Source organism: Artibeus jamaicensis, unplaced genomic scaffold (genome assembly GCF_021234435.1).
Source record: "Artibeus jamaicensis isolate MK-2021 breed Jamaican fruit bat unplaced genomic scaffold, CSHL_Jam_final contig_3174, whole genome shotgun sequence".
In the NCBI taxonomy this organism is placed as follows: domain Eukaryota; kingdom Metazoa; phylum Chordata; class Mammalia; order Chiroptera; family Phyllostomidae; genus Artibeus; species Artibeus jamaicensis.
Window position 1 is genome coordinate 5,232,118 of NW_026521738.1, and position 118,809 is coordinate 5,350,926.

Sequence of the window (118,809 nt, forward strand, 5' to 3'; positions counted from 1 at the left end):
TAGAAAATGCTGTTTTCCTCACTCTCTTTCCTTCTCCATGTACGAGCTGGCGCTCTGTGGCGAACACATTTCCCTCACTACTGAGGATGAGATCCAGTTCCTCCCCAAAGGCAGGATATATGTTCCTTTAAAATTTCCAGAGTAAGGAGCTGGCAAAAATGAGGGGTTTTTTTCTTACTTTTGCTTTAAATATTAGTAGTAGTAGTATCTACTGCTACTAGTCATATCTACGCACTCGTAGATGTTTATTTACTGTTTTATGATAAGTTAGGGTCACTATTTTTTTCCATTCCCAACTGCTTAAAGCTAGAACTTAAATCCCTAAAAACTACGTAGATGCTGGAGCAGCACTCCTCCGCACACTGGGATGTAAAGAGCTGCTGGGCCTTTTTTCCTTTAAGAAGTCCCTGCACACGTCTGAGCTCAGGAAGCACTGAAACAGCCCCCATAAAACTGAGTCAACTTGCAGGCTCATTACTTGCCAACATGCCAGAAATCCATGTTGCCACGTTGTATCTTAAAAAGGTAAACACTAACTTTTCCACATTTCTATTTCAGTCCGACTCCTTAATTATTGACTTTTGGAGAGAAGAGAAAAATAAAGATCATAGCAGTGAGCAACTAACCTTTCCTTAATTAAAATGAAAACCATAGTATTTGATTATATAGCCCAATCATAATTTACAGTGTAGTGTAATAATTTATTTGTTTCTTTTTGCTGGATGTAATAATCGACCTTGACTAGCTCAAGGGCAATAAAAGCAGATCGTGGGGTAGTTTGGTGAAAGGGGAGGCTGACCAGTCATGACGTATCTGAAACGTCAGCAGTGGAGGTTTGGGCGGCTGGCCTCCAGAGTGCCGGTGTCCACTGCCCCCATGCGGCCACTCCTGTGGGTCCCCATGCTGAACAGATAGGGGCCAGGCTCACCCCGATGAGGTCAGAGAGGTAGGATCATGGAGCCAGGGCCTGGACCCAGAGGTCCACTCCCGAGAATGGTCTCATCGTGCATGGGCAGCTTCCACCAGGGAAACCTGGAAAGTTCTTTAAGATGAACTGGGGGTGGCCGTCAGTGGCATAGTGGTGTGTTGAGTGGAGCTGCAGGAATTTCATCAACTTCGTGCTATTGTTCAGACAGGAATGATATCCCTGTTTTGTTAAAATGACAGGTCTTAGGTGAAGTGCTATCACTTTTACTGGTTTGGGGGATGATAGCAAGGTGCCAGTTTGAAAAACAAAGGTTAGGAATGTGTTGTGACCCTCCAAGGCCGGGCAGGTTCATGGTATTCAGGCAGATGGAAAATACTCACAGAGCCTTTGGGATGTCTGGCATGCCTTTATTCATGGGTGGGCAAGCCACACATGCTGCAGGCTGCATGTCTGTCTGCATGACATATGTCAGCCCTTGCTCCCTGGCGTGGCACCTGTTCCCTTGCGTGTCTTTGCATGTCTCCCTAGTCAGAAGCCCCTACTTGTTTAAGTACAGAGGGGAACAAAGCTGGAAAAATGCCAGAACATTACATAATTCTGCACATGTGAACCCACTCTATGTTATGGGAAGAGTTTATTGGACCCAGGGTCAAGGCTGTGAGAACACTGGTTATCAGGCCCCTCCGAGGCTGTGGGAACACTGCTCCCCTTCGTTACCCAGGCACCTGGGTGAGGAAGTCAGACTGCCTCCACTTACCCTACAGGGGAGAACAAACACTGGTCCTTGACTAGGGAATGTTTACATAACTATCCAGACTGCTAATTGCAGACACTTGTTTATTTCACACACCAGTAAATCTGCTAAATCTCAGAAGGGCCATCTCTTTTTCAGGTGGCACGGTGGTTATGTAAGCACGGGTGGATGACTGGTGCCATCTTGAGATGTCAACCACAAATTAGAAATAACACAGGCTACACTTAAGCAGAAAACAGCTGCAGATTGCTCTGTGGCTATTGATCAGACACACCTGCACTTAGTCATCAACACTGTCCAAGGCAGGTGTTTTCCCTAGCATGTCATGCTGGACCAGAGTGCTGGGCACACAGTTTGCTTAATCTCAGCTTGGAACAGTAAAATCTCTCTTTCAACACAAAAGGGATGCATTTTAATGCTATACTTCTATAAGTTACATAGCATTGAATATTCTGGCCTTCCCACTTGAGCACTGACTGGGGCAGGGATTGTTCAGAGTCATCATTAGCTCTTGCTCTTCAGCCTGCATTTCTGCATCCACGGGGCAGCACCACGAGGTGAAAGCCTCCTGGCTTCTCGCCCTGTCCTGCTGTAATATTGTACATAGAATAGTGATGACTGGGTGTTCACCTGCTGACCTAGCGATGCTGACAGTGGAGGGGTCCAAGCACCAAGACCTCCAGAGGAACCCAGAGCACTCAGGGTTCACGACAGAGGCTGACCCTGGAGAAGTCCAGGGACCCAGGAGAAGTCGAGAAGATTCCTTTGGGGTAAACAGTGAAGATGCAGTTTTAGCTGGTTCATCTTGTCTTTCCTTATAATGATCCTCCACCTCCCACTTCCCTGAAGTCCTCACCCAACAGGCCTTACAAGGTTATCTTGGTAAGTTCTTGACATTTGGAGAAAACTGGGGAAGTTCAGCTTTTACTCTGTTTTCTAAAAGTGTTCACTCCATCAGATTTGGACTAGGGAATTCACTGCTTCACACCCATGTCATGTGGTATGCCTTGAATCCATACAATCTCCTACGTTTTTACCAGTTAAATGGTTTTCTTGAATACATTCTTATTGTAATACATTAGTATGTGGATTAAATTTGACAGTCCACCCTTCCATCCTTTATTCCCTCTCCTTCCCATACCCATTTCTATTCTCCTAGGTAAGTATTGTACTGTGAAGTTATCTGTATCCTGGTCTTTTTCTATTCATATTAAATATATACAGGTACTCCTTGTTAGCATAAGCACCATCATACTGAGTTTATTATTCAATGAGTTCCTTTTTTAAAATAGCATTTCTTGGAGAGCTTCCCATATCACTACATAAGTCAACTTCATTCTTTTTAATGGCTGCATAATATTCCATAATTTGGCTGACACATAACTACTTAACCATGTCTCTATTGCTGGAAATGTGGGTCCTTCACTTTTGTTTTTCTTTTCTAATTGCAGAGAGAGCTACAGTGGACTTCTTAGTATATTTATCTTCACACTCAGATACAAATGTTTCTATGAGATGGTTTCCTAAAACGATAAGAGCTGGGTCAAAGGGCATGCACGTTAAATACAGTTATGGCTCAATTGTCTTCCAGAAAGTCTTGATCAGTGAGCCCTTCTTTGTTATCACTGAAAGTGTTCAATATTTTAGATTTCAAAACTTGACAATCGAGAACTACACCATCATTTTAATTTGTACCTGTGCACAATCAAGGTTGAGGGTTTTCACATATACACTGGCGACCTGTGTCTTCTGGGAATTGCCTGTTTATACCTCTCGCACATTTTTTTAATGTCGTTTGTAGGAGTTTTCTCTGTGCACACATCACATGTGCTGCAAATATTTTCACACTGTGCTGTCACCCTATTAAAACAAGCTTCTCATTTGAATGAGTAAAATGTGGCCTTTCTTTGGTCACATTTTAGACTGTGAGGTGCAGGTTTTGCCTGGAGGGAAGTGCTTTAGGTTCCTGTCCCGTATTCTATCTTCCCCCAGGGATCTTCTTTAATTTTTTTGAATTTTATTTTTCAGAATCTGAGACAAGTATAATTTCTTCCACTTGTCCCAGTGGGTTTAAAATCATACTTTTAAATTAAATTTACATATATAACTGCACCTGTGTCTTCAGTCCCTGTTTTGTTTTATTTGTTTATTTGTCTTTTCCTGCATTGTTGCCATAATGTTTTTAAAAGAGTATGTGAAGCTTTGTTTTTTTGATATACACATTTTGATGAGTAGTAAAGTGTCCCCATTGTTTTTGTTCAAAAGTTATTTATTTGTCTAGTACATTTTTTTCTTTAAAGTTCATTTTAGAATTGAAAACTTGTAAAAACTTTAGATTGTAAAACTATAATGAATCTATCTGAGATTTTAATTGAGATTGCACTGAATTTATAGATTAATCTAAGGAGAATTTATCTTTCTTTTTTTACTATATCGTAATTTATAAATAAAATTATACATATTTAGGGTACATAATGTGAAAATTTGATATGTACACATTGTGAAGTGATCACTGCAGTCAAGCCAGTTAACATGTACTTCAGCACTGCATTGTTCTACCTAGAAATACACTGCGCATCTCCATTTATGCAAGTCTCTCACAACTTTTAAATTTTTAATGTATCACGTGTAATACTCAGCGTCTAGTACCTAGTGAGAGCAGATTTTGAATACATTCCATTTCCTCTATAGTTATTGATCTATGCAGACTTTAAAAACATATTTTAAAGTACATTTTGGTAAATTATATTTTTATGGGAAGTCATACATTTATCTAGATTTACAAAATCATTGACATGAAGTTGTACATATCCCCTTACACTGGATTTATAGTTCTAATCTTTTTCATTTCTAATATGTCTTTTTAAAAAGTATTTATTCTGTCAATGATGTAAAATAATCTATTTTTGTCTTGATCAGGTCTACTGCTTTTAAAAATATTTTATTTCAAAATTTTGTTCTTTCCTGTTTCTCTTGGGTGCGTTTTGATGTTTTTGTCTAGCTTCTTGAGTTAAATACTTAGTTCATTTATCTGTAGTCTTTTTCCTAATCTATACAATACATTTAAGACTATATAGTATTATCCTCCTTCAAGTACGTCTTACTTGGTTTGTAACATAATACTCTCACTGTTCCTTATGTCTATACAGTTTACAATTTCAACCTTTTTCTTCTGTTTAGAAGGATGCTTTTAATCTGTTCAAAATAGTTTAAAATTCCACACTGGTCAGATTTGTTTTGTGGGGCACAGAATATCATTCCCTCTGTGGGAAACATTTCTCTTCTATAGTCTTATTGAATCTATTTTTGGTACCCATTTGGTACCGATTTCCCCAGGTTTCAAAGAGTAAAAGTATTAAATGAAATGCAAAGCTTGTATCTAGGATACTAGAAAAATAAGAGCTATTATATGATGGCTGTCATCTTTTAAGGCCTGGTTCTGCTTGAAGAATTACTGCAATAGCACTGAAAAGAGGCCTGCTTTTCCACCCATGAGGTAATCTGCCTGCTTATACTTGCATAGTTTTCAATAAAGACAGAATTTTTGGAAAGCAGAAAAAGAAAAGACCAAAGTTTTGTGCGACCTATGGCTTTTTATAACCAACAGACAAAGTACGTGAAAAATACCAATGACTTCTCTTTAACTCTGACTACTTTCCATTTCTAGATGCTTTAAATAGGATAGAAAAAGCCAGGTGGCAACACACATTCCACGCACTACACCGAGGGCTGACATTTCAGTGTTTCATTTGCAATGGGCCAATAGAAAGGTCTTAACTATCGAAAGGAAAACAATTATTGCTGAAGTGCCTCCTTAGTTCTTAAATGTTTTTCCGTAAAGAAAGAGTAAACATGAGCCATGTATTATTGCAGAAAACAGTTACTTTTTTCTTTTCATAAATGTTTTTGCTTCTTTCAAAAGCTCTTCCACATCTTCCTTTTCTTCATCCTTTCCAGGCTCCCAGTCAGAGTCTTCATCTGTTGGCTCATATTCTTCTTCCTCATCATCTATGAAGCTGTCGTTCAGGCTGTGCTCATCATCTTCCTCTGCAATGCTTCTGCCTGGAAAACAGAAGTTTGGTACCCAAAACATGAACTGCCACTCAACCTGGGATTAGAGATGGCCAACTGTAAAATATCCTTCTCCATCAAGAAAAATAATTTTACTTAACACATAGCAAGTCACTACAAACTTCTAGAAAGGGGACTAAAAAGACCATATGTTATTTATTATTTCTAGCTTCCCCTACCATGAGGGGAACGTAGGCTCCTGAGACTAAAATGTCTCATGAGGTTCATAGTAATGGTTTCTTCATGATATCGTAATCATATCTAGGCTACCCTGCGTTCTGGAATGGTAGAATGTATTTCTGTCCCAGTTATTCACTGCCCCTCCCGGTGATATGATTATAGTTCTCCACCCCCAATGACACCAGACTTGGCCAAAAAAAAGTGAGTGGAAGTGGTGTGTGCCCTTCCAAGGAGAAGCTTTCAGAGAATTTCTGGGGTTCTGCTATTGTTATTTCCTCTCTATTGTGGAACAGTGTGTCCCAGACAGCGGCTGGTCCTTCAACCTGAACTCTGAGCTGGACCAAGGCCACAGCCAACACGCAGATGGGACATGAAGAAGAAATACATCACATTTTTGTGTAAGACACTGACATTTGGGGATTATCATGCAAACCTAGCACAATCTGATTGACACACAAGGACTGTGATCAAATGAGAAGACATAAGTTTATATACTTTGGAAGTTTAGTTTATAAATCTATGATATTCTACAGTTCACCCTAAAAGTGAGATTATTATGGAGACAGCTATTAGAATTTACAGATTTCTAATTATTATTACAATACTAGAATTCTTCTGTCTCCAAATAAATTTCTTCCCTCACTCCTCTCTGTTTTATATTCTTTCCACAGTGAGCAACAGAGCTGGTTGAGAATAAGGCAGTGAAAGACATTGGGGTGATGAAGAGCATTTAAAAAACAAGTAGGGCGATTTTATCTGGAAATCTTTTCAGTGGCAAAGGGCCATTCCTGTGATGACTGTGTCTGTATGTATAACTAATGACAGCTCAATCAAGTTTTCTTTCATTTAACTTCTTAGCATATTTACAAGACAAATATATATTAGGCTGAAAGAACTTCAGGTTGTCCTTCCATTTTATTGGGTGTTTCTTCTCGGTCTCCTTTGCTGGGATCTTCCTTATCTTCCCAAACCCTAATTTTGGAGGACTCCAATTTTGGGCTAGATGAGTCCATCCAGGCTTATATCCTAAATTTACAAATTTAATATTTTAAAAGAGACTTTATTTATTTATATTTAGAGAGAGGGAACAGGAGAAACAGAGGGAGAGAAACATTGATCAGTGCACCCTGACCAGAGACTGAACTTGCAGTGCAGGCATGTGCACTGACTGGGAATTGAACCGGCAACCCTTCGCTTTACGGAACAACACCCAACTGACAGCCACGCTGCTCAGAGCTCACAAATTTAATCTTAAGCCCTGACTATTACCTGAATTCCAGACTCACATTTATCTGACTAACTATACATTATTGCTTCTTGGATGACTAACAGCCATCTGAAACCTGACATTTCCAGAACACAGCTCTTGAGTTGCTTCACCCAAATGTAGTCATTCTCTTACCAGTCTTAGTATGTGACTTATCCAACTTTCCAGTTGTTTAGGCAAGAAACCCTAGGTCATCCTTGAATGTCCCCCACTGGAAACCCAACATCCAATATGTCAAGAGATCCCGTTGGCTCTACCATCAAAATACATCCACTACTTCTCAGCACACCCATTCCAACACCTTAGTCCCAATGCGGCGATGATCTTCCTGGCCTATTCCAATACCCTCCTAACTGGTTTCCCTGCTTCCACTCTTGTCCGTTCTTTACAAAGAAGCAAAAAAAAAAAAAAAAAAAGCCCTTCCAATAGCTTTCCATCTCACTCTGAATAAAATCTAAAAGTCCTTACTTGTAGAACTGTGCCTCCAAGACACTGCAGAACTGGCCTACTGATAGCTTTTCTGATCTCATCTGCCACCCTTGTTCTGTTCCTTCATTTCTACCCTCTCTGTGCTGCTCCTTGAAGCGTTCAAGCATGATCGCCTCCAGGGCTTTTGAAGTCGCATTCCCGCTGCCTGGCAGGCTCTTCCCTCAGATGATCACGAGGCTTCCTGTCCTTCACCTAGAACGTTTGTGATTTTCTTGATGCTGGTTATTGTTCTTATGTGGTTGTCTATCCCCCTCACCCAACAAAGTGTTTTTTTTATGTATCTCTTTTGACTTTTTTAAAGTATGTTTTATTGATTATGCTATTACAGTTGTCCCAATTTTTCTCCCTTTGACATCCTCAGCCTGGCACTCCCATTCCCTCCAACAATCCCTGCCTTTGTTCATGCCCATGTTCATGCCCAATGGCTTTGCCATTTCCTATACTGTTCTTAACATCCCCCTATTTTACCTACCATTTATACTTCTTGATCCCTGCACCATTTCTCCCTTCTTCCCCGTTCCCCATCCCAGCTGTTAACCCTCCAAATGATCTCCATATTTATGGGTTTATTCCTATTCTAGTTGTCTGCTTAGTTTGTTTTTGTTTTTTAGGTTCAGCTGTTTAGAGTTGTGAGTTTATTGTCATTTAAATATTCACAGTTTTGATCTTCTTTTTCTTAAATAAGACCCTTTAATATCTCATATAATAAGGGCTTGGTGATGATGAAGTCTTTTAGCTTTACCTTGTCTAGGAAGCACTTTATCTGCCCTTCAATTAGCTTTGCTGGATAGAGTAATCTAGGTTGTGGGTCCTTGCTTTTCACTTAAATAGCATGATTTAAGAGAAAGAAAATAAACTCAAGGAGAACAAGTCACCTTGATTTAGGAAAAACAAGCTCACTTCTGATTGCTCAGGCACACTCTACAGTGTATTTCAAATAAGCTAATTGTGATATCAGAAGGTGTTATATATAGGCTATTTTAATGGCATCGCACTAGTTCTGTGGAAATCTATTGGACTTTAAAAAAACATGAATGTGCAAATGTAAACATCAAGTGTAAATGATGATTTGATAGATATAAACAATTTTTTAGAGAAGCAAATGGTATTTTTCTAATTAATATGGCCTTGTGTGATGCATGCACTTTTTTATATGTGGTATGCAAGTTGACAGCTGCCTCATGGCAGATTTATTGCTTAACATTGATAATTCCTCAGGTTTTATTTTCCTTTTTTTCCCCCCAGTAAATCTTAAGACTAACTAGAGCAGCAATTTTCAACTGGTGTGCCACAAAAAATTTTAAAACATGCAATGACTGACTAGTTAGGGGCACTGGCCTCTTTTACTTTAGATTGTCAAATTAAAAAAATGACAACAGCCAACATAACAACAGCCATCCAATGTGAATAAATCAAAATTGTATCTACTTTTGTCAGATCAGCAAAGAATATGTATATTTTTGGTATGCCACAGAATTTTAGTAATTAGTTTGTGTGCAATGAGGACAAAAGGGTTAAAATCACCGAACTAGGCTATTAATTTTCATTACATAAAAAATATTTAGGACCATATCTCTAAAGATACATATTTACTACATACTTCAAGAATAAGCAGCTTTTTAAATGCTTCATTTAACAGGTAAAGACTCATCTTTCTAATGTACCAAGCTGCTAGCTGGATGCTCATATCTTAGCTTTGAAAAAACAGTTTGTGTAATTCTGATCTACTGTGTTATATATGAAGTTTATTTCTTTTTAAAAAATACTATTTGTCTAGACTATTTCATATTCTAAAGCCTTAGTTTTCTCCACACTAAATAGCAGTTTATACAATTATATTTTAAGTTCCGCTAACCTTTATTAAGAACCTTCTTTTTAGATCTTTTGGGTTTTACTGGTGAAGAAAAAATATATATAAGTACATGTGTACATACAATTGCAGAAATAGAGAAGTTTTAAAATTATGATTAGTATAACATTCCAAATTTTCAACCATGAATGCTACTGATCACGTAGAATAATAATGCATATTACATGATAAGAGCCAGAAAGAATGTCTACAATAATCAGGTGATAAAATGCTGGAGATAATTTATTTTAAATGCCATTAATGGGTAAGATAGCATATATATATATATATATATATATATATATATATATATATATATATATATATATAAAATAAAAATTTCCTGGCACTGATTACTTCATCCTTTAAGAAGCTTAAAGGATGAGCGCAGTCCCACCTACAGAAACAGAACACACTGCATAAATTGTGACCTATGTGGAAGAACCTTATGGACTGAAATATTTTAGGAGTGATACAAATTAGAAATTAAATAAAAGTTTAAAGTAGTTATTCTACCATGAAACACTATAGTCCTTGGTATATGGTATTGTATTAAATTATGTTGTCTCATTATGTGGTTATGATACCCCACTCCAATGTTTAAATTTTAAAAAACCTACGCAGTTGTTCCTTCTGATCTTGATTTACACGTAAACATCATCCTCAGTCTCCTGACAATTTGTACTATAATCCTGAGTCATCCCTATTCCCTCAGTTGGCAAATCTTATTGATTCTTGCTTCAAAATCTCACTTTTATCCAAACCCACCTTTGCACACTCATGGTGGCCTAGTTCTGGCCCTTTATTCAACGACCTAATAAATCCGTAGGCTTCTCCCCCACTAACTCAGACTGTTTGCCATCACCAGCTTCCCTTTGGTAAAATATGAGTTCACCAGTGTTTGCTGGTGCATCCACAACCGTGTTCTAGCCTTGGCGAGCTCTTGCTGCACAATCTGGCCTCCACACATCCTTTTAGCATCATCCACAGTGACTGCAGAGGCTCCATGTCAGTTAAACCAATCCACTTGCTAACTCTAGACACAACTTACCATCTTATACCTTGATGCTATTTCTTCACTTTGTCTGGGATGCCCTCAACCCACCTACCACAAGCTGCGACACAAAGAGGATAGAATTCCTACCACCTTACAGACCAACTTAACTTAAAACCCCCACCTCTGGTGTACCCCGATGACCCCGGCACCAAGGGCTCCTTCTCTTGGCTCCCAGGTTTTACCTGGCAGAGGTGTCCAAACTTTTGGCGTCTCTGGGACACACTGGAGGAAAAGTATTGTTTTGGGTCACACATTAAATACACAAACACTAACAAAAAAAAATCTCCTAATGTTTGAAGTAAATTTACAATTCTGTATTGAGCTGCATTCGTAGCCATCCCAGGCTGCATAAGGACTACGGGCCACGGGTTGGACACCCCTGTTAGAGCATCTCACCCCAGACAGGTGGAGCTCCACCTGCTTTCCTGTCTCTCTGTGACTCTGCTCACTTGTCAGACACATAATGTGTGTGTGAGTAAATGAACCGGTACATAGGTAAGATTAAGATCTTGGGTAATGTTAGACTTTAAGGATTTTGAAAATAAGTATGTGTCAGATATTGCTAATTAAAAAATATGAGCTCTTAAGACTTAAATTATATTTGAAATATTTCAGATGCCTTAATTTATAGGTTTTAGAGTAGGAAGAGATGTTCTAGTTATACTGACACATAACAACCCTTGAAAGTACATTAAAAAAATAAGGCTAAACTGCTACGTAACACTACCTAAACTTAAAAAACAACTGTCCTTCCAGTGAAATAAAATTATTTTCTTTAAAAATTGTTGTAAAAATATGTTCTTCATACAGAAGATACCTCGAAGAGACTTTTCAAACAGAGTTGGGTATTTTTAACTGTGCCGCGTGGCTCACATTGACAGTGTTTAGGAGAGCGGTTCCCACGCCTGTGAAGACTCATGGGTGTGCCGAATGTTCTTTTCATGGAGCTGCTAAACCTCACCAATAAATTGTATTTGAACCAATATTATTACACTGGTGCTGGGAAGGAAGTGAGCAACCATAACTGCTACCTCATTAAATACAGCCTCGGTCAAAAAGCCTAACCTGTAACATGTAGCCTCCACACACGCAAGCTCAGATAACATGAGCACACTGGTGTCTGGGTTACTAAAGTCCGAAAGTGTGTTTCAGTTAAAAATACCCAGTGGAGTTTCCAATGGTGAATTTAATTATTTTATCACTTAGCTGCAAGCTGGTTGTGTTTATACACATACACATGCATGCGGGCAGAGCCTGGATAGTATGCATTTTATTCTCTCACCCTGTGGGCAGAGATATCCTGTGCTGAACTGGCCTCCGAAGATGCAAAGAAGCCAGAAATTGTTAGAGGGAAAAGATAATAGAGTTCAAAAGCAGGAGAAAGAGAAGTAAAACAGACTGAAGAACAGGCGAGATTGCTTGGCCAGTGACTGTTCCCGCTCCCCCTCCACCCCCCAAACCTCCAGTTTCCACCGGGGTCCCTGTGGCTCTTCAAGGAGGTGACTCTACCCCCATTCCAGGGCTGGTACAAGCTCACCAGTGGCCATAGCGAATGGTTCAAAAGAATGCAATCTAAGCCCGTAAAAAAGTGAATTTTATAATTTTTTCCTAGGTATAGTTGGAGTTTTAGAGGGGTAATGACCCCTCTAAAAATGTCACGACGGGAGGAAATTGGGTCGTTGGTGACATTACTGACAATATTAATATGCCAAAGCATAAATTATGTCTAAATGCAGCCCTGTTTTTGGACTTTTCAATTACAGTTGTTAGTAAGTTCTCTTTACCATTTAGACCAACTTGAAATTTTGTTTTCAGGTACTTATAAAAGAAAATAATCCTAACAGATAAAAGAACAAATATATATTGTTATACAATGATTGTAGAAAACATTTGCTATATTAAAATTATATTTTTAATCTAAGAAAAATCACTAAAATGAGCAATTCAACAAAAGCACAGAAGAAATTTTGGAAAAAAATCCTAACCACTAGAAACTATAATTAGGTTGAATAGGTGATTCATTTGAAGGTTTCATTTTCAATTTCCTGAAATAAAACGACTCACCTGGAAGTGTACTGTGTTTGTATTCTACCTTGTGCTGAGGATTCTTCCTGAAAAAATAAGAAAGAAAAGAAGCCAAAAATAAGATCTAGCTTTTTAGTCACTAAAAGTTAATGATGATTTTAATTTAACCAGAATATTCACTAAGTCACACAGAAAACTAAACCCCAATAGGCCTTCGGTTGAGAAGCATTTGCCCTTCTCGGTTGTTGACTGTGACCACCGTCCTGTGCAAAGCATCTGCTTTTTCATTTCGGCATTCGCCGATGCTGGGCATGTTTCTCGACGAAAAGGTGGAGTGGAAAAGCAAACAAAATTCTTTCCTCATGACTTACACTCTACAGGAAGACAGTATGAGACAGACAAAATCTATCACGCTCCTAAAGTGAAATACATTTTATTTCTAAGGTGTTAATGTCATATATTACACACACAAAAATACAATGTAAATAGTATAAAAATATAAAGCACAAAATATCAAATATGCGTGTTGGTTGTATAATATCTAAAAGGATCCTTTTAAGGCTTTCCTCGAATCCAAAGATAAAAGCATTTAAGTCATGTTCCTCCAAAGAACACCAATCAATTTTTATGAAAAAACAGGAAAGTCGGTTGGTGTTGAGAAATTAATGTAACATATCCCAAAGTCAAACAGAAACTACTGTTTGATATCTACTTATGATTATATAAACTTACAATTCCTTCTATCATTTTATCAGTTAAACAAATGTTGGGGCACACTGTATGTGTATACACAGGACATTCTCCAGATAGTGCCAACTGCTTAAGCAGCAAAAGTCCAAAGCAGTAACTGGCTGGTCAGCGTCCACCTGATGGGCACCCACCTCTCAGAGGGACCTGACAAAGGAGAGCTGGGGTGTACTGACAAGAGACACGTGCCGAGGTGTACAGTTCACATGAAGCTGTCGTGAGGATGCATGAGGAACACACAGTAAGGCCTTACTCATGGCAGGGGGTAAGTACCTAATGTTAGCCACTCATTCATTCATCATTGGGTCAAGAAATAGTCACAGGACACTTATTACACGCCAGGCCCTGTGTCAGGGGTCAGTGACAATTCTTGTTGCTAATATCTCTTCTTTATTGGTAACTTGTACAAGAATGAGTGTTAAACACAGTAAGAGAGTGCAACCACCAGTTAATCGGGGTCATAACTCAATCTATCGAAGATTGTGTGCTTGGCGCAATTAACCCAATTTTCACTTTTTGAAGGAAAAGAAACTTTGAAGTTGAGAGAAACAAACTGGACTGTGATGAGGAGAGCGGCAATGAACAAAGCTGTAGGACGGTTTGTGGGACAATCTTTCCTCACTGAACGCACTGGAGCAGTCAGTGGCTTGTTTAACTCGGTCTCTATTAAAGCGCAATTAATGCTGGACATGGGGGAGGAGGAACAGAACATGAGAGACAGGAATAGCAAAAGTATTCTTCATCGGTAACTTAGGAAAAGGTTGCTGGTCATTTGAGATTATTTTTAAAACTGGTAACCTTTTATTTTTAGACAAATTCAAACCTACTGGAAAATGGTAAGAGAGTACCCTGAAATCCCATATACCTGCACTAAGATTCTTCAGGTGTTAACATTCTACACAGAATCCTCATTATTATCTGTTTATAGTCCTTTGAGATTTAAAGGCTTTTTCTCCTTTTTAATACATGTTTGCTTCAGGTTCTGAGCAGTTCTATCTTTTCCTGCTTTGCCCTTAACATAGCAGGGTTACTGAAAAGTTCAATAAGACCAGGGCCTTAACTGGTTGCTGTGGGAATCTCCTTCAAAAGCTGCTTTAGAAACCGTCAAGTAACTAAATGTCAAGCTTTAAAAACAAGCACAAAACGGAACCAGGGGAGCCAACAGAGACCAGTACAGCTTCTGTACCAAACAGCAGTTAAAAGACTGTTGACATCAGTTGTCAGGCTTGAGAGGCTGAAAGGGAGAATAACTTGAAGAAGGCAAAGTGCAGACGCAGTACAGAAAATGGGTGGTGATGGAGGAGGGACCCGTTCAACCTTCAAGCTGCAGATGGCGGTTCCCATTCTCCACTCTCACAGGCCCCACTGACACGGCCTAACCTCACATACTGCAAAGGGAAAGCCAAGCCATTTCAGAATAAATGGATAGGGAAAGCATTTTAAGTCTGTATATTCCAGAAAGAACAAGCAGGAAAATGTCTTATGAAATTTTGTACTCAGAAGAAGAAAAGATTTTTAGCTCCATATTTTTGCTGCATATTTTCATCTGCATTAGAGGGGAAAGTTATTTCTCTGAGGCTCTGCTAATGGTTTCCATCCTTCCCTAGGAGAACTTGCTATTTTCATAAAAAGACAGGCATAAGACTGCAACGTAGACCTGAGAGAAACTAACTGAATTGATATTTTTCCACATTTAATGTAATGACCAAACTTCCAATTTAAAACAAAAGTACTGCTTAATATCAGTGAAGTTTTTGCTAGCTATTTCACTGAAGATGAAGAAAAAATATCCTCTGTGACAGATTCAGAAATTTGCTATTTGGGGCATTTTCAAATATATTTTATTCTTTGTTGATGATAAATATAACAGAATAAATGGACTTTAATAGACAATGAGCCAAAAAGGAAAAGATGATATATCACATGCAAAAGCACACACTTAAAAAAATTTAGACATGTTTTGTTTACATAGCAATTTAAATGTGAAAAAATGTTCTGACTCTGGCCAGGTGGCTCAGTTAGTTGGAGCGTCACCCCATGCACCAAAAGGTTGCAGGTTCAATCCCCAGTCCAGGTGTGTATGGGAGGCAATGGATTAATGCTTCCCTCTCACATCAATGTGTCTGTCTGTCTGTCTGTCTCTTTCTTTCCCTTTCCCTAAAAATCAATAAAGTATATTCTCAGGTGAAGAGTAAAGAAAAAGAAAGAAAAAATATTCTGAATGTTAAGTTCTTATACCATCCTGTCCTCCTTCAAGGTCCCTTATAATACCATCCCCAACCTTTATTTGTACCCACTCCTTCATTTCTACTCTCAAGGAGTAGTTTCTGCTTCTCTCCCATTGAGAGGCACTTGCTCATAGCCTTTCTGCCAAGAATGTTGCTCTTATCTACACAGCCCCCTCAGGAAAGCAATTCTGATAATCGCCGGCAATCTCCAGAATGTGCTGTCTTCATCTACCACTTGGTGCCTACCACGTAATTTCTTATACTGTCATCTAATTTTCAACACAAGTGTGTGTGTGTGTGTGTGTGTGTGTTATCTCTATCATCTGTCAAATGAGCTGCTGGAGGGAATGGGGTCTTTCTTATACTTTTTCCCTTATATCTTCTATAGTAAGTACACAAGTATCTTTCAGAAGATGGTATTCAACTATTTTTTCATAAATTTATCCACTGTAATATAATCACCATTTTCCTTCAAAAAAGTTTTTTAAATTAAGCTTTTACATTGGTTTCCAAAATGATGAAATATTTTACATCTTTCTATTTAATAGGAAAAAAGGCACTTGCTTTTGCTGCCTATTATTTCTTAGGAAAATGATTGTTGAAAAGAACTGGCAAGGATCAAACTAAAGTTTAAAATTCTCATTGGGTGGAGAACAGAAAATAGTTTCTACTAATTTCTAGATTGATAGTGAGTTTTCTTCAGTTAATGTTAATACTTATTTTTTTTTAGTAAACGGCAATCCATAGATCCTGATGTTTTTGGAAGTCTATTCTTTGAAAGACAGTTGTCCTAGTGAAAATAGGCCAGCAAGTGCCTATTGTCATCAGGTTGAAAAGAATGTCAATGTGATGCAATTGCTTTGCCCTCACACCTATAAAGATCATAATCCAAGTACCCACTGAACCTTTTTACACAAACGTACGACTAAAATAATTTAGAATTTCCTGCCATCAACAATTCATATCACTTCGCCAGGAAACAGTGAAAATCTAACAGTCCTATTAAGCAGACTCCACTGCAATCAGCTCCTGAAATGCTGACTGCTCAGCATCATAAGACACTTAGCTCTAGTCAATCAATCACTCAGGTCAACAAGGAACACAGAGTCCTTCACAAACACTTAAGAGATAGACGCCACTGTGTCTGACACCTGTTCTCATCTGGCTTGCTCAACTTAAGCATTATCTTGTGGAAGGGGCTCTGGTTTCAGGATCAGAAGACCTAAGTCTGTACTCAAACTATACCGTTTACAGGATATGTGATTCGGGGGAAGTCCTATGAACCAAGGCTCCCTTTCAAGACCTGTAAAGCAGGGATAATAGTGCCTACTTCACACAAGGTTGTTCCAAGGGTTAAATGAAGTGCTGTGTATAAACACTTGTAGGCTATTAAACATTTTACAAGCATCAGCTATTTTTATAGAAATAGAAATCAATTTTACTTTAAGATAGCCAACAATGTCTGAAAACTGTGCCAGTAAAAGTAAATAATTACCAGTTAATACTAAATAGCTGAGTTTTGCCTTCAATAATTTATACAATTATTATGGTTGAATATTTCCCCAATCATACTTCACAAATTTATAGAATATTTTCTAACATTCGCCTATGCATATTCCATTTTTAAAAATCAGTTATTTCATAACAAGGCAGAATGTCTTTTTCATATAACCCTGGGTTAAAGCTAAGTGGCAATTCCGTATGGTCCTTTGGGGGCATATGAGCATTTGAAATAACTTCCAAGGACAATGCCAAATTCTACCCAGGACTTTTTCCTAATAATGAATGGAAATACTTACTCTGAGTTCATTCATAAAAGATTTATATCAATGTTTTTCACAAATGGCATTTTCTATAACTCAGCAGGCCTCAAAATCCTTTCTGTGGTTTTTCTGCATTGCTGTTAATTATTAACAGTAATCTTTGGGCTGGAAACATAGAGCTACATACCCATAATAATACGAGGTTTTTGTGAGCTGTTAGATTTAAAAATATACATTTTCCAAAGTATTTCTGATTTTAATGATATAGGCATGTGAATAACAATACATATCTGAAGAAAGAACACTTCAGGAAAAGGAAATAAAAGTCTTTAAATTTGCTTAGGCTGAGGTAGAAACAAGCTTGGACAGTTGGAAAAACACAGAAGATTCGTATAGCTCAAGGGGAATGAATGAGAAGGAAGACATCAGGGCATCAAAGCAGAGAAGAACTTGTGAGACATGGTGGGGTATTGAGGAAAGCTATAGGAAGGTTTTGAATAAGAAAACATTATACAACTTATTTTGAGAGAATTACTCTGGTTGCTCTGTGAAAAACAAACTACAGAAGCACAATAGAAGAAACTGAATTATACTCCAGGAAGGAGATGATGGAGGTATGACTAAGATGGTAGAGACAGAGGGTGTAAGAAGTGGTCAGGGTTTTAAAGGTTGAAATGGCAAGAACTGCCAATGGATTAAATGAGTTACGGGGGGAGAAAAGAGAAGAATCAACAGTGCTTCTTGGCTGGGGGCCTAAGCACTCTGTGTAAGGTGAAGTTGTTGACAAAGGTGGAGACACTTGAGAATGAGTTGTTTTTCTGATAGAAATCGAGAGTTCTGTTTCAGATGGGGTGTGAACTACTCATTTTATAGCCAAGTGGGGGCATTCAAACATATGAGTCTAGAGCCATTCAGCTGAATCAGCTCACTAAAGGAATAAGAACAGAATAGAGAAGGGAAAAAAAGCAGTGAACTGAGTCCTCTAACTCTGAAATACTTACAGGTAGGGAAAAGGAAGAGATGACAGCAAAGAAAGCTAAGGAGGGGTAGCCAGGAACATAACTGATCCGACTTTATGAATATGAGTAAGTTGCCATCTGACCTAAATTTCTCCACTATCGAGTACAGACCCTTGAGCACAAACGATCCAACCTCTGTTTTCCATGTTTTCATGAGGAACCGAAGTTCAGGAAGATCAAAGTTATGCTACAGAATTGGCATAACCATAACTAGAATTCAAGTCTGCTGATTTAAAAACCCATTATCTCTCCATCTTAAAGGGCTACCTAAAGATTAAGTAGGCAACAGTAATGAGAACAGAATAATTTTTATTTTTGTTTACTTCCAAATATTAGGTAACTTAATACCACAATTTTAAATGAACCTGAAATACTGGTTTACACTGGCTTCTAAAACAGTGGCTAAGACATCAGGTGCTCAATATCTGCTCAATGAATAAGTGATCATACTATACTTTTGTTTTCATTCCCAAATAATTTATCTTGCATAAAAAATTCTATACATTCTAAAACCTAAAGCAAAAACATGAATCCTCATTATCAAATAGCTAAATCTCAAAATTTAAGAGGAAAACAAGAATTAACAAATATGGTCTATATTAAATAATGAAAGAGTAAACTAGCATAGCATAATAGAAAGTAGTCAATTTGTTAATTGAAAATCATTACAATTTACTATCTATGCCAAAAGAAATCTGAAAATTCTTATATATTTGCAATTAATAATATAACAAAAAATACATTTATTATTAAAACAAATGTATATTCAGACTTTTGGTCAAGATGGAGGCATAGGTAAACATGCTTCAACTCCTTGCACAACTACCAGAAAAATTACAACTAGACCGCAAAACAAATATCATGCAGAACCGTCAGAAAATCAAGCTGTATGGTAGTTCAACAACTAAGGATTTAAAGAAGCTACATTCAAGTGGGAATTCTGGTGAAGATGGAGGAGTAGGTACACACACTTCGCCTCCTTGTGTAACCATAGAGAGAACTACAGCCAGATCTCAAAAACAAATAACACCCAGAACCATCAGAAAATTGAGCTTAATGGAAGTCCAACAACCAAGGATTTAAAGAAGCCACATTCATTAAGACAGGTAGGAAGGGCAGAGACATGGAGACAGGCAGAGAGGCAGTGTGGTGTGGACATGCAGCGGCGGCAGCTGTGACATGGGTGGTTCCACATTCACGTGTGATGGATAAAATTGGGATGGCTACCTAGGGAGTGAGGGATCCCAGCCCCAGGCCAGACCACATTAACCAGGGTTCCAGTGCCAGGAAGATAAATCCCCATAACTTCTGGATGTAAAAACCACTGGGGTTTGGGGTGGTAGAAGAAACTGCTGGATTTTCAGGAGATTCCTCCTAAAGGGCCTGCATGAACTTAGGACTTACATGGACCTACCCCTCCTGGGATTCAGCACAAGGGCAACAGCTGAAAGGGCACAAGCAGCACACAAGGAGAAACTGAAGTGAATGGAAAAGGAACAAGTTTCCTCCTGGAGCCTTAGTCCTTTCACCAGGCCACCCAGGTCGCTGGTTTGTAACGCTGTATGTGGGGGCAGGGTCAAAGAGGGGCAATAGTGGTCCCCTGTGCGCCTTCCCACCACTGGGGCCTGCAACCAGTCTGTCTCACTGCTCATTCCTTTGCTGGTTTATCTGCGCAAGAATGTGTGACCGAGGTCAGCCTGCCGCCTTGCGCCCTCACTGTGTCCACCTGTAGCTACCCCACACCTGGGATCCGCCCACGGCTACCTGCTCGCCTGGGTTGGGGGGATATTTCCTGCCTGACTCCATTCCACTGCTGGCTCCACCCCCCTTACCAATCTGGCTGAATGGTTGCTGTTGTCGGACTCCCATATTGTTCAATTTTCTGTGGTTTGGCTGCGTTTTTATTACTAAAACTTTGTTGTCTTTAAACTTGGTTGTGTAAGGAGGCACAATGTTCCCACCTAGGCCTCCACCTTGGCGGAAGTCCACATGTATTACATTTTTGACCGTATCCTCCTTTTATTTCCTTCTATGCTTCAAAATGGATATTTGCGGTTTAATTGTCTAAACAATTTACTAATCCTCTCTTGTGTCTCGCCTGCTGTTAAACTCATCTAAAGAATTTTTAATTTCAGAAACTGCATTTTTCAATTTTAGACTATCCATGGTTTTTTTTACAGGTTCTAATTTTGGTGAGATTACCCATCATTTCATTCAGACTCCCTATTTTTCACTCATTTCAAAACATATTCTTTAACGTATTTTTCATAGGTATTTTAAAAATTGTATTTGCTAATCAGTATTTCTTGATCGGTTTCTTTTATTTTGGTGATTGGTCATGTTTCTCTGCCTCTTCATGTCTAAGTGATTTTTTGCTTCCAATAACTTTGTTTATGAAAAGAACTGCAGAGATTACAGACATTCGCTTCCATTAGCGAGGGTGTCCCTGTGTTTGGCAGACAGCAGCCAGGCATCTCTGGTCTAGTCAGCGACTTAGAGAGGTCATTAGGTTGACATTTTAATAAAACTTGGTCCACCTTCAAAAAGATTGACCTTGTTCCTTTCATTCCTGAGCTGTCACAACAATCCCATGAAACCCTGGAAAGCTCTACAAGTCTCTCTTTTAAAAATAGTGTCCCTCCACCTGGTACAAATCCTATCCTCATCCCACACCAAGAATTGGCGAAAGTCACTAAGGAAGAAAAGAGCCAGAGAGTTTTGACTCACCTATGAAGGGCTTTTTACTCCATGGAATTTTCCTTCTTTTAATATATACTTTTAAAGATTTTATTTATTTATTTTTAGAGAAAGAGGGTAAGGGAGGGAGAAGGAGAGGTAGAAAAGTATTGATGTGTGAGAGAAACATCGATCGGCTGCCCTTCACATGCCCCCAACTGGGGGCCTGGCCCCCAATCCAGGCGTCTGCCCTGACCAGGAACAGAACCGGTGACCTCTCAGTTCGCAGGTCAGCACTCAACCCACAGAGCCACACTGCTTGGGGCCCTCCCTGGAGTTTTAGATAATCTAAAATTTTCATGCTCCCACAATTCTCTCACAAAAATTATTTTTGTAGCTTATCAGCTTTTTTTCTATTTGTTGAAACAAGAGTGTTGGTTTGCTATGATGTCCTACATTTTTCCCAGAAGCAAAATCTAAATATGCCTATTCTTGAGAAGAATAAAAATGAAATAGAAAGCCTTGCTAAGAATAATGTTGCCAAAAATTGCCGCCGTCATCTCATTAATCTTTTTGAAGGCGGTCAGTGGGAGTAGTCAAGAGAAATTACTGCAAGGCCAGTGCTTCACATGTGGTAATAGAAACTTTCCTATCTATAAATATATTTACATATAGTGTATTTTTCATCTGTTGAATTGCTTAGTGTCCTGGTTCTACTTAAAGATAAAATCTGAGATTTTTTTTTCCTATTAAGTTTGATTACAGTTCAGAGAGACTCTTGGAGAACATTAGATATGATCGCTCACATTGACTGCTGTTTTATGAGTAAGGGAAGGGAAGCTAAGAAAGCTTAAATGAGTTTCCTGAGACGTCGAAGCTAGTGAGGTCAAAACCAAGTCTCCTCCTCCTCCAGTTCAGCATTTCTCTGGCACCACCTGACTCCACCACCGTTAGTCACGGCTTCCTTAAACTATGACAGTGTTCATCTTTTTAGACAAATGGCAAAACATTTGGCAGTTTAAAAAACTCAGGATAAGGTGCTTTCATTCAAGAACTTGTGAATTTTTCAGCTAATAGAAACCCTAGTTGCAGAAGCAAGATACATAGTTGTATGTCCTTTCTTTTGTGTTATCATTATTAGGTAAAAAAAAACAATAACAGCAATAAAAAACACAATCTACTATATTTTTTGTGTCATTGCTACAAACTAATATTATGATCAGTTTACTCTTTAACAACCTTTATAAGAATATTTTTCAAGATTTTATTTATTTATTTTTAGAGGGGGAAGGGGGGAGAAACAGAAGGAGAAGAACATCAGCGTGTGGTTGCCTCTCACATGCACCCTACTGGGGACCTGGCCTGCAACCCAGGCACGTGCCCTGACTGGGAATCGAACCAGTGACCCTTGGTTCACAGGCCAGCACTCAATCCACTGAGCCACACCAGCAAAGGCTATTTATAAAAATATGTATTGTTTTAGCAATGTATTGTTTAATGCTATTTAAAAATGATTAAAGAATACAATTTAGGTGATGTAAACTTGACAATACTTCCTGAGGCAGACAGCCCCCATTCAGAGAACTACAAAATGAGACAGGAGGACCTTCATAAGATGAGAAATAGCCCTGGCTGATGTGGCTTAGTGGATTGATCACCAGCCCGCAGACTAAAGGGTCACTGGTTCAGTTCCCAGTCAGGGCATGTTCCTGGGTTGCCTGCCAAGTCCCCAGTAGGGGGCATGTGAGAAGCAACCACACATTGATGTTTCTCTCCTTTCCCCTCTGTCTAAAAACAAATTAATACAATCTTTTTTTAAAAAAAGATAAATAAAAAACAGGAAAGAGGAAAATAGAAGATATCCAGTTGGCTGGATTTACATAGTCAACCTCATTGGGAATGAGAAGGAACAAGGAAGGAAGTATACAGCCCAGAGCCGGCTTGGCCTTCGGGGACTGGCTGACTAGACGGACTGTTTCTAGGCGCGCACAGCATGTACAGGGACACAGAAGTTGTTTGTTGGTTGCTGATGTGGCAGCCCAGACAGAAGTAGCTCTACCTGGGGCCCAGATATTTATTTCAGCAGTGCTAGAACGTGCACCTACTGTGTCAGAATGATACATGTTCTAATTTAATTTTCTTAAAAGAAAGTTTTGGTGTAAATTCATGCACGTTTTGCCTATAGCCACTGAGGGAAAATACTGAAATCTCACAGATTATAAAATAACATATAAAAATCAGCCAGAAATTATTATATCCAGGAAAATAAAAAGTATATGCAGGGTGGGACAGAAGTGAGTTTACAGTTGTTCATACGGAAAATAACATCATAAGTAATATAATAATACACTATTTTGTATACTCACAACTGTAAACCTACTTTTGCCCCACCCTGTATGTTCCAGCAGTATAGTTGTGGTAAGCCTGTTTTCCATTATGATTGACACATTTGGAAGAGATGAAATTTATAAACTAAAACATCTTTGTTTGCATATTGTATTTAAAAATTTGCTTTTGCAAAGCAGGATAAGAATTATTCTCAAGTAAAAATGATTATTCTCTCAATTAAAATACTAGGTTGATTTTTAATTTCTTTTGCTTCCCAGTCTTATCTTCCAGTCCCTGGAATCTGTGCAAGTCAGTCTCTCTATCTGAGGTATCTGGGTGACCTCAAATGTTGTATAATACATGAAGTGATCTTAGTCTTATACTATGTCAGCTGCCTACATTTACATGGTATTTTACTGTTTTTCCAAGTATTCTCATCTATGTTCAAAGTTTTATCACAATACAGCAAATGTAAAAACACAGCTGTACACATATGGGTTTATTTCATTTTCAGTCATTCCATCCTATGAGTAAAACAGAAAAACAGAAATGGGTCACATATTAAATACATACTATAGTAAAAAATAAAGTTTTCCATAGCCCATATAGTATAGAGGTTGATATTTAGGAAGGATATTTAATTATTAAATTTAATTTTTCTAGACTACAGATATTCTATTTTCTCTGACATTTTTAAATCTAACAAAATATCAACTTGAAAAAAATCATAATTTTAATGAGCCAGTTGATATTGTCATTTTAAGTATCTTCCCAATTATGTAACTAATTTATTCTTTTTGTGCTGTACACTGAATTCTGTCAGAAGACTAGCTCAGTTTAATGCATTTGATTATCCTAAGGTACTTGTCTGAATTAGAACATTAGATACTTAATGTCCAGTATAACCTACTTATACTGTGCCTGCCTCTGACTCATTCACTTCCTCTGGTGCGTAATAGGTTTTATGCAATATATTATGACTCCTGTTCTTGGTTGTTAAATTAAGCACTAAACTTAGAATACATTTAGACTAAAATGAATGGAACCCATTTTCAACCAGTTTAGTGTAAAAACATAAAATCAAACTCACATATGTTCCCTTAGATTTACAATACTTTAGGTAGGTATTATACAATGAAGATATTGGTGCCTTCATGTTTCTCAGAAGGCAACGCCCTACTTTAAAAAAAATTATAATACCTTCTGAAAGGGATGAGATAAGGAAGTATATCAGTCATCAACTATAAGTGCCATTATTGTAATAAATCAGCAACATGATCTCTATAGTGTGAAAGAACAGTGCTTTGCCACAAGCAATATATCATTTTAAAACATGCATATTTAATATAAGTAAATTCATTATATTTCGTTATTTCTGATTCAGGTTTATAGCTATGATATAAAATTTTTTTCTGTTATTTTTAGAAAGTATTCCAAGTTATTGTAATATTATCTTAACTGATAATATATGCATGTGTACACATCAAACTACAAGATACTAATTTTTAGAAGCCACTTAATAAAAAACAGGAACGTGTATTTAGTGTAAATCCATGCTATTGTATTATTTGAGGCAAAATAAATAGGTTCCATTAGGGAAACTCTAGCTAGTTGCCTAGTAGTTGAGATTCCTAGAATTAGTCATGAGAGTCTATGAGTCATTTTATTTGTAATTAAGTATAATCAAAGTTGACAATATCTTAATGCATTTTTATAGGATCTGCATATAGAGAAAGTAACCTATCAATATTTGCCATGCTTACAGTTCTTCGATCATGTGTAAGACTATGGTCTTAGAAGAAAGTATTTTAGACTAAATGTTGATCACTTGCTACACAGTTTTACATAAGACTTGACTATAATTTTTTAAATTTATTTTAAAATAGCACTAACCACATCAATTATATTCATATAGCCTCAACAAAACATATAGGAATGCCTTCTGTGGTTTTGTTTTTCCTTCTTTATTTGAATATGCATTCATTTTTAAAATCTATTTTATTGATTATGCTATTACAGTTGTTCCAATTTTCCCCCTTTGTCCCTCTCTGCCCCTCTCTGCCTGGTATGCCCATTCTCACCAGCAATCACTCCCTTAGTTCCTGTCCATAGGTTGTGCATAGAAGAAGTCCCCCACGCTTCTCCACCTCACTCCCAATAATAACCCTCCAGATGATCTTCGTATCCATGATTCTGTTTCTGTTCTAGTCATTTGCATAGTTTATTTTTTTAGATTCAGTTGTTGATAGTTGTGAATTTGTTGCATTTTGATGTTCATAGTTTTGATCTTTTTTTCATAAATAAGTCCCTTTAAGATTTCATATAATAATATCTTGGAGATGATGAACTCCTTTAGCTTTACCTTGTCTAAGAAGCATTTTATGGGCTGGGATGGGAGAAATAGACAAAAAAGTGTACTTGAAAAATAACTAAATAAAATTTTTAAAAATTAAAAAAAAAGAAGCATTTTATCTGCCCTTCAATTCTAAATGATAGCTTTGCTGGAGAGAGTAATCTCAATTGTAGGTTCTTGCTTTTCATCACTTGGAACACTTCTTTCCAGCCTCTTCTTGCCTGCCAAGTTTCTTTTGAGAAATCAGCTCATAGTCTTATGGGAACTCCTTTGTAGGTAACTCTGGTTTTCTCTTGCTGCTTTTAAGATTCTCTTTATCTTTAACCTTTGGCATTTTAATTATGTTTCTTAGTGTGTTCCTCTTTGGGTCCAACTTTGTTAGGACTCTCTGTGCTTCCTGGACTTGTATGTCTGTTTCCTTTGCCAGATTAGGGAAGCTTTCTTTCATTATTTTTTCATATAAACTTTCAATTTTTTACTCTTCCTCTTCTCCTTCTGGCACCCCTATGATTCGGATGTTGATACCTTTAAAGTTGTCACAGAGGTTCCTCAGCCTCTCCTCATTTTTTGAATTCTTGTTTCTTCTTTCTCTCCTGGTTCAATGCTTCTTTCTTTCTTTTTTCCAAGTTGTTGATTTGAATCCCAGCCTCCTTCTCTTCACTGTTGATTCCATGTATATTTTTCTTTATTTCATTTTGTGTAACCTTCATTTCTTCATTTATTATTTTTTTGCCATACTCAATGAGTTCTCTGAGCATCCTTATAACCAGTATTTTGAACTCTGCATCTGATCGGTTGGCTATTTCTGTTTCATTTAGTTCTTTTTGATGGGTTTTTTTTTTCTGTTCTTTCATTTGGGCCATATTTCTTTGTCTCCTCATCTCTTCAGTTTGGCAGCCTCCCCATGTTTGTTTCTTTCTGTTAGGTAGAGCTGCTTTGATTCCCTGTCTTAGTAGCTTGGCTTTTTGTAGAAAAGCAGGCCTGTAAATTGTCTGGGGCAGAGCCTTAGGTAATTGCCGGGGTGTGGCAACCTGTTTCACCCCGCTTTGTGGCTCTGTGTAGGGGAGGGCTCAGGGAGGGGACAGTGCTACTGACTGGCTTCTTAAGGTTGGCCCAGGAGGAAGCTGTCCTGCGACCTGGTGAAAAACTAAGGCTCCACTCCTCATACTTAACAGCGACCTGGTGAAAAACTAAGGCTCCACTCCTCATACTTAACAGGTGTGAACAGACCAAAACATACTTAATAGGCACGAACAGGCTCAAGAAGAACTCAAAGCCCCAGAGCCGATAAATCTAAGCAACCAAGAAACAGCCAACCTATCAGATGCACAGTTCAAAACACTGGTGATCAGGATGCTCACAGAACTGGTTGATTTTAGTCACAAATTAGAGGAACACATAAAGGCTAAACTAATCGAAATGAAGGGAAATGCACAGGAAACCAATAGTAATGGAAAGGAAACTGGGAATCAAATCAAGGGAGTGGACCAGAAGGAAGGAAAAAATGACCAAACAGAAAATAATGAAGAAACAAGAATTCAAAAAAATGAGGAGAGGCTTAGGAACCTCCAGGACATCTTTAAACGCTCCAACATTCAAATTATAGGGGTACCAGAAGGGGAAGAGAAAGAGCAAGTGGAAAACTTATTTAAACAAATAATAAAGGAGAACTTCCCCAATCTGGCAAAGGCAATAGACTTCCAGGAAATCCAGGAAGCTCAGAGAGTCCCAAAGAAGTTGGACCCAATAAAGACCATACCAAGGCACATCATAATTACATTTGCCAAGATTCAAATGAAGGAGAGAATCCTAGAAGGAGCAAGAAATAAGGAGACAGTTACCTACAAAGGAGTTCCCATCAGACTGTCAGCTGATTACTCAAAATAGACCTTACAGGCAAGAAGTGGCTGGAAAGAAGTATTCCAAGTCATGAAATCCAAAGACCTACAACCAAGATTGCTCTATCCAGCAAAGCTTTCATTTAGAATGGAAGGACAGATAAAGTGCTTCTCAGATAAGGTCAAGTTCAGGGAGTTCATCATCACCAAGCCCTTATTATATGAAATGTTAAAGGGACTTATCTAAGAAAAAGAAGATAAAAAATATGAATAGTGAAAGGACAGCAAACTCACAGTTATTAACAACCATACCTAAAACAAAAGCAGACTAAGAGGACAGCTAGATCAGGAGCAGAACCATAGAAATGAAGATCACATGGAGGGTTAGCAACAGGGGAGTGGGAGGAGAAGGGGGGATAAGGTACAGAGAATAAATAGCATAGACGGTAGGTAGAAAATAGGGGGGAGGGCAAGAATAGTATGGGAAATAGAGAATCTAAAGAACCTGAGACACGTGGTCATAAACTAAAGGGGAGGGAATAGTGGGGTAGGGGGTGTGCAGGGTGGAGGGGAATGAAGGGGGGAATAGAACAACTGTAATGGCTTAATCAATAAAATATATTTTTAAAAAATGTAATATATGTTTAATTGGAGTAGAAGGAAGAGAGAGGAGCTAGAACGCAGCAGAAGCAATATCTAATGAGAGAAGAGCCAAGAAATCTCCCCAAACTAACAAAACAGTGACCTGAAAAAAAGCTCACTGAACCCAAAACAGGATGAATACAAAGAAAAAAATACCTAGACATATGTACCTTGCTGAAACAAAAAGCAATAACAAAAACTTTAGAAGTGACCAGAGAAAAGGCACATTAAGTACAAAAGAGCAACAATATATACTTTCAACATAGACTACAAATGCAAGAGTCAGCAGAATGACACCTTTAAGAGATGAAAGGAAACAAAACTTATCAATCTAAAATTCTACACTAGTAAATACATCCCTCAAAAAAATCTAAATAAAGCCATTTCCAGATACACAGAAGCTGAAAGAATTCTTTTCCAGCAGATCTGTGCTACATAAAATACAAAAAGAAGTTAAGACTCAAAGAAAATGATACCAGATGAAAGGATAAAACTTCAGGAAAAAAATGAAGGGCACCTAAAGTAATAAATATGCCAGTAAGTATAAAAGAAAGATGATGCTAACATTTAGGAAATTATTAACTATGCCTTATAAGTTAATGTGCATGGGTGCAACGTGATGACAATTGTAAAAAGAAAAGGCAGAAGAGGAAGAAGAAATGGAGTTAAATGAATGTAAGATTATTGTACGATCTGGGAAATGGTAAAAGTACATTGTGTTAAGTCAGTGCTGCTGAGTAAAATCTAATGTAACTAATGAAAATATATACAACTAATTGTAGAAGAAAAAATGGAACAAAAAACACTTGACTAACGCAAAACAAACCAGAAAAAGAATAAAGGAACAAAAAATGTGTGGGACAAATAGAAAACAAACAGCAGAAAAGACAACATTAAACTCAAATATATCAGTAATTGTATTAAATGTAACTGGGCTAAGCATTACACCTAAAAGGCAGAGACTATCAGACTGGATTAAAAAATAAGACCAAGGAACAAATATGCTATTTGTAAGTGACATGCTTTAAATAGAAGGACAAAGGTTGAATATGAAAGAATAAAAAATGTCAACAAACACTTAACAAAACCTGCAGCAGTTAGCTACATTATATCACACAGAGTTCTACTTCTGGCAATGACAGAGTAAATCTATCAAAGACAGTAATCTTCAGGCGATGGACAGCTGTCAAAAGCAGGCAGAAGCTGAGGTGAGTCAACATGTGGGAAAAGGAGCGGCTCTGAGTGAGCTCTGCTTCCTGTGGCTTTCCCATGCAGGACAGAATTAGTTCACTGAGAAACACTAACAGAATGAAGAGAAGAAATCTTTTTCTCATTTCTGGTATCAGAAAGAAATTTTTTAACATCTCACTTCTAAGTATTAATAGAGTGTTTGCTATAATCTTTCTGTAGCTATTCTTTATAATGTTAAAGATGTTTCCTTCTATCCCTACTTTGAAATAAGTTTTTATCATTAAAGAATGAATTTTGTTAGTTTTTAAAATTATCTATTGAAGTGATTGTATAATTTTCTACTTATTCTGATATGTGGTGAATAATTACATTATTTTTTAACATTAAAGAAAACACGTATTCCCTGAATAAATCCAACTTGCTCAGTATAGTTTCCTTTTTTTGTTAATTGTTTGGTTCACTTAACTAATTACTTTTGTTCTTTTTACATCTAAGTTCAAAAGTCATTTTTCCTGTAATTTTTCATTTTGTATTTTTCTTGCTGAGTTTTAGTGTCAAGGTTACACTGGTCTCATAAAGTGAACTGGAGAATATAACCTGTTTTACCTTTTTCAGAATAATTTGTCTAAAAATTGTTTCTTCTTTCATGCCAATTTCTTTATTTGAAGGCTTTTTAATTACATATCCAATTTCTCTAATATTATAGGATTATTTCTTTTTTTGGTATTTTTTTTTAAAAGTTGTACTTTGCAGGAATTTGTCCCTTGCTCCTAATTTTTCGAGTTTATTGGCACAGCTGATGAAAATATCTTATTATCTGCCTGATGTTCTCTGCTGGAATAGAACACTTATTTTTCAAATGATTAGGCCTAAGTTTTTTTTTATTTTCCTTTTTAGTCTCAGAAGTTTATTTCGCCTTCTAATTAAAAACCACAATTATGGAAAGTGCAACAACTTCGAAAAGTCCACTAAGTTCAGTAACTTGTATTCCAAAATTACCAGAAAAACGGCTCTTTGGAATTAATGCTCTCTGAGACTGGAATCACTACTTTTTTCTTTGGGAGTATAATCTATTTTAAGTTCATTCATTCATTAAACAAAGTTGCAGATACAAGGATAAAAGAGTCCTTGCTGTCAAGACACTTACTGTCTGGAGGAGGAGACAGTCCAATAAAGAAACAAACACAGTCTCTTGAGATTAATTCTAGTCTGTGGGATACAAATGGACCCAAGATGCTACAGAGGAGAGAGGTAGCTTTACTTTTCTTATAGGATCCAGTTCCATGTGTGGGCAGGAATGGTGGAGCTGAGGGAGGCCATGGTTTCCTGAGCTGATTTGTGTCACACTAAGGAGTCTGGATAAAGTGTGGGGTGGGACAGCATTGGCAGCTTTTAAATGGTATGATTAGCATTTTAGAAAGTTAGAATGAGAAAAACTGCAGGCATTTATAAGGTTAATAACTTCAACAATTTAGGATTATCTAAAACAAGTATTATAATCCTACCTATATATTAGCAAAATGAAAACCTATTGTCTATGGAAGTTTAAAAACTAGAAGTTAAAATCTTGAGATGAGAAAGTGCAGGCATCGGTGAATAAATAACAGAGATTACAGAGAAAAGGAAGTACAATCAAACGTTTCAGGGTTACATACCTGTAACAAGATTCTCCATAAGGACATTCAGGCCGGTCATCAGCCTCATCCTGATGCGTGGCTTGCACATGTCCATAATCACTATCACCGGGGTGACTGAAATGTTGAAAATGGACAGGATTCTTCCTATGAGGGTTACAAATACACTGTGAGAAAAAATAATTCATAGGATATACAAAATTTCTAGATATACTAAGAAATAACTAATGTAGGAAACCAAGCAACCTACATCTGATTATCCCAGAATGTGAAGTAAAGTGCTGCACTGTTAAAAACACTGTTAAGCTCATCACATATTCGGTACAGAACTCTCATGGTATGAAAATTAACTCTTGGTGACATATGGCAGGCCATGTATGCCAATGGACAATTTGCAAATAGTATTTCACATATTAAAGTATAGTGTTTAAAGACTTTCAATGAATATACAGATGCATCTTCTGCTAGGATTAAAAAAAGACTTTTACCAATATTCTAGAAGCCTCCACAGGTCTCCTTCCAATCATTAAACCCATTTTACTACCTAAAGGTAACCACTATCCTATCATAGAAAATAGTGTTTCTCAAATTTCTGGTTGCAAGAAAAAATTACTAAAATTCCAGAGAGCTCTTATTTATGTAGGCTATTTAACCTGTTAGAAATAAAAAATTAGAAATGTAAAAAATACATAAAAATAATTAACCATTTCTATATTATTATAAATAACATGTCTCAACATAAATAACTTTACTTTCCATAAAAATACATAATTTTTCATTTTGTATTTTCAAATGAAAAATTGCTGTTTCAAACTTTGAAAACTTCTGTAATGTCTACCTTAATGGAGGGCATCTGGATTCTCACATCCGCTGCTGCATTCAATCACTAACAACAACACAGACCATGTAGCCTCTGGGAAACTCTACTGGACACTTAGAGAATGAAAGTGAAAAAGGCACACACACACACACACACACACACACACACACACACACACACACATCTTAGTATTATTATGAAAATGGGTTTAACCTTACAGATTTCCTAGAAGGTTCCTGAGGACCATAACTTCTCAGGGGTTTCTGGACTGTACTTTTGAGAAGCAATGTTATAAAATAACATATGTCTTGTTTGCTCTTGAGTTTAAATGGAGATATAGAGTATATATGTCTTTGAGAATGGCTTTTTATGTTTGTACGATTATATTGTTGCATGGAGCAGTAGTGTACTTTCATTACCATGTAACATCTGATTTATGAAGCTGCCAAAATGTATTTGTCCATTTTACTATTCTCAGATCTTTGGGTTCAGTCAGGTCATTGGCTTTTATAAGTAATACAGCCATGGACATTCTGCTTTTGGTGTGCGTGTCTGCACATGCTCTACATACAAAGAAACCTCTACAGATTCCATTAAAAAGTTAGAGAAAGTAATACATGAATTCAGCAAAGTTGCAGAATAAAAAAATTCTTAAATCACTCCTGTTTCTATACATTCACAATAAATAATCTCAAAAGAAATTAAAAACCAATTTCATTTATAATAACATTTAAAAAATAAAGTAGCTAGGAGGATCTGGCAAGATGGTGGTGAGAGAATATATTGTGTACTGCCTTGCAGAACCAAACTGGAACTAAAATAAAGAAGAACAATTATCCAAATTAAACCAAAGGCTACCTGAAAAAGAGACTTTTAACCAAAGAGAGCCAAAAAATAACCCCTAGACTGGAAGGAAGGGCAGGGACACCTTAAATGGGCTGGCCCCCCGCACACGCAGGCAGACCACAGACTGGTCTCCCAAGCAAGGAAAGAGAACCACTGCTGAGCCCACCATGTAGCAAATAGCAGTGAAAGGCCATTAGGGTTCCCTCTGCTGGGGACAGACAAAAACTGCTGGCGACAAATCCACCATCTTTTTTTTTTTCTTTAAAGGGGCAAAGGACAGGTTTTGTGTTTCCAGTTACTCACCTCGGACCCCTGTGACTGGAGGTGGCTGGAATTCCTGTGAGGAGAGGCTGGAGAGGGAGGCACTGGGGAGAGACTTGGGAGAGAGGCTACAGGATTTGGGGGGCTGGGATATACCTGGGCTTCACAGCCGTCATCTTTCTCGAGAACAGCTAACTCATTGCAGGGGAAAATCAATTACCTTACCCTGTGGGATACTGCACCCTCACCCTATAGAGTTCCACTTGCTAGACCCTCTGAAATCCTATTTGCTCCATCCTGTACCTTTCTTGTTCTTTTTTTTTTTTCAGTTTTGCTCTGTCTTAATGTTTTGTTTTGTTTTGTTTTGTTTGGGTTTTTTTCTTCCTTTTCTCCCATCCTGTACCTTAACTCTTGCTGAAGAGACAGCAACCTAAACAGACTCAGGGTTGTCACACACTGGCCGTAGGGCGCAGCCAGCTCATACACTTTCCTGGGAAACAGACTGCTGCTTCCCCTTAGGGGAGAGCCACAGACACACCATCCGAGTGCCCAGCAGAGTACAGGGAAATAATCCCAGACAGACTCAGACTAGTGGCTTGGGGGAGGGGAAACAAACCCACCATCTTCCCTGAAGTCTGAAAGGCACCTGCCATGGGAGATCCAAGAATCACAGCCACCTATATGTTAGAAGCCCTCTCAAAAACAGTCAGGATCGTTCAATTAGTCTAAGATTGACAGCAGGCCAGTAGGCAGATATGGACAGAGTTGGATTCTGCCTGACTTGGGACATTTGCTGACACACCCCTGGACCCAGTGCTGGTAAAAGCAAGCTTTGCAGAGCAGCTTGAACCACCTTGGGAGCATCCAAGCCTGGAAGAATCAGCCACAAACTGTGGCTCACTTGTAGCTTTGAAAGCGTTGCCAAGGGCCAGACGTGGACAGCACCTGACATTGACTTACCCCAGACTCAGACACTAGAGCTGTATCCAAAGGGAGAAACCAACAGGCAAGCACTAACCTCTGCTGAGACAAAATCAATTGGTTCTTTTTTCATTATTTTCACTACTTTTTTTCATAGCCTTTTTATTATTTTTTTAAATCTATTTTCTCTTGTTTTTATTTTTGGCACTCTAATTTTTCTTTCATATCTCCTAATTTGCTCTTGTCATCAATTACTCCATTGTTCCCTTCTCCCCTTTTATTAATTTTATTACTTTTTCTGTGTTCCTTTTTCCTGGTTTGCCCTTTCAATTCATTAGTAGTATTAGATCTAATAGGTATGGGCAGTCCCATATTTGCGCGCAGATAAACTGGAAGGAACAACTGGGGAGTGAGACAGACTGTGCAGCCCAGGGATCCAGGGTGGGGATATACAGCCTCAAAACCTCTGGCTGGAAAAACCTGTCAGGGTTAAGGTGGCCAGAAAACCCCCAGTCTCTCAGGAGACTTCAATGGAGAGACCCACAGGGTCCTAGAACATACACAAGCTCACCTATTCAGGAAACAGCACCAGAAGGGCCCAATTTGCTTGTGGGTAGTGGGGGAGTGACTGAAAGCTGGCTAAGAACCAAGCAAGTGATACTGTTCCTTCTTGGCCCCCTCCCCCACATATAGTGACTTGGGTTGCCCTGCCCTGGTGAATAGCTAAGGCTCTCTCCCTTGTTAACTGACAGGTATGCTGAGACAAAAAAAAAAAAATAGGGCCCAAATGAAAGAACAGATCAAAACTCCAAAAACAGAAATAAGTGAAGAGATAGCTAGCCTGTCAGATGCAGAGTTCAAAACACTTCTAATCAAGATGCCCACAGAAATGGCTGAGTATGGTCTCAAAATAGAGGAAAAAGAGAAGATTATGAAAAGTGAAATAAAGTAAAGTACACAGGGAACCAACAGTGAAGACAAGGAAATCAGGACTCAAATCAATGATTTGGAACAAATGGAATATAAGCATCCAACTGGAACAGAATGAAGAGAAAGGAATTAAAAAAAAATGAGGAGAGGCTTAGGAACCTCCAGGACAACTTTAAATGTTCCAACATCCAAATCATAGGGGTGTTAGAAGGAGAACAGGAATAGCAATAAATTCCAAACTTATTTGAAAAAATAATAAGGGATAACTTCCCTAATCTGGTGAAGGAAATAAGACTTCCAAGAGCCCACAAAGCTCTGAGAGTCCAAAAAAAGTTGGACCCAAGGAAGCACACATGAAGGCACATCATAATTACATTAACCAAGATTAAAGATAAGGAGAGACTCTTAAAAGCAGCAAGAAAGAGGAGACCATTACCTACAAAGGAGTTCCCATAAGACTATCAGCTGGTTTCTCACAAGAAACTTTGCAGGCAAGAAGGGGCTGGAAAGAAGTATTCCAAATCATGAAAGGCAAGGACCTACATCCAAGATTGCTCTATCCAGCAAAGCTTTCATTTAGAATGGAAGAGCAGATAAAGTGCTTCTCAGATAAGGTCAAGTTAAAGGAGTTCATCATGTCTAAGCCTTTATTATATAAAAGATTAAATGGACCTACCTAATAAAAAGAAGATGATAAAAATATGAACAGTAAAATTACAACAAACATAAAACTATCAACAACTGAACCTAAACAAAACAAAATATGAACACAAAAAACTAAGCAAATAACTAGAACAGGAATAGAATCACAGAAATGGAGAACATGTGGAGGGTTATCAGTGGGGAGGGGGAGGGGGAAAATGGTACAGGAAATAAGTAACATGAATGGCAGGTACAAAATAGACAGGGGGAGGTTAAGAATAGTATAGGAAATGGAGAAGCCAAAGAACTTGTATTTATGACCCACTGACATAAACTAAGGGTAAAAATGCTGGTGTGGGGGTGTGCAGGGAAGAGGAGAATAAAGGGCAGAAAAAGATTGGGACAACTGTAATGACATAATCAATAAAATATTTTTTTTAAAAAGAATGAGGATAGTTTAAAGAAGCTTTGGGACAATGTGAAATATAACAATATTCTCATCATAGGGATACCAGAAGGAGAAGAAAGGGAGCCAGGTATGGAAAACCTGTTTGAAGAAATAATGACAGAAAACTTCCCTAAGTTGGTGAGGGAGAGAGTCACACAGGTTCGGGAAGCACAGAGAGTACCAATCAAGATGAACCCAAAGATGCCCACAGCAAGGCACATCACAATTAAAATGGCAAAAATTAAAGACAAAGAGAGAACCTTAAAGATGGCAAAAGAGAAAAAGCTAGTTACCTACAAAGGAGCTCCAATGAAACTATCAGCTGATTTCTCAACAGAAACACTACAGGCCAGAAAGGACTGGCATGAAATATTCCAAGTAAGGAAAAGCAAAGACCTATAACCAAGAATACTCTATCCAGCAAGGCTCTCATTTAAAATGGAAGATGATATAAAGAACTTCCCAGATAGAGAAAGGGTATAGGGATACACTTCCACCAAACCAGCATTGTAAGAGATATTACAGGGACTGCTTTAAGAAGAAGAAATACATACAGAGAGGAACACAGATACGAAGAGAAAAAAATGCCAATGAATAAGTACCTATCAATATTAACCTTAAATGTAAATAGATTGAATGCTTCGATCAATGACAATAAAAAAAAGAAATCCTAAAAAAAAAAGGACTTCATTAAAGCATAATAAAAAATGATACAAAAATAATAAAATTTTCTTGGAAAAAAAAGACATATGGTAGCTGAATGGATAAGAAAACATGACCCACAAATATGCTGACTATAGGAGAACCACCTCAGAACAAAAGATTTATACAGGCTGGAAGTGAAAGGATGGAAAAAATATTCTATGCAAGCAGACATGAAAAAAAGCTGCGGTAGCAATACTTACATCAGACAAAATAGACTTCAAAACTAAGGCCATAATAAGAGACAAAACAGGTCACTACATAATATTTAAGGGAACAGTTCAACAAGAGGATTTAACCCTTGTGAACATATATATGCACCCAACATATAGGGGCACCTGAATATATAAGAAAAACACTGGAGGACTTTAAGAAGGAGATCAACAGCAATGTAGTCATTTAGGGGGTTTAACACCCCACTGTCAACAATGGGCAGATCTTCCAGACAAAAAATCAACAAGAATATAGTGCCATTAAATGACACACTAGAGCAAATGGACTTAATTGATATTTACAGAACATTTCACCCCAAAAAAGCAAAATGTACATTCTTCTCAAATGCACATGGATCAGTTTCAAAGAGAGGCCACATGGTAGGACACGAAACAAGCCTCAACAAGTTAAAGAAAGCTGAAATTATATCAAGCATCTTCTCAGACCACAATAGCTTGAAACTAGAAACCAACCTCAAGAAAAAAAGTAAAAAACATTCAAACACTTGAAGGCGGAATAACATGTTATTAAATAATGCATGAATTAACAATGAGATCAAGGAAGAAATCAAAGAGTACCTGCAAACAATAGAAAATGAACTCACAACAGCTCAAAACCTAAGACACAATGAAGACTTCCCTGAGAGGGAAGTTCATAGCAATACAGGCATCTCTAAAGAAGAGAAAAATCTCAAAAAACAAAACAAAACAAAAACCAACCTAACCCTACCTCTAAGAGAACTAAAGGAACAACAACAAACAAAACCCAGAGTGAGTAAAAGGAAGGAAATAACCCAGATCAGAACAGGATTAAAAGACACAGAGACTAAAAAAAAATTCAAAGAATCAGTAAATCCAGGAGCTGGTTCTTTGAAAAGATAAACGGAATTGACAAACCCTTAACTAGGTCCATAGTTAAGGATCCTTCTTAAAGGTGAGCTCACTTAGGAAAAGCCAGAAGTCACAGGGTGGAAAATCTGGGCTGCAGTGGGCCTGAGTCACCCACCCGGGTGACTTGATGTTTTGCCAAAAAACTCTGCACGACAGGATGCACGGGTGGGGTGCATTGCTGTGATGAAGCTATCCATATCTGTGGCTGTTTTTGCAATATTGTTTCTCTCAACTGATGAAGAACATCAAGGTAGTACTCCTTATTAACTGTTTGGCCTGACGGGCATACTTATGATGGACAAGACCTTCACAATCAAAAAGCACATTTAATGTGGTCTTGATCTTGCTGTGATTTTGCCATGCGTTCTTCAGGCATGGAGAACCAGGTAACTTCCTTTGCACAGCTGGGCCTTTGTTTCTGGATCACAGCTGTAGACCCACAATTCATGTCAGGTTATAACCTTCTTGAGGAAATCTGGTTTATTGGTAGTGGTTTGAATCAAGTCATTAGCAACTGCAGCTCAGTGTTCTTTCTGCTCTGGTAGCAGAAGCTGTGGAACGAGTTCTGCCATGACATGTTTCATGCCAAGATCCTGGGTCAAAATCTTGGACACAGTAGTTTATGGAATCCCCAGATCAACTTCTGATTCCCTCACTGTCTATTGTCTATCTTTGTTGATTGCAGCCTATATTCGTTCAACATTCTCAGGTGTTCTGCTTGTTGCAGGCCTTCCAGAACATGGATCACTTTCAATAGATTTTTGACCATCTTTGAAGCATTTGTGACACACTTTTATTTGTGCTGCACTCATTGCATCATACCCTGGGAGCTTTCTGAATCATCTGAATAGTTTCCATGGAGCAATGTTCAAGCTTACCACAAAAATATGATGCAGATTCACTGCTCTACTCACTCAGTCGTTTTGGATGTGATGGCCACACAGTACACATGCTCACTTAACAGTGTCTACTGCCCCCAGTGACTAGCACAGAGAAGTCTTCATTGTACATGCATGCACATGCCAGTCCACTCTCCTTGGCTGTTGGGTTACATCGACATCACACCAACTGTTCTCGTTATATAACAGTGGCTGGACTTCTTCTGTACAGACCTCATATGCCAAGAAATTGGACAACCTGGATGAAATGGATAAATGTCAAGGAACATACAATCCTCCAAAACTGAATCAGGAAGAAGCAGAAAACCTGAATAGACCAATAACCACTAGTGAAATTGAAGCAGTATTCAAAACACTTCCAGCACACAAAAGCCCTGGACCAGATGGCTTCACAGGCAAACTACAAAACATTCAAAGAATTAACACCTATCCTCAAACTATTCCAAATTTTCAAGAAGAAAGAAGAATCCCAAACTCTTTTTCCCAGGCCGGTATTATTCTAATCCCCAAACCAGGTAAAGACACAAAAAAGAAAATTATAGGCCAATATCTCTGTTGAACATAGATGCTAAAATCCCCAATAAAATATTAGTAAATCAGATTCAGCAATACATTAAAAAGTGGGGTACACCATGATACACCATGATCAAGTGGGATTTATTCTAGAGATGTAATGATTGTACAATATTCACAAGTCACATAAATGTGATACATCACATAAGCAAAATGGAAGACAAAAATCACATGATCATATCAATTGATGCAGCATTTGATAAAATGCTTTGAAAAACCATTTTTTAAAAGATTTTATTTTTATTAATTTATCTTTAGAGAAGAAGGGAAGGAGAGAAGGAAAGAAATATCAATGTGTGGTTGCCTCTTGTGAGTCCCCCGCTGGGAACTGGCCTGCAACCCAGGGATGTGCCCTGACTGGGAATCAAACTACGATCATGTGGTTCACAGGCCCGCGCTCAATCCACTGAGCTACACCAGCCAGGCTGAAACCATTTTATAAAATCTAGCACTCATTTATTATAAAAAACACACAGCAAAGTGGGCATAGAGGGAGCATAGCTCAACATAATAAAGGCCGTATACAAGAAATGTATAGTCAACATCAAACTCAATGGTCAAAAACTAAAAGTGTTTCCTTTAAGATCAGGAATAAGACAAGAGTGTCTTATTCACCACTCTTATTCAATGTAGAACTGGAAGTCCTAGCCACAGCAATCAGACAGGAAGAAATAAAAGGCATCCAATTGGAAAAGAGGAGGTAAAAATGCCATTATTTGCAGATGTCCTGATAGTGTACATCGAAAACTCCTCAGGCTCCACCACAAAACTACTTGACCTAATAAGTGAATTCAGTAGTGGGATACAAAGTCAATATTCAGAAATCAATGGCATTTTTGTACACTAACAATGAACTAGCAGAACAAGAAACTAAGAAAGAAATCCATTTATTATAGCAATGGAAAAAAAAAAGTGCCTAAGAATAGATTTAACCAAGGAAGTAAAGGACCTGTACCTGGAAAACTATAAAACACTGAAGAAAGAAATTAAGGGAGATACAAATAAATGGAAGCACATACCATGTTCACAGATTGGAAAAATTAACATCTCTAAAAAGTCCATACTATCCAATAGACTCAGTGCAATTCCTAAATACCAATGGCATATTTCACAGATCTAGAGCAAATACTCCAAAAATCTGTATGGAGCCAAAAAAGACCCTGAATAACTTCAGCAATCTTGAGAAATAAGAAAGTTTGGGGGATCACAATACCTGATATCAAACTATACTACAAGGCTACTATAAACAAAACAGCCTGGTACTGGCATAAGAACAGACCCATATATCAATGCCACATAATAGAGAGGCCAGAAATAAACCCATGTCTTTATGGTCAATCAATATTTGATAAAGGGTACATGAGCCTACAATGGAGTAAAGACAGTCTCTTCAATATATGGGTTTGGGAGAATTGGACTGGCACATGCCAACCCCCCCCCACTAGACCACCAACTTACACCATACACCAGAATAAACTCAAGATGGATAAAAGACTTAAATATGAGTCATGATACCATAAAAATCCTAGTGAAAATCACAGGCAGTAAAATTTCAGATATCTCACATAGCAATATTTTTGCCAATATATATCCTAGGGAAAGAGAAATAAAGGGGAAAAACAAACAAATGGGACTACATCAAATTAAAAGGTTTCTGTGTGACTAAAGAAACCGGCATCAAAACGGAAAGGGAACCTACTGTATGGGATAACATGTTTGCCAATAATACAGCAGACAAGGGTTTAATCTCCAAGATATATAAAGAACTAATACACCTCAACAGCAGGAAGACAACAATCCAATGAAAAATAGGCAAACAACCTGAATACACTCTTCTCCAAGAAGAACATACAGAGGGCCCATAGATATATGAAAAGATGCTCAACATCATTAACCATCAGAGAGATGCAAATTAAAACCACAGTGAGATATCACCTCACAGGTGCCAAAATGGCTATCATTAATGAATCAACAAACATCAAGTTCTGGAGAGGATGTGGAGAAAGGGGATCCCTAGTGCACTGTTGGTGGGAACTCAGACTGGTACAGCCACTGTGGAAAACAGTATGAAGTTTCCTCAAAAAAAAAAGGAACTGCCTTTTGACCCAGGATTTCCACCTCTGGGAATATACCCCCAAAATTCCAAAACACCAATTCAAAAGAATTTATGTACCCCTATGTTTATAGCAGCTCTATTTACAATAGCCAAGTGCTGGAAACAGTCTAAATGCCCAGCAGTAGATGAGTGGATAAAAAAATGTGGTACATTTATACAATGGAATACTATGCAGCAGGAAAAAAGGAAAGAATTCCTGCCTTTTGCAACAGCATGGATGGAACTGGAGACTACTATGCTAAGTGAAATGAGTCAGTCGGTAAAAAAAAAATCATAAATCTCACTTATAAGAGGAATCTGATGAACAAAATACACTAGTGAGCAAAATAGAACCAGAGGCATGAAATCATGGAACAGACACAGAGCTATAAGAAGAGAGGGGGGAGATGGGAACTGATTGAAAGAAAATGAAGGGATTAGTCAAAGAACATACATAAAGGATCTGTGGACACGGACAACGGTGTGGGGACTGACTGCAGAAGCTGGGGGAGGGCTGGGTGGAGGACTGAAGGGGGACATGGGGGAAACATGGGACAACTGTAACAATAAAACATTAAAAATAAAAATATATTTGCAGATAAACTTAAAGAGATGAAAGACTCGTACACTGGTTTAATTTCTACTAAAGACACAAATAAATATAAAGACATCCCATGGTTATGGCATAGAAGTTTTCATATTGTTACAAAGATGCCAACATTATCCAAAGAAATCTACAGATATAATGCATTCCCTATCAAAATCCCAATGGTATATTTTGGAGAAATTCATATGGAATCTCAAGGGACTCTGAACAGCCAAAACAATCTTGAAAAAGAAGAACAAAGTTGGAGACCCCACATTACTCTCTTCAAAATTTATTACAAAACTAAAATTATCAAAATAGTCATAGTACATAAAGATAGGATTATAGACAAATGAAAGAGAACAGAGAATCCAGAAATAAACCCTAATAAACAAGGTTAAATGATTTTCAACAATGGTGTCAAGACCATTCAATGGGGGAAATATAAGTTTTTCAACAAATGATGTTGGGAAAACTAGGCATTCACATGCAAAATAATAAAGGCAGAGCCCTTCTAACTATATACAAAATTAACAAGGATAAAAAACCTAAACCTAAGACCTAAAATATAAAACTCTGAGAAGAAAATGGGGGACAGGAGCTTTACAACACTGGAGTTGGCAAAGATTTCTTGCCAAATATAAAGACAATAAAAGTAAAAATAAATAAATTTGACTACAACAGAAGTGAAATTTTCTGTGCATCTAAGGACAGCAATTAACAGAGTAAAAGGCAATCTTCAAAATCAGGAGGAAATATTTGCAAGCCATGTATCTAATAATAGCTAGTATTTAGAATATATAAAGAAATCCTCCAACTCCATGACTGAAAAAAATAAATAACTGAATTCAAGAATGGAAATAGAACTTGAAAAGACATTTCTCTAAAGGAAATATACAATGGCCAACCATCATGTAAAAAAACCCTCAACATCACTAATTATTACAGAAATGCAAATTAAACATAACAATATATTATACCTCACAGCAATAAGGATAGATGGCTACTACTAAAGACAAACAAACAAGCAAATAGAAAATGATAAGTATAGATAAGGATGTGGAGGAATTAGAAACTTTGCACATGTCAGAAATGTAAAATGGTGCAGTTGCTATGGGAACGGTATGGTGGCTCCTCAAAATATGAAAAATACAAATACCATATTATTCAGCAATTCTACTTCTGCATAAACATCCAAAAGAATTGAAAGCAAAATGTCAAAGTGTCATTTGCACACCCATGCTCATAGCAGCATTATTCTCAATGGCCAAGAGACTGAAGAAATCCAGTGTCCACTGAGAGGTAAATGCGTAAACAAAGTGTGATCTACGCATACAGCGAAATATTATGGAGCTTTAAAATGGCAGGAAATTCTGACACATGCTACAATATAGATAAACCTTAAGGGCATTATTTTAAGTGAAATAAAGCAGTCACAAAATGACAAATGCCATATGATTGCAAGTCTATGATGTATCTAGAGTAGTCAAATTTGACTTGCTTTAACACTCAAACACTTCTGTGCTATTTTCATTCATACACACATACACACACGCACACATATTCCTCAACTGAGGACATGCTTATTGATTTTAGAGAGAGAGGAAGGGAGGGACAGAGGGGCAAATATCGATGTGAGAGAAAAACATCAATCAGTTGCCTCTCATACACCGAGAGGACCGAACCTACAACTTAGGCATGTGCCCTGACAGGGAATTTAAACTGTGACCCTCCAGTCCACAGGATGATGCTCCAACCATGTAACACTGGTCAGGGCAGATTTTCATATACTTTAACTTCACATATATTTTACACAACACAAAAATTATTATTGCTTTACACAGTCAATATTTACTTGTGTTGATTTCATATTTTCCATTCTGAATGTCCATGCTCCCATACAGGGATCCTCCTGCTTGGCGTACACTGAACTGCAGTTTTGTTTCCTAAGCCCCACGAGAGCGCCAAAATGCTGGTTGGCCTTTCAGCCCTCACCCTGAGACATCAAAAAAATGGGCAACTGTCCCAGGGGAAGAGGGGCCTCTAAGTCTTTGGCTGCCTCTGATGTTGGCAAACGCGAATGTTCAGCTTTCCTAGCTGTTCTGAGTGGGAGGTTTGGTCTTCAACAAGATAGATACCCTGCCACTCATTACCAGAGTGAAACCTATGGTACACACCATTAACTCCTAGACAATTTATATGCCCCTATATAGACAAAAGTTACAAATTTAAGGTATAAATTTCTTACATGCTAGTAAGAGACACTTCAACTTCTACCCAAATTTTAAAACCAGTATAGTTTATTAACAAAACTTTCAAAAGATATTTGTTTTGGAAGCAGCAGTTGCTATTTTGTTGTTATTTTGTGTCCCAAAGGATTGAAATAAGATGTGACTGCTTCAGGCATGTCCAATTTGAAGTGGATAGAGTGGAGCACATGTGGACCTCAAGGTCAGTGCACATCTGTGCTGGAGATGTAGATTGGGGAGGCAATAGCACGATATCAAAGGATTAAAAAAGACCACCCTTATGGAACAATCTTCTACGAAGAGAGATAGAACATGTAAGTAAATAATTAGAAATCAATAATTAGATGTTAATATTAAATCTAATGCCACATATTAGCAACTGTATGAGGAAAAAGGTTGCATGGAACGGAGGATGAGCAACTTGGGAAAGCATGGCCATGTCAGAAAAGAAAGGGGTTGGAAGTAAGCAAGATCTTTAAGCAGGACAGGAACAAGAAAAGGAACAGTGTGGCCCGAGGACATCGAACAGTACGGTGCATCGAAAGAATCAATGGGAGGTCATCTGGACAATCCTGAGAAACCCGGACTTCGCCTGCTAAAAGATTCTGTATAGGAAAGTAAATACTGTCAGATTTTTCTCTCTCTTCTCTTCCTTTTTATCTTTGTTTTTAGTTTCTTAGCCAGATCACTCAGGCAACAAAGAGGAGTGTGAATCTGAAGGTAAGTGCAGACTCTTAGCAGGTTACTCACTCGTGCCAGAGAGACTATGGCATGAAATAAAGTGGTGGCATTGAGGCCGGAGGAGAGACACGTTCAAATGAGTATGATACACACATACGACAAGAACTCAATATATACTATTTTCTCCCCATTGTCACAAATACATATATTTTGTTTTCAAGATTTCAGTGGCAATATTTCTTAAGTATTAATCATGCATATCAAAATTATTAATATATTAAAATAACTATCCATAAGCTATGATTGATTCAAATTAGCATGTATCATAATCAAATATAAGTGAATTTATTAGGATCTTGATAAAGCATTCAATCACCTTTAACAAAGACAGATTCCGGTGTTGAATACTGTTTGTATTGAACCGTGTCCCCTCCATAGCCCCAAGTTCACATGTTGGAGCCCTAGCACCCAGTATGACTATATGTGGAGACAGAGCCTTTAGGGAGATGATTGAGATTAAATAAGGTCAAAGGGCAGGGCCTATCATGACTGGTCCTTATAAGATGAGGAAGAGACTTGAGATATGCGCACATACAGATTCAAGGCCATGTAAAGTCTCAATGAAAAGGAGACAATCTGCAAGCCAAGGAGAAAGTGCTTGGGGGAAATTAAACCTGACAACAGTGATCTTGAACTTCCAGTCTCCAGAATTGTGAAATAAATTTCTGTTGTTTAAGCCACCTAGTGGCATTTTGTTATGGCAGCCCTAGTGAACTAATACAAATACCAAACCTTCTAAACTTGTAGAAGGTTTATATACTTCTACATGTTTATAAATTATGGTCTACATGTGGAACTAAGGCCATTTTAAAATGGACAAAATTGTGAATAAATGTATAAATTCTAACTGTTGAAATGGAAAAAATATTGTTATTCGAGTGCTGAAATGGCAAGGCATTTTAAAGGATAATATGAATGCGAAGTTAACAGAATACATGACACAGATACACTCTTGCATGGAAGACAACAAACTACTGGAATGATTGGTAAAAGAGTTGGCTTCACAAGTTGGAATGGTGAGGAAATACTTCTGAAATAAGACTGCATATGTACAAACATTGTAGTATAAACATTCTAGATGAAACTATAGCCTAAAATTAAGGGAAAAGAATTTGAATTTACAAAATATAAAATTAGAAAACATGCCACAATGTAATCAAATGAAGTAAGTATAGAATGGAGCCAGGAAATATATATTCAGTTGTTTTAAAATGCATCATGGTGATTCAAAAGTACCATTAGAAAAATATAGGGGAAAATGCATAAGTATTATAAGATGCCCAAACACAACCTAAAATTCTATTGATAGTTCTAACTCTAAAATTCTAATGTATATGACTTCATGGCTATATGTGAAGCTATCTTTCTAATATTTACATACACTAAAGTAGGCAGGTATTTGGGTCTGAGTGATTCCATTTTCAAGTCTGGATTCCCCAGTTCAGATCCTTGCATTAATCAGCATGTAAAACATTTAATACTTAAAAACCTCTGGTAGAATTTGCAGGAATGCATACTGAGAACGTACCAAGTAGACACACGAAAAAGCTTCTAACCTTTAGTTCAATGTATTTTTAGGCTTTTAATACACGGTAACATATATCTTCATAGCTACATGCTGTTGAAACAATGGAATTATATGTTACTGACGCTTTCATTTTACCTGTAGCAGTTTGCCCCATACATGCAGGATGTCCTCTTGACCTTGTTTTCTTCAGAACCCTGTGGAACTGAATCAGCCGCCTTTGTACGCAAAGTCTCAGGGTCGGCAGGGCCAGAGCTGCACTCAGGATGAGAACCTCGAGACTCGCCACGGCAGGACGGGCCTTGGGCACCCGAAGAGCTCTCCGGACGACTCACAGCTTCTTTACTGAGTGTTCCTTTCGTGATGATTTTATGTTCAGGAACTTTACCAAGTTCCTCTGTTGGGATTTTGTTTCTCTGTGCAGAAGTCTTCATGTTATTCATATCTGTGTTACTTAATGTGATCGTAGAAAGTGATTGTGGTATTTGCTAGAAGACAAATCAGAAAAAAATAGATGAAATGTTGTTTCAAAAACAATTATCTAAATTTAAGAATAAAAGCATGAAGCTACAAGATACATATAACACATATTTTTTAAAACTTCAAGATTTACCTTAAAGTTAATAAAAATACCTCTTTCTATGTCTCTAGTTGCATAACTTTAGAATAATACAATTATTAGAAAAAGACTTTTCAATTGTATCAAACCTTTACAATCATGTCCAACATTCAGTAAAAAATAACCAAAAATGCAAGTGAAATATAAGCAAATACAACATTTGCTTTCATTTGAATATAATCTTTCTCAAAAAGCTTACTAATCTCTTTCTGTTCAACAATGTGTCATACACTTAACATTCACTGTTCTTATAATTTCTTGTAAGTTACCATAATACTTTATTTCTATCTAAATATAATCATGTTTTTTTCTATAGCTGATTGCTAAATTGCTCCTCTCTCACAGAAAAATTTACATGAAGCTATGTTATGACTAACTCAGAAAGTAAACATGATTCCTTTGACATGGTCTGAATAACAGTTTCAGTTTAACCAATCAGAGGTGTCTTGAACCAAGTTAACATTCTCAAAGGCACTATAGAACCTTTTCAATTTGTACTTATTGCCAACATAAAAAGTAAACCTAGTCTTATCCTATTAAAAATGACTCTTACTTACTCATACTTCCTATGGACTAAAAACACTGCTCAGATACACCCCAGTCCTCCTGGGAACCAATTCTAGAAAGTAATGACCACAGACCAGATACGCATGAATGCTCACCCCCACATATAACTAAGAACTCCTGAACACCAGCTGCTGTCTGGAAAAGGCTGTTTTTGGTATTACCTAACACCTAACAGCTACGATTTCTTGAGAAGATATTATTAACATGACTTCTTTTAGACTAGTTACTTGTGTTTTAATATTTTTCTTTTTTTTAAAGAAACACGATATATAACTTTAATATAGTATAGTATATACTTTACTATGTTATACTATAACTTTATATAGCATAATATATACTATACCAACTGACTAAATACCTTATAAATGGAACCTAAGTCTTAGCATGTTTCTTGTACAGTAATAAATAACTTATAGGAAAAGGAATCATTTGGATGCCTCTTGAAGCTGACCCTCAGCTGGTGACATTTATACCACATTCCCTAAAACATAGATTCTTTCCTCCCAAGCTGCTCAACCACAGCCCATCGCATCCCCTTCTGCTGTAGGACCAACTGACACCTGCCGGAGGCTGGAACCCTGGGGTGGGGGGCGATCCTGGCCCATCTCCCCACCTACCAATTTCCCACTGGGTCAATCCTCACAGGCTTCTTGTTGTTGTTTTTGCATATTCAGGTACTAATGAGGTAGGAATGTCAGCAAATCCACTGGTCAAGCAGATGTCCAATTAATTGCCACTCTCTCCTCCCTAATGGCATCTCTAAACTCCACAAGTAATTCTCTGAGAGCACCCCTCTTCTCTCGATTTTAGAACAAGGGAGAAAAATACTTCTCCCCACAAACACCACTTCCCCAAGTCTTAAGCCCTTCTTGTCTCTCAGTTCTCTTTGTGTAGGGGCCCAATTAACACTTACACCTTTCAACAAGCCTGCAGGGGAAGGTCTGGCTCTCCCTGCTGGGGGCTCCTCTCAAACATGAAATGGCTGGCAGTTCCGTCCCCAGTTGAGGGGCCTCAGGAACAGTTTGGGGGCAATAGGAGAAGAAATCCCACTCAAGATCCTTCACCTTTATTATAGGAAAAAAAGAAAAAAGGATACAGGTAGAGAAGTAGCTAAATAAATTAGAATGCATGCAGAGGAAAAGGAAGGAAGGACAGAAGGAAGGAAGGACCTATAATTAAATAAGAATAATATATGTAGTACCATGATTCCATTCAACTTTTTTTCCAAAAAAAAAATTCCCAATAAAGTGATGTAGGTACTTACTTCGCTATAAATTCAAATGAGAAGGTTTAAAATACATTCACTTTTTATTCCACATGCTTCTGAATATTCTGTTTTTTTACAACAAGCATGTATTATTTTGCTTTTTAAAAATGAAAAACAAACCAGTGACATGAAATATAAGACATGAAATGTCTGGCATCCTATTTCAACTCCCCTCCACTTCCATGAAATAAGGATTTGTTTTTTTAAATAATATTTTCACAAGAATATGTTTAACATGCTAATGTATTCTAAAAGAGAAAAATTATAAATTCATAGATATCAATGCTATGGGTCAGGGGCTTCTCAAATACACTATTTTTAAGAGCCACCAAAGCTAGAATTCATCATGTTCTTTATGGAACTCCATGGAATATTGATATTCAGTAGGCCCTTGGCATTCAAGAACTTAACAATCATGGTTTCAATTATTTATAAACGATCCCCAAAATCCATTACAGGCGGTAATTTGTAAGTTTGCTGAGACATAAATTTGTGCTGTGCCAGTTACAAAGCTGGTGAGTCAGAGCAAGTGCACTAGCAAATGAGGGAGCGGGAGAAACAGAAGCTCCTCTGCACGGGGAGAAGCAGGGAAAAGCAGGGAGCCCCACACTTCATCAGTACTCACTTTTCTTATTTCTTAGATTAGATGAGAACGTGAAGAATGAAGTGTGGGAGGCTAGAGATTCATTATCCAGAGGCCAGACCCCCTACACTGTAAAATACGTGCTAGAGACCTCAGGGACTGAGGGGCGTGGAGCTTATGAAAGGAGACCTTGGTGCTTGCAGGGCTGGAATGTGTTACTGAGGGTTAACTTGCCCCTCCCGTCCTTCTACCCTCTGAAGGTTTTATGTACTACAAAGGACGTATAAAAACCTTCCCTCTGATGCAAATTCAGTGAGGTAATTCATTGTCGTTTCCAAGCTGCCCTTGAAAAGAATGTCTGTACTAATAAGTTGTCCTGCATCAATTCCATTAGCACCCACAGGTTAAAGACTAAACAATCCTAAACTCTAGCCCCAACTTCACTCTTGAGCTTCAAACTCATATTTATTCAACCACTAGCTCAATATTTCTTCCCCAATATGTAATGCACCTCAACTCAAAATGTCAAAATTGAAATGCACTCTTTGTATTCAGAACAACAGTCATGGCCAACAGAATTTATCCATTCATTCTAGCCAGAAACTTGGAAGTCTACCTTTCCTCCTTTTCTTCACTTTCTTCAGATCCAAGCAACAAGTCCTGCAGTTCTGCTTCCAAAATATTTCTCTAAACCAATACCTTAGCACCATCCTTAACATTACTGCCCTGGGTTCCACTCTCTTTATTTCTTGACTGTGTTGATACCCTCTTCCCACCCCCGCTTTTTGAAGATTTTATTTATTTTTAGAGAGAGGGGAAGGGAGGGAGAAAGAGGAAGAGACAGATCAATGTGTGGTTGACTTCTGTGCTCCCTACTGGGAACCTAGTCTGCAACCCAGGCATGTGCCCTGACTAGAAACTAAACCAGTGACCCTTTGCTTTGCAGTCCGGTGCTCAATCCACTGAGCCACACCAGCCAGGCCTTCCCAGCTATCCCCACTCCCCCCCCCCAGTCTTTTATATTGTTTTCTTCCAATCTCTCCTCTGCAGAGCTGCCAGGATTATACCTGTGGCTGAAAACATCTCAAAGTCCTCCCTCTATGAACTATCCACAATGCTGGCTTCACTCTCGTCTCACACTGCCCCCTGACTTTGCACTAAGAATTCTAAAACACATAATTCACAGCATACTATTTGTATACCCCCTGCTCTTATACCTGCTGCCCCATCTTCCTGGGATGGACTCTTCTGAACCCAGGTCATGCCTACTGCTCTTCAGTTAAGATTCAGCTCACTCCTTTCTTTCAGGAATCCTTCCCAAGGGACCCTGCAGCTGGTGCAGGCAATCCTCCTCAAAGCTCCCACAAAAACCATGTGTGAACACTTTATTTTATGACTCGAATCATGTCTCCCACAAGACCATGAGCTCCTTATAAACTCTGTCTTATACGTCTTTTAATCGCAGATTCTAGCACGCTGTCTTGCATATAATAGACTCTTATACAAATGATAATTAGAATATTCTTTGAAGTAAGTCAGATTGTGAATATCAGCTTTGCCATCTCTTAACCTTTAACCTTGAACAAGTTGATTTAAACTCAGAATCTCAGGTCTCTTAATCTATAAACTAGATATATAATCAACCTACTTTCCAGGATTTTCTAAAAATTAAATAAAATAAGTATATCTTAGTGCTGGGTCTAGCCTAGAATGGTTGTATTTTGTTTGTTTTATTTGTTGTTGTTAATAACATAATTGATGGCACTATGTTGTTACTATTTATGAATGCTTACTGAGTGCATGAATGAGTGATAAATAAAAAGGTGTTTCTATGGGGCTGATCAGAGCTATGCTATAAATGGTACTACCCCAAGTAGCCAATCAGGAGCAAAGGGTATAAGATTCCTGGATGTAGTAAACCAATACTATGGGAGCTGTAGGGGATATAGCCTTCCTTAAGAAATAGCACAAATAAGTGTTACAGTCTTCATCTCCCCTGCTATTTCCATGAAGAAAAATGAGTTAAGACTCCACAGCAGGCATCTGTATGTAGAGAAATGAGATACTTAGCAGCCAGCTTACTTGCTTCTGCTATTATGGTCACGGGGGAAAGCTGCAGGACACAGCGGGCGGGATATGTGGACGTGGCTCTCATTGCCGAAGCATCCACCTCCGTATGTGCTCTGAAAATATCTGTAAGTTTGCTCCCACATAATATGGTGTAGCAGAACTCTCCAGCCCTCATTTTTCTCCTGTGAGACAGACTTTCATGTCTGTCTATTAGACGGCTTTCACAGCTATGCCGTCCCTGCCTCAAACCAAGGCCTCCCCTTCCCTTGCCCAACTGCCACATCTACTGCTTCCCCTCTGCTAAGAACATTCTCAGTATCTCCTCCTCAATATTCTGTTAGTCTTCAGGTTTGTTAATTCTGTTTTCAAAATGGCTGTCCCATCTCTCTACTTCTTTCTGGTCCCAAAGCCAACATTCTAGTTCAGTTTTCATTCGCTGAGTCATCCTGCGACTGCTTCTTAGGCAGCTCCTGCCTCCATCTTGCATATTGCTGCTACATGCGCTGAACCACGTAACTCTCAAAACCTTTTGCAAAGTTTCTGAAGCCAGAAATGCAGTCCTACTTTCTTATTTAATCTGGCTTTCAAGCAGCATCCTGATTTGTTCTGTAACTTCTTTGCCTGATCGCGCCTACCCATACCCACACACACATCCATGCCTGCGTGCACAAGACACTCCCGTGTAGGCCCATTCATGGACCGCTCCAGGTTCCTACCTCTGTGCCACGCTCAGAAACCATGCCCTTCACTGACAGTATCCCTCCTCGCCAACTCAACCTGCTAAGAGGCCAGCTATCCTTCAACACCTAATCAAATACCTCCCTCAAAAGAGGTTAAAGAAGTGACTTTCCCCTCCCCTGCTTTCAGTGTACCTCAATGTTCCCAAGTACTTCAGGCCTCCTCATTGGTTAGGTTGATCTTGACCAACCTAAGAAAACAACCTGTTCTTTTCCTCCTCTCTGAATTTATCCAAATTGAACTGTAGTGTCAAAAAAAAGTGTAATGTATACCATTTTTCTTCCTAGACCTCTTTCCTTCATTCAGTTGAAAATGAATGGATGACTCAAAAAGAGTCATAATACTAACTCATCTTTCTGACCACTATAAATGGTTGAAGTGGAGATTCCATAATCCAAGTCCCATGAATTTAACACTGAAGGAACCATGGAGAGACTCTCATTTCCTCTCTTAATTTAAAAAACTGGATGACATGAGCCCGACGCTACCTGTGACCATGTTGTACACCATGTGGAAAAAGCCTGCCAATAGCAGTAAATAATGACTCAAGAGGCAAAAATGGGAAAATCATAGTCCAACCTGATTTTGACCAAGTCCCTGACTGGTCCCTATGATCTATATAGTCCCTGCTGCTTTCTGTCCATTCTGGGAACTGAATTACTCCTATATCTTTGTGTGGTAGATGGTCATCAAAGATGGCAGCCAACAATCTCATCTATTCCTTTATACACAAATCACTCCATTGGTCAAGTGGAGTCTGATCCCTTCCCCCCGAACGTAGGCTGACATGGTAACCTGCTCTGGCAGAAAGAACCCAGCAGAAATGATAATGTACCAGTTCTAGTCCTAGGCCTTAAGAGACCTGAAAGCTTCTACTTTCACTCCCAGATGTTAGGCAAAGACTCTCAGTTTAGACTACTCTGTGGTTAAGTGGAGGGAGGGAGGCCCAGCCGTTCCACCAGCCCCGGCTGGGGCACTGGCATGTGAGCGAAGACACTGGATGCTCCAGCCTCAGCTGAGCTCCCAGCTGAGCGCAGCCAAGCTAACATTGAAAGTGTCATAAAGAATTGCCTAGCTGAGCCCAGCTAACCCACAGAATTATAAGAAATAATAAATCATTGTTGTGTTAAGCAACTAAGTGCTGGGGTGGCTTATTCCCAGCAACAGCCAGCCGATACACTTTATAGTACTCTTGCTGAAGTTGATTCAGTCAGGCTTCCTTGGGTCATTTACAGCCCGGTCCCAACCAGACTCAGTGCAGGACACACCATTCTTTCTGTCAAAGTTTGTAAGTTCCAGCAGGCTCGTTTTCACTCCCAAATGAGACAACTACATAACTGGTAAGAGTTGCAGAAAGACATAAGATACGTAATGAAAAATGGACTATTTCAGAGCAATTATCTGCATTATCAGAAGTTACTAGAGTCACAAAACTCTTATAGACAGCCTAATAGATATGGTAGAAAAATCCACTGTATTGAAAATGAAAAGACCTATGTTTGAGGTGCACGGTCTCTAGCTATATGTTCTTGGGTCTCAGTTTCCTCCAAGGTGTTTTGAATGATGGTACATCAGTAGCTCTTAACCTCGAGTGTACATTAAAATTGAAAAAGTTTATTTAAAATAATACTAATGTACAGGCTGCACAGACCAACTGATTCAGAATCTCAGGAGTAGGGCCCAGGAGGGGGAAGGTGATTTCTGCCCCTTCTCTCTACCTCTTTTCTCACTCATTCCCAGGAGAATATGATTGATCCTTCCCAACTAAATCCATCTAAGCCTACTCTGCAGGCCTGGTAAAACTGTTCTCAGTCCCTTGTAATTGGCAATCTCATGCCACTAATCCATAAATAGGAAGCCCCAGCCTCCTGTTTTCACTCTTTTTCAACTTTCCCTCTCACCTGCTCCCACCCTGCAGATGTCCCTTTGGGACCAGATGTGAGCCCGTGTTAAGACTGAACCTGGGTAGGGTTGGAGGGTGAGTTTGGAAAGGTCTCCTAGGGTCTCAGTCCAAGTCATCTTCTCTGGCCCAGCTTTGCAGAAAGGGTTATGAAAAGGTTAGAAAACCCTGAGCCCTGTTTTTCCTGTTTCTCCAGAAACCCTACGACAAGGAAAAGCAATTGGCCAAGTAGAGCTCAGGCATTCCTGGGACCTGGCTGAATACTCCCTCAATGTCATCGAAATCTCATAAATACCTCAGATATTTTGAATCTGTTTCTGCTCCTCTCTACAATCTATCAATTAAGAAGGTGTTTCTGAAACTTTTATTTGTGATCATCAAACCAATAGTTTGAAATAAACATAGTAAAACGTGTATACTATAGATTTTATTCTGAAAAAAAATCTGTCTTTCTGGAAAATAAAAGCAACTATATTAACATGTTCAGATAGTAGAACATGTTATTAGGACTCAAAGTAAACAATGCAAACATTTAGTTAAGTTTACCTTAATAAGATTTTATGGACAATGCGCTGAGTCAGAAAACATTTTGTTTCTATTATTAAACTTTGAAAGCAAGCAGGAGGGTGAGCCTACAGTTTTCAGACCCCACTTCTCCTGCTGGAAGAAAGGACCAGAGAGAAGCTGAATCCGGTCTGAAGGCAGACGACGCAGGAGTGAGCACTATAAAAGGCCTGACAGTAATTACTGCTACTGGAATGCTACTGGCCTTTCGATTATCCCAGTGCACTTTATCCTAAAACTAACCCTACTCCTCTGGCTCTCGTTGAAACTAAAAAGATGAGGACTCACAGAGCTCACACACAGGTCTACAGGATAACGAAAACTCATTTAAAGCCACCTCTCCACTAAGGAGAAGAACACCTGACCTTCTGGCTCTGGGCCTTTCTTTTTTCCCCCCTCTCTCTTGCTCTCTTTTTACATGCATCTAATTACGTCTCATTTTCTTTAAGCACACAGTATTAAAGAATGTGTAAGTCATCCAAACATTTAGTGAGTTAACAAAAACTGAAAGAGAAGGTTTATAAACACCGTAAGTTAGCTCAGAAGTAATCCTGCGACAGGCTATTAGGAAGCAGCCCATTAGTTGTTCTTCGCTGCACACTAATCGAGTAAAAGATGGTTACGTGCCATTCGAGAATGGCCAATAAAATGGAGGGAATCAGGTTTTCAGAATGGGGGTACCAGTTATAACCACAGTAGTGTCAATTTAGAAAATTTCTAAATTAAATATCTTTGTTTTCTACAATGCAAATACTATATTAAAGATTAGTGTCAGTAAGCCAACAAAATATGGGCTAGTGTTTTTTTAATCAGCTTTGAAATTAGTAAGCGTAAGTCTTACAACTTTTTTTATTGTTGTTCAGTTACAGTTGTCCTGCTTTTTTTCCCCATGGCTCTCCCCTGCCCTGCCCTCCCCACTCCCATAGTCAATGTCCCTCCCATTCTCCATGCCCATGAGTCCTCTATTCGTGTTTCTTTGCTTGCAGCTCCCCCTTTTCCCCCATTATCCCCTCTCCCACTCCCATCTGGTCACTGTTTGTTTGTCCTGTATTTACAAGTCTCTGGTTCTGTTTTGCTCATTTGTTTGTTTTGTTGATTAGGTTCCACTAATAGGAGAGATCATATGGTATTTGTTTTTATAAACTTTATAAACTCATTAATGAGAATCAATTTTGTTTTCTTTCCTTGTTGTATACAACATATAATTAATTCCTATGTAGAACACTTGATGAAGAAATCAGTCAGATAATGAATTTTTTAAAAAATCACCTTGGATGAAACGATAGACTCTTCCTGATCAGCATTTTTGCACTTTTTTCCTGCATCTTGCTCTGCAGACGTACTTTCTGAGCTTCCCGGTGAAATTAATCGCTTTCTTCCTTGTTGTGTTATGTTTACTTGGGTTTTATCTTTGCAGACTCCTCTCCCACTTTCCCGGACTACATTATCTTAAACACACATAGGCACACATATTCAAAGAAAAAGGAGAAGAATATTATCTCCTGTATCTGTCTTCAAATGCCAATAATATATACCCCCCAAAAGAAAAAGGACAAAGGAGTTAGTGAAATTAATGTTCCAGCTATGCTAATGTCAACTTTAAAACACTTATTTGCAAATTACAAAAGTATTAAGCAGAACAATAGCCAAGAGCTCCAGCCATGGAGTCAGCGAAGTTAAGGTGCTAACATGGGCAGGCTCCGCCCTCTCACTGTTTCACCTCACCTCTCTGAACTTTGGTTTCATCATCCGGAAAACGGAAATTATGATAATAACTCATAGAGTAGATTAGGTAAGACATATACATTTTCTAGGAGAGTACCTGATCTATGTTAGCTATCATATATTTTTATTTTAGCATTGAATTTCTCTAACAGAAAATCTGACATATAGCTTATACAATGCATTTTATGTATAGTATTTATTGAGCCCCCTAACAAGCCACAGTAAGGAATTCAACTTAAGTTAGCTTACACATTAAGAACTCAATATAACCTAACAGGGAGAGTGACCTCTACAAACTTCACTGATGAAGACAATAAAGTCTTCCTAACAGTGGACTCTATACCCCATGTCATACTTCCCAAGGTTCAACAAACATAGTAAGAAAACTTAATTCAGTATAATAATTTGTTAACAAATTCATGAACTATCTAATCAGAAAACAAGAAAGATCTACTTAAGAATAAAGTTCATGGTTATTGTCCATCTCTCCTGTACTTGAATAATAGCTTCCTAAGGACAGACACTTTACTGTTCTGGTACCAACTTGTGTCTCCAGTATCTAGAACTGTGCCTACTGCAAGACTTGTGCTCAAGAAATATGTTTAACTAACATGACTTGTGAACATGAACAGAATTTGTCCAAAGATTCCCTTGAGAGTCTGGATGTGGGTATGTAAGGAAATCCACAGTCACTATTCTCATGCTGGAATGTAAGGGTTAGCAAACTTTTCCTCTAAAATGCTCAGTGGCCCATCTAGTATCTGTCACAACTACTTAACTCTGCCTTTGTAGTGTGAAAGCAGCCACACAGAAAACATACATGGATGGGCTTGGCTGTATTCGGATAAAAGTTTATTTACAGAAACAGGCAGTGGGCAGGATTTGGCTCGTGGGCTGTGGTTTGCTCAGAGCTGTTCCAAAGTACATTCAATAACCTGAAAAAATACTCCATTAAATTCAATTAAAAACACTAATAGAATATGTACTACCCACATTGTTAAATAGGAAAATCAGTAGAACCAACATAAAAATAATGCATTTTTTAAAGGAAATATATACACAAACTATTTAAAAACTAAACTTTACCTAAATTATTTAAATATTTGTTGGAATCTAAATTAAGAAGCATTCCATATCATTTTAGAAACTGTCATAAATAGAACTAAGGACTTCTGGACAATATGGAGGAGCAGGCAGAAGCGCTTCACTTCCTTGCACAACCAAAAGAAAGATGACAACCAATTTAAAAACAAAGAGCAACCAGAACTGCCAGAAAAACATCTGCATTGAAGTCCAACAACCAAGGACTTAAAAAAACATTCATCCAGACAGTGCTGCAAGAGAGAGAAATATAGCCCAAATGAAAAAACAGATCAAAACTCCAAAAAAAGAACTCAGCAACGAGGAGATAGACAATCTGTCTGATGCAGAGCTCAAAACACTGGTAATCAGGATGCTCACAGAACTGATTGAGCTCAGTTGCAAAATAAAAAAAGAAATGAAGGCTACACAAAGAGAAATTAAGGAAAATGTACAAGGAATCAACAGTGAAGGAACAAGGACTCAAATCAGTGATTTAGTACAGAAGGAAGAAATAATCATCCAACCAAATCAGAATGAAGAAACAAGAATGCAAAAAAAAATGAGGAGAGGCTTAGGAACCTACGGGACAACTTTAAATGTTCCAACAGCTGAATCATGAAAGTACCAGAAGGAGAACAAGAGGAAGAAATTGAAAACTTATTTGAACAAATAATGAAGGAAAACTTCCTCAATCTGGTGAAGCAAATACACTTCCAGGAAGTCCACAGAGTCCCAGTGAAGTTGGACCCAAGGAGGAGCACACCAAAACACATAATTAAGTTACACAAGATTAAAGATAAGGAGAGAATCTTAAAAGCAGAAAGAGAAAAGGAGACAGTTACCTACAAAGGAGTGTCCATAAGGCTATCAGCTGATTTTTCAGAAGAAACCTTGCAGGCAAGAAGGGGCTAGAAAGAAGTATTTCAAGTCATGACAGGCAAGGACCTGCATCCAAGGTTACTCTATCCAGCAAAGCTTTCATTTAGAATGGAAGGGCAGATAAAGTACTTCTCAGATAAAGTCAAGTTAAAGGAGTTCATCATCACCAAGCCCTTATTATATGAAATGTTAAAAAGACTTATCTAAGAAATAGAAGATCAAAAACTATGAACCGTAAAATGACAACAAACTCACATCTATCAACAACTGAACCTAAAAGACAAAAACAAAAACAAACTAAGCAAACAACTAGAACAGGAACAGAATCACAGAAATGGAGCTCACATGGAGGGTTATCAATGGGAAGGAGGAAGAGGAGAATGGGGGGGAAAGTACAGCAAATAAGAAGCAGAATAGGTAGGCACAAAATAGATGGGTAGGTTAAGAACAGTATAGGAAATGGAGAAGCCAAAGAACTTGTATGTACAACCCATGGACGTGAACTTTGTGGGGAGAGAATGCTGGAGGGTGGAGGGGCAGTGCAGGGAGGAGAAGGAGAAAGAGGAGAAAAAATTGGGACAACTGTAGTAGCATAATCAACAAAATATACTTAAAAGAAGAAATAGAGCTAAATAGGACTGTACAGCTTGGTGAAACAAATGACCAAATGCTCCAACAGTTATGAATTAGTCAAACCAATGGAAATAGCCAACTCTGGTATTGCTTACTATGATAAAAACTAAAAATGTAAATTAAATAGGACTGAGTTTCTGCCCAAATGGCAGTGTGCCACATTCCAAGTGTCAATATGCATATAAAATTCTAAAATTAAAATATCTACATTTAAAATATTCAACTCTTTAAAATTCCAAGTTGTCCAGTAAAAGTATTCATTCTAGGGACCAGAACTAGCCTCCTTTGCATTAGAAAAAGCCATTTTGATAGTGTTGTTAGAATGCTTTTTACAAAGAGTACATAAAAAATAAGTTAATTGGCTCATAACAATCTTTGTATCTGGATATTTAATTTTTTTCTAAATCCAGGAAATGTACAATTAAATGATAGAAATATAAAAGAAATGAACTATTAAAACAAATCAGTTTATTGTCTTTAGTTTAACTATTACTAACTGTATTTACTTATATGAGCGGTTACAGTGACACTATGTGAATGACAGCTTAACTGTATGCACACACAGGTCATTAAAATCGTGTCCTTTCAATTTTAACTCCAAAGGAACCACTCTTAACAATTACATTAACAATCTGATGTGTATCCTTCTCAACTTTTTCCTAGTTTAATGAAACATATCTACAAATATATATTTATAAATACAGAATAGGGTTAAATAATAAATGCTATTATTTCTGTGGGCTAAATACCTAGAATTGTATTTCTGGATCAAAGTATGTTGTGTATTTAGAAATTTAAGAGACGCTGGCAAATAAACTTAAAAAGCATACCAACTTATACCTCCACCTACTATGTTCAGTGATATCCATTTCTGTCAGCACTGGTTTTATCAACTGCTTAGATTTTGAGGAGTTTAGTGAACAAAAAATGGTATCTGGTTGTTTCATTTTACATTTTCCTATCTTACAGAAATTATATATTTATTAACTATTTTTACTTATTCTTTTTTAAAAGTATATTTTACTGATTATGCTATTAAAGTTGTCCTGATTTTCCCCCTTTGCTCCCCTCCACCCAGCACCCTTCACTCCTTCAGGTAGTTCCCCCCACCATTGTTTACGTCCATGGGTTATGCATATAAGTTCTTCTGGTACTCCATTTCCTATACTGTACTTTACATTCCCATGGCTATTCTGTAACTACCTATTTATAATTCTTAATCTTCTTGCCTCTTCACCCATTCCCCACACCCTGCCTCCCATCTGATGGTTGTAACAACCATCAGATGGAAACCTTCCATTTGATGGTTTTGCAACTATCAAAACACTCTGTATCCATGATTCTGTCTCTGTTCTTCTAGTTTGCTTAGTTTTTTTAGATTGGTGATAGATTTATATTTATTTCCGTTTTACTGTTCATAGTGTTGATCTTTTTTTTTCATAAAGGAGCCCCTTTAACATTTCATATTCTAATGATTTGGTGATGATGAACTCCTTTAGTTCTTTCTTGTCTGGGAAGCACTTTATCTGCCCTTTGATTGTAAATGATAGCTTTGCTGGATAGAGCAACCTTGGCTGTAGGTTCCTGCTATTCATGACTTCGAATATTTCTTGCTAATACCCTCTAGCCTGCAAAGTTTCTTTTGAGAAATCATCTGACAGTCTCATGGGAACTCCCCTGTAGGTAACTAACTGCTTTTCTCTTCCTGCTTTTAAGATTCTCTCTTTATCTCTAACATTTGGCATTTTAATTATGATGTGTCTTAGAGTGGGCCTCTTTGCATTCATCTTGTTTGGGACTCTCTGTGCTTTCTGGACTTGCATGTCTATTTCCTTCACCAAATTAGGGAAGTTTTCTTCCATTATTTTTTCAAATAGATTTCCAATTTCTTGCTCTTTCTCTTTTCCTTCTGGCACTCCTATGATAACAGAATCATGGATTCAGAGAGAGTTTTGATGATTGCCAGATGGGAGGCAGGGTGTGGAGTAATGGGTAAAGAGGTGAAGGAATTGAGAAGTACAAATAGGTAGTTATGGAATAGCCATGGGATGTAAAGTATAGCATAGAAAATGGAGTAGTGGAAGAACTTATATGTATGACCCATGTATGTGAACAATTGTGGGGGGAACTACCTGAAGGAGTGGGGGGTGCTGGGTGGAGGGGAGCAAAGGGGGAAAAATCAGGACAATGTAATAGCATAATCAATACAATATAATAAAAAACAAAACTTATAGGTTCTAGCTCATGCAATAAGAAAAATTTAGGAAGCAGTACAAATCAAAAGAGCTAAAAGTATCATAACTCTGTAGATATGATTATACAGCTAGAAAATAAAAAAGGCTAAAAACTATTTGAATTAATCAGATCATTTAGCAGCATTACTGGAAATAAAGTAAATATGTAAAGCTAAAGGAATTCATCATCACCAAGACATTATTATATGAAATGTTAAAGGGACTTTTTTAAGAAAAAGAGTAAGATCAATACTATGAATATTAAAATGGCAATAAATTCACAGCTATTGGCAACTGAATTAAAATAACAAACTAAGGAAACAAGCAGAACAGAAACAGAATCATAAATATGGAGATCTTCTGGAGGGTTACTAGTTGGGAGGGGTAAGGGGGAGAGCAGGGGGAAAGGTGCAGGGATTAGGAAACAAATTTGTAGGTACAGAATAGATGGGGTTGTTAAGAATAGTATAGAAAGATGGGTTTGGATGGGGTGGGGGAAGTGGTGGGGAGAAAATGCAGACAACCGTAATTGAACAACAATAAAGTAATTTATGGGGGAAAAAAGAACAGTATAGGAAATGGAGAAACCAAAGAACTTATATGCATGACCCATGGAATGAACTAAGATGGGGGATTGCCAGGGATGGGGGGTTCCTGATGGAGGGGGGACAAAGGGGGAAAAATTGGGACAATAGTAGGAGCATAATTGATAAAATACATTAAAAAAGAATAACTAGCACTTTAAGTAACTTTTCAACTACACTCAAATTACGTAAATGAAGTCAGTTCAATATTTGTAATTTGTATTGAGTTGTTACAGAGCAAAATATTCAGAACACTAAATTAAATGCAAACCAAATGGTTTGGGGACTACCTACTACTTCAACCTTTATCAGCATGTTCTCCTTTTCACGACTCTGTGTTGAAAAGTTAGAGGATGGGAAAATAAGAGTACCACACAGTAACATAGTACCAGTGAAAATCTAAAAGCTCCTTTTTCCATCTAGCAAGAGCGCCATGACCCAGGAGTTATGTATAACTTGTCATGGGGCCTAGAAGGCAGAGGGAACAGAGAGAAAAGGGAGTCAAGGAAGGGGAGGCTTGATAGCTTCTGCCCAAATATACTCACTTCCAATCACTGAGAAACAGAGAAAACATTATCCTAGGCCTGAAAAACTGATGATAACGTCCAAGGACTAGTACCTGGGGACTCAGAAAATAAAATAAGCTAGAATATGAACTTGAATAACAGTAGGATAAACTATAAAACTAAAAAACTAGAAACTAAACTTTAATAACAGTAGGATAGCCTAATCAACAAAACAAACGAGCAAAGCAAAATATAACCAGAGACACAGAAATTAAGAACAAATGGACAGTAACCAGAGGGAGATGGGAGGGGATAAAGGAGGGAAAAGGGTGAAGGGTTTTGAGGAAGGACTATAAAGGACACATGGACAAAACCGAGGGTGGGTGGAATCAGGGGAGGGAAGTAGGGGGAAAAGGCAGAACACTGTACTTGAAGAACAATAAAATTAAAACAAAACAAAACAAAGCAGTAGGATAGCCTGATCACTGCAAACATTCACACACCTATAAGGCCAACACCATGAGTTAAACTGAGAGATGTTCCAGAAGAAAACACAAGGGCATATTTAAAAAGAAAACCAGAGCATATAGAGCAGGGGTGTCAAATCATTTTCACCGGGGCCACATCAGCCTCATGGTGCCTTTAAAGGGCCTAATGAAATTTTAGGACTGTACAAGTATCTACTCCTTAACTGTTAAGGAGCTGAAATTATGTTCAGCCCTTTGAAGGCAAACTTGAGGCTGATGTGGCCCCCGGCAAAAGTGAGTTTGACACCCCAGCTATAGAGAATAAATTTGGGTGACTGTATAGCAGTAACACAGTTCAATGCAAGGGCCTTAGAGACAGGCAGAGCTAGGTCTCAGTTACAGCTCCGGCATTTATTACCTAATCTTGGATAAGTCATTAAACATCAGTTAATGTTATCTGTCCTGTATGATGCAGAGGCTCCAAAATATCAAGTTGGTTTCAGATGATCTAAATAAATTATCAATGAACACAGTATAGTAAGGCTGCAAAAGACATTTAAAAAACCCCTATATTTATAACAAGCCTAAAATGAATCCTACATATGGATTTTAACAAATAACTAGCATTGGTCTCTTGACCTGGATGATACATTATTTAAACAAACAAAACAATAACAATTAAATAAAACTACATTACAGAAAAATAGAAATTATTCCAACTTTTAATTGGTACTAACTTCAAGTGCTAATTGACTTTGGAATCTTCCTGTCTTTAAATAAATTCAATACCTAACTTTGCTTTTAAAAATTCTCTCCCAAAGTCTAAATTTATAAGAAGAAGATATACTTGAATCCAAAGACTTTTCTATGTTATTTTGAAGCTTTTGCATTTTAAGTACATTATGTACTATATAATATGCTCATCCAAATGAATGTCAAATTACTCTCATTTGTATTTTCAAGGTGAAGAGCCCCAAAATGTGCTTCATATTTTATGTGGTACATCTATCAAGTGAAAGTTAATAGCTATTTATAATTTGAAGCAAAATATATCTTGGACTGTTGTAAGTATGTAATAGTTGTAGCACAGAAGCAATTACAGTACAAAATAACTGTGAAATACAAGAACTTGTTTGCAGGGAGGTAGTCCAATTTTGGTCAAGTAAAGTTAGTCCCTATTACAGAAACGCTTCTACTGAAGGAAAGTGCCCGCTCCCTGTCCACTACCATCCCCAATTTGCCATTACCTTCCTGCAAATTGAGCATTATCCTATTAATGAGTAATGTTACATATGAAAATATGTTATACATATAACGATGGGGAATTGAAAACCACTACAATGAAATAGAATTCTTGCAGGAAATTTTAGGTTTAGATATGAAAATTCTCCTGATTAAATCACATGTACCTCATTATAATATAAAACCTATTTGTCCTACAAGATCACTCTGATCCTCCTATAATCTAAAGTAGAATTAAATGGGGACTATTCTGTCCATAACATACTTGCTTAAAACTTTGGAAGACTTCTGTGACCACTGTGCTGAATATTAAAAACAGTAAAAGTAGTAAGATATCAACTAAAATATATATAAAATATACAATTTATAAAAGATAATGTTCAAAGTAAAATGAAAAAGTAGCTTGAATAAACTAATCATCCCAAACAAAACCATTATAAATTTTGGACAAAATATTAAAAATATATATATTTGAATGCACTAAAGAGCGACCCGAAAGGCAAAACTAGAGAAGACTCTAACCTTGAGAAATTCACTACATCCTGTGAGGCCTGTGAATCTGAGCTCTGTCCCTGAGAGCATCCCTAATCCAAGGACAGCAAAACGCTGCAACCTGACCGGCTTAACTGGTCAGAGGACAGAGTTTGAGGCTCGTGGAGTGGGTGGAAAGTTAGGAATAAAATTCTGACAGGAAGAAAGCCGCAGGGAGCCAAGAACCAAGACCAATGCATAAAATGAACCCAAACCTTTGCTTGACTACATGTGGGTGGGGGAGAGACCCGAGCCCAGAGAAAGAACAGTGCTGAGAAGCTAAAAGAACTAAGCAGAGACGACGGCTGCTGCCCGCATAGGAAAAGAGCCTAGCACTCGAATGAACTGCCCACTAGAAGAAGTTGCCTATCAGGCCAAATTAATTGCCTATTAGAACCAAGATATTTATTCAGAGGAACAGAAAATCAAAAGGCTCTCCAACACATCCATAACATCCAATTTCCAATAGAAAGTCAGTAAGCAAGAGAATGAATGGGGAAAATGTAAACCGTATAAAAGAAAACAAGCAACCAAAAGAAACTGAACCCGAGATGACTGAAAAGTTGCAAACAAAATGCTGACTAAATAAGACAATGTGGAAAACTTTTTAACAATCTTGAGTTGATGGTAATACCCAGCAGATGACATAAACCGCTGTGATATCTGCCATGACAGTGAGGTATATACTAGGACAGGTCACCTCTTCTTTTAATTCTCCAGCACGGAACCTTGTGAGCCTGGCACTTTTTATTTAATTATATTAACTTATAAAGCAAGTACTGTGCCGACCTTTTATCTTAGACACAACACTAACAGGTTCCTTTGAAAGTCTATGTTAATATTGTTAAGTCTAACACTTGTTAAATCAAAAAATAATTAGCAGGATGTTTGATAAATGGCATAAAATAATAGCCTGTGTTTTAAATTAGACATCATGTACACAACTGAAAAAAAAGGCAGGCTAAGTCATACACTTACACAACTACCATTCTACCTCCATTTGTTCAGAAAAACTTTCAAATTCTACTTAATGTTTTCTTGAAACGAAATCTATTTCCACTGATAACTGGTGCTGAAAGGTTTTAATCACCTAGATTTTCTGTTAACATCCACGCTGGAAGGATTCTTTTCCTCTGGGCAGGGTTTAACTGCTGCTTCCTGAAGTCTGAACATTCACCTAGGAAAGACTAAAAAGAGACCTATTTTATTAATTACTAAAAATAAGCATGCATCCTTATAAAAACTGTAAAATTATTTACTTTGTAGAAAACTACCATGAAAAAAACCATCTGCAACTGTGGACTGAGTTAGTCAAATTTCTCAAAGACAGAAGTTCATGATCTGCACTAGTGGAAGTGTCGGTCTAGAGCACAGGTGGCAAACACAAGGCCCGCAGGCCGGATCCGCCCTCCACCTTGTTTCATCCACGGGGCACTTGTTTCTACCCAGCAGCAGTGCCGAGCTCCTTGCCCCTAGTTAAGTAGTAGTTACATTTATGCAGTTCTAAAATTACATTTGGCCCTTGAAGGCAACTTCGAGGCTGATGTGGCCCCTGGTGAAAATGAGTTTGACACCCCTGGTAGTGTGATATCCTTTAGAGTGTAACTTAAAAAGAGCAAAAGTGGAAGAAATGCTAGCAAATACTGTTTTAATATGTCTAATTTCGGTTGTCTTTTCTCTCCCCAAAACAACTTAAGGAACATGTTGCAAATGGATGATATCTTCAATTTCTGGCCGCATGCTTTGTGGTAGAAGTCTGAGCTGCTGCTACCTCTGCGCTTCTTTCCAGCTGTGGGGCACCACTTTTCTCATCAGGCAAATTCATCGAGGACGATTCTGGTGTTTCATTCAGCATGTCATCTGCATCGAGCACTTGGCTGTTTCTATAAAACAAAATAACCAATTCGTCATTTAAATTTAAAACACTTCTGTTGCCTACCATGCCATTATAAATGTGAGTCTCCCACTTGGGAGTTATGTCTACTAATGAGTCATCTAATGAGTTATGCTACTTTTCTCAGACTTAGCAAAACAAAAAAAGCAGATTATAGTATAATAGAACAAAATGTATAGGCTAGAATATGTTCTTCCACTTCTGACCACAGTGTCGCCATAAAATACATTAATCTTTCCAAATCATGGGCCTAAAAACCACAGCTATTGATGAGATGAGGAGCAGCCATCTCTGTCAAGGCTTAAGAGCTATTTACTCATTTAATTCAATATTTGTCCAGATAGTCCATAAAGTTAAGGACACCACACAGTGTCCAAAGAGATAATACAACTGAAAGTACACCAGCTAAGTTAAGCTCTTGAAAAATAAAATAAGTAAAATCCTGATGTCGAGTTCCTACACAGCTGCTCTAGGGGCCCGGCAGGAGAGCCACTTGTGCAATCTCCCCAGACTTGTGTCCTGACCAGAAGCTAAATGTTCTGAAGCAGGACATGATCACATGTGGAACATACAAGCCAAGTCAATTACTTTCCGCTTGCTACAAATTGCAGTAAGATCATGCAAAGTTGTTGCACCATTATTACTTAGGTAGGCAGAGAGATGACCCAACAAATATATCTTTTTGAAAATTTGAAATTTAGTGTAAAAATACTATTTTGAGTTAAAACGGAGTTAACTGCTGGTATGTACTAGGACATGGATGCATCTCAAAGGCATTTTGCAAAGTCAAAGAAGCTACATACTTAACGGGCTATATATCATATGATTCCATTTACATGACATTCTGAAGATGCTAAGCTACAGGGACAGAAATCAAACCAGTGGTTGCCAGGGGCTAGAGAGAGAGTGAGGGGAACTATACAGATAGTTGATTGCTACCACCAAGAGGTAGGCATGCTAAAATAGATTTACTTTTCAATCTTTTTGCATTTTTCTCCCATTATCATTTAACACCCCTGCCCCTGCACCCACCACACTGTTGTGCATGTCCACGAGCCCTTAGAGAATCCACTAGCTGACTACGTTCCTCAGAAGGACCCAGACAATAAGCAAGAAGGTATACACTAGTGAGGCAGTGCTGAGGAGCTCAAGAGTAGCTGCCTCTATAGGTCTGTGCTGGAGGCAGGGGAGGCTGCCAAAACACGGGGCTCCTTATTAGCAATGGGGATGGCAGGATTCTAGAACTGTACAGGCCAGGTGGTTAGCATTACCTATCAGAGGCTAAGTGGATGTTACTGGCGTAATGGACAGCAAGCTGGAATGGCACTGACCAATAAGCATCTGTACCGATGTCTGACCACCTAGCTGGAGACCGCAGTTTTCAGCTTTCCTTGCAACTCTGTGTAGTCAAGAGCCTAATTCTTTTTTCTCGGGAGTGTAAATGGAAGTGATATGTACAACACACTTGTCCTAGATTCTCCTCTTCATTTCCTTCCTACCAATTAAGAACACCAAAGATGAAGCTAATCTGGAAGCTATATATTGAGGATGATAGAGCTACTCCATTAGCTGGAGTGTGTGAATTACATTATGAAGGAGAGCACTCCTACAACTCTGGACTATTATGACGCAGAAAAATACGCATTCTTGTTTAAACACTGCATTTGGGGGTCATTTTATTAAGCAACTTAGCTTTTGCTTTAGTACGGGTATCAGCAAACTACAACAGTCCAAATCCAACCTGCTACCTATTCTTGTAAATAAAGTGCTACTGAAACAGGAGAACAGCAGATTTGAGTTATTAGAACATAGATCATATGGTCTACAAAGCCTAAAATAATTACAAAGACAGTTTGTCAAACTATATTCTAATACATAGCTCCTTTTCAGAAAGTATTGAGTATCTTCAATATATCTTTATTCTGCCTATTCAAAAGTTAAATGATTAACCAGTGAAAGCAAAAAAATCCTTAAATGAATAAAATATTGCCAAAATGCTTAAAAGGGAGGGCTACATGCTTTGAATGATACAAGGTCTGTCCTGAAAATGTCCAACAGTGGTTAATATAACAAGAACAGTTTGTGTGACATTGATGACAGCCAAGAAGAGTGGACTGGAATGCACATGTGTGAACAACAATGACTTCACTGTACTAGTGAGTGGGGGCAGTAGATGCCACTGAGTGAGCATGTGTACTGTGTGGCCACTGCATTCAAGATGAGCGGGTAGAGCAACAAATCTGCATCATATTCTGCATCAAGCCTGCACAGTCCTCAGTGGAAACTATCTGGATGATTCAGAAAGCTATGGACAACTGGTGATTGGCAGCTTCATTATAACAACGCGCCCACTCATGCATCGCATCTCGTGCACAACTTTTGGTAAAACATCAAATCACCCAGGTGACTCAGCCCCCCTACAGCCCAGATTTGGCACCCTGCAACTTCTGGCTTTTTCCCAAACTAAAATCACCCTTGAAAGGGAAGAGATTTCAGATCATCCATGAGATTCAGGAAAATACTACAGGGAAGTTGAGGGTGATTAGGGGAACTGTGAGGGTCCCAAGGTGCCTACTTGGAAGGGGACTGAGGCATCATTATCCTATGTACAATGTTTCTTGTATCTTCTTCAATAAATGCCTCTATTTTTCATATTACATATCTATTTTTCATAGTACATGGCTGGATACCTTCTGGATAGACCTTGTATATTGAATGATGCATATATGATAAATATCTTCAATTAAAATTAGCTATTATAGTTAAACTGATCTTTAGGAAAATGGTCTTTAAACTATGGTTATTATATGACTGACAGAGACAGAAGTGAAAATAATGAAAATGATTACTACATATCAGAAATCATTCTGTCATTATAGGAGTATTTGAAAACTCAAAATCACAAACTTAAAAAGTGCTGAGAGTGAAATCAACCCCCTGAAGGAAATTTTATACTAGCAAGCTAAAAACAAAACATTTAGTTTTTAATATAAAAACACAATTAATTTGATTACCCTGAACTTGGCACACAATTATCAAAACATTACTACCTCTTTCAACATGTTTGGCTCAGCAGCAGTTACACACCAGATAACATTCCTCATAATAAATACTCTGAAAAGAAGTACAGCATTCTTCAGGTGGGCTGTATTTTCAGTTTTATCAATACTAAAAAAAATTCACAATTCACTGGGGCACAATCTGATCTAAGTAATCCTTCATGCCAAGGGGATAAGCTAATTTGGAAAGATATACATAAAATTAAAATTAACATATAATAATATAAATAAATTATCAGGCAATGACCATACTTTGTTTCACAGAAATAGACAGAATTTTCCTGATTTTCAAAAAAGTATATAATTCTATTATGGGAATTTATGATAACAAAAATATTAGTTTCTCTATTTTTCATGTCAGCAGATGGTTAAAAAATAGCATTTTGTTTTGTTCTGTTTTCCCTGCTTTGCTTTCTCCTGCCTCCCCTAATCTATCACCAAAGGATTTCATGTAACCCCCTTATGGCTCTTTCTTTGATTCTAATGTATAAGATCAAGTGCTAAACTGCCATTCTCAAGAACATTTCTCAGTCTTTTGAGATGTTGCTTCCCAGCAGTTGTGGTCAGTTTGGCTCAAATAAACTCACCAAAAATTCTCTACACGTCTGAATGTTTCTTACGTTGAAAATGGAATCATGTGTGCTCTCTGCCGCTCAGGGTTGCACACCAACCACGCAAAGTGACTAGTTCTAGTCTCTGGGCTTCTTAGGCAGAGGCCGTCAGTAGCATGTGATTCCCTCTGCCTGAGCATCTCTTCACTTACCTTCTCTTTTCCCTTTATTCCCCACACCACCACAACTAACCATTATACAAGTTTTTAGGCTTTACTGAAGGACTTGGTAGGTAGCAGATATGTGTCATTTGTGACTAATCAGAATGTTTTGAATAACTTCTTCATGTTTTGATAGTTACCCATGGTAGAAATCTTTCATCTTAATGAAGAATTCAAACATAATTCCAAGTTTCCCTAATGCTGGTTGTAGATATGTAGGATAAATTATGCCAATCAGATGCATCACATGAGACTGACACAGAAATTGGTTACAGAGCATTCACCTACCTGGCACGAAACTATGCATCATGACAAGATGTAGCAATGGTTTATTTTACTCAGTTGTGTGGAGCAAAGGAAAGTAGCTGGAAAAGAATACACACTATATGATTCTATTTATATGAAGTCCAAAACAGGTAAAACACATTTGTGATGACAGAAATCAGAAAAGGGCTTCGCTGTGAGTGTTTGAAGTATATTGCATAGAAAGGAGCATGAGGAAAAGTTCTCAGGTCTTGAAAATCTACTATGTCTTGTTTTGTAAAAATTCATTAAATGATCTCTCTCCTCTCTCTCCCCTCCTCTCTCTCCATCTGTCTTTCCCTTCCTCTCTCTTTCTCAAATCAGTTAAAAAAAAAACAAAAGCCCTGGCTGGATAGCTTAGTTGGTTAGAGCATCATCCACTAAGTTAAGGTTGAGGGTTCTGTTGGGTGGTTGGTGACGTGGGCTGTGAAAGAATTCACGAAGAGAACAAAGTGTAGAGAATAAAGTTCTTATTCACGCTCCAAGAAAGGAGAGGGGCATGGTGAGGAGGGATACACCGGCCAAAAATAACATTCTTTATACATGTGTGATAAGAGAAAAAAGAGTAAGATCTGTATTTTAAAATGGCAAGCCATGGTTACTGAAATCATTTAACCAAAATAAAAAACAATTTCCTGACATAATTTCTTTCCATTTACTTTTTTATATTACTTTTTTAAATTTAATTATTGTTCAAGTACAGTTTTCTGTCTTTTACTCCCATCCCAGCCCACCCCCCAGCGCTCCCCACCTCCCTCCCATTTCCACCCCCTTTAGTTGTTGTCCATGTGTCCTTTATACTAGTTCCTGTAAATCCTTCCCCTTTTTCCCCTGAAATTCCCTCCCCTCTCCCCTCTGGGCACTGTCCCCCTGTTCTCTATTTCAGCGTCTTTGTTTTTATTTTGCTTGCTTGTTTGTTTTGTTGTTTAGCTTCCTGTTAAAGGTGAGATCATATGGTATTTATCTTTTACTGCCTGGCTTATTTAACTTAGCATAATGCTTATTTTTAAAATTTAGATATAATTTATATACTCTGAAATGCACAGATCTGAAGTGCAGAGTTTGGTTAATTTTGACAAATGCATACAACCACGTAACCACCCTTTACCACAACACAGAACATGTCCATCACCCCAAAAAGTTTCCTTGTGCCCTTCCCTAGTTAACCCCCCTGGAAATAACCATTGATTGGATTTTACCAGTATAGATTAGTTTGCTTATTATGGAATATCAGTGTAATCATATAGTAGGTAGTTTTGTGTCTTGCTTCTTTGGTAGATTCCTCAGGATTTTCATAGTATACAATCACATCATCTGCAAATAAGAACAGTTTTACTAGTTCCTTTCCATTATTACCCATTTCATTTCTTTTTCTTGCCTTACTGAACTAGCTAGAACCTCCAGTAAATGATGAATAAAAGGTGTGCAAATAGACATCTTTGGTTCCCAGTCTTAGGGAAAGAACTTCCAATATTTCATTACTGAATATGAGTTTCTCATAGGAAAAAAATTACTTTGTAGAAAGGTGTTTTATTTTTAGTTATCAACAGTTATCTGTCAAAATTATTTTTATGCATCCATTGATAGTTCTTTCATCTGTAATAGTGAATTGTATCAATGGCTAGTTGAGTGATTTTTATATGATAAATCCACCCTTGCATTTTTTTGGAAAAATTCCATTTGGTCAACATGTATTATGCTTTTTATACATTACTGGATTTGATTTGTAATGTTATTATAAGAAATATATGTCTATATTTTATATTCTTATAATGTTCTTATCTAATTTTGATATCAGAATTAAGATTAATCTTCATAAAATTAATGAGGAAGGATCCCCTTTCCCTTTTGGGGTGAAAAGGTGTAATATTGGTATTCTTTCCTGAAAGTTAAAGAGAATCCACTAGTTAACTTCCTTATGGGACATCCTTAACTTGTAAACTCAGTATCTTTAATGGACACGGGATTCATCAGACTTTCTGTTTCTTCCTGTATCAGTTTTGGTAAACTATGTTTTTCAAAGAATGAATCCATTCACTTAGGCTGTCAAATTTACTGGAATTAAGTTTTAACTATTTTTAATTATTCTTTTAAGGTGTGCAGGATCAGTAATGATATCCCCTCTTCCATTATTGATATTGATAATTTGTGTCTTCTAGTTTTTTTTTATTGGTAAGCCTTGATAAGGTTATCCTAATTTTATTGATCTTTCAAAGAACCAATGTTTGGTTTTTGTTAATTTTTATTTGTCTATTTTTGATTTCATTGATTTTTAGGCTCATTCTCCTTATTTCCTTTTTTTTTTTTTTTGGTCTACTACAGGATTAATTTGCTCCTGTCTATCTTCTTAAAGTAGAAGCATAAATTATTGATTTTATTTCCCTCTAAGGACTACTTTAGTTGAATTTCACACATTTTTATGTTGTGTTTTTAGTATTATTCCATTCAAAACATTTCCTATTGCCCTTATGATTTTCTTAGATCCATGAGTTATTTAGGAATGTGTTGTTTAATTTGGAAATATTTGGATATTTTTCTAAATATTTGTTATTACTGATTTTTAATTTAATACCAGAGCAACTAGAGAACATACTCTATAATTTTGTCCATCTATTTCTATAGGTCCAGTTTATGTATTCTAGAATTTAAAAGCTGAAACAAAGGCCAACAATCTGCTAATGACTGCCTCAACAAAAGTAGTGTATTAATTTTAACTTTATACCAGATGTTTAATGTACTACCTCATTTCCTCAGTTTCCCTATTCTATATTTTGTTATTTTTATAAGAAAGAGAAGTTACACAATTTTAGTCTAAACCTGAGGTTAATACTTTTATAAAATTTTAAAATGTAACAAAAAGATTAAGAAAATGTAGTCAGTTTAAAATTAACTATCCTGGTTACAGTTAGATGGAAAATAATGGGGAAAGACACCACATATGGGAACAATCATGACTGAGGCATGTGTTTCCAAAGCCAACTATTTTCTAGAAACACACTCACATACACACACACCACATAACTCCTATATCACCAGTATAGTTAATGCTAGAATGGTTTCTATGGAAGCATTTGTGCATGACTAAGAAATTCAATTACAAATACCATTACAGAATCTCATTGCATCAGGCATTCTTACCTTAAAGTAGAGTCCAATTCTGTTTCGGAATATGTAGAGATAACACGGAAAGCATATTTGTCAACTAATAAAGAAAAACTATCTCCAGGATTCAACCAGTGCCAAAGATTTGTCTTTAATGGTAAGAACTGGCTCTTCTCAGAAGACTGATAAAAACATGGACTGGTGTGTATCTAACAAAAAAAGAAAGAATGCAGTGATGTTCTAATGCAAAATTATGACAAAAATATAACTAAACATGAACTGATACAAAATTTTACCATCATAATATTTTACTTATAAAAGAAACTTAAAAGTCTAATATACATGGCACTTATCAATACCTTCATTTTTATCTATACATACAAAGAAAAACGGGATCAAAAGGAAAAAGCAAAATGATCAACTTTTGGTTTAAGGTACATCTGTTTTGCTTGAGATGATGTTAACATCTGAAAGAGAATCATGAAAAAAATTCTCGGTATGGAAACTGAAGCCCTTAACTTTGATATCTAAAATTCACCAATCCCCTTATTATTCCCTTAATATTTTTTAGTATGATTAAAAAATTAGATACTATGAGAAGAGAGATTTTGGTCCTATCTCTTAAGCAAATAGCATAGTCATTGGTTTTGGTTTTTTTTAGCTCCTCACAGAGGAATCTTATTTTGTTTGAATGAAACCCTACTATGAAGACCATCATCCACATTCAAATTGCAAGCAGTAAATATCTCTCCATGTCAAAACTATTACAATAACCACTATTTTGAACTGTTTGCCACTAATTGCTTTCATGTTGAAGATAATGAAGTTGCCTTCATAACTTAAGACCTATTGAAAAACACCTTAAAGACTCCAACTAGAATAAATCTGAAAATGGTCATTTCTAAACATGGAATCACCTTTTAGCCATCAATATGAGGTGTTTGAAATAAATAAGCTTTAGTGTATACCAAAGCAATCTACATTAATTCAGATCTTTGGTTTTTTAAGTTGAATCTTAGAGTAACTCCCCCTATCATTCACCCATTCATCTGCTTCATCAATTTAAATGAGACTTTTTCTAGAAACATCAACAACCTCCCAGTACAGCAAGGCAATTTCCACCCTGGGACTGGACATATATGGGACATTTCCAGTTTTTCTATTTATACTTCATTAAAGTATGTTGAGACACAACTATATTTTCATACATTAAAATCTTTAACAATCCCAACCAACCATTTAAAATATTTGTAGATATTAAGGTATGTTTTATTCATCCTGAGTTTGAGCAGACTAGAATTCAGTATAAATATGGTAGGTAAAAACATATGTTCTTGCTATAAAAATATTCCTTATGGGGAAATTAAGACAATTTATAAGAGGCCTATTTTAAATGTATTTTGAAGTTCTAGAAATGTCTCTTTCTCTTTTTTTACCCATCAACAAATTTCTCTTCATTGGAAAACCTGGTTAAAATTTTGGTTAAGTATACCCACTTTCATTTGTTGAAAATTTTAACCCTTTATAGAATATAAATTAAGTAAAATAAAAACAAATCTAGAATGTTATAAAACATAAATTAAATAATATTATTAACTTTGGTAGCCTAGCCTACTTTACATTATACTTTTTCGAGTTGTTTTTATTTTTATTTTTTTTAATTTTTTATTGATTATGCTGTTACAGTTGTTCTATTCCCCCTTTAATTCCCCTCCACCCTACCCCCCCATCCCCACCATTACCCCCCCCTTTAGTTTATGACCATGTGTCTCAAGTCCTTTAGATTCTATATTTCCCATGCTATTCTTGCCCCCCCCATCTATTTTCTATCTACTGTCTATGCTACTTATTTTCTGTACCTTCTCCCCCCTTATCCTTCTCCCACTCCCCTGTTGCTAACCCTCCTTGAGATCTTCATTTCTATGTTTCCACTCCTGATCTAGCTGTCCTTTTAGTTTGCTTTCGTTTTAGGTGTGGTTGTTAATAACTGTGAGTTTGTTGTCCTTTCACTGTTCATGTTTCTTTAACTTCTTTTCCTTAGATAAGTCCCTTTAACATTTCATATAATAAGGGCTTGGTGATGATGAACTCCTTGAATTTGATCTTATCTGAGAAGCACTTTATCTGTCCTTCTATTCTAAATGAAAGTTTTGCTGGATAGAGCAATCTTGGTTGTAGGTCTTTGGATTTCATGACTTGGAATACCTCTTTCCAGCCCCTTCTTGCCTGCAAGGTCTCTTTTGAGAAATCAGCTGACAGTCTGATGGGGACTCCTTTGTAGGTGACTGTCCCCTTAGCTCTTGCTGCTTCTAGGATTCTGTCCTTCATTTTAATTTTGGCTAATGTAATTATGATGTGCCTTGGTGTGTTCCTTCTTGGGTCCAACTTCTTTGGTACTCTCTGAGCTTCCTGGATTTCCTGGAAGTCTATTTCCTTTGCCAGATTGGGGAAATTCTCCTTTATTATTTGTTCAAATAAGTTTTCCACTGGTGGCTGTGCCTTTCCCCCTTCTGGTACCCCTATAATTTGGATGTTGGAACGTTTAAAGATGTCCTGGAGGTTCCTAAGACTCTCCTCATTTCTTTGAATTCTTGCTTCTTGACTCTTTTCTGTTTGGCCATTATTTGCTTTCTTCTGGTTCACTCCATTGATTTGAGTCCCAGTTTCCTTTTCCTTGCTATTGGTGTCCTGTGCAATTCCATTCATTTCAATTAGTTTCGCCTTCATATATTTGTCTAATTTGTGGCTATAATCAACCAGTTCTGTGAGGATCCTGATCACCAATGTTTTAAACTGTGCGTCTGAGAGTTTTGCTATTTTTTCATCGCTTAGATCTATAGGCTCTGGGGCTTTGAGATCTTTTTGTGCCCTTTTTGGTCTGTTCATGCCCTTTAAGTGTAAGGAAGGGAGCCTTGGACTCCCAGGTCACTGGGTTGTGACGCTTATGTGGGGGTGTGGTCAGAGTGGGGAAATGGCGACCCCCTCTGCTGTTTCTCACAGCTGGGTGAGGAGCAGCGCCTTAGGTGGTTCACCTGGGCCCAGCCACTCAGAGTCGCTGGGTTATGATGCTGTATGTGGAGGTGGGGTCAGAGCAGGGAAATGGCAGCACACTCTACTGCCGTGTGCTGCGGGGACCCGCCAGGCCCCAGTCCAACCGCCCACTCCCTCGCCTGTCCACCCACGCACAAATGCGTGACCACAGTCAACACGCAGCCCCGCTGGTTGCTTGCTGTCGCTCACTAGGTCCAACCTTGCACCTGGATTCCTCGGCCTGGATTCCGCGCGCCTGAGTCCGTCTGACCGAGACCTCCTGTGCAATCCCGCTTCACCAGCTGCTGGTTTCGCCCCTTACAGGTCAGGCTGAAGAATTTGTTGTTAACGGACTTCCGAAAAGTTCAATTTTCTGTGTTCTGGTTGTTTTCTGTTGCTAATATTTAGTTGTCTCTAAACTTGGTTGTGTGAGAAGGCACGGTACATCCACCTATGCCTCCATTTTGGCGGAAGTCCTAGTTGTTTTTATTTTTAAAATGCTTTTGTTGTATTTTTTGTTATATTACCTTTTAGACCCCTTATACTCACTCCCTCCCCTGAGCAATCGCCACACTGTTGTCCATGTCCATGACTCCTTTTTCCTTTTTGCTCAGTTTACCCACCTACCTTACTAGCCCCACAACCTCCCCCACCTTACTAGTTGTCATCTTGCTGTTTATGAGTCTGCCCATTTTCCTTGTTAGTTCAGTTTGTTATTAGATTCCACATGAGTGAAATCATATGGTATTTGTTTTTGACCGGCTTACTCCACTTAGCATAATGTTCTTCAGGTCCATCCATGCTGTTGCAAAGGGTAAAGTTTCTTCTTTCTTATAGCCAAGTAGTATTGCATTGTGTAAATGTCCCATGGCTGTTTTATCCTCTCATCTATTGATGGATATTTGGGCTACTTCCTTATCTTGGCAATTTTAAATAATGCTGCAATGAATATAGGGGTGTTTATGTTTTTTCGAATTAGTGTTTTGGGTTCTTTTGGATATATTCCCAGAAGTGGGATTGCTGGGTCCAAAGGCAGATCCAGTTTTAATTTTTTGAGGTATCTACATACTGCTTTCCACAGTGGCTGCACCAGTCTGCATTCTCACCAACAGTGCAAAAGAGTTCCTCTTCCTCCATATCCTTGCCAGCATTTGTTTATTGAGTTATTGGTGATAGCCATTCTGACAAATGTGAAATGGTATTTCATCATGGTTTTAATTTGCATTTCTCCAATGATTAGTGACACTGACCATCTTTTCATATGTCTATTGGCCATTTGTATGGCCTCTTTGGAGCAGTCTCTATTCAGGTCCTTTGCTCATTTTTCAATTGGGTTTGTGTGTGTGTATGGGGGTGAGTTTTATAAGTACTTTGTAAATTTTGGATATTAACCCCTTATCAGATATATCAGCAAATATGTTCTCCCATTCTGTGGGTTATTTTTTATTTTGTTGATGATTTCCTTTGCTGGGCAAAAACTTTTCACTCTGTCATAGCCTCATTTCTTTATTTTTCTTTTGTTTCCATTGCCTAGGGAGATATATCTGAAAAGACTGCTACAAGCAATGTCTGAGATTTTGCTGCCTATGTTTTCTTCTAGGATTTTTATGGTTTGGGGTCTAACATTTAAGTCTTTGATCCATTTTGAATTTATTCCTGTAAGTGGTGTAACAATGGTCTAGTTTCATTTTTCTGCACCTATCTGTCCAATTTTCCCAACAGCATTTATTGAATAAATTATCATTAGTTGATTTTATGTGCTTGCTTCCTCTGTCAAATATTAATTGGCTATAAAGGTGTGGGTTTATGTCTGGTCTCTCTATTTTGTTCCATTGATTTATGTGTCTGTTTGTATGCCAGCACCAAACTGTCTTGATTAATATGGCCCTACAGTAGTTTGATATTAGGTAGCATGATTCTTCCAACTTTGTTCTTTCTCAATATCACTGTTGCTATGTGGAGCCTTTTCTGGTTCCTTATAAATTTTTGAAATATTGTTCCAGTTCTGTGAAATGTTATTGGAATCTTGACAGGAATTACATGAAATCTATAGATTGCTTCGGGTAGTATGGGCACAAATTCATCCAATTTAAAAGTACAGATTACTAATTGCTTATTTATATTCATCTATCATAGTCAAAGTTACATTTTTATTTGATTATATTTCCAAATTAAAGGAAAACAAAAAATATTTAATCACTTAAACATAATTTGGAGTACACAGCATACATAATGAATCATCAGAACAAAACATTTGCAGTATTCATTTGCATAACTTTAAAATATTTTAAGTAAACATTTCTCTCTTAACACTTTATTACAATTGTATATATAAATAGCTGTAGCACACAAATAAAATATATTTAGCACACATTAAAATGAGTGAGCTAGACATCACCTGTTCATCTCATTCTCATTAATTTCAAGATCTTAAAACTTCTGTTAACAATTAAAGTCCGTTTTAGAATTTCTCTAAATTGCACCTTGTAGGTGCAGCTACAGTAAGTAGGTGAATAAATAAATAAATCTATTGCAAGAGAATAGGCATTTTACTGAAGCGATATTAACATAAACAAGAAAGCAAGCATTAATTAAATAGAACAAAAGACCTATAGGTGTATCACCAACTATGAGAAGCATCTTTCTTTCAACTAGTGTAATGTAAATATAATGATTCCTGAAATGAAATCCAAAACCCAATTAAATATTTTTCTAAAACAAATCAAACTCTAGTACTATTAGTGTATCTCTAGTACATTTCCTTAAAAGTAAATACACTATTTCATGTGTTCCAATGTTTGATAATTTGACATTACAGAAGTAACTGCGGTACATTGTGTTTTTCTTTATACCTTTTTAATGTTGTAAATGTCCTGTAATAATATTTTAAAGACATAAGACATGTGAGATATTATATATGGACCCACCACTCAGTTTAAGGGAAAAGAGTATTACACCCTGGCTGGTGTGGCTCAGTGGATTGAGCACCAGCCTGCGAACCAAAGGGTCGTTGGTTCAATTCCCAGTCAGGGCACGTGCCTGGGTTGCAGGTCAGGTCCCCAGTGGGACCTGATGTTTCTCTCCCTCTCTTTCTCCTTCTCTCCCCCTCTCTCTAAAAATAAATAAATAAAACCTTCAAAAAAAAGAATATTACCATTACCTTTGACATCTCTGTGAGTTTTTCCCCATTCCATTCTTCTCAGTTCCCTGAGAGGTCATTATTATCCTGATGTTTGAATTTGCCACATCCTTTATTTTCTTTATGATTTTACCACCTATGTTTATGAACCTAAATATATTATTTATTTTGTAGAATTTTTAATTTTATATAGTTGGAGCCATATTGCACATATTCTTCCAATGCTTGCTTGTGTCATTCATTATGATGCTCCTAATTTTAACTCAGGTTTTTTCACGCTTCCTCTGTAAATTATCATCACTGTTATAGTATATTTCATTAAATGATTACATCACAGTATACAAGGGAGGACCCCAAAAAGCCTGGAATTTATTTATAAAAAATTATGTATTTATTCTTACATCTTAACTTCAGTCACTTTCAAAGTACTCTGCAATACACCTATCAAGATGTTTTTCCACTGCTGAAAACAGTTTTTGATCTTGTTGATTTTGATGCCTTTTTGTGCTTCTGCCATTTTTTGTTTCACCTTTTCCACATCAGCATAACATTTCCATTTGAGGATTTTTTTCACCCAAGGAAAATAAAAGTCACTTGGGGAGATCTGGTGAATAGGGTGAGCAAGGCATAGGGTGATGCCATTTTTGGTTAGAAAGTGCTGAGCACTCAGGTGCACTCATAGAGCACCCATCCTGAAATGGGCAAACTCATTGAAGAGGCTTCAAAAAAATTCCCTGAAGCTGAATGCAGCCTCTCACAACAACCCCAGCTGGTACACTGACACAGATGGGTTCCTAGAACACTCACCAAGCCAGGGAAGCCTGTACTACGAGGGGCCCTCCATCCAGAAGATAATTTCGGGTTTGTTTTTTTTTTTGTCTTCCCTCCTATTTATCAATTCCACTCTTGCTAGAAATTCATATTGCTTCTTGTGTATATCTCTTGGGGTGTGTGCATGCATGTGTGTGCAAGTGCATGGTCTAACCTGCAGACAATACATGCCTTTATCTGTAGGAAATAAGGTCAAGCTATTTTCCAAAGTGGCTGTACCATTTAAGTTCTCACCCAAGTCCTATCTGCAAATACAGGAATTGATAACTAACTGTACAAATCTAGGAAAGTCTATAAGCCTACAGCAAAAGCTAATAATCTCTACTTTAGTATCAAAAATAACTAGAAATCCTTGTCTAAGAGTGAAGTGCTCACTATAAGTTCCTTGTTTCATTTAAAATGAATTCTACAGCAGTAAATGTGAATACTGTAGAAAGTAAGTATTATTAAGTCATGGGTCTTCTAGTAGAAAAGCCAGGTGTATTATTGGCCATAATTGCCATTTTGAAAAAAATAAATATAAAATAATGAGGTGTTCAATCAGAAAAGCCAGGGAGGATAGGAATTTAGGGATTCCTATATTCTTTATCTTAATGTCTTTCTATAGAGAACTGTTCAGCGTGGCATGGGGAATGTAGCCCAGCCCCTGGCTTGGAAAATCCAGTGGGGAGTGAGTCAGCCCACAGGACCCACACCCACAGATCGGTCTTCTGTGGGGAATCAGACCTGCATTGTACCTAGGCGGCTATGAGGCTTACTTTTGCTAAAACTCCCTCATCCTGGATTGAGGCAGAAAATGCTTACTGCATATCCTTAAAGTAACTTTCTAAAATCTGTGCTGAACCTCCCAAGTATGGAGTGTAACTAGTTCAACCATTTTTCCCCTTGATCTACAATATCCTTCTCTTTGAAGTAATTATCAACATTCTTTCCTTTGTTATCTGTAAAAGGTAACCACCTAAGGAGAACCTGTACATAGTAAGTGAGGACCATCCTGGATGTAATGTACCCAGAAAAGCAATAAAAGCCTGTCCAGGCAGGGGTCGGGGTCCTCTCTCTCACCCAGAGTGGCCGTGCTGTCCCTTTTCTCCACAGGACTTCTGTAGTCCGTGTGAATTTGTTCGCTGCAGCCACAACACACAGACCCCGTGGGCCGAGTCCACATCATGTTTCAGTAACAATAAAATCAAGCTTCTTTATTTTAGGACAGTAATTTATTGAAGAAGTGTTAGAAATTGGGTACTGGAAAATATCGATTTTATAAAAATCCATGATATCCCCTCTCCTAGAAATGCCACATACAGCTCCCACTGCAGCAATTACTTGTATATATAAAAAACATTAATTACCTACTGTGTGCTAGGCATATTGCTAGATATTAGAGATGTGAAAAGCAGTCAGTGTTCCTTTACTCAACAAGCTTATGATCTAGTAAGTCTTAGTCTGAAGAACACGACAGCTGGAGAGGATGGGGAGACACCTAACTGAGAGTGAGTACAGGGCCCGCAGGGACACTGACTACGGGGAACTGCACTTTTGAAGGCACGAAGACACAAGATAAAAACCCTCTTAAAAAGCGTTTGTTCAAGGTTGAGATGGTGTGACTTCATTTTAATTCAAAACTTTCTCCAGTACTGGAATTAAAAGGATGCTTCTCAAATTTGGGAATGGTTTGACACAGGATCATGAAAGTACTACCTGGATAAAGGAAAGAACTCACACTACAACAGGGAGTTGTACATGTAAGATGGAAATACATGTAGGTTTTTAAATGCTATAAATTAATGAAATTCATTTCATAATAATAAAGTGAACACCAAAGCATCAAGTCTGAAATAAATGGACCCTCACACACATAGACTATTCTCCTAAACAACAGATTCTGCAAATGAAAAGGAATAAGCACAGAGCATATTCTCAGAAGCTGCTCTCCCCACAATACAACAGCGCTCAAACAAAAATGCAAGTAATTAGAAGTCTCACCCTTAACAAGAACTTTCAAATCACAATTATTTTTAAAATACTAAAGTTGGACAGATCTAAATACTTAATTCTCTACACACAAGAGGCATAAAAATCTGTTAAAATACAACTCTGTACCACTCAGCTTACTGTGGTCATGACCCTGCCCCAGTTATGGAGTTCTTATGGAGTACCGGATACAACGATCTTACTCGTTGTATCCAGTCATGGACAAAAGAATAAAGTGCATGTCACCTGCTGGTTACCTTTCACTGAAGTTCTAACTATGTAAATGTTACACCGCCCTGTGGGAAAATTTAGGTAGTTTAAATAGTTTGGTCTTTATCTCCCAGCAATAAGAAGGATATATTTTGACATTAATTTCCTATTTCTATAACCTCAGAAAATAAGCCCCTCTAATCAGAAGCTGGAAAAAGGTGAGAGGCAAAACGTTAAAATGAATCATATTTACCGGTTTGATTCGAAGCTGACCACCCACCACCTCAAGAACGGCATGTCTTCTGGACACTCTCTTGTCTGTTATCTACATGGAAAAAAATAAAAATTGTAAACACAGCCACCTCCCTAAATACAAACTAAAAATTAAAAAATTAAAAAAATATATTGAGCAAACAAAACAAAACAACTCAGAGATTGAGGGACCTGCATAAAATCATAGAATAAATGTTTGAGCAGAAACTCAGATCCCAAAACCTACATGACGGTTTCCATTCAAGAAGGATATTTAGTGGGAATTCTTATCAATGAAGTTCATAAAATGAGAAAAAGTCTAATACATACTTAATAGAAAACATTCCATATACAGAAAACACAGTGCAGGCTATGATGACAAAGGCTTTAAAAAGCAGTGGTCTAGTAAATTTAAGGGTCCTGCAGGCACACCTGCATTTGAGCTCTGGCACCATCGGCACCACTGAAGCCAACAGGAAGCAGGGAGCGGGAGCAGTAAAAATCAAATATTTACAGTGAAGAGATTATCATCATATATACATGTGTATATATACATGTATGTGTGTATATATATTCATATATATTCCCTGTGTTTGAGCCAACAGCGTTCTACTCATGCTCACAATCATTTCCACATACAAAAGCTAAAAACCGGTTTGCATTTAAATGCTAAAATTGCCAGTCAAGCCCTTGCTGCATGGCTATAAACACAATAGTTCAGGCTACCTTTGCCATTTGTGGCTGATTCATAACGAAAACATTTCAAGTATCACCTTATCATAACTATTTAGCCCATCTAATGGTTACCTTAGTATCTATCACCTCAAATCTGATATTATCCACATCATTACCAAAATTATAGGAAAAAGCAGACTACAGCAATGCCTAAATTCAATTAAACCCACTGGTTCTGCAAAACGTGGTCAGGATATGAAACTGACAGGAATCAGTACACCTTTTTCTAAGTCAGAGAGCAGTTCCACACTTACGGCTGTAACTAAATGAAAATAGTAACATCAAGATCAGGGCAGGATGCATTCCCCATCCATAAATTTCTCACACAGCTGCAAGTTAGCATTTGGGACACTTTCTAGAATAAAGTGTCTTAAAGATATCCCATGTAAAATATATCCACTATTAGCCACAATGGCTATTTCAGAAGAGTAAATATAAACTAATAATCTATTCTACCAGAAAAGTCAGGACAAAATTTTAGAGGATGCTCTAATCTTTCCCATAATATGCCTTTAATGGGCCCAAAACAACAGCAGTTATCTGATAACATGCATAACCAATTGTGACTCTTTTTTAAATAAATATTTCATTTATTTATTTTGAGAGAGAAGGGAAGGAAGGGAGAAAGACAAGGAGAGAACCAGTAATGTGTGGCTGCCTGTCATGTGTCCCCTTCTGGGGACCTGGCCTGCAACCCAGGCATGTGCCCTGACTGGGAATCGAACCAGCAACCCTTTGCTCAATCCACTGAGCTACACCAGCCAGGCCCCATTTGTGATTCTTTTTTAATTTTTAAATCATCTTTACTTTTCAATTACAGTTTAGATACATTATTATATTAGTTTCAGGGGTACACTCCAGAGATTAGGCAATACATAACTTAGTAAGTGATCAACCCAATAAATCTCGTACCCATCTGACAGCATACATAGTTATTAGACTATTATTGTCCATATTCCCTGTGCTGCACTTTATGTCTTCATGACTGTTCTGTAACAACTAATTCGTACTTCTTAATCCCCTCACCTCTTTTACCCACCCCTGCAACCACCTTCCCATCAATATATTTTCTCTATCTATGAACTTGTTTGTGTTCTGCTTGTTCATCTATTTTGTTTTTTAGACTCAGTTGTTAATAGATATACATTTATCCATGTTATTGTTCATATTTTTATCTTTTTTTCCTTCTTCTTAAAGAAAACCCTTTAACATTTCATATAATACTGGTCTGGAGGTAATGAATTCCTTTAGCTTTTTCTTTTCTGGGAAGGTCTTTACCTGTCTTTCAAAATGATAGCTCTGCTGGGTAATCTTGGTTGTAGGTCCTGGCTTTTCATCACTTTGAATATTTCTTGACAATTCTTTCTGGCCTGCAAAGGTTTTTTTTTTTTTTTTTTTGCGAAATCAGCTGACAGTCTTATGGAAGCTCTCTTGTAGATAACTAATTGCTTTTCTCTTGCTGCTTTTAAGATTCTCTGTCTTTAACCTTGTGCATTTTAGTTATGATATGTGTTGGTCTGGGCCTCTTTGGGTTCATCTTGTTTGGGACTCTGTGCTTCCTGGTCTTGTGTGACAATTTCCTCCACCAAATTAGGAAAGTTTTCTTTCACTCTTTTTCAAATAGATTTTCAATTTCTTGCTTTTTCTGTTCTTCTTCTGGCACCCCCATGATGTGAATGTTGGTGTGCTTGAAGTTGTCCCAGAGGTTGTACACTATCCTCATTTTGAGGGGATTCTTTTTTCTTTTTTGGTGTTTTGATTAGGTGTTTTTTGCCTCCTTACACTCCCAACTGCTGATTTGATTCTCAGCTTCATCTACCCTCCTGTTGATTCCCTGCAAATTATTCTTCATTTTGGTTAGTGTAGCCTTCTTTTGTGACTGGTCCTTTTTTTATGATGTTGAGGCTCTCACTAAGTTCACTGAGCATCCTTATAACTAGTATTTTGCACTTGGCATCCAGCAGATTGCTTGTCTCCATTTTGTTTAGTTCTTTTTCTGGAGTTTTGTTCAGTTTTTTTCATTGGGGCATGCTTCTCTGTCTCCTCATTTTGGCAGCCTCCCTGTGTTTGTTTCAATGTATTAGGTATAACTGCTATGTCTCCCAGGCTTCGCAGAGTGGCCTGATGTAGTAGGTGTTTGTAGTGTTCAGTGGCATAGCCTCCCCAGTCAGCCTAGCTAGGCACTCAGATGTGCCCCCTGTGTGGGCCTGTGCACCCCATCCTGTTGCAGTTGAGCCTTGACTGTTGTTGGCATGTCAATGGGATAAATTTACCCCTAGGCCAATCAGCTGCAAGGACTGGCTGGCTGTGACCACTGACCACCAACCTCTGACCACTGTGGGTCATCAGCTGTACAGGGGAACACCCTGTACTTACTTTAGTGGGGCTCTAATGCCCTCTGAGTCTGCCCCTTGAGTGTGTCACTTAAGGAGGTGGTTGAATGGTGATGCTTTGATGTGGTCTGAAGCTGTCCACTTGGTGCACTGGCTCTGGGGTCTCCTGGGAGGTATAAACCAAGGTCAGCTGCTACCTGTGTTCTGCCGAGGGCCACCTGGTATGACCTACCAAGCAATCTGTAGATGGCTGATAACTGTGTTGGTCTTGAGTTGCCCAGGAGTAGCCAAGCTGCAAAGAAAGGCAGGCTACTGCTAGTGCTGGACTTTGGTTCACTGAAACCAGTACTTAGCCAAAGGTATGGGGCACACTGAGGCCAGATGCTGCTTGTTTGAGAGATTTTTTAAAAATCTGAAGCATAAGCCAAGACAGGCCATTTGTATAGAAAAGCCACTGGAAATAGTTAAGGTGGCCCAAAACTTAGGTGGGGTCTCAAGGTATCACCAGGATGGGGTGAGTCTCAGACATGGTGTCCACCTGCTGGCTCTGTAGGGGGAGGGCTCATCAAAGGAACAATGGCCTCTGCCAGTACATTTGTCTGGGAGAAAGCAGTCCCCTCAGCTTTTGCCCTGATGCCAGATAATTCTGATCCTCCTGTATGTCTCTGGTGCCTTTTGAGCTGCTGTCCCAGTGCTAAAACTCAGAGAGAGTAGGTCTGAGTAAGTCTATGTGCTGGCCCTTTAAGAGGAACTGGCTGGGACTCCAGAAGCCCTCTGTTCCCTCAGCCTTAATCCATGTTGGTTTTTACAGCCAGGAGTTATGGGAAGCTATTCCTGGCACTGGAACCCTGGACTGGGGGCCTGGTGTGGGGCTGGACTCCTCACTCACTCAGGGGAGCCTCCATAGCCAAGCTGTCCCTCCCAATTTTTATCTGCCACACGTGCGTGTGGGACCAGCCAGTTCATTGCCTCCACTTTCCCTACCAGTCTCATGCTGATTCTTCTTTAATTCCCTAGTTGTAGGACTTCCATTCAGCCAGATTTCAGGTGGTTCTGAATGATGATTACTCTATAGTTTAGCAGTAATTTTGATGTGGTTGTGGGAGGAGACAAGTACCATGTTTACCTAGGCCGCCATCTTCACCATCTGCAGAAATTTTCATCATTTGCACAGAACTTTCACTTAAATGTTGAGATTCACCGTAATCCAGTTATAGCTATTATACACACTTTACATACTTGGAAATTCAAAGTCCAGAGAATTTAAGTACTTGTGTCAGTCACTTGTGTCTTTGCATATTCAATACTTCAAATCTTAATAAATACATGATAAATATTCATATGACTCTACACCTATATGTAATCATTTGGATGTAATTGCAAATAATTCAAATTATTCTATGGCTGAGAGTAGGAAGTTTCTGTTTCTAACTCGGGTACTAAGATCTCACTGTAAACTTCAATAATACAAATCAATTCTCTAACCAACAAAGTAACAAACTGTCTAACATAAAACCATGACATATAATGATGGTTCTTGTAATAGTCCAGCTTGGGTTTATTTTTCAGCTAAATTTTTGCAGGAAGCAGTAATGGACTTTTTCCATCTTTCTTTGAAGTGGACTTCACCAACAGACACTAGCAAGAAAGATTTCAAATAATATGAAAGTACAATGTGACCTCTAGTGGTCACACGATCCCACAACACTGCCATTTCACTGTCAGCTGTGTCTCTCCATAAAGCACCAAAAAAGTGTTTTTAAGTCTTTGAAATTAACATTACTCAGGCATTGAGCTATAATTATCCCTTTTAAACCATACCTCTAAAAAGATAAAAAATAATTGATGCTTCCTCAGTAAAAAGGTTTAACAAATTATCATTAAAGCTTATTTAATTTCGGTGTGGGGTGAGAAGGGTGGGTAGTAGGTGGAAGGTACATCTTTAGATTGTCCTAAAGATCTCCTGACCTGCTTTATTTAACATCAGATCACTGCTCCTTGTGCAGAAGAAATACCCATACGTTCCTGTTAAAGTAGTAACTATAACACCAACTATGTATCAAGACAAAGAGCACTATACTTATATGTTATCTATTTTAATCTTCACAAAGTCTCTGAAGAAGATAGGATTATCTTCATCTTTATAGTGAGAAATGGCAGTCCTGAGATTAAGCAACTACTTAAAATTGTAACTACCACAATGAGCAGGGAACCAGGACTTGAACCCACAGAATCTGATTCTAGAGACACCTTTGTTGTTAACACTGTACTATCTCATTTTCATTAGGTAAAAGATCACTTTTTAGATCATTTACCACCAGCTTAAGTCTCTAAACTTAAAACATATGAAAAAAAAACCCTGAAAGTAAAGCAGAAAGGCTATTTAGTAAGCAAGTAGACATTCTGAGAAAATTCAAGCTCTAAATACTGCTCCAAGAGGCCTTTGGGCTTTCAATTGGTCCTGTTAATTGTAATGTCAATGTCACACCCAAGTGTAATAAGATGTATTAACTAAATTCCCAATTTGTTATTAAGAGTAGAAAATGAAGTGGATAGGGTTTAGTAAGCAATGCATTCACAGTGGGGGAAAATAACTGATGTTGGCCTGCAAACAGAAAGAGAAAGTCTACGGAAAGCAAAGAAACCCAAGTACTCAAAAAGAATATGCCAGCTAGAGGCTACTGGGGGTGCAGACAAACGACATACCATCCTTCAGAAGGTACTACAAAGGCTTACCTCAGTTTGCTTGTTGAGCACCAGGCATTACCAGATTTAAAAGAAAACTTCATTTGCAAGTCATTTTGCATCTTAGCCATCAAAAGAATTTCCAGTTTCATATAGCATAACCATAGTCACCTAAATTCTAATTGTACCACACATCCTCACCCCAATTAAAGATCAGTAAATAAAGCAAATAAAACCAACAATATCCTACTTCCAAAGCACTAGGAGACACTGGTCACCACCAACTTTAATTAACATGTAACAGGGGAGAAACATCAAACTTCACGGCCTGTGCTGGAGCAGAAAGCCACGTGGCAGCAGAGAGGCAAAGGACCAAGGGTGGTGGGTTGCAGACAGTATCGCTCCCAGGAAAGACGTCATACATTGGGTGGGAAATGCTGAAAACACATGTCACATCCAGTAGTTCAGACATCCAGCAAAACTGGGAACAATTTGGGCATCAATATGAATGATGATTATAATGGAATACAGCACAAGGAATCAGTAGAAAAATAATCTACTGATTCATACTGAACTCAAGAAAGGGGCTGGGAAAAGAAGCCTTCTTTATAAAATAATGACAGCTAATGCAGAAGAAATGATGGAATCAGAAAAATGACTTTTGTAACTACCAAAGTATTCATTGAGTCAGTAAAGGACCAATGGACATTAATTTTTCCAGGAGAGGGTTGACGGGAAGTGATATTCATAAAGTCTCAAAGCCTCACTGCACAGATGCCTCACAAAGGGAATGTCCTCTCCACTGGGAGCAGTTAGCACCACCTTCCCCAGGGAATCGCACTGGTAGTATCAGCACCCACAGGAGGAACTGAGAGCTGCGCCTCCTGATAGGCTGCTGGGCGCACGTCACCCATGGAAGACTCCCATCCGAAACCTTCCCCTGAGTCTCATCAGGTGGAAAACAGTCAGACAAATCAATCTTGTGGGAATTCTGTGAAACCGGCCCTGACTCCTAAAGCACCAGTGCTATGAAAGACAGACAGGTGGAGATTAAAGAAGAGAATATTTGATCACATCCTAATTTTTTTAAATGTTAAAAAGGACATTATTGGGAAAGTTGGGTAAAACTGAATATGGAATATTAGAATTTGTAGTTACTAATTTGTCAAGTGTGTATATATATTTATTTATTCTTTATGTAGAAACATCCTTGTTCTTAGGTAATACAAGAATGTGTTGACATTCTTAGGGATAGAGTGACATAATACATTCAGCATATTTTCTTTTTAAGATTTTATTTATTTATTTCTAGAGAGATGAGAAGAGTGGGAGAGAAACATCAGTGTGTGGTTGCCACTCATGCACCTGCTACTGGGGTCCTGACCCGCAACCCAGGCATGTGCCTTGACTGGAATCAAACCAGCGATGCTTTGCTTGGCAGTCTATCTCTCAATCACTGAACCACACCAGTCAGGGGCACATACAGTATATTTTCAAAAGGGTTCAAGAGAAAGAGAGAGACAGAGAAAGTAAGTAAGGCAATCTGTTAGCCATTAGTTAATATCCTAAGGATATATATGTTTTTGCTGTACTATTCTTTCAACTTTTCTACAGGTTTGAAATGTCTCAAAATGAAAAATTCAGGAAAAAAAATAATTAAAATTTCAAAAATGTAGGTATGTAAGAGGTACCATCAAGTTAACTACAAAATGTAGTACATATGGTTGCTAAATAACAGTAAAATTAATGTGTCTATTTAGTTACATGTCCTCGTCTTCAGATGTCCTTGATTCAGAGTAGGCACCACAGCTGATTGCCAACAGGCCTCGAATCGCCCACCATGTTGCTGCTGTTGCTGCTGTCTCAATTTTACCTTGCAGAGGGTATGCACCCTCCCTCTCACTGGCACTCCTATAACCTTCCCCTGAGCCACTTCACTATTGCACACCTGGCCTCTGGTACCATCTGAATTCGCAGCTCATGGTTTAAATGACACCTGCACTTTTTAGATGCTAATTCTTCACAAGTGACACTATGCACCAAATGCTACTAGCTGCTTAATCACTATCTACTCATTTCTCCTTCAGTACTAATAGCACTCCAATTTGTTCTAGTGAAAATGTGCCTGGTTAAAAAACTCCAAATGCCTAGAATTCCTTGTAGCGATGGTCAAGTAACACAGTTCTAGCAAAGGATGTAAGAGAAACTGTATATGGACCACATTTTCTAGTTTCTGTATCTGCTGCTTTGGTATCTGGGGCATTATTGACTAGGAAAGACCTACCCCTCTCTTTCAGGGTTATCATATTCTTAGATAAATGAATGGCTCAGCTGCAAGTACACATTTCATATGCAAAATAACCAATCCGAAATCATACCCCCAAACCCCATGGTTCTTACACTGGCTCTTACACTGCCAGGACTAGGCATTAGACAACCAGAGCTCAATAACACCCTAACCTTCTCTGCCTTGCCCATTCATTCCCAACAAAACCACAATAAAGGCTTTCCCAGGAGTACCCTGAGCTCTCTTGGTCTTCTGCCTTCCACAGACCACAGGGTTGTCCAGTGTGGCCCTGTGTGGTGGTGTGCCCTTCTTTGTCGCAGGAACTGTAATAAATTATCATTTTGGTGGCAATCCTCTCCTGATCAGCTGGCCTCACCCTACCTGGACAAACGTACAAAATCTTAATTTTAACATAGAGTTTCTGGAAAGGTTATCTTCCTGATAAAAAGGAGCTGGCTCCGCTAGCATGCACCTTTTCCCCTCTGCCTTTCTTTCTTCCTGCTTAAATGTTGCACCTTAGGGGACAGCAGCCACCTTATGACTACAGACAGGTACTCACGTCTGGCACACAAAACCAAGGAGGAGCACAGAAACACCCATTCCTGGGGGAGCTGCACCAGTCCCAGCTGGCTGCTTCTCAGGTTCTCTATTACAGAAGAAAATCTGCTTGTTTAAGCTGCTATTTGCATTTTTTTGTTCCTTGCACCCAAGAGCAATTATGATTAATACACATTAACAACTGTTGTAGCGATGCGGGACAGCTAATAATTTAGTTCATGGCCAGCCAGTTAGAGGAGGAATATTAAAAACCAGAAAAGCTCACTAAATTGAGCGCTCAAGAACACAAACTTTCTTTAATGTTGAAAGAATTGCGTGCCCCACGGTGGAAGCTCAGCAAAGAAACACTGATGAGTACACAGGTTGAAGGGTAATTAATGCTGAGCTCACTTCCAACCTGTTGGCAGCAGCTACAATGAAAGCAGGCTTTCTTCAGGTGATATAAAAAAACATCTTTTTATGTGAGTTCTTCTTATCGTGTCTTGAATGGGGGCAAAACTCTCTGTTTTTATACCACTTTTATATTGATAAAGTGTGCTTCCCTTATCTTTGATTTTCTGGTTTTGAGTTCAATGTTTCATACATTATGGTGTATGTACAAGTCCTTTATCCATTTTTTAATTGATTATGCCATTACATTTGTTCTATTCCCCCCCTCCATTCCCCTCCACCCTGCACACCCCTTCCTCACCATTCCCCCCCCTTTAGTTCATGAACACATGTCTCAAGTTCTTTAGATTCTGTATTTCCCCTACTATTCTTACCCTCCCCCCTATCTATTTTCTATCTACTGTCTATGCTACTTATTTTCTGTACCTTCTCCCCCCTTCTTCTTCTCCCACTCCCCGTTGCTAATCCTCCACATGATCTTCATTTCTATGGTTCACTCCTGATCTAGCTGTCCTCTTAATTTGCTTTTTAGGTGTGGTTGTTGATAACTGTGAGTTTGCTGTCCTTTCACTGTTCATCTTTTTTATCTTCTTCTTCTTAGATAAGTCCCTTTAACATTTCATATAATAAGGGCTTGGTGATGATGAACTGCTTGAATTTGGTCTTATCTGAGAAGCACTTTATCTGTCCCTCCATTCTAAATGAAAACTTTGCTGGATAGAGCAATCTTGGTTGTCTTTGGTTTTCATGACTTGGAATACCTCTTTCCAGCCCCTTCTTGCCTGTAAGGTCTCTTTTGAGAAATCAGCTGACAGTCTGATGGGAACTCCTTTGTAGGTGACTGTCCCCTTAGCTCTTGCTGCTTCTATGATTCTCTCCTTCATTTTAATTTTGGCTAATGTCATTATGATGTGCCTTGGTGTGTTCCTTCTTGGGTCCAACTTCTTTGGGACTTTCTGAGCTTCCTGGATTTCCTGGAAGTCTATTTCCCTTGCCAGAACGGGGAAGTTCTCTTTTATTATTTGTTCAAATAAGGTTTCCACTCGTGACTGTTCCTCTTCCCCTTCTGGTACCCCTATAATTTGAATGTTGGAATGTTGAAAGATATCCTGGAGGTTCCTAAGCCTCTCCTCATTTTTTTGAATTCTTGTTTCTTCATTATTTTCTGTTTGGTCATTTTTTTCCTTCCTTCTGGTCTACTCCCTTGATTTGAGTCCCAGTCTCCTTTCCATTACTATTGGTTTCCTGAGCATTACCATTCATTTCAATTAGTTTAGCCTTCATATGTTCCTCTAATTTGTGACTAAAATCAACCAGTTCTGTGAGGATCCTGATCACCAGTGTTTTGAACTGTGCATCTGAAAGTTTGGCTATTTCTTCATCACTTAGATTTATCGGCTCTGGGGCTCTGAGTTGTTCTTGAGCCATGTTTTTATCTGTTTGTGCCTGTTACATATGAGGAGCGGAGCCTCAGTTGTTTACCAGGGCAGGGCCACCCAGGTTGCTGGTTTGTCACGCTGTATGTGGGGGCGGGGTCAGAGAGGGAGCAATGACTCCATGAGGTCTCAATGCTTGCCACTTCACTGGTTTATCCGCACGCAAATGCTCGACCGACCGCAGACAGCCAGCCGCGCCTCTTCCCTGTGTCCGCCCGTAGCTAGCCCGCACCTGGGATCCTCGCCTTCGGCTGCTTGCGCACCACCTTGGTCGGGGATCTTTTTGGCCAACCTGTTCCGCTGCTGGCTTCGCCCCTCTTACCAGTTTAGCTGAGCATTTTGTTGTTTTCGGACTCCGTATTGTCGATTTTCTGTGTGGTTTGGTTGCGTTTATTATTATTAAAACTTTGTTGTTTTTAGATTTGGTTGTGTGCGGACACAAGGTGTTCCACCTACGCCTCCATCTTGGCGGAAGTCCTCTTCCTAAGGATGGGCGTCCTTTCTCCATTTTTCAGGCATAAAGTTTGTGCCAGACATAAGATAAAGACATAAAAACAAAAGAACTGTTTGTGACATGTTTGCCAAATATATATTTTTGGCATTTATTGAAGTCAAACAAAATGTAGATTTTTCTTATGCTACCAGCAGAAATGCTTAGATGTTTTGAATCAAGGTCTCTAACTGATGCGGACTCCAGCCCGCAGGGTCCATGTGTTATGGTTGCGACAATCAAATTCACACGGACTACAGAAGTCCTGTAGGGAAAAGGGACAGCACGGCCACTCTGAGTGAGAGAGAGGACCTCGACCCCTGCCTGGACAGGCTTTTATTGCTTTTCTGGGTACATTACATCCAGGATGGTCCTCACTTACTATGTACAGGTTCTCCTTAGGTGGTTACCTTTTACAGATAACAAAGGAAAGAATGTTGATAATTACTTCAAAGAAAAGGATATTTTGCAAATGCAAGGGTAAAAGTGGTTGAACTGTTTACACTCCATACTTGGGAGGTTTAGCACAGACTTTAGGAAGTTACTTTAAAGATATGCAGTAAACATTTGCTGCCTCAATCCGGGGTGAGGGAATTTTAGCAAAAATAACCCTCATAGCAGCCTAGGTACAATGCAGGCCTGATTCCCCACAAGAGAACTGATTCATGGGCTGGGTTCCTGTGTGCCGACTCACTCCCTGCCAGTTTTCTGAGTTAGTGTCTGGGCTACATCTGCCACTGCTGCATGGAACAGTTCCCTATATCTAACCTACTTGTTTGTTATTTCCAAAATCCTAAAAATAAAAAATAAACCTGAATAAAGTAAAAGCAGAAAAGCTACTGGATCCTGAAATAAATAAAATAAAATGGTACCTTTCATTTCATTTTTGCCTATATATAATTGCTGAAAAACCAATACCAGTTAATTTTGCTTCAGATGTTTTCCTAGAGAAATTTCTGAATATCATAAATAGATATAACATAACTCATAAATTCAATGTCCCCACTTAGCCTGCTTCCTATAAATATAAGAACAGAAAAGAGGTAAGTTTATTTGTTTTCAGTACAAACCACATAATACAACCAAGGGCTAAGATAATAAAAATTTTCTTGTACAATGCTTTATAATTTACAGTGCTTTTCCACGGGATTTTCTAGTTTGTTTTATCTACAACAAATAAAAAATAAACAAATTCAAACTTTCATGGTAGAGAAAAACTGAAAATCATCTGGTATGGAAACTATGTTTGCATTAAGAGAAAATGGGCAAACCTAAAGAAGCAAGGAATCTATTTTAGGCATAATTTACATAAGATTCTCTCTTCAAACTGTGTGTGTGTGTGTGTGTGTGTGTGTGTGTGTGTGTGTGTGTAAAGTGAATACCATTTAAAGTTAAGACCTGAATTGGATAGACTGGTTACTATAAACCAGTCAACAAACCATAAAAGGTTCTTAGCGACAGTGCTTCCCACTGTCAGGTTCAGCATTCACTCCAAAGCTCAATCATCAACACCGAGGCTCTGCTGTAACATTAGACAAGTTGATCTTACCCCTCAGCACAGCAAAAATTAATTGATACAAGATGTTATTATTACACTTGGAATTTACCAAAGTCCAATTTCTGACACTAAGAAAGGACAAGTTTGATAAACTGTACTTGATTTTTGCCAGAGGCTCTCCAGGCAGACTCCAATTTACAGATGAGCTCTCTTTAAAAGGTTATTAAGATACTGGACGTGAAGTGGTTTATGAAATTTGTGAATATACTTTCCCATAAGAATAACAGTATAAACAGTAAGATTATCAGGCTATCTCACAAATACCTGTTTAATCCACAATACTGATAAATTTTGGAGCATTTAGATTTTTAAAAGTAAAAGTATTTTACTTTTTAAAAAAGTCCAGTATTTTCTGGACTCCTATTTCAAGGTTGCTGAACTGTTAGCCAATATGATGGAACTGTGCTGACCTGCTGCCCGTGAAATCTCAACTTGCCCAACCTGTTTGACTTGCCATGCTGCTTGCACAGCGAATGCTCTGCAAATATAAGAACATCATCTTCATCATTAATATATTATGAGGGAGGCGACACAGTGAGTAAAAACATAAGCAAAGCTTACAAAGACAAAACTGGGTTTAAATTCTCTCTTGGGACTCTGGTGAATTAAAGTTCCTTGATCATTACTTAATTTAATTCAGTTCAGCAGACATTTCCTAAAGACTACTCAGGCCAAGCAATCTTCATAGTGTGTCTAGAAAGGGGTTTCAACTCTGAATTCGCAAGAGAATCATCTTCAAAGCTTTTTTAAAAACAGACATCTCCATATAGTACCTACAGAATCAAGATACCAGTGAAAGGAGCTTGTACAGAAGGTTGAAGGCATGTGACAAGACGGTATATTCAGGCTGAATAGTACTGCATGGCAGATAATTGTGTGTGTGTGTGTGTGTGTGTATATACATATATGAAAAGTCATTCACTACATACCTATCAGAATGGCCCAAATTCAAAACACTGACAACACCAAATTCTGATGACAATTTGGAATAGGAACACTCACTGACTGCTGGTAGAAATGCAACATGGTGCAGCCTTCCAATGTGATGGCAGTCAGCAGTCTCTTACAAAACTAAACACATTCTTACCACACAGTCCATCAAAGTGTACTGTTTTTACCCAGATGAACTGAAAACTATGTCCACACAAAATCCTTCACATAGATGTTTGTAATAGCTTTAGTCATAACTGCCAAACTTAGAAGTAACCGAGATGTCTTTTAGTGGGTAAATGGATAAACTGTAAGACATCCAGACAATGGGATAGTGTCCATCACTGAAAAGCCATCAGAAGACATGGAAGCTGAAGTACATACTACTAAGTAAAAGAAGCCAATCTGAAAATCTACATTTGTATACTGTCGGATTCCAACTACACGATATTCTGGAGACAGTGAAAAGTTCAGTAGTTGCCAGGAGCTGGGAGAGAAAGGACATATGGACAGAGCACAGAAAATTTCCAGGACGGTGAAACTATTCTGTGTGATACCACAATGGTGGATACAGGCCATTGCACATTTGTCCAAACCCACAGAATGTACACGAAGAGGGAACCCTAGAGTTAACTTTGGACTGGGGGGGACAACGACATGTCAGCATAAGTTCATAGGGCCTACCACTGTGGCATGGGGTATCGATAGTGGGGGGCTGCGAGGGGCCGAGGGTGGATAGGAACTCTCTACTTCCCACTCAATTCTGCTTTAAACCTAAAACTGCTCAACAAAATAAAGCCTTTTTTTAAAAAAAAGAAAACTAATAAATACTGTAAAAGTAGTGTCCATACAAGTTAAACAGGATCACTGATGTAACATGATTATCCCACAAGTCTAGTCAGTGCTTACCCAATTATCCAATATGCCTGTACTTGCAAACCTCAGAGGCTGAAAGCAGACATCCATTTAGTCTGAAGGGACTTTCCCTCCCTCCCACCCACTCCCCGCCTACAGAAATCCTAAATACTCTAACTCTTCACAGATTGCTCAATATGTCAGGGACATATTAAGGCAGCTATCATTTATGACACTACGGTTATTTGTCATCATCCCTATGTTGTTTATCTTCCAACTTACACACTCCAGTTGCCTTCCTGGCTCATCCCATTTGAGCTTGTACCCACTTAGTTACTTGCTTCTATGTTTCTCACACCTATTAAATTTTAAGTTTCTTGAGAGCAAGAGTTTGTCTCCTTTCATTCCTCCCATATGACTATAGTGTATATTCATTTACTATTTTCAGAATGTACTAAAGTATTAGTACATTAGTGAACAAAACAGAAAAAATGTTAACATTTAATCCATTATGAATGTTGCTCCTTAAGCTTCAACAACTGGTAGCACTGATTCTTTGTTAAAATTCACTTCCAAACTCTATATCCTTTTTACACCTAAGTTACAAATAAACTTTTTGAGGATTGGAAAAGTGAGTGGTTGAGACACAGAAAAGGAAGGAAGAGAAAATGTATTGAAGATCTACTTTTACCTGTCAGACTAGGCTCAGTAATTGAGAGAGAAGCAAAACCCAGCAGCTAGAAGTGTTTGCCACATCCCTGGGGACAGACCTTGCTAGACCAGTTAGGACTAGCATTCCAGGACAGCCACTGAGATTCTGCAACAAGCAGGAACCATACAGAGTTGCCAGAACGGGGAGCAGTTACTTTGTGTAAACTTTGTAGGTACTTGAAGCATTATTACAAGTGGTAAACTGATGCCACTTGAAGAGTCCATGACTTCCCCCCTGCCCGGCTTGGGTTCTCTTCTCTTTTTAATTAAAGCAGTAGATTCAATTACTTTAGGAAGTCTCACTAGGTAGATACCTGGTGCTGTCCTATTTCCTTGGAGGAAAACAGATCATAAAGGAATGTCATTTGATCCTTGCTATCAAAACAGAATTAGAAAAATCTGAAACCAAAAACAATTGTTTCCATTTAAGAGTGTAATAATTAATCATCTTTCATGAGAGAAGAATCATAAAGCAAGTAGTTGGAGCTAAAGGTACTCTGTTGCTTGAGATGTTGTACTGGAAAAACTTTTCTTAATTAAATTTTTTATTTAAGATGTCTGTAGATTCCCAAGTAGTTGAAATATACAATACAAAAAGATCTCATACCATTTACATTTACCCAGTTTCCCCCAGAAGTAACATCTTGCAAAACCGTAGTACACTATCAAAATCACATACTGATACTAATAAGGTTGAGAGGCACACATTTCCATCCACACAAAATCCCTCCTGTTGCCCTGTTATAGCCATACCCCTTTGCCTCCAGCTGCCCTCCCCACTTCTGTAACCCCTGCAGCCACTGATCTGTTTTCTCTGTTTATATGTTTGTCATTACCATGATGTTAAGTAAATGGAATATGATATGTAACTTTTGGGATTGGCTGTTTTCACCTTGGATAATTACCTGGAAATGCATCCTACTGTAAAACCTTTTAATTTGTACAATCACAAAACATAATTACAGCCTGGTAAAGTAAATGAGATCTTGGGTTCACTGATGACTCACATGAACCCAAAGGAGACAGAAAGTGAAATTTCATTCTGATCTGCTATATCTGTGTTTTTCTGCTACTACAAAGACACAGGCACTCTTGTTGTCAAATTGTTTTACCACCAAGACTGTTTTACACTTTAAAATTATAAAACTGCATGCTTGTGCGGCCATAAAGTTGTATGAAACTTGTCTCCGAAGAAAAACATTTCAGATAGACATGAATTTACAATGAATTTCCTGAGTTTTTCTACTTACAACTAAGTCTCTCTCGTACTACCAAAAAAACAAGCAGCCCTGGCTGGTGTGGCTCAGTGGATTGAGTGCTGGCCTGTGAACCAAAGGGTCACGGGTTCAGTTCCCAGTCAGGGCACATGCCTGGGTTGTGGGCCAGGTCCCTGGTGGGGAGAGTGTGAGAGGCGACCACACACTGATGTTTCTCACTCTCTCTTTCTACTTCCCTTCCTCTCTGCCTTCCCCTATGTCTACAAATAGATAAATAAAATCTTAAAACAAACAAAAAAACAAGCAAACAAGAAAAAAAGCCTGTAATTGCTGTTGTTTGGAAAAGCAACCCTCGTCTTGACTTTTAACCACAGCAAAGAAGAAATACATGCATCCGTTAACTTCAAAATCTTAAAAAACATGAGATGATTTGTTTCATCTTCAATTTTTTCTCTCAATCCATTTAGGATATCGTTCAAAACCACTTCTAATACCTGCCAAACTTGGCAATAGAATCCTATTACTGAATGATCATTTGAAAAGCAAAAGTAAAATCCAGACCAGATAATTGGCTAACTTTCTACCCCTTACCATCTTCAAAAGCAGAAATGAAATCGGCTCATCTCACAACAGCAAACCTGTAACACAAAAGAACAACCTACAAATAATGAAAGGGTCTGCAACCTGTTGGCATGTTTATAAAACAGAGGCCTAAAACTCATCCGTCTTTTAACCACAGCACTCTGTGTTGGTGATACAACCTGTTAAGCAAATCAAAACTCATTAGTCACCAGTCAAAAGATTTCTAAATGAGGCACATACTATGCTAAATTTCTAACTTAGCTATAAAGAGATAGAGCTAGAGGAAAAGAGATAGGAGAGATAGATACAGGGAAGAAGGAAAGGGGGAGGTGGAGGGCAAACCTCCTAGGCAGTTGCTTCAAATGTTTGCACGCTTAAATAAATTGTGGAGGAAAGTAACAATGTTATTTAAACATTTAATCACTTTCCCAGTAAAAACCAAAACCAAAAAAAAAACAGGTAAATTTAAACTTTCTTAATTAACTGGACTACATATAATGTATGTACACACACAAAAGCCCCTTTAGGACTGACTTCCTTATCACAACTTTGAATCACACTCCTTTTCCTGTTTGGAGAAGGGTTCTAAGGTTAATACCACTGGTTCCACTTAGACACTGGCAGTTAACTGGGATAACAGTCCACAATCACTATTTCCTGCTATTGGCTCACTGACATGGGTTTGTCTCCACAACGGTATTGGTTTGCTTCACAGTTTCAGGGTCGATAAAATGTGTTGCACAAAGTGGGCAACACGTTGTGCAGAACTGTTGACTATTAAGAAAACACATACATACGTATTTAGAACAAGAGCTACAGAATTCCAGAATGGAACAGACTTTCTAACTCCTAAACATCCTACAGAGGGTGGAGATAACATAGCTTAGTGCCACTATGTGTCCAAAAGCTGAATGTTGTGCCCTTTAAATAACTGATCTACAGCTCAACTTTCTCATCTGAACAATGAGAATAGCACCTAACTCGCATGGTTTAAAAGGATTAAAAAACTTGGTATATCTGAAATCAAGGCCTGGTGCACTACACACTACATAAGGGTTAGGTACTGGTAGTACTGAAGAAGACCATTACAATAAAAGTAAGGCCACTGGTCCCACAACAGGCCAAAAGTTTAAAAGACATATTCTAGAAAAGATAAAATCAGGGGTTGGCAAACTTTTTTTTTTTAGGTCCAGACACCGCTGTAAATATTGTGGCTCCTCAGGTCAAGAGACAAAAGCCACATCCTTTGTAGCAATTATTCTCCTGAAAGACCAAAAAGTTATTGGTGTTTACATTTTACGACTTTAGGACTCATTCCAAAACAGGTTGGCTTTGGACTCAGGGCCATAGTTTAGCGACCCCTGGATAAGATTATAATGATTATAACACAAGTTAGTGCTTTTTAAAGGCAACAGAACGTTTGTGACTTGATTAAAGCTGAGTGGGAAACGTGCTGCCCCCAAACTTCTAAAATCCAGACAGGCATGGCGGGTGCGGTAAGGAATAGGCTCAGGACGGGGCGAAGGCCTCAGAAGCAAGCCAGGGCGTGCGTGGCCCGGCTCTCCGGTCCAGCCGAGCCCTCGCCACACTTACTCCCAGCAGCGGGCCGCGGCCGATCACCGTCTCTCCGGGCCCCAGGGCGACCCGGGCGCCGCCGTCCAGCGGCTGCAGCTCAAAGACCCCGGACATGGAGGCGAGGATCAGGCCCCTTCGCAGAAGCAGCCGGTCCCCACAGCTGTTTCTTCCTTCCGGGACAAGCCCCAGGCCTACACACTCCCTCGGAAAATACTCGGGAGGGAGGGGAGCCAGGACTCCGTGGGCTCGCGTGAGTCCAGCGGCGGGGAGCTGAGCCGCGCGTCCCGAGCCCCGCCCCTCCACTCGCTGGGGCCAATGACTCACTCAGGGATTCCCTCTCACTGGGGCCCCCACAGCTATTATTTAAAAGCCCCGGGCAAACCCACCCCGCCCCTTTCTCACCGACACCTGTTGTAGAGGACGCCGGACCTTGTAGTCCTCAGCGGCTTCCCTCTCCTCCTCTGCGGAGCTGAGACGCGCTGGTAAAACTACCAATCCCATAAGGCAACGCTCTCGGTGCACTCCCAGACAACCAGAAATCTGAGTGAGTCACTGGGCTGGAGTGGGCGGAGCCCGGAGGACTACCGGGATGGCAACGTATCCGAGCTTTAAATCGCAGGAGCACACTCGGGCACGGTCAGGCAGGTAAGAGGGTCTCCCTTTTCTTCCCAGTGGGGGTCTGGCCTGCAGCCTCGATGTTCGGCTCTGTAGCCGGCGCAGCCTCGGCTCAGCACGCCGAGCCGAAGTGTCAGTCATGCTCCCGTTGTTATTGTTGGGTGATTGTTTGTGCTCCGGGTTCTTCGAACCCTAGCAGCTGCGGCCTGCGCGGTGCACGCCAGGAGGGTGGCTCCGACGAGACCCGGGGTCATTCCTTCCGACTGGCGGGGGGTCTGGACTGGGTGAATGCTCCCCGGTAGCTGCAAGGCTCCTGAGGCCAGGTCTGCGCTACCTCCAGATCCCTTCCTCCGTGTGACACCCGAAAGGAGCGAGCCTTCCCCAACTAGTGAGACAATTCGGCAAAGTTTGGTTCATAAAGAAGAGGCAGAAAAGGGATAGTTTTCCAGGCATCCAGGCAAAACTGGACTTAGAAGAAAGAGCCAACATAACGAATCGAAGAAGATGCCAGGAGAACGAAGACCCACTGAAATTCAAAATATTGCCTCTGATAACCAGCACCCTAATATCCTAAAAATGCTTGGAAACCAACACCCCAATTCAAAATATTGCCTCTTGTAGAGTAACTAACGAGAAGTAGCATTTTATTCCCTAATGAGATCCTGGAAGTAGTCACTAACAGCAACATTCTCCTAATATAAGATTTGTTTCGAGAATATAGTAGTGTGACTTTGGTGCTGTGTTGATAAGTGAGGGTGTGGCAAAAACCTGCGGTTGACTCAGGAACTTGTTTTTACCACTTTGTTTTCTTCCCCAGATCAAGAGGAAGTCCTCTGTTGAACAGAGGCGTCAAAATTCTAACCACCACAGTTAATTTGGATCATAAACAATCACATGAATGGAAGCAACTGTGGTCTTGGTAAGTCCAGAAACATATAGGTGAGTAGCTCATCTAGAAAGGGGAACTGTCCTGAGCTAAGTTAAAATAAGTATGGAGCTGTATCTCAACACCCTCCTTTAACACCACCACTCCCTATTATAAAAGGAAGTGCAAAATGGAATAAACTGATTTTAAGTGAGTATAAGATGTCTTTATATGCAGAAATAGCTCAGCTGGTTTTGAAGCCTGCACCATGCATCTTAGGTAAATTAGCTGAAACTGTGCTTTAAATCTTCATCCACATGCTATACACCTAGCTGAATAATTAACATTGTTTATAGTGGTTAGTTACTGTTGCGTGATAGCCCCTGTGACTGTTATCCTTGGTTCATAATTAACTACAGGATAGCCTCAAGAGGCCATTTCTAAAACACCAGTCTGATAACTGAATTGAATATTTGAGACTTTGTGTCATCATAACCCTGACCCTAACTTCTTGTCCATTTTAGATAGTATTTGTGTCCAGTGTGACCACCTACCCATCAGGTATAAATGGATAAATAGCTCTTACATAAACTACAAAATGTCTATCAGGTTTATGATGAAGTCACAAATTGCAGATGAAGAACTTTAATGGCAAAGCATTCGTTCCCACAGACAAGTATTTGGGAGTTTGATAGAATTGAATCATACAGATTTCCCACGGTATTTTCAATAAATATTTGGAATGGAACATCTTCTCACATTTCTACTAAACTCAATAGATTGTGAAGAGTCACTTCTCTTTTTTTTTTTAAAGAAAATCTTTGGGACCAAGCAGAAACACAAGTGTTTAGTAACCCTTTTACTAAAAATATTAAAAAAGAGTGAAGTGACATTTGTTGAGTGCCTCCAGTGTGCAATTCAGATGTGAGGCTCAGTGATTTACACACTAATCCTAGCACCAACATACATGAGAGGATCATTTTGGCCCCATTTTACAGAATAGAAAGCTCGAGTCAGGAAAGGAAAAGTTTTAAAATTCATTCCCAGGAAGTATCTGGCTCGGAATGGCCCTAGTCTGACCTAAAGAGACTAAGTTTAAACTCTGTCCTTTAGGTTACCCATGAGGATAATTAACTAAAAACGTCAAGCTATGAAGCATAACTCCAAGAAGAACAGTAACTCAAGAGTTTCTGACACAGAATTGAACTCTGTGGATGCTGAAGAGAGTCAAAATAACTTTTTTGAAAGGCTGCCTCTAGAAGTTACTTTACACATTTTCAGCTGGCTGGACGTTCAGAGTTTATGCAGGGCTTCAATGACATGCCGGAGCTGGAATTTCAACATCAGACTCAGTGACTCCTTATGGAAACCTCACTGCTGGGCTCTAAGAGCTGTATGCAAAAGAGAAATAGATGATGATCTAAAAAGTGGTTATTCCTGGAGGGTAAGTTTAATTTTTGTGGTCTGCAGTGTTCTTAATAATATGGTGGTAGGTTTGAACCCAGCTGTACCTTCTGCTTGGATGAGGTAGTATTCATATACAGAATGACATTCAGAATGAGTTGGCTTTTGAACATAAAGTTGAATTATTATTTTTTTCTGCACACCACACTATCCCCCATTTGTTTTTTTAACATTTTTAAAGTCATACATTAGCGCATTTTCCTCTGTGAACCAGAAGGAGGGTGGCTACTTCTTTTCACTTCACATTATCCAAAACCCCCAGCAAACTGTGGCTCACTCTGTAGATATACACATACACATGTATATCTACACACACACACATACACGCACACAAATTTACTAGTATATGTGTATATCTATGTAAATACTTCATCTTCTTTTCAACCCTGTCAATCAGCTTCTCAGGTTTGAAGCAAACTCGCCAAGCAGCAACATGCTACATTGTTTAATGATGACTGCTTGCCTCTTTCAGGATACACTACTGAGGAATTACCAGAAGAGTAAAGTGAAGCTTGAATGGCTAAGTGGCCGATACAGCAACATATGTTCTCCTATTAACCTACCGGAAAAAATCATGTACCCAATGGATGCAGAAACGTGGGGAGAAATTCTAGAAGCAGAACTGAAAAGGTGCAAAAATCACAAAGCTACCATAGCTTTGAGAATTTAAAACTAGCATGATTCCTAGATTGCAAAATGTATGTTTTTATCCATTCTTTTTTTGTTCACCTTTTTAAAATAGTTAACATTTAAAAGAAAACTAAGTGGAAAATATTATAAAAGTAAAGCTTTGTTTATACTTGGCACTTTAGTAAAAAATATTTTTCTGGTTTATAAGGGGAAAAATCATGAAATGTTTTTATATGAGAAACAATGTACCAGTAGAGTGATTCCCAAATGTATTGTTTCATGTATTTGTGTTAGTATATTGTGGTACAACTAATGATGATAGAGTTTGGTATTTTTTGCTTAATGATAATTTGAAAATTCAGGAAACCATTTGAAGAAACTGCCTTAACAATTCATTAAATAGTAGGCATAACTAGGCTCATTGGAAGATTACCTAAATGAAATTAATAGCAATATGTTTAAATGTATAAAAGTTTATATTTCAAAAACTTTAAAATTTTCATTTCAGTGAAACCAGATTGAATGGCCAAACATTGAAAGCATCTTAAAACATACTAAACTTGTGGTTTAGTTTCAAATTAATCGGACCCTAGGGCTGAAACGTGTGAGATTCAGGTTCCCACTACTTGCCTACAGACTTAGAATTGCTCTCAGGGACTGAAACAAACAGCTGCCATTCCATTTTTCTTAGCAAAACTGATTCTTATAGCCTTGTAGCACCATCTAGTGTTCTACTCATAGATAACCAAGACAAAGGACTTGGCTCCTTTTTGTTTCTCCACCTTTAAAGATTTTTATTTTTAGAGAGTGGGGAAAGGAGGAGGAGAAGAAGAGAAATCAATGTGTGGTTGCCTCTCACATGCCCCCTACTGGGGACCTGGCCTATGACTCAGGCCTGTGCCCTGACTGGGAATCCAACTGGTGACCCTTTGGTTCACAGGCCAGCACTCAATCCACTGAGCCACACCAACCAGGGCTCTCCACATTTATAAGAAAGAAAAATATTGTTTTAAAGAACCTTAAGTATAAGACTTAAAGTTTATAGCTTTCCAGGAATTTTTAATTTAACTTTTGTTCTTTTTCTTAAAAGTAGTTCACTATACCAGATTGTCCATTCTGAATTTGTGGCCAGAACCAGGGTAGAAGGTACTCACAAAACAGTTAGCATGGGATTTTCTTCTTCAATTGTGCTTTATAGCATGAAAATTAGAATCCAGGAAACCAGTATTTAACAAATAGGGAAATATCAGAAAGATACCCCATTCTCTACAAATTCCCTTTGTTGGATGAAGTAGGTGATGACTCACTGTCTCCTACTGTCTTCTTAGAGTTGGAAGGGGCCTTAAAGATCCAGCAGCCCTATTTTTAAGACTACTCAGCAGCCTTGTCTTTAGGAATGTTTTCCTATTACCCATCATTAATTCTTTCCTTGGCAGTCTTATTGTAAAACTTAGCATCTTGATCTGGAAACCATCCCTAGCTTCAACCATTCTGGATTAAGTGACTCTGCTAAGGTTCCCTGTAGTTCTTTGCACATTCCATCCTCAGAGTTGTCATACTACATTAAATTGTTTTATTTGTCTCCTCTAGACTGTGAGACTTTTAATGGCAGGGACCATTTATTTATTTTTGTGTTCCCAAAGCCTGGAACACAGTAGGTATTCCATAAAGATTTATTAAATTATTTATGTATTATTTAATTCTACCCAGAATATGTAATAAAACTAATTTATTATATGTTAGTAGGCAAGTACTGAAATGTAATGTACAATGCACAAGATATGTGGTATGCTTGATATTAATGCTAATATATGAATAATTGTCCTAGTCTCAAAAGCTGTAAGAGAAAAATAGAATTTTAAAATTTTTAATATTTTAAATAAACACTTGAAAATACACTTAACCCCCAAAGTATCATTTATTACTTTTAATTTTGGGTCTTTATTGTGGTATTTGTAATATTGTATTTAAGTAATTCTTTGGATAATAAGTTATGAGCTATGATCACAGTCTACACTGAAAGCAAAGTTTTGGAACTCAAAGATAAGTTTTATGGTCTGGGCTTAGAATAAACTGTACATTTATCAGACCAAGCCATTAGCTTCTGAAAACATGAGTGGGTGGAGTAATATGGAAGGAGTGTTATTAGTCAGATAAAATTACATGTTGAGTTTGCACAGTTTGTAAAAGAGGTAAGATTACTGGGGTGAGTATTAAGGAATTTCCAGGTTTTTTACTATTTAATCAGCTCAAGATCTTTTTTTTTAATAAAGTAAACATTAAAAAACAATAAAATCTCATCTAATAAAAAATAATAAAATAAATTTAGGAGGCTTTTTTCTTAATTGCTTTTAGTTTGTAACCTATTCTTAGACCAGGGCATAACCATCAATAAAATCTATATGAATACAAACTGTAGACCTTAGAATATTCACATAAATACAAGCTAATTTGAAAAATATAACCCTAATTACTTTCATTTCATCTTTGTTTTGACTTTATATAATATCTTCTCTCCAAAACTTCAAATATCTAATAGTATTAACACAAAGAAGATGGGTAGTAACAGCAGGATATGGATTGGGAAGAAGGATACAGACGATGGAAGATCATGCCTTTCTAGAGTGGACTTGAAAGAATAAAAGCATCAAATTGATTTATTGTAATAGTTAACATTTACTGAGTGCCCGCTCTGCACCGAGCATTAGCTTATGTGGGGGTGCTATTACTGTGTCTCCCCTTTATGAATGAGAAAACAAAGTCAGCAAATGATTGATGTAGTTCATCATCACTCCTCAGGAATCTAGGAGTGTGCAATAGTCTGTGCTAAATAAACTTCTATGGGATGAATGAAAAACTTAGAGTGAACAACTCAAGTGGAAGAGTGAAGAATGTTCCTCCAACTTTTTATTTTGAAAAATTTTAAACCCACAGAAAAGTAAAATTATATGACAAAAACTCTTACGTAGACCCTTCACCTAGATATACCTGTTGTTAACATTTCCACATTGGATTTAATTGTGCTGCAGTGTTTGAAAACAGGTTACAAAAGTGATGGTACTTCACTCCTAAATATTTCAGTATCCATCCTAATAAGTACAATATCATTGTCACATCTAACATTTTGTATTAATTCAATAATATATAACTTAAAATCTATACTTAAATTTCCTCAAATGGCCCCCAAAATAAATTTTATAGATTTTTTCCAGTTCAGGATCCAAGTAAGGTTTACATGTGCATGTCATTTCTATGTCTCTTTAATCTCTTTACTAGTGTTTTCCTGCCTTTGGCTTTGTTTTTCAGGATATTGACTTTTTTTTTAAGAATTGAGGCTTGTTATCTTACAGAATGTGCAATAATTGATTTGACTGATTGTCTCAGCATGGTTTGATTCAGGTATAACATATTTAGCAATTATACCACGTAGGTGATGTAATATACTTTGTAGTATACCACATTAAGAAGCACACAATGTCTGAGTGTTCTATGTTAGAAGGTAGGTCTGATCATTTGATGGAGGTGGTAATACCAAATCTCTCTGCTGAGAAGGAAATTTTTTTATAGAGCCAAGATTTCTTTTTTTCAACAACCTGTTTCTAGAGTTTATCCCCATTGGCTAATCCTACACTGAATGATTTACAGATATGACTTTATTTCAGCTTCACAATTACATTTTCAAAGAACACGGAAAAATCATCCCCAAATTCTCCTCCAGACAATCTAAATATAAAAATTAAAAAATGTAAAACCACAATTTAAACCAAAATGTTTTGACTTCAGAAATCAACCAAGCTTCTAATCTATAGTGCTTTTTATATTTTGACAGCCCTTAAACACTGAAGCAACAGAAAGAACTAAGACTAATAAGGAATACTGTTCATTAAAAACACATAGATTTTACATTTCTGCTAATGGAAGAACAGATCATTCTTACATGCCTTCCTACTTAGAATAACTTGAAAGCCTCTGAAAAAGAATCAACGTACTTGAAGGCATTAGAGTGCTAATGAGATAGTAAGGAAATATCAGACCAGTGTGCAGGGAAAGAAAGAGAACCAGAGGGGTAAGCCTATGACTGATGCTAAGCTCGACGTGGGTACATTTGCCAATTTCTGCAAGAGCAGCTAAATGGTAAATAGATTTTGAAAGCCTCTCCAGTATATGAGGACAGTCAGTGGAATCCAGGACTCCTTAAGAGAAGGGGAACCAGTAACCCCCCTCCTTGACAATCTTCCTTCCTGTAGTTTGGGACCTAGGACTACACCCCAGGAATAGGAGTGACCTGGAAAAACATAGGAACTCACTGGTAAACTTTCAAAATACCTTAACCACTGAAATTGGATTGAGTGGATCTCAGAATAATATACCAGAAGCAAAAGAAAACAGTCATCCCCCTTGGAGAGAGAGATCAACATTTTAGGTGTTACTTCATCTCTAGAAACGTATTTTAAAAGTCAATGTCTCACACGTCTATGCACACACACATACATGTGTAAGGAGACATAATAATGTGAATAAAAACAAACAGAAAAGGTCCACTTTTAGAATTATGAGATGAAGTCTCCAAAAAGTAACAAAGCTTAAAGTAGTCAATGAAATAAAAAAACACGTTGAACATTCCAGCAGAGAACTGAAAACAATTAAAAAATAGCCAAATGGAAATCTTACAACCGAGAAATAAAATGACATCTTCAGAAATCAACAGATGGGTTTAAATGCAATTGAAGAGAGGGAAAGCATTAGTGAATCTGAAGATAGGTGCAAAGAAAATATCCAGAATGAAGCAAAGAGATAAAAAGGAAAAATACAGAAGAGAGGATAGCGGAAAAACATTAATCATAAAGGGGCAGAGTCTAATGTGTGTGTAATTACAGTCCAAGAAAACAAGAAGGGAGAGGATGAAGCAGAAGGAATTTGGATGTGATTGTGGTTAAGAATTTTCCAAAAGTTGATGAAAGAGCTCAAGTCACAGATTCAACAAGCCATACAATCTGCAAACATGATAAAAGATATATTCACTAAGCTGTATCCGATTAAATCTGCTGAAAAGTAAAGACAAAAAAAAAAAAAGAATGGAAGCAGTAAAAAAAAATAAAACTACCCTTGGATAAAAAACAATTAAATTGAATGATTTTTAAACAAGAATGATGGAATCCAAAAAACAAAGGAAAGCTATCTGCAAAGGAACTTTCAAAAGAAGAAAACTACCAACCGAAAATTCTGTACCCAGGCAAAATACTTTTTAAGAAGGAAGGTGAAGCAAAGACATGCTCAGGAAAACAAAAACTGAAGAATTCTTCATTAACAGACTTTAACTAAAGAATATATTTAAAAGGTAAAAGGAATACAAGTTCTGTCTGGAAAAAGTTCAACCACTGTTAATGTAATGAGAATGGTTTGTGTGACATCCATGTAACCTGGCAGCCACAGAGAGTGGACTGGAATGCACAGTTGGGAACTATGATGACTTCACTGTACCAGTCAGTGGGGAGTTAGACACCATTGAGTGAGCATGTGTACTGTGTGGCCGGCCATCTCATTCAAAATGACTGAGTGAGTACGTCAACAAAGTTTGATCTACTACACCAAAGTTTGTGTTAAGTTTGAACATTCCTCCATGGAAACTATTCTGATGATTCAGAAGTCTTTCAGGAATGATACAATGAGTGTAGTGCAAAAAAAATGTGGCATGAATGCGTCAAAGATGGTCAAGAATATGTTGAAAGCGATCCACATTCTGGAAGGCCTGCAACAAGCAGAACACCTGCAAATGCTGAATGTGCGTGGGCTGCAATCAGTGACTGACAGTGTGAGAACTGGAAGCTGGCCTGGGGATTCCAAAAACTACTGTGCCCGAGATTTTGATGCAGGATCTTGACATGAAACATGTTATGGCAGAAATCGTTCCATGGTTTCTGCTACCAGAGCAGAAGGAGCATCGTGCTGCAGTTGCTAATGACTTGATTCAAACCACGACCAATGAACTGGATTTCCTCAAGAAGGTTATAACTAGAGATGAATGGTGAGTCTATGGCTACAATGATCTGGAAACAAAGGCCCAGACATCCCAATGGAAGTCACCTGGTTCTCCACCCCAACAAGTCACAGCAAGATCAAGACCACGTTAACTGTGTTTTTTGATTGGGAAGGTGTTGTCCATCATGAGTACAACACCCCTCCCCCCAGGGCAAACAAATAAACAAAGAGTGCTACCTCAGTATTTTTCATTGGTTGAGAGATGCGATATGATGTAAATGGCTGCAGTTATGGGCAATTGGTGATTGGCAGCTTCAACACAGCAATGTGCCCACTCATGAATCACATCTCAGAGTTTTTTGGCAAAACATCAAATCACACAGGTGACTCAGCCCCCCCTACAGCCCAGATTTGGTGCCCTGCAACCTCTGGCTTTTCCCAAAACTAAAATCACCTTTGAAAGGGAAGAGAGTTCAGAGTGTGGATGAGATTCAGGAAAACAGGACAAGGCAGCTGACAGCGATTCCAGCAGAGGAGTTTACAGTGTTTTGAACAGTGGAAGAGACACTGGGAGGACTGTGTGAGGTCCCAAGGTGCCTACTTTGGAGGGGACTTCGGCGTCATTGTCCTATGTACAGTGTTTCTTGTATCTTGTATCTTCAACAATAAATGTCTCTTATTCATAGTACATGAATGGATACTTTCTGGACAAACTCTTATCATCCAGGATTTTCTCTGGTTGGATATAGAAAAAAAAATAGAGAGCAGGTAAAGTGGTAAATAGGTGGGCAAATCTCAATGAATATCAAGTATAAGACAAGAGTAAAATCTGTGGTTAACAGGTATAGAGAATTAAAATACAGTATAACAATGGCACGTAAGGAGGGAGCGGATGAATGGAGTTAAAATTCAGGGTTCTGGCATTGTCTGAGTAGAGTGTAAAAGAGCCAATTAATATTATACTTTTAAAAGTAAGTGTACATGAAGTAATCACTATGTAAAAATACTTAAAAATAACCCTGAAAAAATATTTAAGGAATATATAACTACCAAGCTAATATACAATAACCAAGGTAAAATGGAATAATAAAAAAGAATCAGTACAAGGAATACATGAAAGGACAGAGTGACATAGAACAAGCAGAATAAATAGAAAATAAATAGTAAGATGGGAAATTTCAACCTGAATGTATCTATAATAACATATAAATAAGTATACTATGTGTTCCAATGAAAAGCTAAAGACATCTGGCTGGATTTTTTTAAAAACTATATGCTTTTTACACATATGTATCAAAATATAGTGATGCACAAAAGTTTAAAGTAAAAGGATGGAAAACTGTGTACCATGCCAATACCAATCAGAAAACATTGGTGTGCCTAACTAACACCAGACAAATTAAACTTTATGGGAAAACCCATTATTAGGGATTTTTTAAACAACAATGCACAACAATAAAAGACACAATTCACCATAAGATTAAAATAATTTTTCTATTTCTATTAATCTAATAACAGCATGAACATATACAAATAAAAATTAATTTACCTACAAAAACAAGTGGAAGAATTCATAATCACAGTGGGAGATTTTGTAACACCTCCATCAGCAATGGATAGAAAAAAGATTTTTTAAAAAGACAGCAAGGATATTCCCATACAGTGCATAAGAGCAATGATCCTTCCCCGACTAAGTAGAAAAATCAGAAATAAAACAAAACGTTGGCTTAAAAGCATTGGACAGCGACAGAGGCAACCAGGGCCAGAGACCAAGATCTGGAGAAAGATGAACCTGGAAAGGTGAGCTGATATTCTGCAGTTTCCTTTCACCTAGAAGCATTTGGTAACTCCAGGTGTGATGCAAAGAAAACGGGAGGATCTGTACTTTGCTGAGATGGAGAGCCGTCGGGGGTGGGGGAATCAGCAAACCTGCAGTGGTTTTCTGTTTTGGGTGGGCTAGAGAGACAGGATTGGAGACTTAGGGCTCCGCCAGAAGGGAGAAGTGAACTAAATCTTACACATGGCACTTACCGAATTCTGAAGCTCTGTGCGATTGGAGACTAATAAAGTAAGCAGAGAGCCTCTAAGAAGCAGCACGGAGTGGGTGCATTGTTTCACTCTGCTGAGGACCCAGAGATTAAAGCTGAGAACTAACTAGAGGGAGGAGCCCAGGTAAAGAACCTCGGTTTTCAGATGAAACCCCTGGAGGGCACAAACCTCAGTTCAGCTGAATCTTGATTTGACCACAGTGAGCAAATCCCTCCGTCTAGCAGAGGGCAGGGGTGTTATCGCTGCTAGGAAGAGTTAACATCCCCTGAAGCTCCTGCAGTTTTTCAGACACGTGTCTGCGGCCAATAACAAATTGCCGGGCGGGCTAAAAGACCGAAATGAATGATTGAAAGTCAAGAGCAAAAAACCCAAAGTCATAGGGATTTAGGTAGTGGAGTCTGCTGAGAAGGACTTCAAAATGACTATGATTAATGTATTCAGGTAAATGTAGGAAAAGATGGAGGAAAAAATAAAAATGGGAAATTTTACCAGAAAATTAGAGGGAAAAAAGAACTAAATGGAAACTCTAGAACTGAAAAGTAAAATAACAGGAATAAAATCTGAATATAGGTTTAATAGTAGTTTAGAACACTGCAAAAAAAGAGCATTTGTGACCAGGGAGACAGAAAAATAGAAAAGTGCTTAAGCTGAAATGCAGAGAGAAAAATAAACTTTTAATGAAGGATTTAAACATTACAAGATAGAATACAGACATACCTCAGAGGTATTGCCGATTCTGTTCTAGACCATGGGAATACAACTATTGCAATAAAGTGAGTAGTAACCTTTTTGCTGTTGGAGTGTCTTGACTTTAATTTGTAAAAAATCCCACATCTGTGAAACACAATGAAGCAAAGCAGAGTAAAAGGAGTCTGGCCAGGGAGGCAGGATAGAAAGAAGTCAGGGAAAACTGGCCGTGGAAGGAGGAGGTAAAAGCTACAAGAATGTCCCAGGCCAGAAGCTCCTAGGTTTTCTCATTAGAGTCCCTACCTCCATGCATGCATGATCACAGGGACACAGTTTACAGCAGGAACCCCTGTGGTGGCCATGGTTGCAGAAGCCAACAACAAGGACCGGCTAAAACTAGATCATTCCAAAATGGAGCAAAAATTGACCAGAGACTGACCCAAAAGCTCATTATAGCATCATTATAATGAAAACTGACTGCACAAGTAGACAGGGGGCGGAAGGGAATAAATGCCATGACACTTCAGGAATGGGCTGTATTAGGAAGAAGACCTGCTCCCAACCAGAAGGTGGAAACCACAAAGTTCAGAACAACCTGCCCGTGGAAACATGAAATCCCCAAACTGACAGACCCAGCACACAACTCACAAGTGTGCCCACATCCACTCAGATGTGATGCCCTGTGAGACTTGCAACCAAGGAACACTCCGCCTGGCCTCTTTCTTTCCCTACCTAAACAAAACTTGTTTTCACTCGCACTCCACTTGGTCTTGAGTTCTTTCCTGCAGGAGTGAAGAGCCAGGAGTTACTGGACCATGCCACAGAACCCATCCGGTGACACCTATATGAAGGTTTAACGTGTTTATAATTGAACTTCCCGAAGGAATGGAGAGACAATGCTAGCCCTCAAGTTTCCCTCAGCTCACGGACTTGAAGGAGACTGGACAAAGTGCCAACACCCCGTGGGAAGGCTGTAGAAGTAGCTGAGTTATAAGGTCACAATCCCAAAGCAGACACCATGGGACTGACAGCCAAAACCATGAAAGAGAAGATGCTGCAGAGTCCTTAGAGCAACCCAGTGGGAGGTGGGCCAGAGTGCACACGGCAGGACCCCTCACCCTTGAACCCTGATTCTGCCAAAAGAAGAGACTGCACATCATAGGGACAAAGCATACACTGAGAGGAGAGGCTACTGTCTGCAGTGGAAAGAGCTCGCTCAGGAGAGGCTGCATGCAGGATGCAGGCTGCGCCTCTGATGCCGCACAGTTGCTCAAGCCTCCAGCTCTGCCTGGATGTCAGGAAAGAGGAAGAAGGGAAGAAGGGGGAAGGAACTCCAAGTAGGATGGCCAGATTTAGCAAATAAAACCACAGGATGCCCAGTTAAATTTGAATTTTAGGTAAATAATAAAATTTTTGTATAAGTATGTGCCAAATGATGCACAAAGACATGCTTATGTTTTTAAGAAAGGTTTTAGTTTTATCTGAAATTCAGATTTAACTGGGTGTCTGCATTTTATCTGGCAACTCCAACCCAGTAAGACTGAGTAGTGTCCTGAGCCTGAATTAATGTGCAAATGACTGGAGTACTTTTAATAGGCAAGATTAAGTCTTACAGTGTGTCCCACCCCACCCCACCCCCAACTCCACAGTGCTCACGGACCAGAAAACAGCTGCCGACTAAATGGTGGCATTGTCAGGTAACCCAGTCTCCTCAGCCCACTCTGCCCACAGTGCGCCCATTTCTACTCTGCAGCAGTTCTTCACGCTGCATAGGACTTCCTTCTCCCAGGTTCCGGGAGAAACAGAGAATGTTTTGCCATTGAAATCATTTATGAGTACTGTTAAATTAGGGATGATTTACAACTTTATGATGTCAAGTTGTTACATCCCTAACCAAGGAATATTTCCATTTGTCTTTAGGTAGTGTTTTAAATTATACTCTACAGCAACAGCTTCTTAGGTTGACATAATATATGTGTGTTTTCTCACATCCAGAAAACTAATAATATTTTACAACCTTGAAAACTTTAGGAACAGGCTGGCTTTTTCCCTAGAATTTTTTTATAATATCTTCCAATGATTAATAGCTTTCATGTGGCCATTTAACTCATCAGTCTCAATAGGTAGTTTTTTAACATTAATATTTTAAAGATGCAAAAATTGAGACTCACAGAAGGAAAGTAACTTGAGTAAGGTCAAACAGCTTGCCCTTGGAAGAGTGACTTGGGAGCTGTTTCTGCCACACGGTCCTTGAGACCTGGTCGTTTCCAACAGTTTCCAGTAGAGGGAGCAATATTTCTACTGAAACCAGACCAAGAGCTTGAGTGGTGAGAGTTCCTCATTCCTGCTGGGTTTGCTAATTAGAAAGTCTCGGAAGTCAGAATTTATCTGAACCCTTTAGTTACAAATGACAGAACTGAAACTAATCAGTTTCACCTCCAGGTGGGAGGGTTGGGCTGAGAGTGAAGTGGGGTTTTCCCAGAAAAGAACATGGGGAGGATATAACCCCAAAATGACAAACAGCCTCACAGCCACTACAGCTAGAAGTTTAAGATGACCAGGAATATAATACTCCAGTAAATAAAAGTTTTATCCGTCTCTGCCTTTCAGTTCTGACCTGACCACCTGATAGTCTTCTACTTTGTTCTCCAAAGGCACAATTAAGAACACATAATTGTAATTTGCATTTCTTTTGTCCAAAAAAGAATGTCTGATTATTCTGTGCAGATGTTTTTCTATAGAGGTATTATTTCTTTTTCACAGATTTGTTCTGCAAACCTTCATGCCAGTGTCTCCACCAAATTCTATAGTTCTGTTGTGTGATGTTGTGCTACACTTAGTGTGAGTATATTCTACTGAAGTCACGGATGTGACCTCTGAGTTTGTTGGTTATGAGAGCTTAGAGTTAGGCATTTATGGTTTACCAGTCTTAAGGTGTAAAGAAATTTCTCACCCTTTTACTAACATTGTGAATAAATTCTACTTCCCTATATGAAAGGACTGTGAAAGGAATTCACGCAGGGGTGAAAACCCTTCTAGAATTATGTTTTTATTTTTTCCCTTCAAAACTCATTTAGGCAGAAAGTTGAATGAGGGGCTTTGAAGAGTTGAACAATTTAATCAAAATTCATGTGCAAGATTTCATTTCATTTAAAAATAAACTTGCCACGCCCTGACTGGTGTGGCTCAGTGGACTAAATGCTGACTTGCAAACCAAAGGGTCGCTGGTTTGATTCCCAGCCAGGGCACATGCCTGGGTTGTGGGCCAGGTCCTAAGTGTGGGGCACATGAGAGGCAACCACACATTGCTGGCTCTCTCCCTCTCCTTCTCCCCCACTTCCCCTCTCTAAAAAGAAAAAAATAAAATCTTAAAAAAAATAAACTGGTCACGTTTAAATTTTGATATTCATCTCCTGGATTATACACTTTATTATATATACAATAGCCACATCTCAAAATGGAAGGGAAAATATACCCAAGTATGACGTATAGCTTTATCTTAGTAGGACTTAGCGTTTTATTCTGCTGTCATGACCCTGCCTAGAACACAGTGTGTTTGTGATACGAGTCACCACTCAAGGTCACTGTTTATAGCAAACAGCGGCTGCCCCTGATGAGTGCTTCCCAGCTGGTATCCTCCCAGCAACCTTGGAGTGATCCCACTCCTGCCATTGCCCCTTATTAACTGTGTGGGCTTTTTATCCATGCCTCGGATTTTCATCTGTAAAATGAAGATTGCAAAAGTATCTACCTCATGGAACTGTCATGAGAATTAACAGTCATATCCCATCTCCTCATCCCTCCACCTTCACCTCAGCCATTATTCATCTACTTTCTGTCTCCATAGATTCACCTGTACTGGATATTTCATTTTGAATTAATTTTTGCGTATGATGTGAGCTAGGGAATTTGTATGTGGCTCTCTAGTTGTCCTGGCACTATTTGCTGCAAAAACATGTTCTTTCCCTGCTGAATGATCCTGGCACCCGTATTGAAAATTACTTGAGCGTGGCTATGGTGGCTATGGGGGTTCATTTCTCGACTCTCGCTTCTATTCCATTTATCTATCTATTCCTCTTTACACCAGAGGGCCCTTGTCTTGATGACTGTATCTTACGTATTGAAATCGTGAAGTGTGAGTCCTATGACTTTGTTCTTTTTCACAGTCGTTGGCTGCTCTGAGTCTCCGGAGGATAGTTTTACAACCTCACATAGCTGGGGGAGTGTTTTGTAAGAGAAGGAAAACTGTCTCAGAGGAGGCCTTCTGAGTGATCGGGTGGTCTTCCCTACCATTCTCAGCCTCGAGACAGCTCTTTTGAGGTTAAAATTGCAGAAGGCACTAGCAATACATTCATAGTCAAGAAATAATGCATCCCAGTGTTTTCTGTATTACCCACTTTTGTGCAGTAACAAATAGAAACAGAGATAGGACGATAGCAATATTAACACTAGTTGGTAGTGATGCTTCAAGCTGATTACTCAATATTGACCCGCAGGCCTGCCACGGGCACTGAAGAGGCACTTGAGAGATCCTAGACCCTGACAGTTCAGGTCATCTCTGCCCTGGAGACCCCCAACCGCTGGGAATTACTTCAACCCAGAGATTGCCTGCAGTCAGTCAATCAGTGACTCGTTCATTTTGTTTCTTTTTAAATGATGAGAGTTTCTTTTTCTAAAACTTCATTCCACAAATACTTGGGAAATTGAAGTTTAATCCTAACAACTTTTAACATTTTGATTTTTTGCACTTCCTCTTTTAGTGTTCTGCCACTCTTCTATTTTTGTTCTCTATATTTATCCTTTAGTTTATTTTAGCTGTGTCAGATTTCACCCTTCTAAATATTGGGGTCTGGATTTTTTACTTTTCCTCCTATCTATTTTTGATTTCACAATGTATATTTTATTCTTTTTACACATTTTTATTTAGCCCTAATTTTTATCTTTAATCTGTTTCTTTAACTCTTAAGTTGTGTCTTTTTTTAATTTTTCTTTTTATCTTTTAATTCTCAACCAAATCTATTACTTTAACTTTCTGAATAATTC

At 38.3% G+C, this 118,809-nt stretch overlaps 2 protein-coding genes across 5 annotated transcripts; one reads left to right on the forward strand and one right to left on the reverse strand.

Annotated features, from left to right (window-relative positions):
* Positions 1-4,083: 4,083 nt before the first annotated feature.
* On the reverse strand, positions 4,084-101,726 carry APLF (aprataxin and PNKP like factor). 3 transcript variants are annotated; one of them, XM_053663301.1, is made up of 11 exons: positions 101,496-101,573; positions 99,912-99,958; positions 83,137-83,208; positions 73,739-73,911; positions 66,344-66,455; positions 65,663-65,759; positions 55,958-56,136; positions 46,519-46,868; positions 31,061-31,186; positions 12,660-12,706; positions 4,084-5,744 (listed from the first exon to the last, which is right to left on the reverse strand). In XM_053663301.1, the coding sequence occupies exons 2-11, from the start codon at positions 99,912-99,914 to the stop codon at positions 5,563-5,565; spliced, it is 1,341 nt and encodes a 446-aa protein (XP_053519276.1). In that variant the 5' UTR covers positions 99,915-99,958; positions 101,496-101,573; the 3' UTR covers positions 4,084-5,562. The 3 variants fall into 3 exon arrangements, with proteins under 3 accessions (XP_053519276.1, XP_036982229.2, XP_053519277.1); XM_037126334.2 differs by lacking the exon at positions 99,912-99,958 and having other exon boundaries at positions 101,496-101,726; XM_053663302.1 differs by lacking the exon at positions 99,912-99,958 and having other exon boundaries at positions 5,661-5,744; positions 31,061-31,206; positions 101,496-101,726.
* A 315-nt stretch (positions 101,727-102,041) lies between these two features.
* On the forward strand, positions 102,042-106,932 carry FBXO48 (F-box protein 48). Of its 2 annotated transcripts, none has more exons than XM_053663316.1 (4): positions 102,042-102,122; positions 102,910-103,031; positions 104,071-104,401; positions 104,894-106,932. In XM_053663316.1, exons 3-4 carry the CDS (start codon positions 104,108-104,110, stop codon positions 105,089-105,091), a joined length of 492 nt encoding a protein of 163 aa, XP_053519291.1. In that variant the 5' UTR covers positions 102,042-102,122; positions 102,910-103,031; positions 104,071-104,107; the 3' UTR covers positions 105,092-106,932. The 2 variants fall into 2 exon arrangements, with proteins under 2 accessions (XP_053519291.1, XP_036982228.2); XM_037126333.2 differs by having other exon boundaries at positions 102,910-103,011.
* Positions 106,933-118,809: the final 11,877 nt, after the last annotated feature.

Coding starts and splice junctions, on each gene's coding strand:
- APLF (XM_037126334.2), bottom strand. CDS start 101,591: ATGTCCGGGGTCTTTGAGCTGCAGCCGCTGGACGGCGGCGCCCGGGTC. Junction 83,209..101,495: donor GCCGCGGCCCGCTGCTGGGA/GTAAGTGTGGCG, acceptor TTTTCCATGTAG/ATAACAGACAAGAGAGTGTC. Junction 56,137..65,662: donor GATGTTAACAGAAAATCTAG/GTGATTAAAACC, acceptor TGTGTGTTTAAG/ATAATGTAGTCCGGGAAAGT.
- FBXO48 (XM_053663316.1), top strand. CDS start 104,108: ATGAAGCATAACTCCAAGAAGAACAGTAACTCAAGAGTTTCTGACACA. Junction 104,402..104,893: donor AAAGTGGTTATTCCTGGAGG/GTAAGTTTAATT, acceptor TGCCTCTTTCAG/GATACACTACTGAGGAATTA.